At 40.4% G+C, this 144,179-nt stretch overlaps 6 protein-coding genes across 15 annotated transcripts in view; 3 read left to right on the forward strand and 3 right to left on the reverse strand.

Moving 5' to 3' along the window:
• Positions 1-895: 895 nt before the first annotated feature.
• On the reverse strand, positions 896-22,345 carry IQUB (IQ motif and ubiquitin domain containing). Of its 3 annotated transcripts, none has more exons than XM_015853040.2 (10): positions 21,839-22,345; positions 18,757-18,932; positions 18,353-18,508; positions 16,346-16,556; positions 12,498-12,673; positions 8,922-9,092; positions 7,355-7,531; positions 6,479-6,727; positions 3,246-3,431; positions 896-1,206 (listed from the first exon to the last, which is right to left on the reverse strand). In XM_015853040.2, exons 1-10 carry the CDS (start codon positions 21,843-21,845, stop codon positions 1,081-1,083), a joined length of 1,635 nt encoding a protein of 544 aa, XP_015708526.1. In that variant the 5' UTR covers positions 21,846-22,345; the 3' UTR covers positions 896-1,080. The 3 variants fall into 3 exon arrangements, with proteins under 3 accessions (XP_015708526.1, XP_015708523.1, XP_015708519.1); XM_015853037.2 differs by lacking the exon at positions 21,839-22,345 and adding an exon at positions 20,938-21,779 and having other exon boundaries at positions 3,246-3,428; XM_015853033.2 differs by lacking the exon at positions 21,839-22,345 and adding an exon at positions 20,938-21,776.
• A 999-nt stretch (positions 22,346-23,344) lies between these two features.
• On the reverse strand, positions 23,345-27,730 carry NDUFA5 (NADH:ubiquinone oxidoreductase subunit A5). Of its 3 annotated transcripts, none has more exons than XM_015853047.1 (5): positions 27,525-27,730; positions 27,260-27,304; positions 25,216-25,332; positions 24,129-24,194; positions 23,345-23,544 (listed from the first exon to the last, which is right to left on the reverse strand). In XM_015853047.1, exons 1-5 carry the CDS (start codon positions 27,543-27,545, stop codon positions 23,443-23,445), a joined length of 351 nt encoding a protein of 116 aa, XP_015708533.1. In that variant the 5' UTR covers positions 27,546-27,730; the 3' UTR covers positions 23,345-23,442. The 3 variants fall into 3 exon arrangements, with proteins under 3 accessions (XP_015708533.1, XP_015708535.1, XP_015708539.1); XM_015853049.2 differs by having other exon boundaries at positions 25,216-25,290; positions 27,525-27,660; XM_015853053.2 differs by lacking the exon at positions 25,216-25,332 and having other exon boundaries at positions 27,525-27,661.
• Positions 27,731-29,741: 2,011 nt separating this feature from the next.
• Positions 29,742-47,370, forward strand: ASB15 (ankyrin repeat and SOCS box containing 15). Of its 3 annotated transcripts, XM_015853062.2 has the most exons (11): positions 29,891-30,229; positions 31,701-31,839; positions 33,361-33,413; positions 33,510-33,641; positions 34,074-34,232; positions 36,526-36,771; positions 37,167-37,338; positions 37,682-38,252; positions 38,798-38,951; positions 40,335-40,470; positions 46,618-47,368. In XM_015853062.2, the coding sequence occupies exons 2-11, from the start codon at positions 31,727-31,729 to the stop codon at positions 46,655-46,657; spliced, it is 1,776 nt and encodes a 591-aa protein (XP_015708548.1). In that variant the 5' UTR covers positions 29,891-30,229; positions 31,701-31,726; the 3' UTR covers positions 46,658-47,368. The 3 variants fall into 3 exon arrangements, with proteins under 3 accessions (XP_015708573.1, XP_015708548.1, XP_015708557.1); XM_015853071.2 differs by lacking the exon at positions 46,618-47,368 and having other exon boundaries at positions 29,894-30,229; positions 40,335-41,324; XM_015853087.2 differs by lacking the exons at positions 33,361-33,413; positions 33,510-33,641; positions 34,074-34,232 and having other exon boundaries at positions 29,742-30,229; positions 46,618-47,370.
• Positions 47,371-48,356: 986 nt separating this feature from the next.
• Positions 48,357-59,019, forward strand: LMOD2 (leiomodin 2). 2 transcript variants are annotated; one of them, XM_015853098.2, is made up of 3 exons: positions 48,357-48,874; positions 52,343-53,704; positions 56,295-59,019. In XM_015853098.2, exons 1-3 carry the CDS (start codon positions 48,602-48,604, stop codon positions 56,403-56,405), a joined length of 1,746 nt encoding a protein of 581 aa, XP_015708584.1. In that variant the 5' UTR covers positions 48,357-48,601; the 3' UTR covers positions 56,406-59,019. The 2 variants fall into 2 exon arrangements, with proteins under 2 accessions (XP_015708584.1, XP_015708594.1); XM_015853108.2 differs by lacking the exon at positions 56,295-59,019 and adding an exon at positions 54,041-54,480 and having other exon boundaries at positions 48,361-48,874.
• An 11,039-nt stretch (positions 59,020-70,058) lies between these two features.
• WASL (WASP like actin nucleation promoting factor) lies at positions 70,059-118,958 on the reverse strand. Of its 3 annotated transcripts, XM_015853133.2 has the most exons (13): positions 118,478-118,958; positions 91,023-91,157; positions 89,696-89,782; positions 89,051-89,147; positions 85,403-85,426; positions 81,176-81,344; positions 79,408-79,450; positions 78,971-79,124; positions 78,200-78,217; positions 74,584-75,104; positions 74,104-74,212; positions 72,667-72,760; positions 70,059-70,627 (listed from the first exon to the last, which is right to left on the reverse strand). In XM_015853133.2, the coding sequence occupies exons 1-12, from the start codon at positions 118,592-118,594 to the stop codon at positions 72,699-72,701; spliced, it is 1,536 nt and encodes a 511-aa protein (XP_015708619.1). In that variant the 5' UTR covers positions 118,595-118,958; the 3' UTR covers positions 70,059-70,627; positions 72,667-72,698. The 3 variants fall into 3 exon arrangements, with proteins under 3 accessions (XP_015708619.1, XP_015708608.1, XP_015708628.1); XM_015853122.2 differs by having other exon boundaries at positions 70,059-72,760; XM_015853142.2 differs by lacking the exon at positions 78,200-78,217 and having other exon boundaries at positions 70,059-72,760.
• A 22,639-nt stretch (positions 118,959-141,597) lies between these two features.
• The window catches only part of LOC107308927 (hyaluronidase-1-like), a 15,316-nt gene continuing 12,734 nt past the window's right edge, over positions 141,598-144,179 (forward strand). The window contains exon 1 of the mRNA XM_015853163.2: positions 141,598-142,164. The gene's annotated coding sequence lies outside the window, so the exon portion shown is untranslated. The remainder of the gene's footprint in view (positions 142,165-144,179) is intronic.

Here is a 144,179-nt window from a genome sequence, read left to right on the forward strand (position 1 = left end):
ACAGTTCCACATCTTTTTATAAGGGCATGTAGTGATAGCATGATGGGAAATGGCTTTAAACTGGAAGAGGGTAGATTTAGCCAGGAAGGAAGAAGGGAATTCTTTACTCTGAGGTGGTGAGACACTGGAACAGATTGTCCAGTGAGGTTGTGGATGGCCCCTCCCTGGAAACATCTAAGGCCAGGCCAGAGGGGTCCTAGAGGGATGTGTCTGTACCTACAGCAGCGGTTTGAAACTAGATGATCTTAAAGAGGCCCCTCCCAACCCAAATCATTCTATGGTTCTATGAATGTACACCATAAAATATTTTCCTCTCTAACTATAATCAAATATAAACATAACTGTGTAAGTTTAGGGAAGCAATTAACTTTTACTTTAAATAACACAAGCCTCTCAAAAAATAAACAAGTTCTGAACAGTCTGCACTGTGTATTTCCAAATGTTAAGCCTGATTCACAATAACTTCAAGATCTTGGATCCAGTAACTGTATGCTGGCAGTTCCACTATGACCAACCAGATGAGCCACAAAAAGATTGGAAACTTTTTTTACACCAGTGTTTCCAAGACATAGTTGCTTTTTTTGGAAGAAAATATCAATTTTGTTTTCAGTAGGTTATGATATGATGGGTTTTTGATGGGTTTTCTGCCTAATGCTTAAGACAGAGAAATAAATCTCATGTATTTAGTAGTACTTTTATAAGTAAAAAACAAAGTTTTAGCTTAATTACTTAATCGAAATATTACCCCACAAACAAAATATTCCAAGTAGCACAGGCATATGTAGCAAAACAGTCGTGGCTCATGAATGTAAATAGCTCATTGACAATAACTTACCTTTTAAACAATGAGATTATAAAGCATTTAATGCAGTTACATGGACTGGTCAGGACTGAATTGTTTTATACTCAGAATTTTATTTTGACCTGTGTAATACAAATAAGGTGTAGGCGAAACAACGTATTTCTTTAAAAGCAGAGGAATTGTATTAATAAATAATTCAGTGAATTTCTTTGACTTCTGCTATCATAGTTGAAGAGTTATGTTTTCATATCGGTAGGAATATGGGTAGCTATTAAAAATTAACTTGCATTAGCCTGCTTGTCACTCCTGTGGAAAAGTGATGTCATCACTGGGATCTGAGCAAAGTATTTTTTTGCCCGGATATGCTTATGCTTTATTCCGTGAATAAATGGTGCCTCATAAGCCTGGAAGGAAAGAAAATCCAAATCCAATTAAATACAATTAAAATATTCAGCAATATACTCGTTGTTCTATTTTCGACAACATAAATAGCAACTCTTTACTGAAGTAAATTATGTAATGTATTTGTATCTAATATAGAATGAAATAAAGCATTTTATAGTTCTATACTGCTACCTTATGGTGAAAATCACAAACCACTCCTGGTGAAATATTAATCAGCTGTTAAAAACAGAAAAACTTCTGGCAGTTTTTTATTCATCCAAGGTAAGTTTCATTTATTTCTTCTCAAGGAAGAAAATTTCAAAGTAAGAAATGGTTAAATATCAGCACTTGTAAGGTAGTTAATACGTGAAATCTCCTTGGTAAGAATCAGAATGATTATTTACAAGTAACCACGACAGCAAGCATTTCATTGTGTTTGAGTCAGCATATTTTCCTGATTTCTCATGATCAGTCCTAGCTCAGAACATGATGTATATAGCCAGAATATTTAGTTGAAAAACATTTTTTTTTTGCTGACTCTGTAGTCATAGCTATGAATGACTGCTACATAAAGTGCTTAAGAGGCCATTTTCTTTGTTTCAGTGAATGACAAACAGTGATTCAATTTATGGCATTTTAACTTTGCCTCATTTTCTCTTATTTCACAAACATTTTTTGAAACAAAGCTTTGGCCATTACCGCTGAAGAAAAGCAACTCTCCGCTGGCCCACTTCCATTTCTGCATCAAGAGCTAACTGAAAATAACATGCAGCATTAACATAGACTTGTATATCTAATCTGCTGCTCTTCTGGCCTATCTCCCCCCTCTACTGAAACAGGAGATGTGGAGGCCTTTTCCTATTAACCTTCTACTGCCCACTGTCAGTCACACAGAAGGCAGCTGAGTAGCTCAAAAGTTTTCATTTCCACCTTAGAATGAAAGCATTCTGAAAAGAACCATTAGTTTTACTATTCCAGAATCTATAATTACAAAGTGCAGACCAGCTTAGAACACATTTAATAACACATGAAATTCAAGACTTGTACTTGTCATCATAGATGAAGCTTGTTTACTTTCATTGTACATGAGAAACGTAAAAATGCATCAACATCTCATGTAGTTTCAGTTTCATTATTTGGAATAAATCTAGTTACATAGAAAGTATAAGGCCAAATTAGAAAATATTTCTATTTCTATTGTGTTAAAGTAATGAAATCTTTTTTACTAGAATTTATCACTCATATTAAAATCTCAAATTGAAGCTTTGGACCTAATCAAGTTTGTAGCATCTCTGACAATGACAATCCAGCCTTAAGAAGTTAAACCAGGAAAGTACATAAACAGAACATTTGCCTGCCATCATACCAGGAAGACAGATTTATGGATGCAAAGGGGTATTATTAGATTCAGACTGCCTCAACAGCCTTGTGGCCTGGAGGTGAGGCAGAGGAGTTAATATAGGGATTTCCATTATTAAACTGATATTGATTTTAAAGGTAATGTTCATGTAAGCATGCGTCTGATTGAAAACCCAAGCTGAGCATGCACAGAAAAGATACGGATAGCTGAATTCCCTTCACACTTCAAATTCCCCAATGTATTTTGCTCCCAAAATGAAACATTCATTGGGCGAGTAATTCATTTACTTTGTCAATTTAGTTCTTGGATAATCTCAAAATTTCCAAAATGAATATCATCTGCAGTCCATGCTAGATCAAAGGAACTGTCACAGCATTTACAGTTAATCCCTAGTAGATTTTTCATCTAAGCAGAAAAGAGGGAGCATCACAGGTACAGTTACTAAGGCTTATAAAAGGCTACTAAGCTTCTTGCATTACAGGTGGGAGAACCAAAGCAAGGCAGTTAGGTATGTACTCTGCCAGCTGCCCTCTGGACTACTCCCTTATCTATTTAATAGCACAAACACAATCATTTAAATAGTCACAGTGGGCCAATTTAAACATGAATGAGCGTAAGGACTTTGGCCAAACATCGTTACTCACAGGATTCTACTAAAACAGTAGAGCTTGTGAAAAAAAATAAGCCATCAGATATTACCTCCTGAAGGTTATCCAGCTTAAGATGTGCATCTGCTTCATCTTTAGTGAGGAGAATAGTGTTCCATGGAGACCACTCTTGCTGCTTATCCCATCTGACCATAACCAAATCATAGAGGTCACTGCAAGCGCTAAGAGCTGACTGACAGCCCCATATGTTCTCTATCATGTACTGCAGATGCTGCTGCTGAAATGGAAAACAAGAGTAAGAAAGGTGAAGTGTATTTCATTCTGCAGCAAAAATGGTAACCATTTAAGAGTCCAAATTTTTGAGTAAAATACTTCTATGCATGTCATACAATCACTTGGCTAATGGATATTTAGACTTGCATCTTCCTTTAGCAGGGTGTGGCAATTATTAACTACTTCTTTCTTACATCATTGCTAAAATGCTACATTCTTACTTGGATTATTTCTGCCAAAGGCAATTTGCTATCTTCCTTTGACATTCTAATTGCTTAAACGCTCTTATAAAGCTTCTCAGAACTTGTTTTCTTTCTCATGTGGCATGCTTTAACCTGTTGAGACTTCTTTGGTTGATGATAATAATCCATCCCTGTTATCCCCCATTCAAGGGTTCAGAATTACTGTTATTGAATAAATAATTTATTATACTACTAAATAACCTAAAGTTTACATGAAATAAGAATAATCTGGCCTGAAAAATGTGGAAAATTATGACAATGAAAAGTCCTACCTGTGACAGACATTAAATCATGGTCCACTCTGCTTCCTTGCTCTCACTCTGTTACTGGCATACTAAGAGTTTACTACTGTTACTCATTTTACCAAATGTGGTAACTTAAGATCAGGTTGCTATACTACAACATTAACAAAAGGTAATGGAAGGGCTGTGTGTAAAGGTTATCTGGTACAAAAAGGTCTTTAGGTATACTTTAGGTATACTTTTCTGTTAATTTATATTGATCTTAATTTTTTTAATTTTTACAAGTCATCTGAAATTACTATGAACTTACGATTTGTTATTTTTAATCACACATAACAAAAACATTAATCGGGAGAGCAGTTGCCACTGAACTCGGTGAGTTTTTCAGGCACCCTATGTTGATTCTTCTCTGTCTCAGTCATGGAAACATTATTAGAAGATCCTTATCTACAGGAGGAGCCTGTATTCAGCAGAATTTAAACAGGTTTTCCTCCAGCAAGCCATTTGAAAAAGGCTCATTCCTCTAAGGAGAGATCATGACTTACTTAAATTAGTGTTTCCATGTTAGTTACTAGATCCCTGACAAAATATGGATGGAACTACACCAACACAATGCTTTAGTGAAATGAAGTCTCATGTATTCTCAACTACCTTGCTTCCAGGAACCCACCTAAATTGTTGCCAGGAAAAAATGTATGATAAAATTGGGGCTTAGAACATCCATTATAATAACTATATGTTTACTGGTTCCAAGAACATAAGACTGCTGCTACATCTGGTCTTAAATCTGGTTCTCCTTTATTAGCTTTCATTAATTGGTGTATATTTTCAGTATTTCCTCCTTTTCATGTTTTGAATAACATTTTGAATAACTCTATCTTTTTCAAAGAAATCAGACATTTATAAGTGGACATATTGTCATGTACTATTATTATTGTTACTGTTTTTGTGCTAAGCTGTGAATCTCAAATAATTGGCTAAAATCTATGTTGAAGTATATAAAATACCATCTAAAACAGGGCCACAACCTGACTCATCATTTTTCTGGATCATGTTTTTTTTTTTTTTTCTGCCTGAAAAATAGACAAAAGCCTGTTCTGTGTGAAAACTTTTCTGGTTATGGTGAAAAGTTTGATTTAAGAGATAACTTCTGCACTTTGTTAAGGTAGATATGCATTTTGCTGTGAAAATTCACAATTTATATCATGACACTGTCCCTCCACCCCCACCCCCCAAGTAACTTGTTCTGCTCTCACAAGTAACAGAAAAGTCTTTCAGCCACCACCATCTGATAAGTTGGGATCAAGTATCATAGAATAGTTAGCAACTAAGACTGAGAAATGAGTGAAGGCGAAGTATAGATAAAGGAGTTCATCTTATCCATTTGTTCAAAGGAGCACTCCCATCAGGATGTTGTTCTTCAAGAAAAATCAAAGCCACACTTTGTACTATTGATTTTAAGGAGAACAACATTTTAACTATGCTAAAAATTCCTCTGAAAGAAGAAAAGGCAGCCTCAGGATTTGACACAATTGCTGAACTAATTCATTTTGATACTAAAAAGCAGGTCTTTAGCTGCAGTGAACTGAATTTAGTAGAGCTTCCATAACACACCAACTGCTCTTTTGCCTTAGTAGCACTCCTGGTGTTCAGCCCAAGCATGGTTAGAATCAGCTTGCAAGATACCTGAATAAAAATCATTTGTCACAAAAATCTTACATCTATCCACAAACAACACAATCAGAGCCTATTTTGGTACTGAGCTGGGCAATGAATCAAGTCATAGCTGCTGCAAGACTTCTGGTTCTGACAGACACTTCTGGATGAACAGCTGTTTTCTGAGTAGAAGTAGAGGACAGACAGTTGTTGGGAGGTGAATAAAAAAGAAAATAGCTCAGAAAAAAAGTGAAACGATTTAAGTAAATGTTAGAGGAAAGAAAAAAAAAAAAAGGAAATTAGTAGCTGAATATATAAATCTTGGCTGTTTAGATATCTATAGCTTGAAACAGAAGAACTTCTAATTCATTTGGCTAAAAGTGACAGGGTCAAACAACAGTCATTATTCTTCTAGAGACTAAGCCAGTATATTTAAGCAGCAGGATGGCCAGGGTAGTGCCAGAGAATTTGGATCATATGATTCTGGAACAGGCTGCCCAGGGAGGCTGTGAGGCTGTGGATGCCCCGTCCTTGGAGGTGTTCAAGGCCAGGTTGGACGGGGCCCTGGGCAACCTGATCTAGTCAGTGTGTGTGTTTGGTGGCCCTGCTAGGCAGGGGGGTTGGAGCTTCATGATCCTTGAGGTCCCTTCCAACCCAGGTCAGCCTGTGATTCTGTGATTCTGTTAGCTGAACATCTATTTCTTTTAATTTATTGCTTGTAAGCTCTTTCGAAAATACAGGTATACGTAAAGAGCTTAAGTGCTTTATCTTAGTAGTACTGAACATCACAGACCACAGGAAGATTTTATAGCTTTTAGCCCATTTCTCTTCCCGTCAGCTACATCCACAACATAAAAATGATGGCCAAAGCTGCCAGTTTCCATTATTAGCAATTCTTGTTCAGACGTTACCTGAACTAAGAAAACAATTCTAGCATCATCCTGATAATCAGCTTCAGACTTCCTGAGATTTTCTAGAATAAGTCTGTACTTCAGAAATGATTCTCGTTGCCGAGCCTCATTATCAAGCTTGCAACACAAGTGACATCTGCCAATGGTGCGGGAATTAGCAGGAATAGGAAACTCAGAGGCTGGTAAGTAATTTTCACAACTGCGACAGAAGTGAATGTTTTTATAAAGCTTCATGGGATCTGGTGGAACCTAAAAGATAAAATTAAAGAAAGAAGTTATTTTCTCACATCTTACTGTTACTCGTGTGTTACCCAGATTCTGGTAGGAACAGATTTTACAAATGTTTATGAAAATAATATTTAAAAGCCAATAATTTATTTCAAAATACTCAATATGATTTTAAACAGAAGACTTAAAAGAGGTGTCTACCACTATTTTTCCTTTGTATATGTTTCTGCTTTTCAGGAAGTAAATATTCTTCCTTTCTGGACTCATGGGGTACTGCCCTTCCTACAGTGGAAGAAAAAAAACTGCTTTCAAATCTTTCTATGGGTTCCCCACCTGCTATTACCATTTACTGTTAACATTTTTAAGATGTGTAAGGTCATTTCAAACACTCATTTCTCAGTTCATAGCTGGAGCTCTTGGCTCTCTCTCCACTACCTGACAAATTGTTAAAAACATGTCTGTGCTTCCTAAATGACCATATAAGTTTATCTGTGTGATATTTGTATACATTTTTACTTCTTGAGGAACACCCACAGCAATTTACAGCAAAAGCTTATAGGAAGTAAAAGAGAATTTGCGGCTTTCAACTCCCCTTCTTTATCTTTAGTTTCAGAGCCATTAAGTCAGACTGAAGTCTAGGAGTACTACCTTAAGAAACTTTGCAACTTCAGGGTTGAACTTCGGAATTTTAATAAACTGCAGAAATAGCGCACAAATTCTTTTCCTCAGTCCTTCTAAGTTACATTCTTTTACTTCTCTTGACATAAGATCAACTTCCCTGTCAATCAATTGCACTATTTCTTCTGTTAATTTACATTCATGTTCCTGAAGGAAAACACAAAATTAGAAAGGAAAACATAACAATAAAGAAGCGAACAAAATAACTCTTAATATAGATATGAAAGCAAATTATGGCTTCTGTGTAATTCATCAGTCACAGCTCTGTATGTTCACAAGAAAATAACCTCCAAGCACACTAATGTCAAAAGTTAAGGAAGGAAACAAGAATACATACAGATTTTGCTTTAATGAGCCTGTATATATACTGAAACTGGGAAGAACTGTAAATCTGGAGGCACTAAAAAATTCTGAACATCTAAAATGAGGTTGAAAACTGTTCTTTTCCTCCAAAAGCCCCAAGAAGCATCTCTATGGGAAGCCTCCTTTGGCTCTGTGATAGGAAATGTACATACACTGGTAGAACGGAAAGGGGAAAAGGAAGAAAAAAAATAACCACACAAAATGCCTAAGAGACTTAGAACCATGCTTGAAATTAGTCCTTTCAGCATTTCAGATACTTAGAGATACTCCGAAGACAGACTTAGGTGATTTAGGTCAGTGTTTCTTCACCTGAAATGAGTGCTAATCTGTAGAAATTCTAGAATTTGTTTACTACACAACATTGAATTGTATTAAGATGAACAGAAGTTCATAAATTAGCAATGCTCCCAATGTCATATAGACTTTAAATCAAATTCTGCCATGACCAAAAACCAATTCGTTTCATTCCTTAAAAACCATGAAACTATTCTACCTCATTGTCAACGCTGTCATCTCAAAGTATTTGAAAACTTAACTTGGTATTCTTTTTGTATATGAATATGAAAAAAAAAAAAAAAAAAAAAAAGGAGAGAAAGAGAGAGATTAAAAGAAAGGCAGGCAAGTTTTATTCCACTGGGAACACTGGCAGCAAGTAGTGGGGATGCGGAGTGGAAGAGAAAAGAATATTAGTATTTGCCAGCCAGAGACAGTGGCAACAAACCTACAGTGATGGCAAGGTTCTAAACAGATTTGTCAAGCAATTGGGAAAAACAGAAGTACAGTAATAGCCACTAACATTTATGTCATGGCTTTCACCAGATTGTTACAAATATTAAGCAAAACTTTGTACTAAATTTGTATTATGTATTAGTACACACACACACAAAAAAAAAAATACTAAAGCTATGGGGTTAAAATCCTAATGCATCTTGAAGAAAAATGTGTACATCACCAAGTGCAACATGAATTTTAAGTACACATGGAATACAAATCATTCTCTCATGCCAGTTGATAGAATAGACTTTCTCTTGCTGCCAACTGATCTCCCTGGCACCTATTTGCTAGAAGAAGCATTGCTTATGTATCGACATAATTAAATCAGAGAATCATAAATGATTGTGTCTTTTGAAAGTTCAGCTTAAATCCAAACATAATTAGAAAAATAAAAACATACCTTCACTGTACCTCTGAGCACTAACAGCACATCTCTTCTCTCATCTATCGGGATGTCATTCATGCTAATACTGCGGTAGAGTTCAAGTAGTTCTCTGGCACGGAGTTTGTATGGAGTATCCATTTCAGTGATTTTTCCATCAAATGCTTTCCATCTCTTAGGTTGTGCACACTTCAGAAACAATTTGTACAACTGAGCTATTATAAACTGATCACCAGCTGAACAAGTGTACAGTTACATGAAGTTTCACCGGAGCAAACTGGGACATGACTTTAACGGTTGACAAACACCAAAATCTAATTCTATTGCTGATACTTCTACAGTTCCTTTTCCACTACAGCAAGCATTCAATTGCACACTTTGTTTAAAATCACAGGTCATTAAATTTTGGAGTAAATTAATAGTAAATAATATTCTCCTACAAGGATATGCTCTACTTCTCTAAAACAAATTTACTGATGGTGGTGTTAGAATACATTTGCTCTGTATTTCATCTTGCAGTCATAAATTCCTCTACAGTATCAGTAAGATCAATGGGACTGTTGACTGTGTAAAGATCACAAATTTAAGCCCTCAAAGTCTGCTGCAGTACAGAACATCTCCAGGGAACTGCTCTATTTATGCTGGCTACACAGACATCTGTAGAAGGCATAGACTTTGGTAAACTAAACGACAAGAAGACTTTACAGATTATTGGATACTTGAGCTAGCTCCCTGCTTGCAAACTTAACCACATAACATATGCCTACTACTTCAATTCTCTTTGCATATCTTTATCTTCTAAAGACAGTGAGAACTTGCATGGTATTGGTTGCACTACTTTGAAAAGTCCAAACACTGTTGTCTTTTGGAGGTCTGGCTCTGAGGGCTAATTAAATGGAGGTAGATATCTAAATACAGCATCCTAAACCCTCTCCCCATCACTGCCCAACTCCACTCCCTGTCCTTTATCATACAGTGGAACAGTTATTTTGAACTTAATTCTCTGTGTTCATTATTCACTCTCACTGTATTTGAAACTTGAGCATTCACAAACATCGGTGAACTTCACTTAGTGATTTCAGTGGACATTGGCTTCAGAAACACAACATGAAGCCTTCAGATACTTGAGTAGTTTTGCGGAGAACAACCCAGTACCTCTGTGATTATTACTATGATCAAATATATAGGCCTTCTATTGTGATGTCATAAAAACAGCAAGAAAGATAGAGCATATATGAACACAGTCTATGTAGGGCTTTCCTCTGTTTAAAATAAATTATCACATTATAAAAATAGGTAAGCAGAATAAAAACAAAGCAACTGAAAATGGAGTCCAATACTGAATAACATTTGACTATGTTATTGATGGGGATGGAACTATAATTAGACTGCTGTTTATCAACAGTAACAATCCAGAGCAGACATTGATTACAAAACACAAGAGCAGAACAGGAACTAGTGAAAATAAAACTCTTATGTCCTTCATTAAATCTTTGAACTTATGCAGAATTAGAAAGAAGTCATTTTCTGTCTTAAAAAAGGAGCACTCCACCATATCTCCATTCCTTTCCTACACTAACATTGCGCATTACCAGAAATGTTTAAAAAAGAAGAAGAAAGAAAGAAAACAAGCAAACAACAACCAGCAGTGTAGAAGTATCCTGCTGCAGCTTTATCACACAGCAGATAAGCAACAATCCCTGTTTTCCATGGGGTACTTGAATTCATTACCTTCATTTGGTCCTCCTAATGAAACCACTCTTTCTAAGACAGAAGGGCCATTTGCTTACACTATGAGCACAATGAGTCAATGAGCACAACTTTGCCTAGGAAAGGATTATTAAAGCTGGGTTCTTCTCATCAGTCTACACAGCCCATATATGACCCAGCAGCCTCACTATTGCACACTGAATACAACCTGCAACATGAGCCAACTATCTTATGATCACATTTACATTATTCAACTCAAGACTGTAAATTCTGTCATTTCTTCCTCACTACTTCATCAAAACTGAGCATTTCATAAAATAAATTTAAACAAAAAAGAATGTCAACAACTTTCTATTGAAAACAAACAAACAGAAGCCTCATCATTACAAACAGTATTTCCAGGGTTTCAGAAGAACTCCAACTTAATATAGTTGCTTTAAACTGTTCCAAGCCTCTTTTTCTGAGATGACAGAAGAACGTCAAATAGTAGAAGCAAATATTTAACAACAAAATGATTTATAGTTTTGGTGTCGTTTCCAAATATTTAGTTTCCTGGCATTTTTCACTCCTGAAAGCAGTAATAGAGAATTCAATCGCATCACAGCAATAAAGCTCGTAACAGTTCCACCAACATTTCAGATAAGTAATTTATATTCATGATGAAGAAAGATGATCTATTTTACCAAATCAGTTTTTGTGAACCTGTTCCCATGCATCAATAATAAAAACAATGAAGTTTCCTTTATACAAGAGTCACTTTGAGAACTAAGCAGTGCCAGTTAAAAACAGAAAACAAACAACTTCAGTATTTAAAACCTCTTGCAGTTGCAGTGCATTTTTTCATAGTTATTTCACAACTATGAAAGCAGACAACAAAAATCTTTCTTCTTAAGAGACAGATTGCTGAGACATTGCTTTAACTTGAAAGGACTTCTCATTGTATTTTACACTGAAGATCCATTGAATCTAATGTCACTAAACTGTCTTTATGGGAATGAACGGAATGAATTCTTTGTCTTTGTTTTTAATAAGTTTATCCTCAAGATAATACAAAATTAAACTCTCATGTAAAATTTGTTGTTCAACTAAGAGCAGTCAATTAATCACTGAAATCAATACAATTCAATTAAAGCTCTCCTGGGTTTCTATCCTGTACACGAACACTGAATAAATACTTCTTTTAAAATCAGAAATTATGACCTAGGAACAAAGGCCTACGCTGAATGCAGAAATGAACAATAAATCTAGATTCCACAGGATAACTTTTTTGAGGGAAGATAAAAGAAAAAAGGATTACATAATTAAATCTCTGGGGGTTAAGATTAATTTCATAAATACTAAATACATGCTTAACATTTGTGTTTAACTGCAATAGCAAACATTTCACTCTAGAAAGCAATGAACAAAGACAGCAGAGGGAAGGTCACCTAGTCATTACTTTCATTTAGAGAAACAGAATGTTTTTGAAAGAGAAGCTTATAGGCAGATTTCTAAAGATCACAGTTTCATGCTTGAATTACTATAGCATTCTAATTCACAGAATATAAAATACAGAATGATTTGCAGTGTTGCTATGTTTCATAACCTCAAATTAGCCTTTCTGAATTCTGTCCGAATGATCTTAACAGGGCCATCAGAATTCCATCCTTGATGCGGGATGGTTAAAGGATAAAAAATTCATCCACTCAGAGCTAATTCTTTATATCATATACACAAATAGTTGTGTATATGATAAATCTCACAATCTTAATGTTGCACTGTTTGACTTCTGATAATCACTCACAGAGCTACAAAAGTTACTTCTGGCAAGCAGTTTGCAGATGCCCTTTCTGTTCCTGTACTTTGGTACTTTCTTTATGTTCAGTCTAAAATTATTTCACTGACCTTATCCAGAAAGTGCAGTATTGCTTTATGTTGATTGTCCTTGTCTGCATTTAGCTTGTGTCTCCCAATGGAAGCAATCAGCTGTGTCTCTTCTTCTAGGAGTCCACAAAGTGCTGCCTTTCTTTCAGCTCCAGTAAGAGTTTTGTTAATCCGTTCCGTCTCCTCCTGCCTCCATACTGCAGATACAAATATTCCAGGTAGATTTTTAGAAAATGCTTTCCAGTGAGATTTCTACTTTCATGTTCAAGAAATAACATAATTATTTTCCTATAATAATAACAAGTTTTTGTATTAGCAAATCAATCATTATGCATAATACACATAAAAAACATCACAGGAAATAATGCCAAGGATAAAGATGTTCTGAGAGTGCAAGTATACATCAATTCCACACTGCCAGGAATTACTGCAAACTCAGAAATGATTTAAGGGAAAAATCAGTGAGAATTTAGCTTCTCTGGAAGTGTGTGTTACAGTGATTGCTTTATGATTTTACACCTAAAAATAACATTTGGAATCTCAAACTACTCTGAGCAATCTGAACACTAGGACCTTTTTAACCAAACATTGGTCAAAGCTGTGAGAAAAGACACCGTGAAGATCTCAACAGATTAAGAGCAGAATCTTACTGTGGTCCCACTAGTACTCAGTGCTACTGCTTCTCCCTGCAGAAATGAGTAAAGTCCAAACAAGCCTGACTGATAATCAAGTTTAGCACTTCAGGACTTAACAATGAATATTGAGTGGTATCATCTTTTGCTACCAAAGACAGACGGATGCACATTTGTAATTAGACAATCATCATTTTAGTCTCCCTTTCCTCTTTGGCAGCAGAACCCTTCCAGTGGAAGGAAGTGATACACAAACATGCTGATGATAGCAGCAAGTAAATCAGTAGATGCTATAAAAACATCTGGCCTTCTGACTCAGGGGCAAATCACCAAACCACAGGTGGTACCTGCTGCATTTTGAAATATAAGCCAAAAGACCTAATGACTAAAATGCAGAATCATCTCTCGTAGCTTATTTTGCAGTACCCATTTCTTGAATATAACTGACATCCAGCCTGGATGTCCTTACAGAAATCCCTCAGTAAAATCACCATTTACATAATATTGCTTTCCTTTGCATCCATCATAACAATTCCTGCCTATTTTGAAGAGCATTCTCCATTTCAAGGACATCCAAAGATTTTTGCAGGGAGTTCTGTGAGATCCAAAACTTCCACATTCTTAATAATATCTCAAAGTTATTGTTTCAGAATATTTATGCAAAAGAAAAACAGTGTAAAGAAAACAATCCAATATGTGATGAACACCTACTGGAAAAAAATAAAACAGCCTATAACATCCTGTATCAGGTAAGATTAAAGGCAGGAGGAAGGAAGGGAGGAAAGTTTATTTTCTGCCTGTGGCTTCCTTATCTACAATGCCTTATGTTTTATATTTTAAAATATTTGATTCATTTCCTTAAGGCTTTGCAAGCTTTGGTATTAATGTGACAGCTGTCTGACAAGTTCTGAGTATCCAAAGATATATTTTTAAATAAAGCCATTTCAGCAAATAAAAGCTCCACGCAGAATTAATTTACATGAGGCTTTATGTGCCTGAAGGGGGCAGCAACTTCAAAGGTAGAGTTAATTAATACAATAAGCAACTTTGTACTTGCAAACGAAGAAACGAAGGGCCTGTCAAACAGTTACCAATACTCATCTACTGATTCACCACGTACATTTTATCAAGTCAGACATTCCTCTTAGATGACCTATTTTACCTATTTTACTCATATTTTTTTTATTCCAGTGTTTATAAAGCAAATGAAGTAGTTCATACTTTTCAAATAAATAATGAATGTGTCTGTATACAGACACACAAAATATTTAGATACATCTCATTTGCCCCATACAGCCAACAGGCAAGTTTTTGTACCAAAAGGAATTGCTTCTCCTGGCTGACTCTGTAATAGTATCCCCATGTTGTGATCAGCAGCAATAACCTTCACAGATCTGTAGAGGACAATAACCTCATTCTATTACTGTCACAATGATTTAGCTTGTGTAGACTGTTGACACTGTAAGAATGTAAAAGTAGCTTCAGATGCAGGTAGGAAAAAAAAAGACTTCCTAGAACCACTAAGCTCTATTATAATAAAGAGCATGACTGCAAGTCTCCAGAGAAGCAACAAGTCAACAATGGTAAACAAAGACCAGACAGTATGATTGATAGTAGACAATTATCTCCAGCAAAATGTTAAAAAGACACTTCAAATATCAGCGTTTAATTTACTCTTTTATAGCTCTTGAAGAGGCAAATGCTTCTCAGATTTCCTCAAAATGCAAAGCTGGACTTTTTTTTATTGTTTGTGAATCCAACTATACTAAATTAGGCAAAAGAGATGTATGTAACCATACATTTTAAATCTGAGAATATCAGGAAATAAACCAGCGTGCTTATTCAGAACAACAAATCCCAAGATGATATAATTCCCCAAATTTAAAAGCTTAAGACCGGAAGCAACTTTTAACATTTGTCATAAAGAACAGTAATATTTATGTTGTTTGTACATTTAGACAGACCAATTTGTTCAATGCCACACAAAGTATGACAGGATTGAAAGATAAGTGGATAACTTGGGATTTCTTGAATCATGAGCTTAGGCTCCGTGAATAACACATGCTGCCAAATTCATGCTCAGTTTACCGTAGGAAAAATAGCTAGGATGGTTTAAGGTGGGTCCGGTAGCTTTGCAATGAATAAGGAATCCATTCCGTCAGTTCTGCTATAGGGACAGCAATGCAAAAACTGCCAAGGAACTAAACCATAAGCAAGCACTTAAGCTTAGGTAAAATGAGCTGTCCAAAGTGACAGTGCAAGTATTTTGCTTAAAAGGGGTCATTTTAAAAGAGCTACAGCAACGTTGGGGTTTTTTATAGGCCATCACATTGTTTTCCATTGTTTCATTTTTCCAAAAGGCCATATGTTAATTTGTTGTTACAGTTAGAAGATCATTCTTGTGCAAGATTTTAAACCAATTATTTGCAGCATTCACCTTATTTTGCCAGGGAAGTTTACAAGTGCTTGTCTGCAGACACCATCCCCTCTGCTAGGAGACACATTTCATGATGCCCTATAGGAGCTTAAAAAAATGTTCTTAAGATTTAATTTTCTTTCTTTTTTTTTTTTTTTCTTTCATTTAAGATTTTAAAAATATTTTATTATTTTATATTATCATTTATATTATTTTAAAATATTTGTCAAATTTTTATTGCAGTTACAGCAGTTCTATGAACAAAATACATTAGAGATGAGAAACAGCAGCAGAAGAGGGCATGGATGAAATGAAGAACCTCATTTACCTTTCATAAAATTCTGGGTAAAATTTAATCCATTATGAAAATTAAATGGCAGATGATGGATTTTAATTGCAATTCCTTCAAGACATTATTTTCACTGACTTAAATGCATCAGAACTAACTTAGTCTTCTGATCCTTAAAAGAAAACAATAGATGAATCTTGTTCTTCTTATTGACCTATATCAGGTCATCTTGTTCCTCTATCTCACATCATTACAGATGAATGGGAAAACAAACAAAAATACCTCCCAAATAACACAACTACTAGCATTGTTTTATAGGTTAATTTGTTGGGGTTTTTTTTGTTTTTTTTTTCCCCATAAAAAAAGCTTCTAAAATGAAATTAATTCCACTGCTTAGAAAAAGGAAAAGGAGATGGAAACAGAGATGATCCAAAAGGAAAAGAAACCTGCCAAAACCAGAAAACTCCTCAACTATGCTTTTTTTTTTTTTTTTTTTTGCTGACTTAAGAGTGCCCCCTTAAGAAAAACTTACATTCTAAAGCGTGGTACAGCAAGTCGAAATCTTCTTTGGTTTTAGGGTTCAGTTTTCTCTCCTGCTCCATTCTCAGTTTGTCTTCCTTCTCTTTTTTCTTCCTTAACTCTTCCTGTGCTTCCCATTCCAGCCTTAATCTCTTTTTTTCCTTCAGGTTTTCTACTAGTTTCGTAGCATACCAACGACGGAAATTTTTCTGTAACACTATTACCTACATATGACAAAAATATCACAGAACCATCAATTTAAAAACAAACAGCACAGCATTTTGTTCTTAACCATTATTTTTTAGCGTTTTAACTACATTTTCTAAGATCTGTCTTGTACTTAGACTAATTTAAATGCTTTACAAACAGTTATGTACTATTAGCCTAAACACTAGCCTGCTTACTCTTTTAGTAGGGATACTAGGGAGGTAGCCTAGATATATCACAGTAGGAAGGACAATACGCAGGCCTGAACTTCTTCTGCCAGCTGAGTTAGCACTTGCACCAAATGCACTTGAGTCAGGTTAATTTAATGCCATTTTGAGTTTATTAAGCATTATTCAGTGCAGAAGGCCGCCAAACACAAAACCATGCTCATAGAGCTAAACAGCCTCTAGAGATATCTTAACCTAACACTTCCCTTGGATATGTCTCCAGTTATTATTTCAGTATAGAACTACATTATGTTGTGCAAATCCACCAAACTGAATCAACACCAAGCTGATGTCTCCACTGTGCTCTATTCCTTGACACAGATGCACTCTAAAAAATAAATCATTTTAAAATATTATATATCAACAATACAAACATATTTCTGTGCTTTTATTGTACTGTGAAAAAAGTACATACAGAAAACTAACCAATACCCACGGTATTAAGACCTGAAGGCCAGTTTTAGTTATAAGAAGCTGCTGTGAAGAGAGAAAGTATTTTTTAATACATTTACAAAGTGTTTGCTTTTGAAGTGAAAACCAAAGAAAATCATTCTGCAGTAACATTTACAGCAGCATCGTAGGTTACCTACAGATACGTTACAGATGTCAGTGAGTAGCACTAATGATCACAGTAAAACTCACTCATAGTCCTGAGGAAACAGCTAACTACTTGGTTTCCATTCCTACAAGATGCTTATTGCTGTCAGCTAATGCTGACTAAATAAGAATTTCTTATAGAAAGTTATAACAAGATTTAAAAAGCATCTCGTCAGCCACATTAATACAATGATCCCACTTAAACACTTGGGAAAACCAACTTTTTATCTAGTTCGTAAGACTCAGGCTGCTTATTTTAAGCATTAAATTAGGAACTGGAGCATTTACAAAGCAGCATCCAAGCTAACATGATGCCAGGGAGTAAATAAGATAGGTGTGCAGTCACTGAATAGATGGTTTGCAAAGAGAAGTTCAGGACGCCTAAAGAGACATCCCCTGTACAATGACAATCCAGCATCTGTTGTCAGAATTGGCTACAATGAACATCTCACTGCACCAAAAGACTCTGAACCTAAAAAACCAGAAGGCCACAGCATCCATGTAGTTTGTTCTTAAATAATAAAGTAAATACACACAGAAAAGAACAACAACAACAAACAAACAGAAAAAAAACCATAAAATCCAGAAGTTGAATGTAAGTCACATAAATCCTGATCCAATATTCTAGCCATTATGTCATAGATGGCATTAAGCATGTAGTTCAGGTCCTCCTAAAAGAGATCAAGACAGTGCCAATGGCAGAAGTCTATTTTAATACCTAACAGTATAGGTAAAAGTTTAACTTAAGACAGAAGCCAGTAAATTCCCAATGATTAATATTTAAGAAACTGTACGGTCTCAAATGTTGCTGGAAACACCAATAGTGTAAATGTGCACACTCACACTTACCCTTATATCAGAAAGATATGGAAATGTGAACATTTTAAAATTCACTGTTAAAAATTACTCTCTGAACACCCACTAAATATTCAGATAATCTTCTTGCTACTTTTCTTTGCAGATACAGCTGCAAACCTATGAGAACTTACTGCGTCAAGCCGACGCTTGTGGTATTCCTCTGCTGTAAAGTATTTTCCAGGGGTTATTAGTTTGTCAGTCATGTTTGACACATACACGCCCCTTTTAGTCATCTGGGTTGATGTTGGATTTGTTGTTTGTTGATATCTATTTCTTTCTAAAACTGTCTAGAAAGAAAACACACGTCAAATTATCAGACAATACACAGATTGCTTTCTCATTACAAGAAGAACAAAAAATTAGCTATTAATAAACCCAAATCACACAACTCATTATATAAATCCATTAAATATATTCCATTGCATACATACTGTTGACTTATTTACTTCCTCATTCCTGTTTGAAATAATTGTGTAAACATTCTGTTGTTTGGCAAAATTAAATGTATCTTAAAAAGACACTATTGGACCATTACCTGTGTTTCTCTACAAAATACCGTAGTTCCTTTTTCAGGTCTTTTCTTGGGTACCGTTTGTGACCCTGCATTATGATATTCCACTCCCGTTACTTTGTTCTTAAATCCACCCAGAAACGGTTTACGAAAAGTAGATCTTTCAATTTTCACAGCTACGTTGCGGAATGAATCAGAACCTGTTAAAATGGAAGTTACAGGATAGAAATATTATTTCTTTTGATAACAGATTGAGATTACAGCAGGTTTGTTTATTAACTATATTCACATAGATATCCATGGGTATACAAATATATCTACAGATCACAGAATCACAGAATGACCCGGGTTGGAAGGGACCTCAAGGATCATGAAGTTCCAACCCCCTGCCTGGCAGGGCCACCAAACATACACCTTTACTAGATCAGGTTGCCCAGGGCCCCGTCCAACCTGGTCTTGAACACCTCCAAGGACGGGGCATCCACAACCTCCCTGGGCAGCCTGTTCCAGAGCCTAACCACTCTCCTAGTGAAGAACTTCCCCCTAACATCCAACCTAAATATACTCTTTCAACTTAAATCCATTTCCACTTGTCCTGCTATTATCAGCCCTTTTGAAGAGTTTACTCCCCTCCTGTTTATAGGCTCCCTTCAGGTACTGAAAGGCTGCAATGAGGTCACCCCGCAGCCTTCTTTTCTCCAGGCTGAACAAGCCCAGCTCCCTCAGCCTGTCTTCATAGGGGAAGAGAGATACACATTTAAAAATGCCATTTACCCATGTGTACCCTGACAGTGATGACACCTGGCATGTGGTAATCCCATTGAGCTGCTTCGCTAGGTAAAAGTCCAAGACGCAACATCTCAGACTAGATAGTTGCATGAAATTCAGCCCTACTCCACATAACAGTTTGAGTACCCTCAATTATGCTTCCTAAAAGGTAAGAAAGACAGTTCATGATGTGGTTCTCAAACAATAACAACAAAAAAAGCTTTTCAAATTCATCTCAAATGACTTTACTGAAGCAAGCGAGAACAACCATAGATTTTTGAGCTGAACAAGTTTTCTTCAACAAAAGAATGAAACAGTATTATATACACTTTAAGAGAGATCTAACCTGTCATCACATAAAAAAAATCATTCATATTCCAGTTGGAAAAGATACAGTAAATAAATATCTTTATTTGCAAACAGAGTATTTTAAACCAAAGTTACCCACATACACAGTGAACACGGAAAATCTTACCAAAGCCTGCTCCAAATTAGACCTCAGCATACAGCGGCTGAATCTGTGTGGTTTTTTTTCCACACAGCACTTGACTTTGTGGTGTTTATTCAAAGACTACGTTCCGAACCAGATTTACTTAGCTTGATGCTCCCAGAAATTAATCTGCTTTGATTTAGAGATACAACACGCCATCTGGCTTCGGTACAGTGCATTTCCCAGGAAGGGATGGCCAGCTACTTGAGAATAAGAGCATCTGAACACAACTCAAGCAAGAGAAGGCAGCCAGCAACTCCATATCCTGAACGGTCAGGAACTAGATGTGTTCCTTCAGCTCTGAAGGCCTAAAGGAAGCAAGAACTGAAAAGAGGAAGCAAGACAGGACACCCAGAAGAGAGAACAAAGTGTAGGAAATACTGTGCTGTTTCAGGGACTGCAGGAGAAATGCACAGAGGGTGGCTGGTAAGTGACAGGAGACCTAGGAGGTATAATAGTAAGGTGAGTGCTGTGATCTAGTCTAAAATGACAGGAGTTCATGCTGTTTTTGAAATATGCACTGCTCATTTTAAAATACCTGTGCTGTACAAAAGTCATATGCATTTCTTGATACAAGGATCACTCGCTATAATGTCATATTAATCCATACACTGCTATCATAATATGATAAAAGCAATACATCTTTTCATTTAAGAATTTTAAAAGTCACCTCAAAACCTGCAAACGTAAACAGAACAAGAGTGTGGGGAGCACAGGAAGATGTAATGAGACTGAAGAAGCCCTTTAGAGCAGCAAATCCAACATGTCAGCAACTTCTTTACCTGCCCCTGTTGAACTTGCCACATTCTCTGACAGCGCTGCATTTTGAGATGTTTCTTTTTCCCTTTCTGAACTTCTTAATTCAGGTAAAATAGAGGGATTTGTAACGGCAACAGGTGCTGCATTCCCAGGTGACGCCCTGAACGGGCCCTCTGGCTCCAGCTTACCTTGGTGGCCATCACGAAGCCCGAGTCCTCCTCCAGGCGGCTCCTGCACAGCTGCCCCTTCCCGCTCCCTGGATGCCGGCGCCTTGTAGCCCCCATCAGCCTGCATGGTGCTGACAGCGAGGCGAAGCCAGGCCCCACTGGACTGCTCTGTGCTACCTGCCTGCCTGGGCCCTGCAGGAGGCTGCTCTGCTGCCTGTGCTCCTGCTGGGTACCGCTCAGTGCCAGCGGGCACCCCCCGCCCCGGTGCAGGCCCCGCAGGGCTCTGGTAGGACCCCCCGTCCCAAGCCGCTCTCCATGGCGGCGCCGGCAGCGCGTTGCGGTAGCCATGGCAACGCAGGAGGAGCACTCGCGCATGCGCAATGGGCGCGATGAGGCCTGGCGCTATCTCGCCTCCCTCAGTAACCTACATCTTACTAATGTAATAAACTTAAATAGCGTAAATGGAGTTAATCCCTGCTTTCTAAAATAGTAGAGCAAAATTTAGCCAGCAATAATGTATAAAAGTATAATAAAGCATAGAAATACTTTTTAAAGCATGCTGAAAATGTGATAAAAATCAGAAATATCCTTCTCTCAGTGATTCGTAGACTTTGGCTTCGCTTCGAACCTTTCTAAGACTCGGGATAATTGATTCCTACATTAAAGCGTGAGCAAAAAGCTAATTCAGTGTATGGGATAGATTAAAAGAGTGTTCCTATTGTGAGAGATTTGAAAGGACAATTTATAGAGCAGCAAAATCACTGTGGATATTAGAAGAAAATGCAATAGCTCTGATTGCATTTTGCCAGTGTTTCCACCTCAAGAATAACAAGCCCAAATACTTTGTTTTGGAGCGCCCCCCCTTTCTTCTAATCACGACCTCAACGGTTACTACCTAAAAGTGTTTGTCTTCATTTCTCACCTGACATGACTGATGCTCATTCAGGTTTACAGTCCTTTAGTATTTCTCACATGGAAACTGTTTGCAAGGCACAGTGAAGTCCTTTTCTATAACGCCACCTAGTGGCTTGAGCTCAGAAGAAACCAGCTTTTACTTTCCACAAGGCTGAAATAGCTGTCAAAATCAACCAGAGAAGGAAGGATATTTTCAGCTTTTTGAACTCTCGACAGTTTAAGACTTTTGTGATTACACTAATAATGAATGGGAAAAATCCCTCTACAAATCTGCTACAGAAGTAATTACTCAAGTCCACACGGCAATACATAGCTTATACTAGTTATACCCAATAGCTTCTCTTCTGCTTGTCCTAAAGAATTATAAAATGATAGAATTACCCAGGCTGGAAAAGACCTTGAAGATCATCAGGTCCATCCGCAGCCTAACCATAGTACCCTAACTCTAACAAGTACCCTAGCCACAGTACCCATGTCTATGAGGACAGGCTGAGGGAGTTGGGTTTGTTCAGCCTGGAGAAGGTTGCGGGGTGACCTCATTGCAGTCTTTCAATACCTGAAAGGAACCTACACCCAGGAGGGGAGTAAACTCTTCGAAAGGGCTGACAATAGCAGGACACGGGGAAATGGTTTTAAGTCGAAAGAGGGAAGATTTAGGTTGGATGTTAGGGGGAAGTTCTTCACTAGGAGAGTGGTTAGGCCCTGGAACAGGCTGCCCAGGGAGGTTGTGGATGCCCCGTCCTTGGAGGTGTTCAAGACCAGGTTGGACGGGGCCCTAGGAAACCTGATCTAGTAAATGTGTATGTTTGGTGGCCCTGCCAGGCAGGGGGGTTGGAACTACATAATCCTTGAGGTCCCTTCCAACCCGGGTCATTCTGTGATTCTGTGTGAACTCTAAAAACCCTCTGCTAAATCATATTCCTGAGCACCACATCCAAATGGCTCTTAGTACCTTACCTGTACACGTTATACGTACGATATAATTAGTCACAGGTAATTACACAGAGGTAAACTGATGGTTCTAAAGTCTGTATACCTATTACAAAGCATGTATGTAATGTTACCTATTACAACATACATAAGTAATGTTATGCACTAAAACTGTAAACCTTTGCCAAGCTACAGATTTTTGTCACAGGCCTCATCTTTAAACTTGCATCAACTTCATTAATGGTGCTGAAAGACTGTGAGCAAAGACAAACTTGCACATTGCTCCTGGATCTCAGTGCCACATTTAGATTTCTAAAGGAGTTTTGAGACTGGATATGCATGACTAGGTTCTACTTTCAAGCATTTAGATGGAAAGAGCACACGTCAACAAAAGTCCTATCTGCTAATATACAAATACAGAATATAACATTATCAAGCACAAATAAATACCCTGTCAATCAGCAAGTGACAAAAAGAAATGAGTCAATGGTTGTAAAGAAGCTGACTGTTCTTAAAGCCATTACTGCAAGAAACTGGTAGCGATCTTTAGATGGCTGTGTATAGTGGACATCAAGACAAAACATGGTTTTATCAAGTTACTTTTTTAATTTAAAGGTACTGTCAGTAATAGATTATATTTGAACTTTTTTTGACTTTCAAGAGGTTACACAGGTTTCAGTATTATATTGGCCATCTCCACTGGTCAGTAGGAGGTTCTTCAACTAGAGGCTCCCATGGTTTCCACTGTAACATTTTTCTTGCCAGGGAAAGCTCATTTTCCGCCTGTTAATAAAGACCATAAGATAAACAAGTTCTTAAATCCAATACAACTGCCAGAATATTAAACTACCTTGAATTCAGTTCATCATCTCAGTGATGTGCCGCTACCTGCCACGGTCAGGGACAATCTCAAATTTTACCTTTAATTGTGGTATGGTTTTTTCTCCCCAAAAAATAACTGTATGACTTTAAGATGTGCCACGTCACCCCCACACACCTGCAGTCTGTTCACCTACTCATTCCCAATACCTACTTTATGATAAGCTCATCCCCAACATTTTCCAGTCTATCCCATATCATTCTGCCATCTTCTGTCTGTTGATTCAGACTCCGCAAGGTAAGTACGCATAGTATCTATATTACGCTTAACACAGTAAATGCAGATTATCATGTTCATTTTTAATACAGTCATACCATTCACTATATGATGACTCAGATTCTTGTAATACATATATACACATTTATACACTGTTTGTTTTGCAGCAGAGGAAAAATATGGGGAAAAAAAGCCCATTTTCTGAACAGCCAAAGAAACACTAAAAATCACTAACTCAGCTTATACCCGATCTTAACTTTCCCTCTTTTACCTGTAGAATGACTTCTTCTATTTGACCACCATTCAGTTTGTCCTGTAGCTTCTGCACATCGGTTTCCTGAGTATTCAAACAAATAAAGATTTAGCTTTACTGAGAAACAGAAAGGATGGACACATCATAAAAACACTAATTTGGGTAGCTCATATTCCAGCTTTCCACAAAAGTACTGTTTAGTTCACTTGCCTTTGTTGTTTACATTATGAAAAACAGAAAAAAAAATCCCTCACAGGTTTCTTATTGGAAACCAAACATCAACCTCCCCAGGAGAAAGAAATACTACAATCGAGTACTACTTAGTGATATCCAAACAGGCAATAATAACCAATCTTCAAAGATTTTGATCTTAAGATCTATAGAGAACGATATGCAACTTCCCAATAGTTATGTTACCAGTATCAGTACTGTATGGTTTAATGTACCAAAACCTGCTTTTAAATGTGGAAGACAAAGAATCAAAGAATCACAAAATCACAGAATTATCAAGGTTGGAGAAGACCTACAAAATCATCTGGTCCAACCATTACCAATACTTCCCGGATAAATCATACCTCTCAACACAACATCCAAACGTTTCTTGAGCACTCCCATGGTCGGTGACTCCACCACCTCCCTGGGCAGTGCTATCCAATGCCTGAATACCCTTTAGGGGAAGTAATATTTCCTAATGTCCAGCCTGAATCTCCCCTGGCGCAGCTTAAAACCATTCCCTCTAGTTCTATCACTGTCTACATGAGAGAAAAGGCTGACCCCCAGCTCACTACAACCTCCCTTCAGGAAGTTATAGAGAGCAATAAGGTCTCCCCTGAGCCTCCTCTTTTCCAGGCTGAACAATCCCAGCTCCCTCAGCCTCTCCTCATACAGTCTGTGCTCCAGACCAGCTTTGTAGCCCTCCTCTGAACGCATTCCAGGGCCTCAATGTCTTTCTTGCAGTGAGGGGCCCAAAACTGAACACAGTACTCGAGGTGCAGCCTAAGACTACAAAGACTGTATTAATATAACACGCTGGTAAGAGGACACAGGTTTTGTGCAGTCACGTGAAAAGTACCTACCAGTTTCATCAATCTTAAGAAGTACTTACTGTTTGCACCAAATTGTATCGCTGATTTACAATCTGCTCAGTGTATTTCCTATACGCTGCGTCTCTGGGAATGTTCTGCAAGACAGCAAGGATTTTGGAGTAGAGTATTCGCAGGCGCTGAAACAATGGCAACACGTGGTTAAAATGTGCAACCAGAATTACACAATTACTTGTCCCACTACAGCTGACGGCACCCTATGTTTTGTGTTATAGTTTGTTAGGATATTCAAATGTAAGATTAACAAAAGGACCCGGCCTGAAACAAAGAATTCTGTTTTAGATTTGTCAGAACAAGAAGCTTCCACTAGCACATCCCTTAAACAAAACCAAACTGCATATGTAAGGATATTAAGCGTATTTAATGCAAAGCTGAAACAACAATAACTGCAGGTCTAATGCTAACTGTACTTTTCACAAATCAGGCAAACTCACGTCTAGACCAGCTTCTGAAAAACTGGTTGAGAAAGATATAAAGAAGTACATCATCTTCCAGATTATAGCTCGGTTTTTTTGTTTGGTGGTGGTATTTAGGACTTCTTCCTATGCTAGTGCTAAGTTCTGAGTGATAACCAGATCTAAATGAAACTAACATCTGAAACTTCTAATGCTGAATTTAAATGTAGTGATTAAGGCCACATGAGGATCATGAAGAACCAAAGTCATTTGCTTATCACAATATTGTTTACCACAACTATTGTTTGTGACACTATTCCTAAATATTGGTGGCATTTCCAAAATGGACTTGTTGCATAGTTGGGAATTTCAAAGCAGAGATAAACAAAAGAATTACTCAAGTGCTTTCAAAGCCCATGCTTCCTGAATACACAATGTGGTAAACATACTTTCATTACTGGCCCTGGGGAGCAAAAAACAAGCACCAAACTGCTACACAAATCCCAAACTGCTACACAAATCCTTGCCTGTGGTTCCTGAGAACCACTGAGGTTTTGCAGTGCTCACCATCACAAAGTCTTGAGCCTGCTTTGCAGCAAATGGTGCCTGTTTAGGGTGAAATCAACCTTCTCCCTTGGCACAGATAGAGGTTATTTCAGCATTTTTTGGAAACACAGCACAATGGGGTAGGAAAATGACTGTATGCTTCTGAATTCTGTGGGTGCCATGAGCCAGCAGTGTGCCCTGGTGATCAAGGCCAATTGGATCCTGGAGTGCATTAAAGAGAGCGCAGCCAGGTCAAGGGAGGCGATCCTCCCCCTCTACTCTACCCTGGTGAGGCTTTACCTGGAGTACTGTGTCCAGTTCTGGGCTCCCCTGCACAAAAGACAGGGACCTCCTGGAAAGAGTCCAGCAGAAGGCCACAGAAATAAAAGGGGGCCTGGAGCACCTCTCTGATGAAGAAAGGCTGAGTGACCTGGGCCTGCTCAGCCTTGAGAAAAGAAGACTGAGTGGGGATCTGATCAATGTCTACAAATGTGTGAAGTTCAGGAGGCAAAGGGACGACACCACAGCAGTGCACGGCAATAGGACAAGGGGGAATGGCCGCAAACTGAAACATAGGAAGTTCCACACTAATGTGTGTAAGAACTTCTTCACAGTGAGGGTAACAGAGCACTGACACAGGCTGCCCATAGAGACAGTGGAGACTCCTTCTCTGGAGATGTTCAAGACCCACTTGGACACCTACCAGTGTAACCTGGTCAGTGCAGCCTGCTTTGGCAGGGGGGTTACACTAGATGATCTCTAAAGGTCCCTTCCAGCCCCTACAATTCTGTGAATGGGATGTTACATTTATGAAGGACTGAATTTAAGGAGTTCTTCACTTTTACTTTGGAGATAAGAGATAAATAACAGCACTTACGCAAGAAAGGTTTCTGAAATCAACATTTGCAGCAGAAAGTAAACGTGCAGAATAACTTCCAGTGATCTGAACTAAACTGTCAGGAATTCATTTTCCTCCTCTCTTACTTGGTAACATTTCTACCATCTCCCTTTTAGTTGGTCCCACTGCACCTACATGCACAAACACTATAAACAGAAACGCTCACTCACGACACACAGTAGATCAGAAATCAGACACACAACGTACCTCATGGGGGTTTTCAGCCACAGCCAGTCCCACGAGCCCAGTGGTCTGCACAAAGCACACACAGCCATTTACTGCACAAAGCCATCACTCCCACACCGCCACCCCCCGACCCAGCCGTGCCTGTCACACGAGCCTCCCTCCCACGATCCTGCAGCACTGTGAGGGCCGCACGACAGGACACCCGCTCGTCCCCTCGCTCCGATCCCTGTTCTCCCTCAGGAAAGCGGCCACGACCCAACTAAAAGCCTCATCATTGCCCGCTCACCTTCCTCAGCGCCCCCGCCATGGCCGCGTCCCGCTCACACACCGGGCACCGCCGGCACCGCCGCCGACTGGGCCGCCAGGCGCATGCGCGACAGCGCGCGGGCGTCTGAGGTCACCGGTTAGAGGACATGGCGAAGGGCGCTGCACTGCGCATGCGCCGTAGTCGCACTCAGCCGAGAGCGGAACCGCCCGGTCCGAAACCGACGCGTGCGTGTGGCTGTGCGCATGCGCTGTTGGAACGCGGGGCGGATGCGCGTGTGAGTGAAAAGGCGGGGAGGTGGGAGGGGGTTCAGTGTGTGGGGAAGGGAGAGCGGGCAGTGCGGTGTGCTGTTCTTAGCCGCTGTGAGCCAGCAGTCCAGCAGGGCCTTGGCACTCTGCATGCCTACTTCTATTGCACTATATCATAGTATCATCATAGTCTCATAGTCTCGTGTGGGTTGGAAGGGACCTTAGAGATCATCGAGTCCAACCCCCCGGGATTCGAGCCTCTGTGCTGCAGAGCGGCGCTTCTACCACTTGCGCCACAGGGGGATTCGAACCCAGGGCCTCTGGTGTTGCAACGCGGCATTGCTACCACTGCGCCACCGGGACACAATATCTCGAATGCTCACTGTGCTTGACTGTATCACACTAGCAGAAGTTGCATTTAATATTGTTTATCATCATTAAATCGCCTTCTTGATCTTGCATCCAAAGATGAGGTGCACGTCACGTATTGGTTGAGTTTACAGTTTTACAGTTCACAGAATCACAGAATCACAGAATGACCCGGGTTGGAAGGGACCTCAAGGATCATGTAGTTCCAACCCCCCTGCCTGGCAGGGCCACCAAACATACACCTTTACTAGATCAGGTTGCCTAGGGCCCCGTCCAACCTGATCTTGAACACCTCCAAGGACAGGGCATCCACAACCTCCCTGGGCAGCCTGTTCCAGGGCCTAACCACTCTCCTAGTGAAGAACTTCCCCCTAACATCCAACCTAAATCTTCCCTCTTTCAACTTAAAACCATTTCCCCGTGTCCTGCTATTGTCAGCCCTTTCAAAGAGTTTACTCCCCTCCTGGGTGTAGGTTCCCTTCAGGTATTGAAAGGCTGCAATGAGGTCACCCTGCAACCTTCTCTTCTCCAGGCTGAACAAACCCAACTCCCTCAGCCTGTCCTCACAGGGGAGGTGCTCCAGCCTCCTGATCATCTTTGTGGCCCTCCTCTGGACCCTTTCCAAAATCTCCATGTCTTTAAAGTTCTACAAACATGAATAAACTGTGGGGCACAGAAGAGCAGTGGGGTTCTGACATTTTGTTCTATCAGGAGTTCCCAGTGTAAATTTTCATTGTATCAGATAGTTATATTTAACAACACCTTGGGTGTTTATTGTTTCAGTACGCAAGTATTGTATCAGTGATATGAGTGAGAAAAAATAAGGAGCTGAAGGGAAAAAAAAAGCAACCATCCAACTTCTTCCACACTTTCTGGGTACAGCTGTTCTTCATGTTACTGCTGGGTTACTGTGTTTTTGTATCACTTCTACTTGCACTATAGAATGACAGAATCATAGAATGGTTTGATTTGGAAGGGACCTTTTAGATCATCTAGTTCCAACCTCTGCTATAGGCAGATACACCTCCCTGTAGACCAGGTTGCTCACAGCCCCATCCAGCCTGGCCTTGAATAGGAAGGGGCATCCACAACCTCCTTGGGCAACCTGTTCCAGTGTCTCCCCACCCTCACAGTAAGGAATTAGCTCTCTAAGGCTTTCCCTGCAGGGAGCTGCTCCAGCCCTCTAATCATCTTTGTGGCCCTCCTCTGGACCCTTTCCAAAATCTCCATGTCTTTAAAGTTCTACAAACATGAGTAAAACAGCCCAATGTCCTTGTGCTGGAGGTCCCAGAACTGGATGCAGTACTCAAGGTGGCTTCTCACAAGAGCAGAGATGCAGAATCTCCTCCTTCTTTCTGCTGGTCTCACTTTTCTTGATCTAGCCCAGGACATGGCTGGCCTTCTGGGCTGCAAGTGCGCACTCCTGACTCATGTTGAGTCTTCTATCAACTGACACCCCCAAATCCTTCTCAGAGCTGCTCTCAAGCCATTCTTTGCCCAAACTGTATGTGCTTGGGATTGCCTTGATCCAGGTGCAGTGCAGGACTTTGCATTTGTGTTCTGTACTGTATCTCCTGCTTCTTTGACCAATATAAAGTTACTGAATCTAGGCAAGTAAGCGCTATAACTGACTATCATCAGATCTATAAAGCTTTGCATCATATCTGCTTCAGACATAGTGATTGCTATTTGGCCATAGAATTTGTCAGAATCTATACATCTACAAATAGTTAAATGCTAAACCTTCCCGGGTTCCTTTTAATTTATGTTAATATGTTACAGGATGTTAATGGCATCCTTGAAGCCAAGTTGGCAATTACTTTATGTTCTTAATGAGAGCTGTTGAACCAATGAGGGCACAGATAATCTTACTATACCATCCAGACCTCATGTTACATTTGATGAGATTTTAGAGAAGTCATGTGTAATACTTTCCTGTGGGTTGAGTCTGCTCGTGTTACAGTTGTACAAGGTCAGACCTTAATTTATCAAGCAACTGCGTATTTAATTTTAGAAATATCACAGGACACATTAGCTTGCAGGTCTCTATTCCTGGCTGTTCAAAATGCAGGCCCCAGACTAACAGTGGCAAGATAATGGGTTGAAAAGGTGAGGCTATATGTTGTGCTCGCCAATTAGACTAACGGTGAAATCGTTTAAAACTGTGATATTTAATAGACTGAGTCCAAATTTGGACCGCTGTTATTTTATTGCTGCGAATAACCTCTTTGCATGCCGAAGGGCCTTCTGTTTCTAGAGAGAAAAGCTAGTTTTGTCAGGTTTATTTTAAGGATAAGAAATGAGAGTAACATAAACATATTATTAACTTTAAGCATTTAAAAGTGATAAACATTTATCTATATGTTTAAAAATGATAAGTTCTTGATATGCTTCTTCCAGGGAGAGACTCAGAACTCCCTATTATCAGGTTGTTCAGGTTTTTTTAGTTAAAATGACGACTTTAAGACAGCAAAACTGTTTTCATTATTTTTTTGTATGCAAAACAATAGTAAGTAATGCCTTTTTTCGGGTAGAAATAGAAAAAATATGTCAGGAGAGTATCAGGTTACTCCAAATGTTATTTAAGTAAAATAGTCAATATAAAGCAATTAAATTGTGGAGTAAGCTTTTGTAGTTGTTTCTTGTGATCTAGTGCCGTGTTCTGGTAGCTGTTAAATACCCATAGCTGACTGGAAGAAAATTTTGCTGCTGAGCTTTTTAGCCTTTTCACTGCTGCATTGCATAAGAGGGACACTGCTGCTGCTCAGCATGCCGGCTGTGCTGCTATACTCCTGTGTGATCCCAGTGGAACATCCACGCTTCTGTCAGAGCTCGTCGCTTTAGCACAGCGTATTACCAGCAGTGATATAGCAAATCAGGCTCTCAAGGCATGTATAGACCTCTAGCTATGCGTCCAGCACTTGTGCTGTGGTGAGCCATTTACATTCTACTTATTCTGCCGTGTCAGTCAGTTGCTACCTTACTAAATTTATCATTTGAAAATACACTATTAATTTTTGTGTGATAATTTGAAAATGGCACACACAACAATTGTAAAACACTGCTTACTTAACACCTTCCCGGTTAAGACTGTGTAAAAGCAGAGCTCTGGGTTGCCTGTGGCATTATCAGCTCTGTGGATTACAACAAAGCAGGGGATAGCCAGCAAAATGGGCTATGGGAGTTGTATGACCAGAAAGGAGCTACACATTTAGATGATGACTAATTTCATCCCCTAGTTGTCCAGAGATAAAGTGGAGGTAGAGAAGCAGTATATATATATTATTGTTTTTCATAAAAGAATTTGCTTGCTGTCCTGCATTGGAGTATCCTACAAGCTGTTCTGTGCTTGTAATCCCCCTTGTAATATGTGAAGTTGGATGGTACTGATCCACTTGCAAGATTAAACCGTTCATGAACATTTGTGAACAGTAGAAACAAACTCAACAAGATGTTATGAAATTAAAATAAATTGATTAAAACACTTGATTTTATTATTAAAAATAAAAAAAAACAAAACCAACAACCTTAAATAGTGCACAATCCTAACCAGTGTATTTTTGTGTGTACTTCAAAACAGCATATGAATATAATGTGCCATAAAAAATGACGGATGAAAGTGAAGATGTGGTCGAAGATCTGCTCGCTGAGTATGCCATACAGCTTAGCATTCAGGAATCGAATGCAGCCAAACCACGAATGTCCAGCTTTAGTGACAGGTACTGTAAATTCAGAGCTTATGCCATAATTTTAGTGTTTTGAGATGCTGACATTTAGTGCTTGATATTGTCTTTAAAGCAGTTCTTGGTTTGGTTGTTATGCATTTTGCCAAGTGAAACACTGCCTGAAAGAATAAACAAAACAGAAATTTGTTAGTGAACTTATCTGTATGCACTCCATATTCCCCTGTGCGCTCAGGTGTGAATGTGTACAAGAAAAATGCAAACCAGAAAACCAAAGGATCCTACAGAAGTGTTCAGCAAGAATTAGGATGTGACATTAAATTAGACTGATTGAATCCTTTGATTCAGTGGAGGCTTCACCTAACTGTGTGGGATGATGGAAATCATCGTCCTGGCATCAATCAGGGCTCTGTGCTGGAGGCAAAGCTGAGATCCAGCTCTGCTTTGCTATCTGGAGCAACCCATCTTTTGGAGTTGTAGAGAGGTTAAGGGAGACGGGACTCACTTGACTAAAGTAATACTTCCTGTGGCTTTTAGGCCATTCTTGTGAGAAGAGTACACGTGAAACAAAAGTGAACTTTGTCTTAGCAGAAAGGTTCTTTGGAAATAATCCCATAAATACATATTGTAGGTTAATCTATCTTGGTACTGAAAGGGAGATCATAGAATCATAGAATGGCCTGGGTTGAAAAGGACCACAATGATCATTTAGTTTCAACCCCCCTGCTATGTTCAGGGTTGCCAACCACCAGACCAGGCTGCCCAGAGCCACATCCAGCCTGGCCTTGAATGCCTCCAGGGATGGGGCATCCACAGCCTCCTTGGGCAACCTGTTCCAGTGCATCACCACCCAAGATGTAGAACTGTAAGTCTGGGAGCACTGTCAGCCTTAATTTCCTTTGGGCTCTCATGAGATTTTGACTCTTGGTCACTGGTGTTTGCTGGAATCTTTGTTTTTACTTGGCTGCTCCTCTTTTTTTTTCTTCTTTTTAATCTAATCTAGTTTTTAAGATGCTCAATGCACTAGCAGAAACCAGCACTTAACTTCTGTTTTATGGAAGTTCAAATAATACTGTTAAAAATACTGACATTTGTTTTCCAGGGAAAACAGCATTATTGGCATAAATCAAACTTTCATTCATTAACAAATATTAACATTCTGTTGCCATCATGTTTTCATTTGCTGCCTAAAGTTTCTGAGTCTGAGGGTATCATTCCTGTGCTGTGTGGCAAGTACACCTTTTTAGAACACATGAGAATTCTTTACCACATAAAGAGCTTTGTCAGAGCAGCTCACAGCTCCTCCTGGAAGCTGCCATACCAGGGGAGGGCAGGGGAAGGGACACAAGGGACCTGCACCTCCATTGAAAGCTTTGGCTACTCTGAAGGTCTGTGGTTCAGGTGTACCTTAAGAGGTCACAAGGCTAGTGGGGACTATAAATGATATATTCAAAGGAAAGTTGGCTCAGATGAGAACCTCGTGGAAAATACTGAATAAATAATGTAATGTATTTACCACTTGTTTATATTTTCTATTTTCTGTTTTCTTTTGGGTAGTTTTGTGCCACCTAGTGAAGAAAATAGGAAAATTGTAACAGCCATAAAGGAAGGTAAAACCCCTTCAACAAAACTGTCCCTATGCGAAACAGAGCTTTCCTCATAATATTTTTCCAACTGCATCTCATTTATCTATTGGGTTTCTTAAGGTCAAATATTTGGGCTCCAAGAGCTTGTGAAATGGAAATATGCTCTGGATGAAGCTGATGAAAGAGGGTGGTTTCCTCTGCACGAGGCTGCAGCTCAGCCAATTCAGCAAATACTGGAAATTATTTTAGATGGTGAGTAAATGAGGATGTCCCATGGGACAGAAGAAGTAGCAAAGAAACACAGAACAAAAAAACCAGACATGGATAGCAATGGGCTAGAACTGATTACTAAAATAGTATGAAGAAATTCTCCATGGAGCATCTTACAAATGTTATTTGCATCTCAGGCAAATTTTGTTCTTGGGATGTTACATTGATTTACACTGGCAAAGAGCTTGGAGTCTTGTTTAATGCTTTGTTCAGAATCCTATAGAATGAACAGAGCTAAAGTGAATATTCAGTATTCAGTCTGGAAGTACAAGTTAGATTAAGATAAATGTAATTACAAGCAATTTTCATAAAGATTAAGGACTTAAAGCATTTAAGAACTGCTGGTTTACATGTGTGCATTAAAAGCACTGTGCTTTAATTTAGTTTTATGTTTCCTCACTTTCTTACTTCCAGCATCTTATAAAACAATGTGGGAATACAAAACATCTGATGGAGAAACACCGCTAACTTTGGCAGCCAAAGCTGGTTTTGTGGGAAATGTCCGAGCGTTGCTGGAAAAAGGTGTATGGCCCAACACCACAAATGACAAAGGCGAGACTCCACTCCTGATTGGTAACTGCCTCCTTTCCCTGCGCTGCAGCCCATCCACTCCACTAAACTGGCACGTCTGCTTCATCACACTTGAAAGCTAACCCTGACAAGGGGAATTTAGCTCCATGTCTGTGAATTCTCGTCGCTGTGTGTAATTCTTAGTCACTCCAATACTACACGGGGCTGTATGTTCTGGCTGTTGGTAAATGAGGTGAAATTCCCAGCACTTTACTGAAATGTGCCCAGCTTTCACTTCAGCAATCATTTTTCTCTAAGTCATTCCTGAGATGTGTTTAAAGATAATCCTGAGAATGTGACGTATTTTTTGTTGTTGTTTGAGGCATCTTCTCTGTATCTTAAGATTCTGTAAGGCCATTAGCAAGCTGTCCATCTTAAGGTTTAAGTCAGGTGCAAGAATAAGCTTTATTTTAACTAGAAAGTACTTTCTGTGGGGGTCTGGAGGTTACAGAGGATTTTTATATTTTTTTGAATTATTTCTTCAAGAGCAGAAAGGCATTTTTGATTCCAAAACCTCCCATCTCATTTCTCTTCCTTCTCGCAATGAAAGCTAGCTCCTACTGCATTTCTAAATAGCATCTCAATCTAAAGAAAGTTTATTCTGTGGAAGATTTTTAGCTGTTGGTAGACTTAAATGAGCATTGGTACACATGGGTAGCTTAGCAATTATCAGTTTCTAGTTGCTGTTGAAAGTCAAATGTCTCCATTCTTCTGAAGAGAACAAATCTCTGAACTTAATCCAATTCTCATATATACAGCAAAGTACCATTATACTGCATAACGAACTGCAATCTTTATTACAGATATCAATATTAAAATATTAAATTCTATGAATTTTGGTTAACTTCCTTCAGAAGCAATTGAGATGTTAACATCTTAAGGCTCTGAGGGTTTTCTGAAGTTTTCCTTTGAGGTGTCCTGCTTTCCATTGTTTCAGCTCTTTTCAGTAGTTGTAGTCCATAAATTTAAGCTATTTTCAGTTTTGGTTTTAATGAGACTTGGAAGGAATAACTGGGGCAGATCAAAAAAGAATTCCCCTTGTAATGGCAGTTTATTTTCCTACATATTTCTCTGTACAAACTCCTGAAAATGAGGTTTGCCAGATGTGAACTGTTTATGTGATGGTTTTTGTGTTTTTGTGCCGCTCAGAGTTGAGAAGGTAGATGTAGATATTGTTGTGCATCACGCATTTTAGCCTTGGTGAAACAGAGAATTGGATGTTTAACACTTCATAGATGATGCTGAGAGCTTAATATCATTTTCTTTCTCCTTTTAATTCTAAAACTTTGGATTGAAGGGCACATTTTGAATCCAATTCAAAATAAATGCCCCCCCCCAAAAAAAATTAAAAAAAAAATCCAGTGTGATAATTTCTACTTCCCACTGTGTTCAGTAATGCTTCTCCTCAGAGCAAATGATTTAACTGGGAAGTATTCATGATGGTTGGACTGGATGATCTTCTAGGTCTTTTCCAACCTTGATAATTCTGTGATTCTGTGATTCTTTGAAATGTGAGTAATTAAAAAGACTCTTGCTTCATAAAAAACTTCTTACATGTTTAAAAGGACATCCACTGAAGTTAAATTTGCTATCCCTGTGATGCTGACCTTTTTCAGCTGCCTTATCTGTCAGAGAAGAGATCTGCTATTCCAAAGGACAGTTCAGATGCGAGATTGGACTCCTATCTGGATCACTGTTTTATGTGTGAATGATTTGCAGTTGTAGTTATCTATGCAAATTTCAAACTTGGAATGTCAAAAGAGTAGAATATGAGATGGCAGATGTCAGTTGTGTTTTGACTAACAGCAACCACTGAGTACATGCTAGGATTAGAATTACCAGATGAATAAATTACAACTGAGATTTTTTCATGGACATTGTAATGTTTGCATCAATTTTACGAGTAAATACTATTGTCTAATACTTTATTGTTTTTATTGTTGCTTTTCCTTGCAGTTGATCTGATGCTGCTTCTGTCCTCCATATTCCTAACTGATATTTTTTACAGATTAAGATGGTTTAGGCAAGGTACCTGATAAGGACTGTTTCTTATACACAAAGCAACTTATGAGAGGGATTACCTGTGACTACAAGCTTGAATTTTCTGTGCAGCTCACATCATCATTTATTTACCATTGAATTGGACCCCCAGATTCCTAGGACTGGAAGTCTTTTGAATTTCCTCATATCAGTACAGAAGAAAAAAATTATCTAAACTTAATAGATGTCTTTTAACTTCAAGACAACATACTTGAAAATATAATTACATTATTTTTTCTTCTTTAATATCTTCAAGCTGTAAGAAGTGGCTCTTTTGAAATGGCATCTACTCTGATTAAACACAACTGTAGGATCCACCAACCATGTGCAAAACGTTGGTCTGCAATGCATGAAGCTGCAAAACAGGGACGCAAAGATATTGTTTCTCTTCTTCTGAAGAATGGTGGAAATGTCAACCTTAAGGATGGAAATGGAGTAACACCATTAGGTGTTGCTGCTGAATATGGTCACTGTGATGTGCTGGAGCATCTAATTCATAAAGGTATGTAGTCAGGTAAGAAAGAATTGGGCCTCTGCTCTGGCGTGCATCGTGCCTGGTTGCTGAGGTGTTTTAGAGTGGTAATGGAACAGGAGAGAAATAGGAGCAACAAATGAGAAGATTTGGTTTCTTGGAAAGAAAGCAAGCATGTGTGAGCATTCCTGCACTTCCATAATCCATGTCAGAGGAGTGATAGAGTTGATACCAATCCATTTCCATCAAGGAGGGAAATGTTTTTGCCTTTGAAAGCTAAATTTGTCACAAGAAGTATTTCTTGTTTACATAAAATTTTAATTTACATGCATTTAAAAATATGAAGGAGAGTATTCTGGGCTTGTTTTTATGTTGATCTGCAAATCAATTTGGGTGTAATTCTAAACTCTCTATCGTTCTTCAAGGTGGTGATGTCCAGGCCTTAGAAGATGATGGTTCATCAATACTGTTTGAGGCAGCAGGAGGAGGAAATCCAGACTGCATAGCACTTCTTCTGGAGTATGGAGGAAGTGGCAATGTGCCCAATAAGGCAGGACTGCTTCCCATACATAAGGCAGCTTATGAGGGGCATTACCTGTGAGTAGAAGTTTGAACTTCAAGTTTTCTTTAAGATATAGAATGGCTCAAGGTCACACTGAAGAACAGTGTTAAACACGAATATGTAGAGACCACCTATATTTCAGAAATGGCTATGTTGCATCAACTTGAATCAACTTCTAAGTGTTATTTTAGCAGAAACAGAAGAATATGTAAAATATACTGCTTTAGAGCTAAGTAAAAAGCACTGAAACATCTTCAAGACAAGGTCCCATTTGATACTTCCCGAACAGATGCTTCTGTGTTAGGATTTTCCTGTGTGTGTGGTGGTCATTTTCGTAATGCAGAGGAGTGATGCCTTACTTTCTTCACTGTTTTTTAGGGTCCTGAAGTATCTCATTCCAGTCACATCCCAAACTGCAATCCAGAGAAGTGGGATAAGCCCTGTTCACTCAGCTGCAGATGGCCAAAATTCACAGTGTCTAGAGCTCCTTATTGAAAATGATTTTGATGTCAATACCCTCTTGGATGATCACATTTCAAATAGTTATGATGATGAAAGGAAAACTGCGCTCTATTTTGCTGTTTCTAACAACGACATCCTTTGCACTGAAATATTACTGAAAGCTGGTGCAAATCCAAACAAGGATCCTTTAAACTGTCTTCTTGTGGCAGTGAGAGGTGGTAACCACGAAATAGTAAGGCTGCTTCTATCCTATGGAGCAAACGTCAATTGTTACTTTATGATGGTTAATGATACGCATTTTCCCAGTGCCATCCAGTATGCCTTGAATGATGAGGTGATGCTAAGGCTGTTGCTGAATCATGGATATAATGTGGAGTTGTGTTTTGACTGTATGCATCAAGATATCTTTGGAAATTCTCTTGTGTGGTCAACTCCAGAGGAAGAGATTCTCCCAGGGTGGACTTCTTCTGTAATAAAGGATAATCCGGTAAATACACAATTTCCTTTTCTCTCTCTTCTTTCCATTAGCCAGCTTTAAAAATTCCATATTATTGTACAGAACTAAGCTTAATATACTCACAAAATCCTTTTAAAACAACCTAAAAAAATAAAACATTTTTGACACTGAGGGAAAGAAATGTAGAGTGCTTTAGTTTGGTGCCTGTACATTAGAGATTTAGTGAGGAAGACTTAAGAAGCTCCAAATCAGGATATTGTTATTTCTGTCCTTATCCAAACCAGTGGAAGTGATGCATTTCCAAAGAGAAATCACCGTTGAACGGAAGAGTGCTGGAAATTATAGCAACATTGTAATGGCTGTTTGGCCTTCAAGCCTGTCCAGAGTAATTAAGAGATCACAAAGACTAAGCATGGAAGCAAATATAAAGTAATTTACATGTGGAACCATTATGGCTGTTAAAGCTCATTCCTAATACTGTTTGAATCACCTTTTGTAATTGATTTAAAATGTGTTATTTTGGCATTCCACTGCGCTTATTTTGAAATTATTCTCTGATATCTTTTCTCTTTCAGTTCTGTGACTTTATTGCTGTTCCTTGGTTGAAGCACTTAGCAGGAAAAGTTGTTCGTATTTTTATAGATTACATGGATTACGTTCCACTATGCACAAAAATTAAATTTGTTCTAGAAACACAGAAGGAATGGACAGAGATACGTCAGATATTGGGTAAATATCTAACTTCCAACTAATTATGTTATGTTTTATTACAGAAGACTTTAATTGCTTTTATCAGGTTATATTAGTCCAAAATTCAATAGCAATACAAGTGTGTACTAACTTAAAAGCCAGGTTGTACCTGTCATCCATTTCTCAGATGAGTCAGATCTTTACCTGTTGCCACTGGTCATAGTTAATTGGACTGGAACATGGTAGGTGAAAATGAACCCAGTGTGCACCTTACCAGTCTTGTAAGGAATGTCACTGTTGTGTGGGAAGCCTCTTCAGCTAAGCAAGACCACTGAAGTACTTCTCATACTTCACATGAAGCCTTGTAACGCCGATCATTGCACAGCTATGAGACACATGTTTTATGAAGGAATATTGCTGATACTTCATCTTCTTTTCCTCTCTTGATCTCCCAAGTCTATTAGTCATTCAAGGATTATCATAAGAGCATGTTTCAGATGCTATTATGTTCAAGATGAGAGGTGTTGACAATGAGTGCACCATCGCAGCGTACCATCATTTCCTGATTTACAAGATACACATTTAGAGTTGCCATTTAGTAATTAATACTTCTATGTATGCTTTCTCTTTTGAAGATCCACAACCTAGTTTAGATATTCCACTGTGGGTGGCGCTGGAAATAGGTTTTATCCACCTTAGTGAAAACTTTAGGAAGTCGGGAAATATAGGAAAAGCTCTTTTTACAGGAACTAATTTTATTTGACTGTTGTTTTCAGTTTTTTAATAGAATTTTGTTCAACATCAATTATAAAGGAGCAGAACATTTAAATTTTAATCTGGTCTTTAATTTTATTGTGATATTTTATACTGGCGTGCAGAGGATGTCTTTAATTTAGTGTTGGTGTCAACATAAGAATAATTGTGTTGCATCAACTATAACAGGTATGTTGAAAACTGTTGGAGTGTTCAGGAAAGCTAAGTCAAACCAAAGTCTTCCAGTGAAGTAAAGTCTGGTAGGAAGTGTTGGTTTAGATCCAAGCATGGTAAGGTCTGGTCCCGGTGCCTTCTTCATAGAGCAGAAATGGAAGTGTCAGGTCATTTATACAGCTGGCTTCAACCTGCAGATTTTTTTGAATATACACATAGAGAAAGCAGAGATCATTTATCAGTTACCACTGATAACATTAAATAATGTCCAGTTTAGGTGACATGGTACAGTGTGCATATTTCTTAAAAGGAGGAATATAGTGTTAGTAGAGATCCAAAAGAAGTTTGATTAATATCAACAATGTGTAACATCACATATTCAGAAGTGGCAAAATTTGCCCCACGGTGGATTTTAATATTAATTTTATTAGTGCAGTCACTCATTGTTGATGGCATTGTTTTTTTCCACTATTTCTCTCTCACTGCTATTTTTAGATAATCCTCGCCCACTGAAACATCTGTGTCGCCTGAAGATACGTAAACTCATGGGGTTGTGGAGGCTCCAGAAACTGTCATCCATGAAGAAGTTTCCACTTCCTCCAGTTCTCAAGAACTACATCCTATACAAAGAGTATGATCTGTATGGAAAAGAGATACATTTAGAATAGTTTTTAATAAGAACTGTGCACGATTTGTAATTTCTTTACTGTTTTTTACTATCTGAAGATTTGATTGACAGTTCTATATTTTATATACGTTCACAACATTCTGCTATTTATTGTAATTAGTACTTTTATGGGAACAAATTTTTCTTCAGACCTAGTATGTTTTAACACAAGATTATACTACCCAAATCTAGGCTAAAATCACAGTAAGGACACTACAGTAATTACATAGAAAAGAATCACTCTAAATGGGAACGTAGGTGTATAAAAGACAAAAGAATTTTCCTGATAGTCTTCCCAGTGAGAATGATAAATGCACGCTCCTCTCAGCTGGTGGCATGAGTTTATCTAGAAAAGAGAAGAAGCGCCTAATTTAACTTGGTAAGGAGAATTAAACCTCTAAATGCAGTTATCTGACATGTAATTGTCAGGAAATACAGCACATTTTGTATTTGGAAAATCATTATTCTATTATAAAATTCTCCAAACACTTTGAAGAGTCTTTTTAGCTATTTTTACAGATGAGTGTTCCCAGGTACATCTACTTGTCAGTACAGTGTGTCAGCATAGAAGGTTTCAATCAAAGATCGGGGCACTTCAGGCTCTTTTAAAGAAAGAGTAGATTTTGACCAACAAACCAAGCAGGTATCAAGTAGCTTTTCCCCTTAGTTGAGAAATGGTACGACGTCATAATTTAATCATGATTCCTACAGACTTTTGTCAGATCATTTCTCAACCAGACTAAACGAGACCCTTAGTCACATACTGTGATATACTTGGCAGCATGTTTCTGTGCTTGCCCAGAATAAAACACATCTGATTAAGTGTCCTTTATATTATTTCATTAGAAGTGGATTGCACTTATCCTTTTGCTACACACACAGACGCAAGATCAGCTGAATCATCCTTCTGCCCAGATCCTTAGGCTGGCTTCCCATGTTCTCCAGAGCTGTGTGTGATTGGCGTATATAACTGAACACCTCAGTCAGCATTGTGAATTCCACTTCCAAAAGCAGATGTGTCAGTCATTTGTGAGTCTGTCCTTTCTCACAACATATTTACAGGATAAAATGGAAGAAGTGAAGACTACTGGTCAAGGACATGAAGAGTGCTTTAAAAGAAGGCTTAGTCATTGCTCCTGCTCTCACTAGGGCTAATACTCATCTGCCTTTCCAAGACACATCCTCTGTTGCTTTGCCAGACATTTTTACTAGGATAAAAAGAAAAAAATTGGTGATTTGTGCAAAATCTCTAGGTGTCTGGCAGACACACTAGGCCACTGCCAGCAGAATGTCCCAGGTGATCGAAGGCTCCACACATGGCCTGAGGTCGAGTGTGTGATGAAACCGACATGGTTGTCCACAGGCAAGGCTCCCCAGGCCAACTCCTCCTGGACATACCAATCTATGTGCATGTGTGCTGCATAACCTATAAGCTGGTTTCTCCGTGTGGGGATTTCTAAACAGAAATGTGGGCTTAATAAGCCTTTAATGGTGGTAGTTTCAGTGAATCCAGTGGCCACAACATGCAGATCTGAATAGTCACATATTTGATACTGTATACTGCAACCAGTGAAGGAAACAAGATCAAATGGGCTTTAGACAGGAGGCTTAAAACCCCTTCTGTGGCTAGAGCCAAATTCCATCAGTAATTTTAGTTCATAGACCATGGTTTATATTTAGGGCTCTATGCACTCCTCAGGCAATAGTTACATTGCCTCTGGCATCAAAGCATTCAGCTCTAGGGCAAAGTATTGCCTGAAATGTTTAAATATCATGGACAGCTCCCTAAAATATCATTAGCTAAGGTAAAAGGCTTTAGTGAGGTTACCTTTTTAACAATGCATCTGGACCATTTTTGTTATTTGTCATCCTGTTGAAACAATATCATGGCATAATCCCCTGTTAAAGTTTTTCTTTTCCTCAACACTGAACTGCTTACTTACCAAAGACTTCCTCCTCCCTTCAGACCTTAAAGGAGATATAACATTATAGCAACATGTCTGGAATGCCTCCAAGACCCTGTGGTCTGAATGGAAAAGTGAGGGGCAAAATGTGTTTAAATGGAATGTGAGAAGAGATATATGGATACGGAAAGGAAGCTATTTAGTTTGTGCCATGCTTTTGGCAAAGTTAGGAACTGAACACAGGCCTTTTAGAGCTAGAGCACTGAATACATTTGGGGGGTTGAATATGTGCTAATGAGAGCAGGAAATGTGCAAAGATAAGGCAGCAGCCCCAGCTAAGAGAAGAGATTGCTAAGAAAAAGCTACTCTTTTTTCTCCCTATATGGATACTGATTGAACCTTTGGAATGCTGGGTTTTCATTTTCTCTGCTTTTTGGGTGTGTCTCATTGGATGTTCCATCGCAATCCAGTTCCATAGCATATCTACCCGATCAGCGACATTGACTAGATGTAATTAAATGCCCTGGCTTTGATCCAGGCATGCTTTGGGGTAGGGACTCCAATCAGTTTGGGGGCAATGTCTGAAAGCAGTGATATCATTTGGTCTCTGTTTCTCATAAAATCTGACAGAAACAGCTGCACGATGCTGATCAGCTCTCTGAAGAGCCAGGCATTCAACTATGGTTACATCAGCCTTTGCAGTACCAGTGAGATGGATTTTGTAGCTATGTTTTCATAGCTTGGTATAGATCCAAACCACATCCATGAGTTCTAGGACCAGCTATTCCCTTTAGAGTCTATAATATTGCTTATGCCTTCCACAAAATTTCCATGCACTGGCTACTATCTAATCTTGGAAGCTGTCAGGGCAGATCCTTGCTCTGGATATCGTGTTTTTTTTTAACAGTTTTACTGTTTCTCTGCAGGTGTCAGTGTTCTGGCTTGGGCTCTTCATGCCTGAGCTGCCTTTTCTCAGTTTATTTCTGATAGCATGTGAGCCAAGCATGGAGAAACAGTCACAATGTAGTGCTCTTTTGTGTCTACCTTTGGTTAGATAAAAGGATTTCCCTAACGTTTATTTGAGGAAGAAAAAGGCTTCTAAAATAGCCAACCATTTAGCTATGGTTTGCATGGGGGAAAAGTGGCGTAAACTCATGAACGCTTGTCTAGGTAGTAGAACAGGTCTCATCTCTTTAGGCTTTCCCAGAAATCCCTTTAATATGAGCCTTGTCATTACTCTCTTTACCTCTGTCTTCATCTTTGTAGTCAGCTTTACCTCTCTACTATACTCGGCCACAACTCTAGTCTGCCTGCTGAGGCAGACCATTTAAAGCCTTCTTTCCCCCTTCTTTTGTTACACATATGAGCCTTAGCTCTGATAGATCTTTGCTCAAGAAGTTGATATTATGAAAAGTAATACCAACCCAAGTGAATTTCAGCCTTAATGGCTCTATTCTGTCTTGTTCTCTGCCTGACCTTTCTACTGGAAATTGTTTGTTTAGGATGCAGGAATTAAAACTGGAACAATGCCATCCAATATTTAATTGCATTTTCAAAGTTCACATTTTCAGTAGAAATCCTACAGTTGATCAAGTCTTAATGCAAAGCCATTGACTTCTCACTGACGCTCTACATATTGTGTGCATGGTAGACACAGTGCCCAGAACTCCTATCAACATTGATATGACCTATTTAAAAACAGACATAAATAAAGAGAATCAAATAGAAAATTTACTTCCCACTGTTGCTTGTATTTCATTCCTTATTATTTGCATCATTTGTTTATATTGCCAACACACTGTTAAAAATACTCCGACATAAAAATAAGGAAACGCTAATTATAGAAGTACATGCGCTGCTCCTTGAGTGTAAAGACATAGAGGTATTTGGGTTTGTTTTAATCTGAAAGGCAAATGGTAGGCTTGGCTAAGCTGCACAGGAGAACTGGGCCTTTGGCATTCAATAAAGGACTAAATCCATGCACTTTATACACTTACTTAAAACATAATAGTGCATGCTCTCATGTGGACATACAACTTAGGGTATATTTACAAATGCTGTTGACAGATGTTATATATTTTATCATGCTTTCAGGGGAAGACTAATCGGAGCACAGCTGCCTACATAGTGTCCCATGGAAACCAAAAACTGCTTTATCTGTGTTCAAGAGTATCTCTGCTCCTTTCTCTGCAATACAGCGACCTCTACTTCCTGCCCCAAACCATTGAGCAATATTGCCCTGTAATTCTACACAGCCTGAATGTCTGTACATCAGTAGTGAGTGAAATGATTTCTATATATAGCTCTTAAATCTGTTGGCAATGTTTGCAAAGAACACCAAGATTCTTTGGAAAGATAGGAGCAGCTTTATGAAAGCAAGAGCATTAGGATCATCACTGTGTACAAAGCAATTGATCTTTTCGGGGTGGCTGAAATTGGCACTGGGGAAATGAACACTCATTAGAGATATGGGGAAGAGCTTACATTGAGCAAATCCGTGGCAAGAATAGTTTGTGCTGATAGAGATAAGCAGGTTCATCACACCTTTTCCTTTTTTTTTAATAGGCTGAGGAGTTTGTTAGTCTGGAAATGTTTTTATTTTTACCCAGATTAATTTTTTTCCCTGATGCTTCCCAGCAGTCAGGTTCACCTCTTGAGTCCCCTTCCAAGATGCATCCTTGCACTCTTCCCTTCACCAGTACTACCAAAACCCCTTCATTTATTTTCTATGACATGTATTTCTATGACTGTTCTGTTTTCTGGATAAGCACAAGGCAACCCAACACTCCTGCCATCAAAACACATTAGATTATGGGTTACCCCGTGGCTTGGTGGTGTGTGATGTTCTCCAGACTTCTGGTTGCCATCCCAGCAGCTGATACTCCCACCTGCTGTTTTCAAAACGAATCTGAGCAGCAAGGCCGTCCATGTGCACACATTTTTGAGTGAAAGCTGATCATTGTTTGTGATGGGACTGAGTCGTTAAGCTACAATCAGGACCTGGAATCTGCCCTCCCATTGGCCTTAGGGTGTGCTGCCAGGGGTCAGCAGGAAAAATCTATCATTGAATTAGGTTGTGGAGCCTGATTCCTGAGCAAATGCTGCTTTTGGTTCAGTCATCTTTGAGCTCATCCTACATTTATTCTTTTCCCCAGCAGAGCTAAAGGGTAAGGTCTTTTTTTCTCTCTGCAGACTCCCTGTTTACAACAACACCAGTAGAGATGATGGACAGCAGAATAATCTGGCATAGAGAAAATCAGCTAAAAAACTATTCTTTCAAATACCTTCAAGTGCATGCTTTATGCCGTTTGCAATGCTGATAAATGTAGGTGATGACACATCCTTTTCAAGAACAGTATGGTGTGCACGCTTTTCAAAAGCAACACTGGTCTCTCAATAGAAAGAGCTACAGCTTGTCCCATCAGTCTGCCAGTCTGGCAGACGTGCTTGGATGCCAGGTAGCTGACCCTTTGTCTTTTCTGGCCATTTGACTCTGCGTTCCACCTGGGCCTGCAGATGCAGTATATGGAAATTGAGATAGATAACTCTATATACGTACATATAGGGGGAGGAAGGAGAAAGGAGTGTGAGGCAGGAGAGGGGTGTGGAAAGAGCGGAGGAAAGGAGAGGCCAGGGAAAGGAGGCATGGAAGGCCACAGCATTGAGGAGACTGAGAATGGAGCTTGAGGCCTTCAGGAGGGCTGTACACCAGAGAAGGCACTAGGTAAGGAATATGAGTGCAAAAGAGGTGGGGAAAGGCAAGAATGCACAATGGGAGGGAGCAGGAAAGCCCAGACGTGCTGTGGCTGCATTGTTTTTAACATGCTCTATGGCAATTGGACCCATTCCTGCCGCGTGGGCTGGCGTTTTGATACAAGCCAACGCATCTGTCTGACAGGCTGTCCTCATGAGCTGTGACTGAAATAGCCAGTGTCATGGGGACAGGCCACGTCCCACGCCTGAGGACAAGGTTGTACAACACTGTGCTTTCCTATCTTTTACCCTGTGCTCACCAGACTAAAAGTGAAGTTTAAGCTGTGGATTTTGCCTGGTTGAGGATGCATACTGCCTGTCTGATGCTGCTCTCTTCCTTTCAATAGCTGGGTCAACGAATTATGGAAACTTGTGAAAAACAGAACATTTCTGAAGCCGCTGCTTGAAATACAAAGATCACTTAAAAAGTAATTCCTCCTGTTTTTTTCCACAGAAACTACAACAGATACAGAGAGCACAGTAACACTATTTAACAGCAAACTGCAAAACTGATTTTCAACACAGTCACCACTGGCAGCCATACATTTACTCCAGCAATGAGCAGAAAGCCTGCATGCTGATCTTGTAAAAACCTGCACGAGCAGAGCTGACCCACTGTTTCACAGCTGTTGTAGTGGCATCATCACTAGAAAAATGTTGTCCACAGAGTCCATTTTCCATCGGTCTGAGAAGATGGATGCCAGGAGGTGCCAAATCTAGACTATAAGGTAGGTGTGGTAGGACAGTCCAGACAAGACTGGCAATGTGCTCCACAGTCTTTGGACTAAATTGGTATGAGGCCTGTCTTGTGTTGCAAGAGAAAGGTTTTCTTCTCTGGGCTGACTCTGGAAGTTTGAGCTGCAATGGAGCAGTCCGAGTTGATGGCTTCCTGGTGTTCCAGGAAATCCAGAAGGATTTCCCTTTTCATATCCCAAAAGACAGTGCACATCACTTTACCCACTGAGGGCTGTGTCTTGAATGTTCTTTTTCTTCATTGGGGAATTCACATATCACCACTCCATGGACTGCTGTTTTGATTCTGGCTTGTAGTGATGACACCACATACATGAACCGTCATGGTTCAGTAGATCCTGGCAAACTTGGTGTTCTTTCTGTTCCTCTGTGAACATTTGTGACCAATGTCACAAATGACCAATGTTTGGTCTCTATAAATGTTCAACAAGTGTCAAATTATTTTCAATTACATTTATATTAAATACTGTCTTTGCCAATAAAAATAATTTAAAAAACCCCAAACTTTTATCTTTTCATCATGTTAACATTTATCATTATCATTCCTTCCTTGTAATGTAACTGACTCTTTCTCCCTTTCTCTCCCAGAGCACCGGTTTGCAGATATTGCTGGGCTGGGTGTTTCGCAAAACCTCACTCGCTCTATGTTCATAAATAGATAAACAATAGTGGGAAGTTTAAAGCTTTCATTCTGTGGTTCCTTATATTGGAAGATATCTCTTTCTAAAAATAATCAGAATAATGCAGTAGAAGATGTGATAATGTGCATATACATATCTATTCATTGCTCCCATGTATTTATGTTTGTGTGTGAGAACATTTTCATGTATCTATAGTGGTATACATATACACACATAAATGCAGATATAAATGTGAAGGTGTTCTCCAGCTGGCATCTGTCACCTCTAGCGAGCCACAGCTGTTGACCAAAATGCCCACTAGAGGCCTTCATTTGTTAGAGTCTGCCCAATCTACTGAAGGCAGAGACACAAGATCCCAGCTGCCCCAAACCTCAGTGAGATATCACAGCACACAGCCCTCTCCATTAACAACATCTGGGAACAGCTGCAAAGCAATGACTTGATCCCCCCATCACTGGAGCAAGGTGAATTGACTGGCACTTCACTGAGCAATGGATGCGTGGTTTGTGAGGCATGGGCTGCCCACCTTCTCCAGCCACCACTCCACTGCTGCAGCCTCCTGCCGATGCCTTGCTTTGAAGGCAGTTCCACGGCAAGGCTGTGGGGCCCCACTGGGCCCCAGTGAGCTGGTTCCACTGGCAGCCCTGCAGCAGCCTGGGATTATGTGGATTTTCACGGCTCTTCCCTCCTGTTGTTAGAGGCGAGGCCGGTGCTAGGCCGGCAGTGTTCTCCCCACCCCCTGCAAGCCCGCTGCTCTAAATAAGGCAATGGTCACTGTGTCAGTAATCCCCTCTTCCAAGGACCTGCAAACACCAGTGGAGGGACATTCTTTCTGTTCAGATGTCTGGCTGACGTCTGATGCTTAAAACGGAGCATGCTTTCATCCCTCCGCGCATTGTCGCAAGCTCCCGGTGGTTACTCTTAAAAGGGTGCCTCAGCTACACAGGGAAACAGTTGCTGACCAAACAGGACAGGGTGTGCTCAATCCAGCCCTTGTGAATGCCTGATCCTTCCAGTTCCATACCAGCCTGACCCATCGGGACCATGTCTACCTTTGGCTACAGAAGAGAGCTTAGCAAATATGAGGACATTGATGAGGATGAGCTCCTCGCTTCTCTCACAGAAGAGGAGCTGAAGGAGCTGGAGCGGGAACTGGAGGACATTGAGCCCGACCGCAACCTCCCTGTAGGACAACGGCAAAAGAGTCTGACAGAGAAAACACCCACCGGGACTTTCAGCAGGGAAGCGCTGATGGCCTACTGGGAGCGGGAGACCAAAAAGCTCTTGGAGAAAGAGAGGCTGGGCGCGTGTGAGAAGGTAAGGCACCAGGCGCTCTGCTTCCCGTAACTGTTAGGGCTTGCTTGAATACAATGCATGTCAGAAGTTGAGTAAGCGGCAGAGAGGTTCCACTCTCACTGGAAGGAAGCGGCATTGCAGCCATCAGAATTGTCATGCCTTGGTGCTGCTTGAGCATCCTTGGCTCCAGGGTCTGCTGGCAGCGGTGGTCGGAGGGTGGCTGTAAGGTATTCAGAAGTTGGCCTGGAGCAGGGGATGGGTCAAACACCTGTGTTCCCCGAAGAACAACTCACTGCTTGTCAGGCAATTTGTTCCCCAAATAAAGACTGTCATAATAAATGCTGATTCATGAGCTACAAAGCAACAGTACAGCGAGGACTCGGTCTTAGCAGGTGATGAGCACTCTCAGCCTGAGTTACTGTTCATATTGGCAGCCTCTGAGCCCTTGCAAAAACAGGCTGCAAGCCCGGGCTCATTCAAAAAGCAGTTTTTGTCTTCATAAAGGCTCTGTAATTTCAACCAAAGCAAGGAGTTGGGGATGCTAGTAAGATCTTAATTTATAAGCACTGCTCCATTCCAAGTCCTGACTTACAAAGACTTGCTTTCCTATGTTTAAATAATTAAAAATAAATAAATTCATTAAAAAATAAAAGGAAAGCAAAACTACTTTTAACTTCAAAGAGCCTTGATTCAGGAGTTCAGCTCATTTGCAAGGAAATAATTACAGTCGGTGCATTAGATAAAATACTTCCTTAGAGAAAAATCACTTGGACTTAACTTAGCTCACAGTAATAATAGTCACGATTGCTTTAAATGTTTCTTTAAATTGTTCTTTCCTGCTAGTGAATGGTGCTGTAGTGACTTTGCAGGCAAGCACACAGAGCACTAGCTGTCATCAGACTGTTAGTGTCAGCTTGCAGACGAGGGCTTCACTCCCTGCTTGTCAAGTCCCAGGAAGGGAATGGAAGGATTAATGTTTTATTTCAGCCGAGCCTGGAATCCAAAACCCAGACGGCTCCAAAAACTTTCTGTATGGATCTGGTTCTGTGTCATACAAAGCTTTTCCATGTCTGTATAGCATTAACAGCGTGCACTGGCTAAAACTTATAGTGCTCAGAAAAGCCTTTATATTTTCAGAGATGTGGATGTCTAAATGTGTTCATAAACAAGGAAATGTTCACATGCTGATGTAGAAGGCACGAATGCTCACTCTACTAAAGGCAATAAGAAACACCTTCTTAGTCTCTTGGAAGCAACCTTCTTGGCCTCAACTGTCTGAAAGTTAGACACCTTACTTAAGATATCTATTTGTGCCCTTTCTATAGTTAGTGGTGAGACATCAGCCCCTTCAGAAGGCAAAATCCTGTAGATAGCCATGCAGGGGGAATGCCTTGCCTTCCAGAGGAATTTCTCTCTCTGTACTATCTATCTCAGGCCAAACTTTTCATCGAGCTGCTACCAAGCCGTAGGATGAAGCCCTGCAGGCTGCCAACAGCAGTCCTGTACCAAAATGCTGCCACAGTACCAGGGCATGACTCCAGAGATCTGCAAAGAAAACAACTCAATTTCAAAATTATTCTTCAGATTGCTATGAAATACAGCACCTCACAACGTGTGTTATGGAAAAATAAACACCATTACTCCTGAAGCGCCATTCCAAAAATTCAAGCACTTTTTTATCATTAATCTGGTGTCATCAAAAGATAGCAGCAGTTGTTTTAGAGGCGTAAGCTTGTGCTCATATGTAGCTGTGTTGAAGGCTGTAATTGTAAGTGTCTGGGTAGATATAAGCATACCATAAGAATGGCTTCCTGGATAACTTGTTTTCAGCTTTTAAAAGGCTGCATACATGTGCAGAAGCTGCAAATACAAATCTCAGTGCCTTAATAAACCCAGCCCTGTTTCCACATGCAGTGCAGTGCCTTCTTGCTCAGCATCTGCAGGGCAATGGGGCTGGGACCCTGCAAGCCCTCCCAGCACTGTGCTCTCAGGGACAGCGGGTTGGAACAGTTTGATGTCATGTTTCATTTGAGTCAAATGTATCTGAACATTAACAAGTACCGTATGTTTTGCATGTGCCCCAACGCAGAAATCTGCTTAAGGCTGTGTAACAATACTGTGCAATCTGTTATTACCCTTCTTTTAACCTTTCTGTGTTTTTAGAACCAGATAATTAAGCAAACTTAAAGCTGCCCATGTTTTATAAAATTAAGCTACCAGATCAGCAACAACCATGTTTTCTGAAAACAAGAAACCCAGTCACTGTGTATCCACAAAGTGGACCCATTTTCCCTTTAGTATTTTACAAAGACTAAAACCTGGATGTTGTTAAGGTAGTTTGTGCAACAACTATTCTACCTCTAAAATTTTATAAGCATTTAGCAATGGAATTAAAAAGGGTTACATTGTGGCTTGTCCAGTAGGCTATAAAGCTTATAAGCGATCTTTCTGGGCAGGAGGTTGAGGGGTGGTCGTAGCTTGAGGGCTCAGTCAGGGCCCATAGAACATGGCCGTGCTTCTGGAGCTCTCCATGAGGAAAGGGGGGCTTTTCTGGGGCACAGGCCTTGCTGGTCCTGCATGTGAGGTACTGTCCTATGCAGCCAAAACTGCTGAGTGCCTCTGAAAGAACTTTGAGACATGGATCCCAAACTGACATTTTGGTGCCCACAAAACACACTGAAATAACTGTGGAGTTTAGAAAATAAAGGATTGCTTGGGCAATGAGTTATAACGTGTTGAAGTGTTGGAGCTGACCTGACAGCTGAACAGAGTCTTACCTCTTGTCAATCCTGAAGTGATCTGTGGTTTATTGGGATGATTACTTGTTAGCTGCGGGGATGTGTATGACTCTTTTCTTCACAAATAGCTGTGAAGTGCATATTGAACCTTTAGTATATCCAGAGTATTTTCTGTGTAACTCTTGCAATTCTATATTAGTTTTTCACATCAATGCACATGTTGGCACATGCAGACACTACTTGTAAATCACATGTTCTTTAGCTTTTCGGGTGTGCTAGTAAATGAAAGGGAGACTGTGTATTGATACAGCTGCCTAATGTTTGTGAATCAGGGAATTTGTTGCTCACAGATCACATTCATTCTGAAATTACAGTCTTGCATTTCCGCTGGCAAGGATGGTTTCATAACAGCCCCTTGTAGGCATGCCAAATCATAAGCAGCATCCACATCACAATATCTTGTATCAAGTTTTCTCTTGGGAATGATTGTTGACATCAGGAAATCTAAACCAATTTACATTAAGCATATGTATTTTAAAGAAAATTAAAAAAATAATGATAATAACCTGTTAGGTGCTGAAATAGTTTTTCTGCTCACTTAACTGGCTTTGTTTGTGAGGCTTTATTTTTAGCTTTCAGCATTAACTTACACAGTTTCAAGGTAATCATTTTCGAAAGAAAAAAAAAAGAAAAAAAGGCAGCATTACATTACTGCAATCATTTTAACACCCGCACCTACATTCCTGTTCAGGATTCCGAGCAAGAAGAAGACAATTCAGAAGACATTCAAGAAGAGTGTTTCACAGAAAGCAATAGTGAAGTATCTGAGGAGGCATATACTGAAGAGGATGATGAAGAGGAAGAAGAGGAGGAGGAAGAGGAAGATGAAGATGACAGTGATGAAGATGACGAGGAAACACAAAATTCTGCAGCTAGTGAAAGACCAGTGAATTGTGAGGGTGGCAGGAGTTCTGGCCACGCTAGACACAAGAAGTGTAGCAGTGCAAAGAACAGTGAAAACTTGTTCAATGGCCATGATGGGAAAGACACTGAAAATCTGAGCTTTAAAAGCAGTGCCATCCACCCATGTGGAAATCCAACAGTTATCGAGGACGCTCTGGAAAAAGTTCGGAGCAATGACCCTGAGACCACAGAGGTTAATCTAAATAACATTGAAAATATTACTTCGCAGATGCTTATACAATTTTCTCAAGCCCTGAGGGACAATACTGTAGTTAAGTCATTCAGCTTGGCTAACACACATGCTGATGACAACGTCGCAATAGCCATTGCTGGTATGTTAAAAGTAAATCAGCATATCACTAGTCTGAATATTGAGTCAAATTTTATCACAGGCAAAGGAGTATTGGCCATCATGAGAGCTTTGCAGCATAACAAGGTTCTAACAGAGTTACGGTTCCACAACCAAAGGCATATCATGGGCAGCCAGGTGGAAATGGACATAGTTAAACTGTTAAAAGAGAACACTACTCTGGTCAAGCTGGGGTACCACTTTGACCTTGCTGGCCCAAGAATGAGCATGACAAGCATCTTGACAAGAAATATGGATAAACAAAGGCAAAAGCGCATGCAGGAGCAACGACAACAAGAGTATGGTTGTGATGGAGCTATCAACCCAAAGACCAAAACCTTGCAAAAAGGCACTCCTCGTTCCTCACCCTACACGTCACCTAAGAGCTCACCTTGGTCCTCTCCAAAGCTCCCTAGGAAATCAGCACCAGCAAAAAGTCAACCTCCAGCACCCGCAACCCCTCCTCCCCCTCCGCCTCCACCTCCACCTCCACCCCCTCCTCCTCCTCCTCCTGTCATCCCAGACAAGAAAGCACCAACCAGGAACATAGCTGAGGTTATCAAACAGCAAGAAAGTTCAAAAAGAGCCTTACAGAATGGACAGAAAAAGAAAAAAGGCAAAAAAAGCAAAAAGCATGAGAACAGTATACTGAAAGAAATTAAAGATTCTCTGAAATCCATCCCAGACAGAAGATCAGAAGAAGGTTCACGGCCCTCCACCCGACCCTCCACCCCACAAAGGTCCCTCCATGACAACCTCATGGAAGCAATTCGAGCAAGCAGCATAAAACAACTACGGCGGGTAAGTAAGAGATCTTATTTCAGTAACTGACTGTGGATCAGATATAGAACAAGCTCAATTAATTTTAGAACATGGATATTTGATAAAAACACTCATAGAAATGTGAACATAAAATGCTTAGGAGGCTGTTTTCCTCTGATTAGGCTTTTATCAGCTCACCAATTTCTATTTAATTGGGACTGTGACATAAAGTGGGTTACTTTCCTAGTTTCAGGCCTGCTACAGGACATGCATTAGCAAAAAGATCTTGGGAGAGAACCAGCAGCTCAGGAAGGAATTCTGAGATATAGAATGTACAACAAATATAACAGGATTCCCCCACTCCCCATTTTGTAGGTGGAGGTACCAGAAGCCCTTCGGTGAAAGCCTGGGTGACAGAAGAAGCAGAGCACTGCAGTGGCCAAAGGAAGGCTGTTGGGCTGTTCACCGATGGTAAAATAGACTGTGTAGCCAGCTGCTTCTAAAGTACTCTCTTAGGTTAAAACAGTTTATCTTTTCCTTTCAAAGAAATAAACCCACTAACTACTAAACAGTGCTTTAAAGATACATTTGCCTTATAATCTGTAAATATGGAAATAATTTTTTATTTAATGAGATTTCTATTGGGAAATTGCTGCTTATTTAGATATTCTTTTCAATATCGGATTGCAAATCACTGGACAAGTTCTTCACAATGAAATGTAATAGTTTACCAGCCTCTGGTTTCTTCCTACTTCTTTTTCCCTTTCTTTCTTTTTTTTTTTCATGAATTTACAATAAATGCAGTTTGAAGCTTTTAAGCATAAACTTAGTCCTGAGTTTTTGTGCCTGGAAACCTTCTGGATGTTTGTGTCAAATCCATGAACATTAGGAACTTCTCTCAAAAGAGCCCAGGATCTTCCTCAACCACATCAATGAAGCATGTTTAGAGGATCGTACCTGAGCCTGTATTAGTGCAATTTCATGCTGATGTAGAAAAGAATATGGTTCATAATGCTACATACAACTCAAATCAAGTGGTGGGCTGTGTCAGGCCACTGGTTTTGTGTACCAGGTCCTAAATGATTTAGCAGAAAAGGAAGGGTGAGTGATTAATAGAACTGCAGTTCATGGTGACTTAGGCTTCAAAACTTTCATGGATATTTTAAGATTAGAGTAGAAATCCATGTTGTACAAGTGCAAACTGCTGTATCCAGGCAGAACTAAGCCCAGAGCAGGGATTCAGTCAGACAGAGAAATGTAAAGAGGAAACTAGCAATCAGGTAGAAGAGGACTTCCATGAGATACCAGTTGAGCAACGAGCTTGGTGTGAATTGTCAATATGATAAGGTGGAAGCAGAGGCAGTCTGATTTGGAGATGCACAGCTGAAGGCATCTCACTGCAGGTGATGCTCTTCTTCATGTAGTACTGGACAGTCCCACGCTGTCCAATTAGACACAGTTCTGGGTGCTTCAGCTAGTGTGAAGGTGTGTTATCAAGAAGAAAACCAAGCAGTGGCCAAGATATTGAAGGTCAAGAAGGCATATATGTTTTTTAAAAGCAAGTGAATATTAAGAACCAACTAACTGAAACACTTCCCAACCTTATTCCTCTGCTCTCAGGGTCAAAACCTACTGTCACAGGATATATGGTACTCACAAGTAGCCTTTAGTGCCTTTATAATGGCATAGTCTCCCATAGCACAAAAAACAATCAACTGTGGTCAGTATCCCGTGGCCAAATAGAAGCTGGAACTTGGGATCTTTCAAGGATGGAAGCAGTGCTGGAATTCAGCCATGGTTAAGAGGGGACCTGCAACCTTGGACGGCTGTGTGAAGGATGAGAAGCAACAAAATGTTACATGGAATGACAGAAGCAACTCGGTAGTTGCAAAAGGCAACAAAAGGGCGAAATCAGGGAAAACACAGTGCAGGCAACTTGGAGGAAGGCAAGGAAATGGAATAAAAGACTTCAAGGAAAGAGAGAAGAGGGGGAAGTGAGGAATGTACTTGCACAGGAGGTAAAAACTGGTATCAAAAAGGAGGATAATTCAGAGAAAATGAACACTGAAAAGTGGCAGATGAGAGCAGAGAATAAAACCTAGAAAAAGTAAAGGAAGGTAGAATTCAAGTTTCAGGTCAGTAACAGCTTGAGTTACTTCTTTACAGTTCATATATTTGAGAAGGGGAAGAGAAATAGACTCAGTCCAAGCTGCAGCCTGCAGTTGCTGACACCTTGTTCATCAGTCCTGTCTCCATCACTGCTCTGCTGATGGAGATTAGTGTTTCAGCTAAAATGTAAAGTCACAGAAGCGCCGATCACTTGTGGTTATTTAAGCTCCTGAGGCACACTCCTTCCTGAAGTGTCAGTTCTGTGTCCTGGCCAAATTCTAATCTGGGTAATTACCTTCTGCCTACATAAACTTCACAGCACTTTCACTTGGAGGCATTTCAAAGCTTGTTTCCTAGCAGAGCTGTGAGGCAGGGCTCTTAAATACACCTTGTTAACACTTGATGCCCTGCTGAAGGGGAAGGCAGCCCCTTCCCTCCCTGGGTGGGCAGCAGTCCTGCACCCTCTTCTCCCAGGGGCATAAACAGCTTCCAAGAAGCCATTTGTTTTCTTTTCAAATAGGTGATGGAGCACCATATGACAAGCACACAGCACAGCTCTGAGAGATACGGTGTCGCCTCCCAGTTTAGCACTAGCCAGGAGTGGAGAGATGCCAAGTTGTGCTCCTGCTGAGTTTCAGCTCACTTGGTGCAAACACCCTGTAGTTGTGCATCCCCTGGGGCCTGGGACCTGAGGCCTGCTGCTGAGCTTACATCATTCTTTACACCCTTCCCTTCAGTCACAGGAAGAAAAACAACCTCCTTTGAAGGCTCGACTGCCTTTTGTTTGGCCTATTTGGTAAGTGTATCAGCTCCTACACGTTCCTATGCTTTCATCGAGGCTGAGTGCCTCAATGAAGAGGCCCTGGGATGCAGGAAGTTCCTCGAATGAATCTGAAGTATTGCCTGTCCACTCCCTGTCAAAGACGAGACAGAGAAATCATACACACAAAAATCTCTCCAAATGAACTGGTCAGCAATGGAAGAGCTACAAATGACAACCAAGTCCTTGCTGTCACCAAAGAGGTGAAGAGGAAGGCAAATACAGCAGATTAGAGTGTCTTTAGGAACAGCCCACATGCTCTTCAAAATTGATTTGTCTCATTGTGAAAGGCCGAAATGGCCACCCCCATGAAAAGCAGAAATAATTAGCTTTCTGATGAAGAAATAAAGCAAAACCTGCCTCCCCTGTTTACACTGAGCTGAATCTCTCCTGTGAGTGTCGCCCAAATACAGGCTGGTGAGGGAGGGCGGGCCCTACAGACCATTGAGGCTACACTCTGTGGTTGAGGCTGGCCCTGAGTCCTCCTGCTGCCCAGCTGCTCTGCACCATGTGACACAGAGAAGCCTCACCTGGCTGCTGACATAGCAATGCATCAGAAAAAAATCAGAGATTAATTTTTACCTGTAAATGCAGACTTTTTAGTTAGTGCTTTATCACCTGGGGAAGTGCCCGAGCCTATAGAAGGAAAAGAAACCTGAAAAAGTCCAAGAGATTCTGTTTCTATGTCTTCTGAAATTATATGCCCTCCTGCTGAGTCCCTTGTTAAAAGTTTTATAGAGCGACCTGTGTTCCCCTGCAGCTGGGGACTCAGTAGGGGTAGATGTGCTGGTCCAGCAACACACTCTGATCACCCCTTTGGCCCCATGGAGGTTGCTCCTTCCCACTGAGCAGGGCAGATGGGAAGTAGAGCTCCATCTGGGTAACGCCACCTACATTGCTGGAGCCTGAGTCTGTGCTACGTGCAGATGGGAAGCCAGAGGAGCTTATGAACACAATTCTAGCAAGATTTTATGAAGGACGGATGACCCGGGAGGTCCCTGGATGGTCTGGGAGGATGCAGGGCGAAGGGGAGCAGGAGGTTATTGCCGAGGACCCTCCTTCACCTGCACACCATCCACCTCAGCATAGAAGAGAAGCTGTGAGTATTCAAAACTCCCACCCCCCAACTCATATGGTTTCCTCAGAAGTTCATCAGATAGATGAAAGTAATGATTAATGTAGACCACCTCCCTAGTCAAAAGAGAAATGACTCCTAACTACCTTAAAGTACCTGCAGTTGGTGGATGTAATGGGAGAAGTAGATCCAAGAACTATTCCTGGGTGTAAGCCTAAGTGAAACATCATCTGGGAGAGTGTGTACAATTCTGGTAACTAACAGTCATGACAAATTGTTTTGAATTGGAAGCGAGACAGAAAATGGCTGGGATAATTGGGAAGCTGAAGAAGCTGTCCAATGAGAAGAAATAGGAACAGGTGGTGGGATCAGTCTAGCCAAACAAAGGCTCAAAAGGATTTCAGCTCATGTCTATAAATACTGCAAAGGGGAAAGAGCTATTCAGCCACAGGACGCTGTTAGCAGTAGAAAAACAATAGGTATAAACTGTGTGTGGCTACATTTGGATTAGAAATCAGAAGAAATTTCTCAACGGAACATGAGAGTTGTTAAAAGAACTTTCTCATTAAGAAAAGAATGGGCAAATTTGATGTTAAGATAATGCAGGAAGCTCATAAAAAGGGCGGTATGGTACGGTACTTTCAGTAGCAGAAGTTTGAAGCTGGTGACAACAGAAGGTCCTGCCATTGTTATTTTAACGCAAGTAAATGTGATAACTCCACAAGATCTGCAAATTGTGATAGTATGAAAAGTTGTAAAAAGCTCCTACAATTTGCAGTAAGACTTCTTATCTTCAAATCTGCAAGTCAGCTGCAACTTTATAAAAAGCTTATGACATGGAAGCCCAAGTCTTTCACTAGATGCTGGCCTAATACCATCTACACTTGATACCGACAGGAACCGAGTACAAGAGAGAACAAAATGTAGTTCACATATTGTTAAGTCCAGCTATTTTTTTCTGATGGGCCTCTGTTTTCAAAACCCCGCAGTTAAGACAAAATTTATTTTTAGGTGCATTCTTCTGATGTTACGAGTTGAACAACCAGCGCAATGTCTTCATTCTGAACTTCCAGTTCTTGACTAGGCCCTTGACTCTGGTGGCTTACACATGAGCAGGAAACCTGCAACCAAGAGACCGTGACAGGGAGGATGAAACCTTGCACTGAAATTCAGAGGTGAAGCAGTGAACAGAAGCTAATGCACAGCAAACCCCACAGGTAGAGGTCTTACTTTATCGTGATGGGGGTGGCAAACACCAACCAGCGGCTGTGTGTAACGACTCAGTGTGAAAAGGATGGATGGTCCAGAAGAAAAATAGAAATATAGAATTCTTTCTTTATTGAAACCATGGCAACAGCCTCTTTCTCAGGTGTATTTATTTCTGTCTGTAACATTTTACCTTTTCAGTTCAAAATGAATTTGATTTTTAATAAGCCTTTTTAATAGCGCAAGTGAATCATTTTCTACAGATGGAAATTCTGACATGTGGAAACTTGCTTATCATTACGTTATTGTCAGAGCAGAAATTATCTGGCAAATTGGTAAGAACAGAACATTCATCTCAGAGCCAAGTTTGGGGGCTGTGTTCTGGGCTCTGCTTCTACTATCTGTATATTCTTGGGTGAACTGCTTAATATCTTATGCCTTTACTTGTCCTTGGAGATAGCAGTATTGATATACCTCAAAGTCTTGTAAGGTTATGACCATGGTGACTCAAATTTGCTTGGAAATCTCCAGATATTGGGACCTGTAAGACAGGGCATTGCTTTAATTTTGTTTCCTTTAAGCAGATTTGTTTTGACTGAACAGCTGAGTGAATACGATTAGTGTCAGTGTAAAAAGAAAGAGAAGCACAGCTGATGTCCAAGTGCAGGAAGTTTTGTATATTAAACATTTAGAGCTATGGCTTTATTTTGTAATGAATGTTCTTCAGGCCTGTAAATGAGCTACATGTCCAGCAGTGAATTTCACAGGCACCTGAACAAAGTGTTTATGTGTACACAGAGTGGGATCGCTCCTCTTGCTAGGTCTCAGTTTACTTCTCTTTAAAGTTGTGAAACATGCATATGTTCCTGTGTTTCACAAACAAGTTGAAAGGCAACCGTGCTCATGTTTCAAACACTGCTGAACACTTCCTTCCAGCTTTCCATTTTCACCTTCACTTACTACAGCAGGCTGGTCTTGGTTGCACAAAGCAGGCAGATACCAGCAAATGCTGCCCATGTTGTAAGCAAGAGGGACATACAGCAACACTGGCCCAAAAGGTGTGTGATTTCACAGGTAGCACTCAGCCAGTGCAAAGTTTTCTGCCTTTCATCCAGATTTATCACACAAACTTGGGTGCCCGGCTGGGCCATGTTACTTGACTGTCAGTCAACTCACTTTTGTCCCCAGCAAGGAGCTATGTACAAAACTAACCTAGAAACAAAAAAACAGAGCACTGTTCTGCTGGTTTGGCTCCCTAACCACTCATTGCAGGTTCTGTGCTGCTGGTGCAGGGAGGAGACCCTCTAGTCAGAAATAGGGAGATGATGGTATTTGGGCAGCATGCATTTAGGTAGGCTTAGATTGTTCTGGATCGATACCCTCTGCTCTTTGTGATCCCTCTGACAACAGAACTGTGGATGTTGATAGCCTGGCACAGCTGAGCAGCCTGCATCACCCTGCTGTGCTGCCGGCTCCTGGTCTCAGGTTCCCCCTGCGATGAATCCCATGGATCACATGGAGAACTGAGCTCACAGCTGGGTGTCAGACAATCCCTGGCTCCAATTCCACTCCACTGGCTTGCTGCTATCAGACACGGTGTGTCTCAAGGGCATCGAGCAAGTCGTGCCAGCTCCCTTCTTCTGCAGAACACAGAAGTTATTTCTAGAAAGTGCTTCCAGGGATACCATTGCTCCAAGGCAAGATCAAGCATAATTAAATCAGTCATTAAAAATACATTGTAGATGGAGCTCCTAGTCTGCCTCAACAATCCTCCATTATATTTATCACTGGACAGTTATCTTAGTGCTTAGTCTTCCCAACTGGAACGTTGAGTCTGTTACTTTTTGTGCCATCTACCCTGGACCCATAAAACCATTTAAAATGGATGATTCTGGTTTGTCAAAGAGCAGCCACAAAGAGACCTAGGGGTTCTGGCTGTTGGCAAGTTGAACATGAGCCAGCAGTGTCCCCCGGGGTGAAATATGTCTTAGGACGAGAGTATCAGCCTGACTCTGCAGGTCTTCTGTGCTGTTTTGGTGATGGGACTCCCACAGGAGGGACTTCCCAAAACACACTCCTGGACTTCACTCCTTTGTAATTTAATGGATATCTGATTTCCAAATCAGCTTATTTCCAAGCTGAAAAAAAATGCTTAACCCTGTCTCCATGTAGATTAGAATCAGAGTCATAGAATATCCCTCAAGAGTCATAGAATCATAGAATTGCTTGGGGTGGGAGGGGAACTTAAAGACCATCTAGTTCGAACCCCTCTGCCACAGACAGGGTTGCCGCACACAAGGTTCATCATGTCCAACTCCTGGCTCCACACAATACCACTCAGAAATCAAACCCTTGTCTGAGTGCACTATCCATATGATTCTTGAACTCTGGCAGCTTTGTACCATGCCCGCTGCTCTCCTGTGAAGAACCTTCTCCTAACATCCAAACTAATCCTCCTGTGACATAGCTCCATGCCATTCCTTCAGGTCCTAAATACCTTCAAGATAATCTCAGTTTGAGTGTAACATTATTTGAATTTTGGTGTTAATGCATCTCTTGAGCTGATTCAGGGCCTTTCTCTCATTTCCTTTGTGATGAAGAATGGAGGGCTCCTTTCTTCCTGAGGAGAGTGGTTAAACTGTTAAGATTACAAATAGTCATGGGATGGAAAATCTCTACGGGGTCATTCAGTCCTCTGGCTGGGGTTGGGAGAGCCTCAGTGATCTCCCTGAAGAGGAGAAAGAAGATGAGAAGCGTGTCCACTCAGTTCTAGCCTTCCTGTTTCAGGAAAGGATGCTGAGATCCACCCCACTCTGACAGGTTATGAGTGTTCATGGCAGCCTTGTCTTCCCAGCCTGCAGCCCCGGGATCACACGAGCAGGGCTTCAGGGCCATTGCTTGCATTTAGAAGCAAATAACAAACTTGGACATGTCATTTCAAATACACCATTATACCTTAAAAGCAACACATCTGTTTTAGTTGAAACAGGCTGGGAATTACTTGAAAGTAGAACAGGAGTTGCATAATTTATTACAGACAGCTTTTACATGAAAATATGGATTTAGTCTGGAAATGCTGCTGAAGCTGTAGCTTTACCCTGTCTTCCCATCTCTTAAAACAGGTATTTTATAATGCTTTAAAATGTGAACACCTGCGCTGACAAGTGGCAGAGTTTCCTGCACAGACACTTTAGAAGAGGACTCCCACTGCAGCAGGAGAGGACTGCTGCATAAAACACATCAGGAACTAAGGATGCTATAGCCTTTATGCTATTCGTGCAAGCACTTCAGTGTTTTGCATAGACGAGGCTTGCTTTTTCCATGCTTGCCTTGGGACGTTTTTCTGTTTAATAACTCAGAGAACGATCAGCATGATCAAAGTGTTATCAGCTTGGGCTCAGATTGCTCTCATCAGTGCCAGTCCTTCCCTAACGCATACTTGTTCTGGGATCTGTGTTGTCATGTAAAAAGACACCCTGCAATCTTTGCTTTCCCCTTTAATCCTCATCTAGCATTGCTTAGGTCAGGGGAGATGTAAATCCTTGAGGTAAAGAAAAGCAAGCACAACACCACCAAGACAGAGCAAATCAAAGCTCCATCAAGCTGCCTTTTCCTTCCCACCAGCTCTGAACCGGAACAAAGAATAAAACATCTTTTCATCTTCTTTTTCACGACAGATGAAGAAAATGTTTCCCAGCAGACATTAAACTGCAGGAAGGCTTTTAAATCGCTGGGAATGCTTCAGGTAGAGGTTTTGTCCTGGTAGCTGGAAGTCTGATAGGCAGAATCGAGAGGCTGATCTGGCAGATAAAGAAAAATAAAACCGACCCTTCCAATGAGAGTGTAAATGAATGCTGTTGTTGAAAGCATTGCCAAAACTGTAACGTGAACTGGTAGATCTCTTGCTATATTCTTGTACATGCTGTTATCTTTCTGTGCAATGGGTCACCGCCTCAGATATCTGACAAATCTCTCCTCAAGCCTGTGACTCCAGGCTTTGTTTCTGCTCTATGGATTCTGTCAAAAGCTCACGTGCCCTGGGGCTGTTTCAGGGCTTTGATCATAGATGCTGCACAAATTGCTTCAGGTTCTCCCGTCTCTGGTATAACCACGTATTTGTACACCAGGTGCGTTCTCCTCTGAGATAGCGTATGTTTAAGAGGAGCCAGTGATGAAATGCAGAGAGAACCTCATAGCACATGTCCCCAGCAGGTAGCTATGATACACATGCTCAGTGGAGATCATAAAACTCTTCCTCTCAGCAACCTGCTATCTCCATTCCTCACCACACCTGTGGCTGAACCATCACACACCAATTAAACCACAGACTGTTGCTACTAAGTGAGCCATACACCATGTTTCCTGTTGCAGCCCCCCATCCTTCCTACTTCCAGAGCACACCAAGAATTTGACTGAGTCCATTCCGGGATCTCACACAGTTTAACGCATCTACATAAGGCATGGTTGAAGTACCTCAACCACAAACTTACGCTAAAGCTGTGGTGAATCTCATTTGTAACTTCAGCAGCGATGTTCTGTTGCCTGCACCCTTCACACAACCTGTGTGCACTCTGGCTAGTGTCAGGAAAGTGCTTACAGGACTTAGGACTTAGGTGATATCAAAACTGAATTGAAATCTTTGGAGCTGGACTGTGTCTGAGCTTTTCTTTAGCTGGGCCCTCGGAAGTTGCCCTGGACAGGAACATCTTGCCAGTTTTGATCAAATGAGCAACATGAAACATGAGGGTTTTGTTTCTTTTTTTCCTACTTTAATGCTGCAGAAGTGATGCTACTAAACTGAGGTCCAGCTGTTTGCATAGTAATAAAACCAGGAGGTCAGATTTAAAGAGCTGTGTTTGCTCTTGTGTTTCTTGGAAGACCTCTCTGCCTCTAAACTGACAGTGCAGCTGTTCACTCAAAATTATGCAGAAAGATTAAGAAATCCTTCACTTGGATCCCAAAATATATGGCAAACACAACACTTGGAACAAAGCGTGGAGCACATCGCATCCTTCAGCTGAAAGAGGGAGCTGACACATTGCTACCACATGGCTGCAGTACTTGATTTGCTGAGTACAAGCAGTAAAACTACAAAAGAGGAAAATAAAGCAATCTGACTTCAGCCGCATCCAGCAGTAGTTTCTCCTAACATGCCACGATAGTCTGCATGATGTAGTACTGTCACCCAGCAGCAACAATACTATCACACACTTCAAAGCTACTGGCTGCCTTTGCTCAAATGAAGTGCACTGTGATGAAAACAGGATGGCCCCTTTCAAACCACAGCGATAGAGGCAGATGAGGCAGTAGGGTGAAACCCGCAGGAGCCAGCAAACACAGAGCCATAAACACAACACCTTCTCTGCTTCAAGCCCTCAGAGCCCCCTGAGCTTTATAGAAGCGTGGCAATTGCACTGCTGCACCCTTTGGACTTGCAGATGTGCAGTTCAGTGTACTGACCCATTCCTGTGACTTTATAACTCACAGCTGCAAAATAAGCGCTTTTTTAAGCCACAAGAAACGTGTGGCTGCTCACGGCCAACCAGCAGTGAAGCCTGCTGCATTACACAGGCAGAGCTCTGTGGCCACCTGATAGGGGAGAGCTCCTGCAGCTCAAACAGGCACAGCCTGCAGCCCTCCTGGACTGGGGGGACTCAGCCGGTCAGGACTCGGTGTTCCGATCAGTTAAGCTTCTGACACTGTCTGTCACAGTGAGATTCTCCTGAAGGGACCCGCTGGGATGGGATGTGCTGCTGAACCTGGGGAGGGCATTTCACTTGTGTTCCACAGGATTAGCAGCTGCTCTTTAAATTCCAAATGCTATTCCAACTCACATCTTTCGTACGTCGTTTATTAAAGCTAAATCCATAGAGAACTGCATGCTGCAGCCATTTCCAACGCTGTAATTGCACATAAGATTATATTCAAAAGCATTGTTTAATGCAACAGTAGGGTAAGACCTAACATTTACACTCACAAAGTGGCACCCACTTCTGAAAATCAGGTTTAATAGAGAAACAGTTCTTGAGAGTTTCTGTTTTGTGAACAGAGGGAATTAGATCTTAACAAGGCATTTAAAATACTTTAAACGTCCCTTCTTTGGACTGCAGTACCTTGGTCTAATGCTGCCTTGCTTGAGCAGGGCAGTTGGATTACATGACCTTCAAAGTCTCTCCCAACCTCAACCACACTGCGATATGTTCTACATTACCTCTGATGGGCTGTTACCACCCTGATGCAGAAGTGTCATTGAGTCTGGATTCAGATTTGGCTTCAGGTAAGATACCTACAGCTAAGTGTCCAAAATGTACATGCCTGCCTGCTCAGTGGGGTCTATACTCATTGCAGGCAGTGGAGATGAGTTACTGCGTCAGAACAGTGGGACAAATGGAGATGCCTACTTCAGGATGAATCCCACGCTGATTTCTTGGTAAAAGATCTGTACGCCAAACCTCTTTATATCTCAAGAAAAATGGACTGCAGATCAGCCTTGCTGTAGAATAGGCTGTGGTGCTTTTGGATCTGAGCAGCAGGGCCTGCGGAGTGGGGACACGGCTCACACAGTGCTCCGTTAGGGGCTCCTGGATGCATTGCTGAGCTCTCTCACATCAACGGTCACTCCTTGGAGTCTCCTCCGTAAAGCACCAAGGGAGTCTGCTTGGGGTAAAACAAAATGCTTTGGGAAGGATGTAAGGGAGGTTTGAAGGAACATATTCTCATTGGAAAATCAGGAACTATGAAGATGTACAGTGATCTCATACTGCATCTCATTTGTTCTCCTCAACTTTAGCTCTAACAGAAAGGCTGTTCCAACAGCGAAACATGAAAAGCAGCTTGAACAACCACAGCATTTGGTTACGTAAGATACCTTATGCTTACAGGTAACAGCACAGTGAGGTTAGTCTTTGGAAGCTGGCACAGTACAGAGGTCTCACTAAATTCTATGCTTTGGTGTAGCTGAAGATGTCTCGTTAGCCAGGATCTGTGGTAATGAGGTACAAGGAATGTTGCTCTAAGTCAATTTCAGATCCAGATACATCGGTCTTGCTCTGCTGGACCCTGTTGCTCTTGCAGACTTGTAGTCTTTTGGACACTCTTCGGATAGATTTATTTCAGTTTTTGTCACTAAATCACAGTAGGGTTGTGCCCATTTCCCAGACATCTTGTCAAGGACTTAATTTTTTTGTCAATTTTCTTTCATTTCTGTCCTGATAAGAATTCTGCTTTATCCCATAGTTTGTATTAGAATTGAAGTAATTCATGAAGAACAAAGTTAATATATTCATTATAAATTATTATGAACCATTCTCTCCATAAGCAGTAACCCACCATGTGACAGGTCATCTGGCCGAGGAATACATCACCAGCATAACGTGCTATATTCAAATACTTTTCTAAGAACAGAGGGCATGCATGGAGACCTTCTGCCAAGAAAATCAGTAGTTCTCTCCCCTCTCTAAACCACAGAGTGCCTTCAGACATGGATGCCAGATTTTGAAAGGTCATCTGGAAATATCTAAAGATAGGTTCTTTGTTTAAAGCCCAGGGACCATATTCTGTACTTTTCATCCAGGAATTATACTGATTCACATGTGAATGGAGCAACATGTAACATAACAGGACTTGGATGTGATGCTGAGCACTAATTGATGGTATCTTCATTCTAAACGCAGACTCAACATCAGAATCCATGCTCATATCTTCTCTTTCACGTCATCTTGGCACCAATTTTGGTGGGTCGATCTGAAAGTAATGCCTCCTCTTTATTCCTGTGGAAAGTACAACAGAGGCAAAGAGCGCAGTAACGCTATTTGGTAGAGCAAATTCTCAGCCATAAAACACTCTTTTTCAACGTAGTCACCACCATTAGCCAGTTCTCATGGATGAGATGATGAAATGCTCTTTGTGGTGTCACAGCTGTGCATGGCCGTCCAGAAGGTGGCTTGTCTTTTGCATCACTTGTTGCAACTGCTGAAACACGCCGCCCACTGCCTCACTGTGCTCTCTTCTACCATTTGGTCTCCACATTCATTAAGCATCAATGAATGTCAGTGGGTGCCATTTTTTCCGCATGGAGGAATTCAACAACGCGTTTTTGCTTCATATGCAGTTCCGCCACATCAGACATCATTCTGTCAGACTGCCCCTCTGCTGCCATCTGTCACACGGCAACATAACGTCACAAGAATATCAGTGGTAAGGTTCAATCTCTACTGCCGTACCAACAGTAACTTCCTCTGATGCTCTGGGCCAACGTAATAAAATAGGAAGCAATACTTTTGGAGAAGCCCTCACATTTGTTTTCACATTAGATACTCCACTAACAACATGGTTTAAGATGCCAAATTCAGGCACAACCAGTGTTTAACATAATCAATATCAGAGTAGCTCAGCTGCTCTCCAGAAGTACCTCTTAAATATCTTGGGGACAGTAATGAAGTTTCAGTAACGCATACTGCAAGGACCAGGGTGTTACAAACAAACAACTCCTGCAGGTGAAAACTTCATTCTTGAGGCACACCTTGAAAGAGAATGCATACAGCCTGTATATTTCTGCTTTGGGCACGTGCCTTTTGTCCTAACACAAACAACAGATTCTTAGAATCACCAAGGTTGGAAAAGACCTCCAAGATCACCCAGTCCAACCATCCACCTACCATCACCAGTATTTCCCACTGAGCCACGTTTCTCAGTACAACCTCTACATGTTTCTTGAACACCTCTGAGGACGGTGACTCCACCACCACCCTGGGCAGCCCATTACAGTGCCTGACCACTCTTTTGGAGAAGAAATTAACGTCCAACCTGAATGTCCTGAAATTATCCTCCAGAGACTAAAATGTCCTGAAATTATCCTCCATAGACTAAAAAAAAAGCATTCTGTGGTTAATGTAAACTGGGTCTAGATTGCTTTCTCCATTTTATTTTGAAGACAAAAAGACATTCTCTGCTGACAGTTCGACAGGCATAACCCTGACAAAGGACTATACACGCCGAGGGTCATTTCTTGCCTCGATCAAACAGTCACTGTTCTCAGTCAAAGGGCCATTCTAACCAGAAGCTTTCATTATTCAGTGACACGGGGGGACAAGGAGTTAAGTAAAAGATAGAAGCGTTCGAGCAGTCCGTGTACCTGGTACCCCAACCATCTGGGAAAGGCCCAACTCCCAATAAAGGGTTTCAAATCCAGCTCAGCTGTTCCAGTAGTTGCCTGGTTTTTGGCATCAACATTCAGAAGAGCCAACTGCTGACTCCGATTGCCTGCCAACTGCATTTAAGCAAACGCTTTGTGTCTGATATTTGATACAAGCATTATATTTCTTATTGTCAAGCTTTAAACGTCAGGTACTATCATGTCCCTCGGCTTGCACATATAAAAACATAATAACCATACTATCTTTTAAAACTTATGAAGCTTTTTCTCAGAAAACCTTACACCTCCCCATCTAATCCTCAATAACAAGTTTAAATACATATTGCTCGAATAATGAACTCAGAAGAAACAATTAAAATCCACGGAGGGAAAAACAGACAAAATATCAACTTAAGAATCATAGAATTGCTCAGGTTGGAAAAGACTTTAAGATCATCGAGTCCAACCATGACACAACCATACTACCCTAACGAACAACCCTCCGCTAAATCATGTCCCTGAGCACCACATCCAAATGGTTTTAAACACATCAAGGGATAGTGACTCAACCACCTCCCTGGGGAGCCTTAAGAGTTGTGCTCAAAGATATCAAAAACTCAGAGCACAAGCATGTATGTTTGTCAGCATTAATAGAGAAGACGGAATAAATGCAAAATATCAAGCTTCTCCATTGAGAGTATGTATAAAGCTAATGACTTGCCCTGCAGGTATTAGCCAAAACTACACCAGAGTATGAACCTGAATACTAGATAAATCACTGTTCTCATAAAGCACTCTACACTTTGCTCTGCAAATGCTGTAAAATTCGTCACGAAATACAATTAGTCAAGAAGTTACTTTAACACTGACACACTGATGCTATTTTAACACTCACTCAGTGTGCTCATGCTTTCAAATCCATGATTTCCAACTCATACTTTATTTTTTCAAGCAAGAACTAGATGTGCTGTAAGAGCTTGTTGATATAAAGTCTGCTCTGTAACTGCACAGATGCTTTCACGCTTTCTAACAGTGGAGAAAGGTTCACATCACTCTGCCCTTTTTGCTCACAAGAAAGACGTAGGCAACAAACAAAACACAGAGCAGGAAGCGTTCCCACTGCAGTGCGAGAGGGCAGCGCTGCTCCTTTTGAGAGCTTTGGTATCGTCTAAGCTTCCCTAACCCATTTACACTTCTCTATAAATAAAGCTGCTTATCGCTGTACTTGTGCTTCAGGAGCTTTAATTAGACCAGGAATTCCTCTAATGATTAGATAGAGGCAGTTGCAATGCATCAGTAACAGCCTTAAAAACAAAAGAGCATCTCCTTTTTCCTCTTCACATACATCTCACTTGGGAAAGCAAACCATTGTCAAATAAAATCACTAACCAAAAAATAACAGCTTCTTTTCAAAAGCATTTTTTAAGTTTGTTTACTGAGCGAAGAGTAAATCATAAAGTGATGAAGTAACATATAAGTAAGTTTCAAATTGCCTTCCATTACAGCCTGAACATCAGAACAGCAATAAGCTTTAGAATACAGCACAAACCAGATTGAAAACATGAAATGCCAGGTGCTCTTCAGGTGCTTTAGAAGAAGAAACAGGCTGAAGCATCCCGAGCCCAATCTCTGCAGCATAGCAGATGAGGATTTACATCTGTAAAAGCCTTGTAAGTCACAGCACCCACTGAGAAGAGTTAACCAGTTAGTACTCATGCTGGTTTAACAAAGCCATATTTGTTTGACCTTGAAATGTTGCTGTATTGTTCTACTTGCCCCCAGCAGTAGCTGTTTCCAGACAAGCTGTGAGCAGCTGAGAGATCTGCCAGGAGGAGAGAGAGGGTGTCACATTCCTACTCATTGTGTTTACTCACTGGCACAATCCAACTTTCCAGACGCGCAAACTACTGCGACTTGACAGTCCCTATTTACTGCTTTGTGAACTTGGCTGGGCAACCCAAACTACTTCTAAAGCATATAAGCAAGATGTACATCTATTTTAAAAGCCGTGCCATAATTAGCACTTACAAACCACACAGTTTTACACTAGTTGGGTCAAATTAATTTTATTATGCTCCATGATGAATTGCCACCAGTGCAACATCCTATTCACTGTACATTTCAAAAATTCACATACTAAAAATTTCAGTTTGATAAATGGAGAACTGAATGATTGAGAAGGTTCTTACGGATCCCATACATACAAGTGGCTAGCTGAAATTGTCTATGCACAGAGTGTTGAAATACAAAGCCTCATGCTAGTTTGTTAATTGCTAAGGCTATTTGGACAGTCATTTAACCAGAATATATAAGAGAGGCCTTCATTACAATGTTTAGCAACAATGCACCAGCATCATGAAATGTTATCTTCTGCTCACAGTGCGAGTGGCAGAGGGCTGAAGCATGCAGTTATGACTAACTTAACTGCCACTGCAGTCTTTATGCCTGAAATTTATCATGTACGTACACTATTTTAAAGTAAATATTAACCTGGATACCACAGAATGTGGGTGTACTTCTCGCATGAAGAAAAGGAAAATGAAAAACCAAAAGCTTTCTTTGGCCAGTATCTACAAATTAAAGTTTTTCTCAGTAGCGTAACTTCAGAGCTCCCAAAACCTGGAAGAGAAAATTGATTAATGAACTATGACGCTTAATTACTAACTATATTACATAAATTCCAGCTTTGGGAACAAAACAGCTAAACATATCTAGTAAGTAGAGTGTTAGGAAAACCTCTAGGCCTCATCCGCTTAATTTAAAATGCCCTATATGCAGTTAGAACAATGAAGGAGCAGTGCCAGAAGTTACATGAAAGCCATACAAGTACTTTCCTCCTACACAGGTTAACTCCACTGCCATTAGCTACCTGTGGCTGCACCTGCACCTAATCCAACATTCAAGCCACTGGAGCAGCAAAGCTAGTAGAAAGCGTTTCCAGCAGCAGAGGGCAATGAGAAAGCTACCGCAAGAAAATCAGACCACTTGGATTTTCTTTTTCCTCATGTTATGTGCTTAAATTACTCTCAGGAGGAAGTTAGCATCCTCTGAATAATTTAACTACAACCTTACTTCTCCCACTACTTTTAAGCAACTTTCCTTTCTTCTCATATGACTAAATTAATTCACTAGAGACTAGGCTATCACTGGGTTAGAAATCCAAGCCATATTGTGCAGGTCCAGCCTGCCAGCTTCAGGTCATCACTGGGTTTCAGTCAATACAATTCTGATAACTTAAATTGAGTTTGATACCTTGACTACAGCCAAGGACCCAAGACACTATGCAATAACTATGTTCCAAATATGACTGACTTAACTAAACATTCTGTGTCAGATGTATATTCAAAAACAAAAAACAAAACTACCTGAAAATTACAGTAAGTACAGTAATTAACGCTGCAGATATTAAATACCCACTTAGCAAAGATTAGTATTTTATGATAGGCAGATATGCCGATGTTTACTGCACTACGAAGTACAACGTATAAATGTTCAAGCTGTGAAATAAGAATCCCATTTTTTTGTCCACTTATTCAAATGCTACTCCTTTAAATAGAGGTCTTGATCTTCATCACAACCCTTGGTCATAAAGCCAACGAATGAACACAGAATATTGCCATGAAGTTCAGTATGCCGTCAAACCATATGTTGTTGAGTTACTGGCTTTCCAACTTGGACGTAGGATTGGTGTTTCAGTATTTGCCATGTACCATAACACAAAGACTGCAAAGTAATCCCGCTTATGTTTACTTTATTAGTACACCAATGCCCTACAAATTTTTAAAGATAATTAAACATTATTGAAGCAAGCATTAAACGCAGCCCTTCAGCTTGAAAACCACATAAAAATGATTTTAAAAATAAATCAAACTGTAGCAATTGCGAGCCTTCAGAACAGCCCCCAGTAATTTACATTTCTTCATTCTGAAAAGTCAAGAACTAGGAAAAAAAAGGACTGAACTGGTCTGCATCAAAGATGCCTTCATCGCAACATAAAGCCATCCTGTTTAATTCAGATAGAGAGTTCCCTAATTAAAGTACTCAACAACTCCTGCTATTCAACAGCAGTCAGTATTGCTACAGTTAGGGCAAGGCAACCTTCACAACTAGCTGTGCACTTCTGTAGTGATTTTGTGTTACGAAAAGTATACTGCTAAGATTTGAACTGCAATGTTGTGATGTATCTGAAACCATGCAATAGTATTAAAACAGCCTCAACATTCAAGTAGCATTGCATTTGAAATGAAGGGGCTAAATAAACTAAGAGCTGCATCACTTAAAGAACATAGTGCTATACTAGGTTTTAATAAGAAAATTTAGATACAGAAAAAGTAGGGTATGAAAATAGTGTTTTCCTTCTTGCATTATAACTAAATTACATTAAGGTTTTTGTCAGTCTCACATGTTACATTTAAACTCCCTTACTGATGGAATGGAAAGTATTCACATGTACATGATCATTCAGGTGTAAACTTGCACACATTAGCAGGGAGTAGCTTTGTAGAGGATTATGACAAACCTTTACAGATTAAATGAGGTATTGCACAGATTAATAAAAAAGCAAAAGGCAACAAAAATATACAGCAAATTGGTAGAACATTTACATAATAATTTTACAGAATCCATAGACAGAAAGTAGTGTTTAGTATATCATTCACCTTAAAAAATATATATATAATATAATATATGATCAATCATCCCATTCGTCATCATCTTCAAAGTCTTCTTCATCATCTTCATCCTCATCTTCATCTAAAAAACAGGAAAAAGAAGATGCCTGTATGCATCAAATTCTCATTACAGATTTGCTATTGATTGTTCCCAGAGCCTTCTGAAAAAGGTAGACACGAAAGAAGCAAGAAGTTCGAGGAGATCAGGACAAGACATTTGATAATACAATACTTTAAGATTGCTGGATTGCTGGGCATGGCATTCATTTAGATTGATAATGAATGTAAGTTAAATCTTTATCCTTTCTGCAGGAAAATAAATATTGTTTTTGGATACAAGAGGAACTGGTCAAATTCTCACTGTGTGCTCTATTACTCCTGTTTAGAGAACGTGAGAACAGCCAGCTTGTTCCAGAGTGAATTAATTTCTAGGACCTAAGAAGTGTTATCTCTGTAACAGGACTATCAGCTGTTTATTGTACAAGCAGATACAAATATTTTTGTGAGCTTAGGACTGTCATGGTTACTGGAATATTCTAAACTGTGTAATGCACATCAATGTCAGATTTGTTACCTTTATCCAGCCCTCCATTCATAGTTTTTTCATGCTACAAATTTTAATGACATAAACAAATTGTTTGGCAAAAGCATTTTCCCTTCCAGGAAATGCTGTATGTAGCACCCTTCTGGGATTTAATTTGTTGAAGAACCAATGTAGATTATGACACTGGGCACCAAACCACTAAACTACATTTAATGGTCAAATGGTACACAGACTGCAAGGACAGATCTGGTAGTAATGCCAGCTCTGAAAGAAAAACACGTAGCAAAGTCTAAAAGGAAGAGATGAACCTCAACAGCTGCACTGAAGCTACTGAATTGCATTTATTATAAACTGGTATCACAAGGAGAAATTCAAATCATCTTCCAGCTTTACTTTTTCCAAGCACTAAAGATTGAAAAAGTGATTCAGTGCTCAAATGGGACAGGTCAGGTGATGTGGGTTATCTGCTTGTTACCCAGCAGGTGGCACCCAAAGCACACAGGAAGCCGCAGTTTTAAGCATGTGACTTTCTGCAACAGCCCTGGTTTCTAGAAACACATCATTAAAACCCTTTTCAAAGCATTTTGGGAAAGTGTTTCAGATAACTCCAAAATAAATCAGCTGTAAGAATTTTTTTTTATATTGGATCCTAACCTCGATTAGTCATTTTAAATCCAATATTACTGCAAGGTACTATACATCAGTAATTCAAAGTAGCACAAAGCACCCACTCAAACCACCACCAGTGGTCTGCCTAGAGCATTCAGTATTTAAGTACGTGCTGAAAATCCATGCCTTCTCCCCACATTTTACGTTCAGTAGAGATGTTAACACTTGAAAAACTGATGCCCAGAGGTCAGAAGAATTCCATCAAGGCTTACCTGAAGAATGAATGGCTTTGCTCCTTTTCTGCATAACTTCCATTAATGCACCCACAATTCCTGAGGTGGGTGCAGGTGTAGGTGGTGCACTCTCCTGGCCATCAGATACCTTGGGAGAAGAGATTTGTTAGATTGGTATTATTAGTGAAACAGAATCTGTGTGCTTCTCAAAAAACGTTATAAAATCAATGAGTTCACTGTCAGCCACAAGGAAGACCAAAACTACAGTTTCTTTTATAAGTTAAAAATGTACCTCAAAATATGAAGTTTAATTATATTCTTTTAGCACACTATAAGTTTAGTTAGTCCATACTGAAGTATTCAATATCAGTACTCGTTCATAGTAAATTCACTTTCTAATCACTTAATACAGTAGTATTGTTTAAAGCAACATTCAAAAATCTGCCAGAAGTCATTATTCATTCTGCAATACTGCAGCCATCTGCAAGTCCCAAGGGGACTTAAGTGAGAAACACTTACAGACTTGAGCTGTATCCCCTGTCGTATCTGATCTAACAATGCATCTCTTCCTGAGCAAGACACTGGTCGACTGTTCTGTTCTACTTTCTTTAACTGGGCTCCTTCTCTGATTTGATCTAGGAGTGCTGCTTTGTTTCCTGCAGGAACTGGAAGCTGGTGATCGACCTCTGAAGGAAGGCCTGGTGGTGGAGGAGGACCAGGAGGCGGCGGAGGAGGAGGTGGTGGTGGGGGAGCAGATGAACCGCTGGCCGGTGGTGGCGGTGGCGGAGGAGGACCGGATGGCGCAGAGGATGAATGCACCGGTGGTGGAGGAGGATACATCCTGTTGGGGGGAGGTGGGGGCACGGCGGCACCTGGTCTAGATGGAGGTGGGGGTGGAGGTGCTGCTGTTGGGGCTCTTGAGGGAGGTGGAGGTGGTGCCCCTCGGCCCCTAGCAGGGGGAGGAGGAGGGCCCGAGCTGTGGGGAGGTGGTGGTGGAGGCGGAGGGGGTCCTCCTCTGCACGGTGGTGGTGGTGGTGGAGCTGAAACAAAAGATAATTTAACAATTACACACTACTTAATACTCTCAAGTCTTTCAGAGACTGGCAGAAGAAGGATAAAAGGGTTTGACTTGGTTTTTGCAAGGATCTCTGTGCCTGTACAAGTTTTACCAACCCTGGATTAAGCTGAAGATCACTGAAGATAAGCTGTGCTTATATGAATCCAAATTAAGTGGAATATAGCCCGTCTCTGTCACTTACTTTGCAAACTCTCGTAAAAGCACTGCAACACTGCAGGGAACAAGTGCAGAACAGAAAAAGACTGAGGTCACTATACTCTCCAGCCCATCCATTCTAGTTTGGTACTATGGCGGTAATATCCTTTATGGTACAAGTGTATTTGAAAGTCAAGGTTTCAATTTCCCACTAAAGGATGTAGGGGGAAAAAAATCTAAACAATAACAATACTCTAAGATATTTTTTAGGGTAGAATGCAAGGAAAATGGATTTTAGAAAACACACTTAAAACAAATGCAGGACTTCCACTTAACAAACAACTCATTGTTTGATTAGGGAATAAGACACAAAGTTTTTGCTACTGGAAGATGAAGCTTTAGAAAGTATGAATGCATTACAATTAGGAATAGGGGGGACACAAAGATGAACATACTGCATTACTGTGTTTAACAGCATGCCTTCATATCCTTTAACACCACGTGGCAGCCTCTACAAAGACAAGCAATGAAACAGTACTGTTGATACAGCATTTCAAGTTCAAGGTGACAGGTCAGGGCAAAACTTCAATCTAATGAAGCAGTTTCCTCTCGCAGGCAACAGGATAGAGAACTATTGCAAAGCTCTCCATTGACTACTGCCTTACTATAACAAAATTACCATTATGGCTACTGAGAGTTATCTTTTTTTCTGCCACCATTTGCCAGGCTGGCAAATAAGACTATTTTTAAGAGCAAAGCAACTAAATGAACTAATACTCATCCAGGAATACTGTCCTAATAATGTGACTTTCTCTTGCTTTGTAGCAATGGAGTAACGCATCATGATAGTTCTAAAAACTTATTTCACATTTTAAACTATAAAACTATCATCTGAGAAAGATCTTTCTTATAGTTCTCTAACTGTATGTGAATTCTGGGCATATGGAAAAACTGACCTTGAAAAAACTGGCAGCCATTGGCAAATATGCTTTTGCTCAATCTTTGTTTGCCAGTAGCAGCTGCTCTGAGTCGTTCCTTTAGATAGGCTCAAAAAATGTGATTGAATAATATATATGAAATCCTCCCACTCCCCCAGAAAGTTCAAAAACTCAGTAAACAAACTCTTAATCTCTTTATTCAAAATTAGTTTCAACAACACCTTCGTGGAAAGGACTTTAGAAAGTAACAACTTCAGGGCTACTTCAACATACACCATCACTTCTGTATCATTTGGCCTTGAAATGTACTTGCTTTGCTAATGGCATTTTAAATAACAGAACTTTATTTCTCCTTCTATCAAGCCATTACCACATTACCATTGCGGTAATATAAGTTGTGGTTGCTGCCCATTACCACTTAGTCATAGGGCAGCACCTGAATTATTAAGGAAGTTCTCACTTGATTTTATATGCTTGATAGCAAAAAGGGTATTATCCTTAAGATGATGCTTCTTTACTTCTTCTGTCCTGTTACATGCACTGAGAACAGAACAGGCTGCCTGCACTGCAGTACAGACGGCAAAGGCCAAAACAAGGGGATTTTGAAGAAGTACAAGGCGCTGGTGCCTCAGTGCTCATCCTTCCTTCCCTGCTCATCTCACAGATTTATCCACTCAAAAATCACACGTTATGTCCCAAATTCCACAAACTTCTCTATGTTTCCCATTCTCTAAAAAAAGAAATAGCAAGGAGAGAATCTCCTCTCGAACTTCATGTATTCTACAAGAGAAATACTGCCAACATTCTGATTTAAAAACAAAACAAACAAAAAAGACCCGGCCCTCCCCTTGTTTGTTATCCTGCCTGTATCTTCCTTTCTGGCCATCGGAGGGCAGTATTTTCAAATGCAACTTACACTGCAAGCACAACAGGGAGGTTTTCTGCATCTCAGACATGATGCACAACACAGCCAAGCTTCAGTCTGCAGATTTTGAACATAGAGCTCAAGTTTTCCTGTGGCAAAAGATCTCACTTACATCACATCTAGTGCAATATGCCACCTCCCAGCCGAGGAAACACAGTTCAGGAAGTTTTTGCTTTGTTTTCTGAAGGCTTGCCTGGGCTCAACTAAAGTCAAAAAAGGGAGGAGTAGCAAGGAGGGAGCACCATGACCTCATCCTCACTCCCTTCCCCCCAAACAGATGAGAGAAGCAAAATAAAAAGAAGCCTTAGTTTTTATAAGTGCTACATGGCTACTAACATGGAAGTCGGAAAAATCTGCTGCTGCCTCAAAACAAAACAAACCCAAACCAAACAACCAACATCAGAACTAGAGAAAGGGCAGGAAAAGTGAGAAGCTAAGTTCTATCTCAGCACAACGAAGTGTCGGCAACTCTCTGCACAGCATCCTAGTGGTGTGAGTAGTTAAGCACAGAAATTCTTGCAGTAAAGCAGGAAAATGTGTCCGAGTTGAGGAAAAAACACTTCAAACATCAGTCAAGTCTACGTATTATGTAACTGTGGATAAAACCACTGGAATAGTTTTATCTACCTTGACCAAAAAGCACAGAGGTAGATTATTATCATGCATGTTAAAAATGAGATGGCTTTTCTTTCAATCGTATACATGCAAGTGGACATAACTTGAATACACACAACAAAAATGGCATTTTAAAAGTATTTCAAGCTTGTTACAAGACTTCAAGCCAAGTCTTCTCAATTGAATCATAAGATCAGCAGTTTGGGATCAACAACTTTGTACACATTTTAATAGAGTCAATTTAATAGAGTTAGACTGTACACAGAACTTGAAGACTTACTGCTGAAAAAGACTGTAATTGAAATTTTGCCTGCAATTTATGTACAATATTTGATCATAATTTATAGCACTGCAGTCAAACAGATGTGGACTAAGGTTTCTTGTCCAGGAAAGAAATCACACAGCAGCATGAATACTTCACAGCATGCCAGCTCAAGTACATACCACTCCAACGTGGGGGCCCTAGAAATAAATGTAACAAAGTCATAGTACCCTGAACTTTTAGCTATTCTGCCACTCAAACTATTTATCCAGACCGCTATCATTTCAATGGCATTAATTATTCTGTTTTCTGTTTTTCCTGGGAAGTGTTGCAGGCAAATATTTAAAACTTTTATACTGATGGCCTGATGTTCAGATTGACTTGTTATGCTGTAGTAGATAATGCACCAGCTGAGATCACATTCAAAGACCAGGAAAGAAAAAGCTTATTTCAGAATTTCCTTTCCTCAGGAAGTTAAATCAGATTTCCTGACCAAAAACTTACACTTATTAAAGTTCAGCTTTCTAGTTTTGAAATGCTGGCAGGGTAGACATGACTGGCACCACACACACCTGTCATGTACTTCTACTGTAACTGATGACAGGAATATTGCTTCCAGAGTTTATATTTACTTATAAGATCAAAATTATAAATAAATGTACTACTTTTGCAGTCTGAAAACCTTGTATGAAATATGTATACAAGCACTGCTACGAGCAATTATTTAACTGACATAGGTACCATTCTTACCCTTAAGGAGAAAGTACTCTCATGGGTCACCCATGGACATTTTAACATGGAATACGGCACACAGAAACATGAAACCCAATACCTCTGAGGCAATACGAAGTTCAAAGAAAAAAAAAATAGTCAAGTTTCTCATCAACAGTTTCTATTTCAATCCCTGTGCCAAAAAACATCGTACAAAGTTTTGTGTGGAAATAAAATCCTACCTTGTCTGCGCAGTTCATTTTTAACTGCCTCCACACCTCCTGTTTTTTCAATGAAATCATATATGGCCTTGGAAGTTTCTTTGTCTTTCAGCTGAGCCTCTGAAATTCCACATAGATCAAACAAGTTTTTCAGTTCTGGGTCCAAGTTGTTCACCTGCAAGTCAGATACATTTAGGAGCTTGACAAGAGAAGTTACTCAACTATCATTTGTAGTGAGGAAAAAAACCTGTAATGTTATTGTGTTCCTTGCATCTCTTGTAGTTTCCATGGAAATAAGTAGGAGGCATTATTTTGGAGTGACTTATTATGGAATTGCACAATTAGTAATTATTTTGATGTGGTCAACTCATTTGATGCCAATCTTCACAACCTGTATTACAAAGCCTCGACAGCCTTCCGTCATTCAGTAGCTTGAACAACATACTAAGATTACTTACATCAAAACCTGTGTTTGGATCCCAACCAACATGTCCAATGTGTCTGAAAAAAGAAAGCAGAAAAGTCCACTTAATTGGAATAAAAAGGACCTTGTAATTGAAGATAAACAGGACACACAGGTAACTGCATTACTACTAGATTCTACCTTCAGCCTCTTGAGACACTATTTTTTACTCTATAGCACCCTATTTGAGAAGAGAATAAAGCTTCTTTTATTATCCACTTTTATCAAGTGGAAAACTAGATTCTTCCACTAGTTTATGGTCTGTTGCAAAATATTAGCGGTCTGGAGCATCTCCCTTATGAGGAAATGCTGAGAGACTTGGAACTGCTCAGTCTGGAGAAGAGAAAAAGGGATGTTTATAAATACCTAAAGAGTAGGTATCAAGCTACACTAACATTATGCATAATTTCACTGTTTTACTTGTATCTCAAAACACTACATGTCCACATCTCACTAGCAGAAGCAATTCAATTTAACTTCATTAAATATTTTACCTTATTCTCAGCTTTTCTATGACTGCTTTAGTATTTCATGAATGTGCATGAAGTGCTCCACCATTGTCAGGACCCAACAAACATAAACAAAAGCATCAAATTCTGTCTTCACTCTTGCACACCCTTCCACAAATCCTGATCAGAGCTAAGTTAAACTAATACAAATCATTAACTGCAATCCCGCCTGCATATGCTGAAGTCTGCATCAGTACAGCTACAACAGTGACCAGCTACCAATCACTGTTCAAGTTTCCTTTTGTCTCACTCTTCTGCATTCTTCATTTTCCAGTAGTGACATTAACAGATGCAGCACTTCAGCGCTCATGTCAGGAAATAATATGGTCCAGGTCTCAACTGTTTAAACACAGTCTGAACTGGGAGGCACTTTAGCCTCTCTCCTTTTGCTTCTGCCCACTAAGTAATACAGCAAAAACATTACTGTAACTGTTAATACTGGCATTACTTATATGGAATTTTATCCTGGGCAAGCATGTCAGTGGAAGCAATGAGGGATAATGGTTTGAAAGAATAAGATGTTCATTTGGCATATAAACCGTACACTGGTTTTCCTACAGTTCATGCAAGCTATCAATCCTGAACTAACTCAAGATCTTCAAAGTGCTGTTGCTTTAGCACGGCAAATAAATGCACAAAATAAGTGCACTTATTTTAAAAGGCAGAGGCTTAAATTATAATTTAGGAAGAACAATGGTTAACTTAGCAAGCTGACCAAAACCAACTTTGAAATAGCAGATAACTATTTTAGAAGAACAAAGGTATCTATTAAATACTGGAGAAAACAACCCGTTCCTAAAAAAGCATATACACACAGCATTCTTCCATCACAAGATGTGGGTATGAGCCCACATACCCGAGCTTACCAAGTCAGATATAACACAGCTATGCCATTCCTGCAGTATGGAAAGTCAGGACCTATGTGTGTATTTTGTTTGACACAGAACAGCAAAGACTGCACAGCTGGAGGAATAATGAGTTTAAGAGTCAACCACTGAGGCTGAATGAAAGAGGAATCTACTCTGAGCTGAGCACTTAAGCAAGCCATCTTCATACAGCTTCGTCAAGTTACTTTAGGACGGTAAGTTATGTTTTATTGCAGATAAACTCCCATGTGTCTAAGTTAACTTGCTTTTAAATCCCACAAAATGCCAGTTAGCATTTACTTGAGTTCAGGTTACACACAACAGTCACACATGGAAGTCCTGAGTATTCGCATGCAGATCTGACAAAGCCCCCAAAATAAGTCCTTACTGGAAGTTAGATGGTGTTCCAATATCTGCCTTTGTCAATCTTCTCTTTTTAGTTTTTCCTTTCTTCTTTTCTTTGGTATATGAAATATTGTTGACTTGTGGAGTGTAAAATCTGTTAGTTGTAATTTCCGGGTTTTTGATATCAACAGTCGCCATTGGTAGATTTGGACCTGTGAAGACAAAGAACAGGACCTTAACTACTGTATCAATAAAACCATATTTAACTTCTAATTAAGATCACATTTTTGTGCATATGTGCGGCTAAGTGCTCGCACTTCAGCCACAGCTGTATGTGTTACATGCATCTGACTGGGTCCTGGATGTCAGAGTCCATTGATGGGTTTGTAAAATAATCAAAGTCCCGGATGAGAAACAAAGCTCAAGACAGCAAAAGCAACACCAGAAACAAAGTAAACAGACACTCAGATGGCCAGTTTTAACATTCCAGTATTGTGTTACTTTTGGAATAACAGCATATAAACATCCCTGGGGCATTTTCCACAGTTTCTTTTAGTTTTGACAGAAGGTAACTTTTCTTACATAAGTGATGATGGTGTTTAAACACTGTAAGGCAATGTATTCCTCTCTTTCATATATGTCCATATGTGCATATATGTGCATTTTCAAATAAATCTATTAAAATAATAAGTAACTCATTCTTCCACAGATGAAACCAAGGAAGTCTATTTAAGATCAGTTTAACCAGGACCAGTTTGAAAAGCACAGTCTGAGTTAGTAATGCTTAGCTAGTCAATGAGAATTCGATTCACACATACAGCTTTACTGGGCACTTGATAAAAAACACCTCATAGATTTAAGAGAATCAGAACCTTGATATTATTTTTTTGTAAGTATATCTTATATAAATAATACAGAGTTATCCCAGTCATTCTGAAAAGAACAACGAGCTGCTTTCACAGCCTGAAAAGAGAAGCAGACAATATGACAGATACATTATTTGACACTTGCAGTGTAACACTTCAAAGGGAAGCACCCAGTACTGGCCAGACTACAGCATGCTAACAGAAACAAGATACTGGGATAGACAAAACTCATTTAAAAGCATATGACAACTCCTACGTACCTCTGGCAGTGTTTAGAGGACAAGGTTTTGAAACTGCATGTGAAATGCAGAACAAGATTTCTCAAGCCTTTTCTGCTCTGTGGAAATGCTTTGAGAGAGGTTCTGATGTACCAGCTGTCCTCGGACAGAATGCAAAACTTCTAACTGACCGCTCACAACTATGCACAACTTGGTTGTGAAAGTTACGCTTAAAGCTTACACTAACTTGACCAACAGTTAAATGTTATCAACCCAAAGCTTCACGTGAGGCTAAGTAAACCTGCAGGATAAACTGAAAAACTAAGAGTTTAAATTTTATTTTGATTCAAAAAGAAAAAAAATACTGAGGAGTTCATATTCACTTTATTTATCCATATCAAATCTCCTCACCAAGACAACGTAATTTAGAGCTTTTCAAAGGCTATACTGACATTGAAGAAGAAACATAGAGCTTCGCACTGAACACTGCTCACAAATGTTTTATATCCTTCTCCACTTAGTCCTTGTTTAGCCCTAGAAATCATACCCTTATCTATGTAAAGCTCAAAACTAAATGGAACTAGTTCTAACAAGTGCGAAGCAGCATCCATGAGATTTTACTAAGCCGAGCTCAAATTAAGGACTGATACCTAACTCTGTTATTAATATTCATACCAGAGATCATAGTAAATTCCTCCAGATGAAAGTTATTCTTACCATCAGCCTTAGACTTTAGATTCCCACGAGGGATAAAGGAACTCTGGAAAGAACTGTTTTCTTCTAGAACGGCCATATTTATATCCAACAAAATTTTTCCCATCAAAACACATGCACTTTCCCCGTCAGGTGTAGATAGCTCAATAAGTGAAGATGAGAGAGGCATATAGAGCTCATCATTAGGAAGTACTTGACAGTACAGTGGCCTCAGGCATCCAATGATATCAGCATCCGTGACATCTTCAGAGGGGGCTCCAGAAAATGTAGTACAGAACATTTTAAAATAGAATTTCTAAGAAATTCTTTTGATTTCAGAACCTTTCCGGACATCTGACTCAGACTGTAGACAGCCCTACAATAAATGCAAACTACTTAACAGCGGAAACAAAATTGCTCCACATGGTTCTTAAAGATCCTCTCAAAACCCCATCTCTGACAAATGCTTATTTCAGCCAGAACTTCACTGTGAGGTCAGTTCAACCGCAGTAAGTCCTCTTTATGTGCATGAAGAGACCTAGCTATAACAAATGTGTAGAACATAAATCCCAGGAAATTACAGGCTAATACATTTTACATAACTCTTAATGCCAATTTGATTTTAATCCTGCAATTCTAAAAGGGAAAAAAAAAAAAAAAAAAAGTAAAAAAAAAGTCTTAAATCTAGAAAAATATCTGACCTTATAACAGTTGTTTTCATTCCCCCCCTCCAGATATATATATCTGTTGTAATCTGGTCCAATTGCTAAGTGAGTTGTCTGAAGGCCAGAACCAACTAAGGCTATGAGCTTTGCCCTTAGCATGTCACACCTGAGACTACAGAGGCCATGAACACCAAGTGAAGTGCCAGCTGAGAAGCCTGGCATTAGAGCACTTCACAGCATCAGAAAAGGAAGGTAGGCAGATCATGAAAGAGCAGAGAATGTCCCAGCAGAACACTCTGCTAAAACACAGAGAAGCTCAGAGCTTTGAATAGTGACTACCAACCTGAAACACCAAGCAAACTTGTGAATATTCTATCTTTCAAATAATATAATATAATATTATATATATATATATATATATATATATATATATATATATAATATATCTACTTTCAGAGTAGAGACTCCAAGGCTAAAGATTTGTTGTGGTAGGTGGCACTATATCATCATCACCACTGTTTGTCTTCCCTTATGCTAATATCAGGAAAGAACTTTTTAGGTGAGGAAAAACATGTTGCTCAAGACAGTGAACAATTAAAACATTCCCATAGCTCAGAGCAGCTATTAGATAATCACCGGTCGGTATTAGTACGACTGTTTCAAAACTAAGCAAGTCAGTCTTTGTGGAAAGAAGAGACACAGAAAAAAAGTGCCTGGACTAAACTGATTACTGACTGAACTTCCTCAAAATGTAATATGCAAGAAAAAGGCACGTTCACTGTTTAAGAAGTATTCTGCATGGGGCATATGCAGTACATCTGTAGTTCCAATAATACAAGAATATCTATTTTGGTGACGGACTGAGAGGTTTGGATGTCTTGGTTAGAACAAACCCAAGTCTAGCTCATAGAATCAAAGAAAATCCCCAGTTGGAAAAGATACACAAGGATCAATGAGTTCACCTCCTGGATCCACACAGGACCAAAAATCAGATCTCCTCAGGCATTAGAGGGCTCTGGGTCTCTACACGATTACTTGGTGATATCCCTGCTCAAACAGTAACCTATCAGGCACCAGTTGAGATGCCACGGGAGAAATCTCTTCTTAGTTTCAGGCTGAAAGCATAATTAGATCAAAGACTCCAATAATCTCTGATGAGCATCTCTCACTTGATCTTAAGAAAAGACGGTAAAATTTTGGGATCAAACTGATACATTCTTTCTACTTCATCTGTGAATTTCATAAGGATGACCGAAGACATCTGTTTCTTCATACCAGTGAAATGCAAGGCAAATACATTCAAATACTGTCCCATGGAAAAAAGATCAGCATTGACAAACACACGACATACTGCCAGAAAGTTACGTTATAAAGTCAGTCAAAATCAGAAGTTAAAGCTTTACAGATATTTTATGAAAACTGTCATGACCATTCCTACCTTTACATAAACAGCTGACCTTTTAATTTCAGCTAAGTTCTGTATAGTTACCCTTTATAGATATATTCTGAAGACCAAGCTGCAAATGAAAGGTACAAAGCCTTCTTCACAGCTTCAGCTAAAGGGCCTCTGTCCTATTCACAGGAAAACATAATCCTCTCCAAAAACATTCTTTACAAATGCCAGCTAAAAAGCCACAAATCTTCCAACTACAACTAAACAAATACCAAAGAAGAGAAACAAAACAAATATAGTAACCTCCAGAATATGAGTTTACTGCTTCTGCTACCACATAGCTATCCTGAACAAGTCCAAAACAAAGCTACGTACAAACCAGAAATGACAGTAGCAGGAGAAATTAAAAGGCAGTGGTTCATGCAAAAAGCTTACCATTGGGTGGGTCTCGTCTTTTTTCTGTCAAAAAAGAAAAAGAGTTATTATTCACAGATATCACAGCACAAATACATTCTAGACTTTGCATTCCACTGACACTTTCGGTGATCTTGAACTCAGGCTTAACCTATAAACATCTTTAGATCCTACCTGTTGGACAGTTGAAAAAACACGTTAAGCATTAGAGAACCATAAAAACCCATTTTAAATCATGACTGTTGATGTGAAGTAGAAAATAGCTGCTATGTTTGTTTCATACACTGTGACTCCAAACTGGCGAAGTATTCAAAAAGAAGCTGCTTCAGTACAACCCAGCAAAGTAAGATATACATACGTACATATACGTATATACTTAAGTGTTATGCTTTATGATTTCCACTTTCTTTGTTTTATGTGGAAATACAATAAACATTTTGATACAGGAACGTTATTCCAGAAAAGCACATGTATTTCATAATTATTTTTGTTAGTGTGAAGACACTTGGACACAGAGGAGCAAAACACTTCTGTTACCAAAAAGTAACAACACGGAACAGAACTCAAATATCCTTACACTGCTATTTTAATTGCAAAGCCACACCGTTTCATAGACCATGAAGAATTTGGCTTGACAATTTAAGATGCATTTCTAGGCATTTCATACCTCAGCACTCTCAGCCTGTAACAGTAAATTCTCCTTTGAAGGAGCCTTTCCTCACTTAGCATTCATTTCTACCCACTTCAAACAGGATTTACCAATCCTGCAATCTTTCTCCAAAGCACAGTCTAGAACAAAAACTAGTACATAGTTGAACAGAAACCAGTACACAGTTTCAGTCAGGCTATTTGTGTACCTGCACAGACATTCAGAAGACTTTGGACAGTTTATCACCTTGTCTCCAAAAAACATAGGTCTATATGGAAGACACTACATTCCTTTCAGGTCTGGAATCCAGTAGGGCCTCCTCTGGGAGCTTAAAATGAATTTATAACAGATCCCTCTTCACAGGTTTCAGAAATGCTGCTAACCCCTGGTGTTTTCCAGACACATTCTCTTCCTTGAATATGCAGGCAAAGAAACCATTTGTGCTGGAACTTGAAAAAGCCTGCTCAACTTCTGGAGCATAACTACAGTCCTATCCAAGAAGTACCAACAACAGAAAAGGAAAGCACGGGGTTGATAATAAGTCATCTAGCAAAAAATGGGAAACTGGCAAAAGTAGGCATTCATAGGAAATGTTGAGTGGCTTTGTGCCAAATCACGGGAATTATTACAGCTTTCATGAGGAGAAAAAGTTCAAGAGATAAAACAGTGGAGAACAAAACAAGATATTTTAAACACTTCCTGCAATTTTTGCTGGGTATAGATAAGAATAATCTGCGGCCAAAATATACTAGATTTGTTTTTCTGTGGTTTCCACTTCAGGCTAGAAAATAAGAACTCCTCTTCCAAAGTGCTGATGACCTGACCAGAGGTCTGACTGAAGACATAGATATATCTACTGATCAACTTCACCAGCTGCCCATGTCTATGAAAATGCTCTCATCTGCATGTAAAAAATAAGCAAACAAACCAAAAACCTGTTTGCATCCAGCTCAAAGTGCACTAGGAGGGGCATCATGAGCTAAAAGCTTGTTGGAGGAACAGTTGCTTTCAGAAGGCTGGAAAAGAGCTCCCAGCCATGAGCTACAAGCTTGTAAAAATTAGACAAAAACTGAAACCTGCTTTATGAGCTACAAGTTGCCCCTAAGAATTAGGCAAAAAATTGAAACCTGCTTTTGAAAGGCATTTAGCAATCAGGCTAAGTTCTCTCAGTATGTGGAGAGGATACTTGTGTGTTTACGTACCTTGGCATTTATAAGGCAAGATAAATATAAATATGATAAATATAAAATTAATAGTATTAACATTAAGGTATACCAGAAGTATGAATGTACTGCGCTCACAGAGAGGGGAAACACTGCTCACCCTATCATTTGGGGTCTGTTGAAGTAGTAAAGGGAGAGACTCATTTAAGTAAGCTTACTAGAGAAATTAACTAATTACTGTAATTTCTTCCTAATCTAAGGCTGAGAACTTAATTGATCAGTCTGATATTAAAAAGATGATGATAAGCCTAAATATATACATACACTCCAATGACAAATCAGTTTTGATTTGGGCAAATGCAAAGCCTGTTATTACAGAAGCACAACTGGATATCATCCTATCAATGACAAACACAGAACTCCATCTCATGGCTTAGCTAAAAGAAAATCAATTGTTATACATATATTTTTAAATTAAAGTTGCCTTCAAGTTATACATTTTTTGGGGATAAAGTTATTTTCCTTTTAAGAAATATTAAAGAGTGCATGGAGTAATCTCATCCTACGGTATGAACTTGAGCAACAAACCAACACTATTTGCACAAAGACGAAACACGAACAACTCCATGCAGAACCTCCTGTGAACAGGAGGTTTGACTGAACCACTGTTTTGAAACAAACTTCGCTGTGGCCAAGAATGCAAATAAGTATTTGCCTTCTCCCAAGTCACAGGTGCACTGCAGCACTGTGTTTTAGAAGTGTAATAGCATGAAATTTCAAGAACATGAGATGAAAACTAATACGATTTACTTTTACTCCAGTAATGTCACCCACTAACGCCACTTCTTGAGAAATCCCATGAACATATTCTAAGCAGAGATGGTCTTAAACAAGCCAACCAAGGTTTGGAACAAATGCTCTGTGCCTGAGCCACTTCACATGAATGATATACTTGCAAGGATGGTATTCCAAGGAATTCCTCCCTTTACTATGATGTCTTTCTCTTTACTACACTCCCTTTCTATGCTGTACTGCTAGTACAATTCAATCCCAAAACAGACAACAAAAACTATCTTGTAGCTGAAACAAGTTTCAACCCTGATCACACCCATGTGCATCCAACCTGTGTTTTTATCATCCTACTCTTTATGGTCATATGAACGTCAGACAAGCGAGTTGTTTATGAGTTCAATGGAAAAGGACTAAGAGAAGATCTGCAGGAAGCCTGAACTCCCTCTGAAACACTGATTATTTTCCTAAGGCATTCTGAAGCTGGAAAAATTCACACTGTACTTCTGACAGTCTGGTGCTGCTAAGGACAGTAGTATACGTACATTATGTCTTATGCACTTGGCCTCTGTCAAGATCATTAGTATTGAATAAAAGATATTTCTCTGCTGAGCACTGGATCAATGCCAATAATTCATTTACACAAACTACTTAATATACCAGATGGTAAAAATCTTTGTTACAATCCAATTGGGCTGAATTTAAACAAATTCACTGTAAACAGCCCAGAGCTAAACTAGGGTTTAGTCAAATGTGAAAATTGCTTACAGGAAGATTTCTTGTTTTCCCACTGATAGGTTACCCTTTCTGCTTCTTTCTGTTCTGTAAGTTCAAACACCACGTCCTTTGAGTCTCAGCTTACTAGGAAACTTACAGCAAGGAGCATCAAGCTATTTCAGAGGAGATATTTTTGCACAACAGAGATGAAGTACACTTTTGTAATGCAATTACTTCTAAATATAAATACAGCAGCAAAACCTTCCAGTCATTTTCAGACACAAATAACTTCTTGCCTCCCCTCAGAACAACAGAAACAGTCCCAAATTCAAGATTAATCTGAATATTTACCAGATTTCCTCTGCCGTCGTCCAAGTAAATCTGTTACTGTTTTGCGGAACAGTTTAGCCTCTTCTTCGTTAGCAAAGTTAAGACCAACTTGACATGCCTGAAAAAAAAATACATATCCCCCCACCCGTGACTAAGAAAGTGTTACAAAGGCTTTCCTCTTACATGCTTTCTTACACTTCTGAAGATATAATCAGAAAAAGAAATCACCATTGTAAATCTGGAAAAATACATCTTACTGTGAAACATATTCTAACTTAATAAAGTCAGTTTCCTAGTCAGATTTCTACAGCTCATACTCTAACAAATGTGAGGAAAATCCTGTAGCTTGGAATCAAATGTGAGGGAAGGAAAATTTATTTTAAGAAATAAATGATGATTGTGAAATATCACCCAAGTCAAAACAATTTCACTATTCTATTAATGAGAGTTGAAATAAAAAAAAGAGAAATGTAAAATGCCCTTCTCTAATGGATTGATTTTTCTAGCTGAAATCCAAAGCTCTTTTGATAAGTAAATATAAAAGGAAAAGTGATATTACACTAAAAGAATTCACAGAATGAAATGGAAATCTTGATTATATTACAAGAAGCAACCATTCAAATAAAAGGCATTGTAAGGTAGGTATTCAAAGATGCTGAGACTCACATCTCCAGCGAAGGTATGAAAATATCCTCTAGGACTATTATATACAAAGTTATTGTACAGCTCCTGCTCCCACAATAATTTCCCATCCTGGAAAAAAATAGACAAAGCATTGTAAGTATAGAACACTTGGAGACAAACTGTAGTTTAGCTTCTTTCATAATAGAACCTATCAAGAGTTTGAAGCTGAATATTGTTAAGCATTTGCCATTTACCCAAGAATGAGCTCAGCCCAAGTATATTGGAACATGTGGAGAAATTAGACTGTTTCATCACTCTACCTTCTGTTCTAATTCCTGCATATTTTAAAAAACGTATTTCAAGTTTCATAATCCTGCTATGGTTATACTGGTAGCATTAGCACTGACCAATGATAGCAGTGAAAGATAGTGTTAATAGTAAAAATAAAGGAGAGCTCCATCAGTGTTATCTTCTCAAGATTGACCTAAAAATGGTTAATTTCAAGGGAGTTAATTTCAACCATCAATTTCAAGGGAGCAAAAATCTTCCAGATATTTAAATGGCATTATGGTTCAGCACCCAAGTGACAGGTTTCTCACCAAGTCTAATAACAAAGTGATCAAATCACAAATGCAACCACCAATTGGCTTTCCTGAATATATCTGTGACTTCACAAAGTGGATGCTGACAGGTACTGAGCTGCTCTTAGCTAAAGGAGGAATCAGAAGCTTCCATGGTTAAAGTCAGTAGGATATGCTTTACAGTGCTATTATTTTATTAAGGAAATGCATCTTGGAACACTTAAGCTCCCAGCTCCCATTGTCCTGAGTGAAATAACAGAATAGGACAGAGGTCTCCAGTATGAAACTACATATTGTGGGAAAGAAATTATATGAAATAAGTATATTTACTCTGAAGTTTTCATACGTACAAACACATTCACCATAAAAAATGATTCTTGTTTTCATCCCTATGAAACACAGCATCTATGTTGTTACTACAAGCCAAGTACTTCAAGTTCCAATTACTACAAGTACTAATACCTGCTGAACTTATCACAGCTATCAGTATCAGCGACACTACACTCATTTTCACTAGTCTCACAAATCCAATTAGTAGAGAACTACTTCTGCAAGTTGTAAGAAAACCGTATCTGATCTTTATTTGATCAGTAAGAACTAATATCTATGAAATAATTCAAATTTAGAATATAAGAAAGCTGTGCAGCCTATTAATAAGCAGTCAGTGCACTGCTCAGCGCACAGCTATTTATTTGAGGATTTCTGTACGAGCGTGCAACTGCAATCACTGAAAATAATTCAATTCAAAATGGAGAATGAATACAACAAAGCGAAAAGGAAAAACTTACCTTAATGTCATATATTCTGATAAAATATGACCTCTGCGGATTGTCCTTTACAAGGCAAGCTACACCACAGCATTTCTTTGACCACATGGCATTGCGATCTGCTGCATATATTTGAACAACAGCTGAAGACATCGTCTAGAAAAGAAAACAAGTGGTTACTTCTAAGGTAAAACACACAGATTTTACATTTCATCTTTTAGGAAAGTAATTCTTACATTTGTTTCTCATTCTAGGCAGCAAGTACGATGATTTTCCTGGTAGTAAGGCAGGCAAGTTCAAATGACCCCAAGTTACTTCTGTGCTATCGCCCCCCGCACTCCAAGATTTAGATGGCTTAGGAATCTAATGGAACATTTTGTTCTTGATCATAAAATCAGCAAAAAGAATTTGCCTGTAAGAAGCAGACCAGTAAATATGGCTGTCACACAGCAGCCCTACTGTGCTACTGAATTTTTCTGTTCAGTACTTCAAACTGAATAGAAATGCAATATTCAAGCTGGAACTATAAATTGCAGTGCCTGGAAACTCTCCTAGGTATTGGAATGCAACTGTTTATATTGCTTAATTGTTAAACTGGTCTCTGGCGTGATTCTGCCCTATGCCAACAAGCATCTGAACATTCTTAGACATGACTTGAAAATGCGTAAGGACAAGAATCCTTCCCAGCTGCCAATGTGAAATAACCCTGTTTTTAAATTGAGAGATTTTATTAAGAGATTAAGATTATTCTACAACAGATTCCTTCCGTGCTTGGGAATGTTCCTGAACTTATTTTCTAGCATTTATATAACTTGTGTTTTACTGTAAGAGAGTTAGGAGGGAATGAAAATTGGAGCCTCTGAAGAGGAGTACTTATTTTGTAGCCAGTTCATAAGGATGAGAAGTTACTGTTTCTGTAATGTCACAGGTCAGAGGCTATCTAGCCCAGAATCTACATTCTAACAGTAGCAAAGGCATAGGAAATAATACAACAGTACAACAGTACACCAGGGGAATGTATCATCACAGCAAGGCAGGCTAAAGCTCAAAGCTCTCCTTAACCAGCATGTTCTTCCTTAATGAATTTCTCACCACTCTTTGAATCCACGTGAATTTCTGGGCATTGCAGTGGTGTACAGGACTATATTTCACGGTTCACTTCTGTACTTTGTGAAGAACCAGCTCCTCTGATTTAAAAGGATTTCCACCTGCTAGTTATAGTTGACCATCCCTCCTAGTTCTAATACCAGGAGAGAGTGCAAGTGATTCCTTACTTGACTCTTCATGCTGCAAATGCTTTTCTAACTATTCCGTCATAGCATTTACTCTACTCTTTTTGTAGAATTAATATTAAGTTGGTCTTGTAACAACAAAAAATTAATAGCAGAAATATCAATCTCTGCTTTGATTACTCTTGACTGTCACATGCATACTACTACATACATCCTTCTTAGATTAGGGATGAGTCTTATAATGTATGCACCTAGTTTCTTAGCCTGCTCAACAAAACGTCACAGTAATATTGCTTCCTACTTTCCCTGTAAATCAAAGTGGTTTATTACTTTCCATCTAAGGGACAGTAAGCTGATGTTTTCATGTATCTATTTCAGTTCCCAGAACTCTCCTGGAAGATGGTATCTGGTCTGAATCATATAATTGCCAAGACTATAACAGACCTCCAAGATCATTCAGTCTAACCATCCACATATCACCAATATTTCTCACTAAACCATGTCCCTTTGTATACTATCTATATGTTTCTTGAACACCTCCAGGGATGGTGACTCCCCCATCTCCCTGAGCAGCCCATTCCAGCACCTGACTACTCTTTCAGAGAAGAATTTTTTCCTAATATCCACCTTGAGCAACAGGCTCCATATTAGGCTTTCCTTAACTGCTCTAACGAGTGTTACTTCACCTTCATCAACACTACTTGCCAAAACAGCTGGCTTATCCAGAATGCACATCTTGTGCTGCATCAGTATCTGTTGACACCTAAGTATCAGCATCATCTATGTCACACTTCTCAGCTGGTTTACAACAACTGACAGAATCCATTAATCTTCGTGGGATTTTCTCATCAAAAAGCTTTCAGTTTCGTTCAGATAGAGTCAAAATAATTAGCCAAACTGACAGCTACTCGCTTGGGAAGCTTCATAACCTTTGGCAAAGAACGGTGATGTAATTTTCACAAGTCAAAACATAATTCTGTTCCTCTACACAACCATTTCTTCAGAAGTACAAAATAAGATCGACTTCTCACCATTCTGATATCCACCTGGAAAATTAATCACTTTCTAGCCCCCTCCTTGGATGTAAAGCAAGGCTTCTATCCCCAGAACCTACAGAGTTATATAAATTAATCACAACTTGCCAGACGAGGAAAAGGGAACCTTGAATTAGCCACGATACTGCACCAAACCATGTTGCAGGTGTAACAGAAGTTACTTTCACCTTATACTGCAACAGACAAAGGATTCGTTTTGGGCACAGCACCTTGACTCAAAGCTCAGAAGAACAGTGTGTAACAGAAAGGGGTTCATGCCATCGCTTTCTATTCCATCCAGCAGCAAAAGCACCAACTGGATTATCTTGGTGAATCTGTACCTGTAGTGACTCCATAAGATCTGCATATAAAACCTTGAAGCATCAAGCCCCTGTTAACAGACTGGGTATTACAAAAAAAACCCAGCATCTTGTCATTCTGTACAATCACAATCTGTTTAATTTACTCATGCAACCTCTAGGATTAGAGCTTAATTTGCAAGCTAGAGAACTACTTCACTCAACCTAACGAAGGTGTTGTGTTGAGGCCTACCAAGTCTAGAATTAAATTACATTTAAACTTTACCAAAATTAGTGTTGTGCAAATTCTTAATGTTGACAGACCTCAGTGAGGTTTTCACATGTTAAAACAGTCATTAATTCCATTATATATATATACATATATATATATATATATATATATATATATATATATAAAAGTGAATAATACAGAAAAAAGAAAAGCAAGCTGTATTTTAGACAGTATAAAGACAACAAAATCCAATTCATTTTACTTCAGTCTTTACTCTTTCATCCACTGGCACTCGTTACAAATCCAAGCCTCACAAATCGGTACCTTTTCAATTCTAACTGCAGAACTGCAGCACCTGAAAATATTTATGCAAATACTGCAATTTAAGCATTCAACGGCATTTTCTGCATTCACATTCAATGCTTGTTGAAGCCAATTAATACAGCTCGGTTTTGCAGATCATTTTACATTTTGCAGATAATGTTGCATTTTAAAGTATGGGTTCTTTAAAGCTGTACATAAGTATTTCTTCACAGTAAGACATGCCACTGACTTCACAGATAGAACGAAATGGGAGTGCCACTAAATCCTTCAAGTAATTACCGTGTTGTGTTTTTTCTGAGTTTCAGCAAGCATCTGTTACTTAATACCCAAAGTTATTACTGTATTTCTAGTAGAAAGACTCTGAAGCTGATACAACTGCTGTGCTCAGCACTTTTGGTGAGGTCTCTGTCCTTTTTATATACCTACGTATTTTATAAAGGTGCACAAGAAACAAGAAGTTAGCTGACCAACTGAATGCACATGAGAAGAGTGTCAACCTTCCTCAGTTCCCTTTATTTATGCCACAGCCAACACTCTGCAGGAGGACATGCCATTGATTCCAGAGAACTGTCACACCCCAACGACTAATTAGCTCTGAAGCAGTAACCCTGGTGGTGTCAGCTGTGCACTGTCCGTCTTTCTGGCAGCGCTGGTCTCATCCCTGGACACGCTGTGGGATATGAGGTACCTGCACAAGGCTTGTAAAAGCCCCTTCTGCCTGCAAAAGAAGGCCACAACTAGTCACTGCACACCTGCAGAATGTGATCATACCAGCCACTGAGGGCTTCCAGCTGGGCACCAGCTATCTGTGCACTTTGATCAGCTCCTGGTATGAACACTTGCTGCAGCAGCCTGTCAAATTAATGACTCAGAGTAACTCAGTGTGTCTCAAAAACTGTAAAGCAAGCCAACAGCCAGCAGCACATCAGATAACAAGGCAGAACCATCACACTAGGCAGCTCTTCAGAATCCCCTGTTGAGGTACCAATCTCCAAGTCTTCACGTACAGCTAACAACTGCTAGTGCTGCTCAGATCAAAGAACCACAGGGAAACTTTGGTTGCCTGTGACCTCTGCATGTCTTCCAGTCCAGCCTCCAGCTCACAGCAACGGTAATTACAAAGCCTCAAGTTGCTCAAGGTCTTGTCCAGTTAAGCTTGAAGTTAATTACCTCTGGGGGAGCTTGTTTCAGCACTGAATCACTCCCATTTTAGTGCCTGTAAAAATGCAACTAACTATAATGTATCCTTCTAAAGATTCAGCACTGCTGTGTTACACATTAACAATAATACTGAAAACATTTCTTAGAAAAATCTTGAGTTGGAAAATCAAAGTGAAGAGACATATGTATTAAGAATTAATTAAATCCCATGTGACAGATTTGCTTTTCTTAGCTCCCCTTCTCAGCTCCTGGAAGCATCCTGCAAATAAAACTGAAAGACAACCTTACCCTATAATGCAAGAACACAACTGGCTGCGGTTTGTTTCCCAGCACAGTAACTTCTTGGAAAAGACTGCTGGTGTGACACCCTCAGCTTCCGCAGGAGGCTACACAAAAGACTTCCAGCTCGAGTCATAGCACACACAAATAGCTCCTTTAGGATTTCCATGAGAAGTGCTATAGCGAACTTTGCAATTCAGACATAGCTAGTTGTATGCAATCCAAAACCCACAAGAGAAATGTTTGGGTTCCACCCCCCTTCCCAAAATAGGCATCTGAAGAAGTCATCCTGATCAACAACACTACTGGTGACTGGTGAGCAGGTACCTGAAGAGATCTGAAGACCTACTTTGGTGGCAACCCCTACTATATCTAAGCCAACACACTGAAGCTTGACCAGGTAATGCCAGATGCGCCCATGCCACTAATTTCTTTGATGCCAGATCATTGAGGTAGCATTCAGTTTGCTTCTAAAATTAAAGAATAAAGATCTGCCCTAAACACAGTGGGAAGTGACAAGCTTCCCCAGATGGCAGTGTTCCAGAACAGAGATGTGCTAAGTCAAGTACCACTTCAAAGTGGAAAATGCTTAGTGAGGTGTAACTTCAGTCTTGACCGCGGCAAGGACAGGAAGCTTCACTACTGAGGAAATTGCTATTAGCCAAGTATTAATCAAGTCATGAAAAAGGAGAAGAAACTCACTAAGAATCATGAAAGAGAAAGACATAGAAGCCAGAATGCAGGGTAGCTAATTACAAGAAATCAAACAGAGTACAAGAAATCTACAGAAAAAATGGCAATTAACAGAACTCAATGTTTGACATATCTTTCCCCAGGGAAAAAAGAAACGATCAGAAACATTGCTTGAAATCTTAGTTTACCTCCAAAAAGTAATGGTTAAGCGATTACACATTTAAATGTCAACACCTTAATAAGCCCATGTTATTCAAAGTGAACAAAACTGGAGTTAGACAGTGGCAATACCTTCACGTCAATCTGTAATTAGCTCATCTTTAGTGACAGAAATAGCTGGAGCTTCCAGAAGCATTATGCTCCACATGGTTCACACGTTATTTCGTCACTCTTAACACAAAGAATAAATAACACCTGCTGCACAGAACGGCTGCTGGAACCTCCTCCCTTCTCAACGGAAGGCCCTTGGTGCCACACAGGACACAGCTCTGCTCGTACTCCCTGGCAGTTCCATTTCTTGTTTTAAGAGCAAATGTTGCTGTTTTCTTGGCACCGTGAATGTCCCCTGCCATGTGAGATCAGTGTGTTCCCTTCATGCTAGGAAGAGCTGATATCCCACTTCCAGGGTGAACGCACTCATCGCTGAGTAATCCTACAGACAGCATGCTCTGCAAACTCCCCCAACTACTCTCCTAAATGAACTGAATGAGCCTCTCTCTGAAGATGATCTCTACTTAGGCCACTTAAATGACATGCAAGTATGTAATTTCTACATTGTCATTAGCAGAGGTATTTGCTACTCTAGATGAAAACACCTACTGGCTCCTCCACAGAAACACTAAGAACTTTACTTCAGCTAAGTCCAGAAAGAAGCCTGCTGTGTTCATCAGCCCAGGACAGCACTCGATCCACTTCTCAAGCACACGGGACTACTACGATGGTTTAGGTCCACTTCAGGCAGCACAAGAGTTGAGGCCTCTAAAATTTGGGGCTGTCTTTAATATTCACAATTATCAGCTGCAAATTACTTCTGCAGTTCTTATAAAGGGGATGATGGGACAAGTGAAACAGATGCAGTCTGAATACCTTTATACTCTATTCCTTAACAGCCACTGGTCAGGCTACTTCAGATTCCTAGGCCTCATAGAATAACTGTGTGTGATATCACCTTGATAGTCCACATATGGACTTCTCTGTAGACAAAAATACTTTTCAAGAGCTCTACAATATTTAGACTAAGGCATTAAATTTTAGTAGATTTATGCAACTCCGAGACTCATTTAGAATTTACATCTAAGCACTAGGATGCCTCCTGAAGCTTCAGAAATGCATCTTACACTTGAGAACATTCACTCACTGGGGATTTGGATACTGTGTTCTGCGCAATCTGGGTAAAAGGCAATCATTTAAACTTTCAAACTATCAGAGCTAGTAAAAACACACTTAAGGAAATACTTATAAACTTACTTCTGAAGGCAATTGTTTATTGCAAAAAGTCAACTTCAGATACTACAAACATGATTTTATACCCTTTTCCCATAGAAATAAATAGTGAACTTCTGGAATTTGATGGCAGATCCTTCACTTATAATACTTGGTCAGCCAATTACAGATAACTCAGTTATCTGAACATCTTTCAGTTTCTCATACTTCCCAGAACCCGTGAGTTCAGCCAGAGCCAGCTGGTGGCTTCCTATACCTTCACTGTCCAGCTGTGGGTCGCAGGAGACTTGAGCTGTGGGTAAGCAATGTAGCATACAAAACCCAAGTAAACAGCAAAAAAAAAAAAACAAAAAAAAAACAAAGTATGCTTTTACCAGACACAGTAAGGATACCTTTTATAGCCTACAACATATACTTAAGCAATACATGCAAGATTTCAGCCTTCCAGAGGGATGACATAACCACAACCACACCGCACAGGCTGGTCCATCTCAGATGAGCAGCTGATGTTCCAGATGACGTACAACCTGGAGTTTCCACTGCTGAGCCACCAATACACTGATACTTCCTGTTTGCCTGCACTGCCTTATTACTGGCTTACTCAGCTGCGGCCTGCATCTCAACTCCACTGAAACCTTGGCCTGTCAGCCAGCAGCAGGCACACGACAAAACAGTTATTTGAGTTCCGTAGTCAGAACTGTGCATTCAGTTATTTTCAGAACAAATGAAAGCATGCTGTACACAGACCTTTCATCAATTGGTCCCTGTATTACCGCTCACTGCAGAAGGCAGGCATTTACCTTTCAGTTTTGGTTCACCAGAGAACCAAACAGCAAGGCCATATATTGGTCAAAGTTCAGGGGAATTTTTAAGGCTCTTTTGAGACACTTGAAATCAATAAAGACTTCCAAGACTACAGAGATAATGCATATAAATATATAATATATAAATTTATATAGTAAATATAAATATATAAATAATAAAACATTGCACAGATACATACATTAGCTGGTTCCCAAAAGAACATTTCATACTCCTGCACAGAAATTCCAAGTTGGCATTATAAGCTGATGGCAAGAATCAGGAGTTTCATGCAGCCTGAGGGAGATAACTGTGGCTCAAATCCATTTTGCCTTGTACTACAGCCCATCCAGCTATAAAGTGAACCAGCTGCTGAGCCAACAGTTTCGTCTCTGCTACCAGCTATTGCTCTCCTGCACTCAGGTCCTCTTTCTTCAGCATTGACCAACAATCTCACCTTCTAAATACTAACATTTTTCCAGAGGATACATACTTAGTTTCATATTAATGCAGGCTCTCAGAAGGAGATCCTCATATATACTTTGAAAATATGTCAATGCCTTCGAGGGACAGTTAGAGTTCCAACCTTTATTCACAAAAAGGAAAATAGGCAGCTTTAAAAACATGTTAGATCTATAGAAGTTCTTTACAGACACTCAATGGTAAATGCATCATCCCTTCCACAAATAAGAGTCTTCAAAGCAACAGCTACATCGATTGAAGAACATCTGCAGAACGAGCCTCAGGATCTCCTGAATTATCCTAGCTCAGGAATGCTCATGAGCCCTTGAAAATTTTCTTTAGCATCTACTAACTGTAATGTTCATGTTCAGATTAAAAAAGAAAAAGCCTGCTTTGCAGAGTATGATTCAGGTGAACTCTCCTTATGACCTTTACAAGTGAAGGTAGAACAAGTATCTGAGATGCTTAGAGAACACAAACAAAACAGTTTAAATTGTAAAAGAAAGTCTCTTACATAAGAAAACCACTTAGTGCCACACAAAACAAAGAACTCCCTTCAAAATATAAATAAATTTGAGAAAAGACTATTAAAAGTAAAACCTCTTTGAATAATAGCCAGCAACTGGTCTTGAAACTGGGTATGCACAACTGGAGTCCTGCCCCTTAAAACACACACAATCTACTTATATAAGGGTATGTTGAGATGCAACTCCCCTTCCATTTTCCCCATGCCACAAAAGCATGTTTTAGTTGCTCCTTTAGCAGTCCACATTTCAACAGAACAGTTACATTAATACAAGTCAGATAAGGAAACTCAACTGTATAATTGTGAATAAGACTTTTCTTTTACTTTCTTACATCAATAATCATAGAATCATAGAATGGTTTGGGTTGGAAGCAGTGTTTGAGATCACCTAGTCCCAACAACTGCTATAGGCAGGGACACCTCCCTCTAGACCAGGTTGCTCACAGCCCCATCCAGCCTGGCCTTGCGTGCTTCCAGGGAGGGGGCATTCACAGCCTCACAGGACAACTTTTCAGTGTCTCACCACTCTCACAGTAAAGAATTTCTTCCTAATACCCTCTTCCAGTTTAAAGCCATTTCCCCTCCTCCTGCAGCTACATGCCCTTATAAAAAGTCCCTCCCCAGCTTTTCTGTAGGCCCCTTCAGATACTGGCAGGCCACTTATAAGGTCCCCCTGAAGCCTTCTCTTATCCAGGCTGAAGAGCCCCAGCTCTCTCAGACTGTCCTTGCAGGGGAGGTGCTCCAGCCCTCTGATAATCTTCGTGGCCCTCCTCTGGACCTGCTCCAACAGCTCCATGTCCTTTTTGTGTTGGGGGCTCCAGAAGCAGACACAACACTCAAGGTCTTGCAAGAGCACAGAGGGACAGAATCAGCTCCCTTGACCTGCTGGTCACGCTTCTCTTGATACAGCCCAGGGTACAGCTGGCCTTCTGGGCTGCAAGCACAAGCTGCCAACTCACATTGAATCTTTCAAAAACTGCCACTCCCAAATCCCTCTCCTCAGAGCTGCTCTCAAGCCGTTCTCCACCCAGCCTGTATCCGTGCATGAGACTGCCTTAACTACATACAGGACTTTGCATTTGGCCTTGCTGAACTTCATGAGGTTGGAATGGGCCCAATAATGTAATTACTATAAAGAAATTATTCCCACTTCGATGCCTTCAAAAGTAGGTATGCTACTAGGTAGGAAAAAAGCATGAAGATTGAATGGTCGCAGGATACTCAGCCAAATTTGAAGCTGAATTGGGGGATACAATGCTAAGGTCTTTCACAGTAGAGGATATGCCTAATTATGAAAGCATCCAACAAGGGCTTGGGATGCTGCTATTTTAATTTCACTTTTGCCAATAGCCAGTAGTGCGACCTATGTCTTCACTTCTCCCCTGTGTTTCATTTTTCTCGGTTGTATTACGGAAGAGGTGGTGACCTCCACCTCCATAGGGTGCACATGAAAAAATGCTGCCAGATCAAAATCCATTACTTGGGGTGAGGAGTAGAGAGGAAGGCTACATTATCTAATTTGCTAATAGCAAGGGTTAAAACAGTTTAACACAGAATCACAGAATTATCAAGGTTGGAAAAGACCTAGAAGATCATCTAGTCCAACCCTTACCAATACTTCCCGGCTAAATCATATTCATCAACACAACATCCAGACATTTCTTGAACACTCCCATGGTCAGTGACTCCACCACCTCCCTGGGCAGTGCATTCCAATGCCTGACTACACCAGTAATGTGAAACTTCTCTCCACAGTGTGTGAATATCAACAACTATTTGAACATCAGTTACTGTCTGATAGTCCATTCACTGTTTTAGGAAGTCTGAGATACACTATAACCATGAAGACAAGGAAATGGAGATATCCCTTCACCATACAGGACACCCTTGATTAAAATGACATTTATTACAGCTAACAGTTACAACTTCATTACTTACAAGAGTTTCTACTTTGCAGATTCAAAGCACTGCATTTGCCAATGCACTGTGGAGCATAAAATGAGCTTGAATTGACTTGAATGAAAACAAATTCTAGTAGTTTTGAATTGGTATCACAAAATAGCCTACACAGACCTCATCCTGAATGCAAATAATTCATTTCCATCTCTTTCTAGTCAGCCACCTGATAGCAGCAGTTTCTAAAACTGAGCAGGCTAATTCCAATACAGCCCTTCAATACAAGTAATCATTTTCCCCATACACCTCGGTTCTTCCTCTTAAGAAAAAGGCTGCATGAAACATACAGGGATATTTTAGTTTGGATTTGGGCATTACTATTAATACCTCTTAGAAACTGCATTAAGAGCTTACCCTCACCATCTGCTATAGCATGGGCTCGGCAGCTAAAGATTTTCTTTGTGACACTCACACTCAGTATTACAAACCCTACATTTCTACCATGTCAGAAAGGCCCCCCTGCACAACTTGTACGTCTGCTAAGTGTTCCCTCTGGACCACCCAAATGAACAGTATAAAGGTAACAGTTGGGTGTAGTTTATTGATTGAAAAAAACTTAAGGAAAGATAAGCAGCTGAGCTTGCAATATTCAGTTTTCAGGGCAGGGAAGAAATGGATGAAAGTGACCTCTGCCAAGTCAGGACTTAAAAAAAGAAGAAAAAAAAGAACAAAAGACAGTTGCAAATAGAAACCTGCTGACAATGGAGTTGACAATTTCCTTTCTAAACTTATTACCTACTATCCAAAAATAAATGTGCAGATGACTGTTGAATGGGAAAGCTCCTTCCCATAAGCTTCAACTCTTCCTCTGTAATTCCTCTGGGTGCCAGATGTAGTTCGCATGAGGCTGTCTGCTCTGCTAGGCAAAACCACAACAGCAAAACTGTAAAGAATCTACCCATTCACAGCTAATGAAATATGCTCATTCATACAACAAAAACTTTGTAGGAAGGGCAGCAGGATGGATTTCTCCTCTGCACTCAACTCTTCTCCTCAAAGGAAATCCACCAATTCCCAGTTTAAAATCATAGGAGTGGGCCGTCAGCACAACCTTACACATAGCAGCTGTATTTAGCAACTACAGGCAGAACTGAGGAATAGTGACACTGTGATTTTTATTCTTCAATATTTGTGTTTAATTGGGCCAGAAGAGCAACTCCACAAAACCTGAGGATAATTCTCCCCTCTGCACTGTTGCTTCCCCATTCTTAAGTATAACTTTTAAACGTTGTCTAGCAGCAGTAATATATTAAGTCGCATATTAGAACTATGTACCTGTCTGAATTAGCAGATAATATAATTTTACCCTACCCAAAATATTAGGTAAGTAGTGCTGCATGTTGCATGAGAAGCAAAGCTTACAAGAATGACTATCAGTCTTAGACTAGATCAGTATAAAAGTTTATGGATTCTAAAGTCACCAATGCAATCTACATTAAAACAGCAGTTTAAAACATTTTTCAAATCTTAGGGTAGAAAATCTGTTTTGAAGAACATTTAGGAAAAAAAATATTAGTAAGACAGAAACTGACCATTAGCCTTCTTAGTGATCATTGTCTGAATTAATCACAGAATCACAGAATTGTAGGGGTTGGAAGGGTCCTCTAGAGATCATTGGGTCCAACCCCCCTGCCAAAGCAGGTTCCCTACACCATGTTGCACAGTTAGGCGTCCAAGCAGGTCTTGAATATCTCCAGAGAAAACTCCACCATCTCCCTGTGCAGCCTGTTCCAGTGCTCCATCACCCTCACCGTAAAGTTCTTCTGCACATTCGTGCGGAACTTCCTATGCTGTCGTTTCATCCCATTACCCCTAGTCCTATCCCCACGCACTACTGAAAAGAGACCAGCCTCACCACTATCGCTCCCACACCTCAGGCATTTATAAACCTGGATCAAATCTCCTCTCAGCCTTCTTTTCTCAAAGCTAAACAGACCCAGTTCCCTAAGTCTCTCCTCATAGGGGAGATGCTCCAGGCCCTTCACCATCTTTGTGGCCCTCCGCTGGACTCTTTCCAAGAGATCCCTGTCTGAAATAGAGCCAGTTGAAACAAAAGAATGTCTTAATGGAAAAGACCTTAACACGGCTTTGCTTTTGATCCTAATGAAAATGAAATATTGAGACAACAGGCCTGTATAGCACTGGTAGGCCCATCAGCCAATATCACCAATCAAGCATTGGATTGGAAGTGTTACATACTTCAGTTTGCATTTTTTCCACAAATCCTTCCACCTGTTCGGGGATCACTGACAATAAGGTGAACCTGCTCAACATCACTATCTCAAACAGCTCAACGTCACTGCCTCAAACAACTCAACGTCACTGCCTCAAACAACTGGCAGCAGCTTTTCTGTCAGGTCAAACATTTGCCACTTTTCTGAAAGCTCCCATTTATGTAATCACTTACAGCGCTTTTATGATAGTATAAAGACAGCGTAGTACAATGATATGCCTGCTAACAGAATAAAAATGCTCATTAATACTGGCTGTAACCAATTAACAGAAAAAAAAAGGTTACTAATGACAGTGACATATTTCGAGAAGTATAACACACTTTGAAATGCAACAATCCTTCATTATGGCACTGATACAGCTTAAGATCCAGTGACTGAAAGCAGTTCCTCATGCCAGAGCTGACACTGGATTGCTAGGTTCTGCATGAATATCTCTTCCCTTCATGTTCAGCTAACCACATCAGTGGCTCTCTGTACTTAACAGCCTCAATCTGTTAGCACAGAAACAGAATGCTCTTGATATTTATGAAAAATACCATCAGCCCCAGGAGTACACAGTTTTGAGAAAATCAGATAGTCAACTTCTTTTAAGATAGAGCAGCCTACCCAAAACAGCCTAACCCTTGGTATACACATAGAAATAGGATCTCTTCCAGTTTGCTAGAAGAAATAACTATGAGAGTGGTTCCTACACAATATCAGTGCATTAAGAAGTTGCTAGAGGTTCAGTATTACAAACATTAGATTAAGTCTGCCAGAAACACTGTGGTAAAAACATTGATCTTCCTATAAAAAGCTGGTAATGGGGCTATGCCAGTAAAAGGGCTAGAATTTGATAGAATTTGAGGTGGAAAAACCCTCCTTTCTTCCAGACCAAATTCCACGCCTGGGCAGATGGACTACTGACAGAAGATGAAGCAGATTCACACAACTTCACTAACAAATGTGTCCTGTAGAACAGCTTTGTTAACTGAAGATGCATCCTTCAGAAGGCTTCTGCCGCCCACCGTGAGACATGCAATGTTAACACAGAACTGCAGAGCTCTACAGGGCTGACTTGGAACTCAGACTGCTACCTCTGCTGATCCCCACACACACATGCACTGCATGTCTGCAACAGACATTCCAGTCCTCTGAAGAATTCCATAGTCGGTGACATGTCAGCTCCTTCACTTTTGGATCAGAATACTCTAACAGTGCACATACCGTGCTGCACTTCAATAAAGTATTCAATACATCTGATATGAGAAACAGCCTTGATGACACACAGCAGGCAATCTCATTTATGGCTGGTCTGTTTGTTAGGTTCAAGCTAACTACAGAACACCTTTTGCTATTTCAGACCTGCATCTGTGATTGCCTGCATGTGGTGACCTTGCAGAAGTTATTCCTAATGAGATGCAACAATAGCACTGTACCAATACCTGCACATTTCATTTCTATAGCAATTACTGCAGCCAGAATTGAAATGCAATTCACCATTGTAACATTAAGACGAAAAGCATTCAGCTTATAAACGATGGGTTATCACCTCCCTTCCACTCTGAAGCAAAGACAGCCTGCTGCTGCAGAACTGCTTGTACAGCACCAAGTATCACCAGGGGGCTGGCTCCTGCCAGGATGGACATAACGGCAGGCACTGACTGGGTTGGGGAAGGAAAGTGAGGGGGAAGAAGAGCAATCACGGGAATCATAGGACACTAGAGAAAACACTACAAACTTCAAGTGTTTAGGTCCTTCAGCTTTAACATCTTCTAACATCAGACCTAGTGGATACAGAAGCCATACATGCATTTACAACCCTGTCAGAACAAAAAGATGATGGTGGAACACAAAAACAGAAAGTGTGCAGCGATTAAGCTGTCGTTAATGATGCCATTTCCTTCCCTAGCACGGTCTCTGGATCTCAAGTAGGGAATAAGTTGAGTTCCAGAAAGCTGCAGGAACTCTTTAAAGTGCAACCACAATGGAGATTTCAAGAGACCTCAGCACAGATCTCCAGAGTCTTTGAAGACACACGGAACTTTCTTCTTGAAATACTTATAACTACACGTATCAGAAAATCATGGAATGGATTAGGTTGGAGGGGACCTTAAAGATCACTTAGTTCCAACCTCCCTGCCATAAGCAGAGCTGCCAACTACTACATCAGGCTGCCCGGGATCCCATCCAACCTGGCCTGAAATGCCTCCGGAAATGGGGCACACACAACCTCCCTGGGCAGCCTGTTCCAGCACCTCACCGTGCTTTGAGCAAAAAAAATTCCTTCCTAACATCTAAGTTTTCCCTCCTTCAGTTTAAAGCCCTTCACTCTCCCCCCTTCCCCTAATGCTATCAAACTGTGTAAAAAGTCAGTCTGCATTTTGCTTATAAGCTTCCTTGAAGTAATGGAAGGCCACGAGGTCCCCCAGAGCCTTCTCTAAGTTGATCAAGCTCAACTCCCTCAACACACCCTCACAGGAGCAGTGCTTCAGACCTCTGACCATTTTTGTAACCCTGTTCTGGACCTGCTATAACTGCTCTGTATGCCTCCTGTACTGGTGGCCCCAGGCTTGGACACAGTACTTGAGATGAGGCTCATAACAATAATCTTTCTTGCCCTGCTGGCCACTCCTCCTTTGATGTAGCCCAGCATACTCTTGACCTTCCAGGCTTCAGAACACACTGATGGTTCACATCCAGCTTTTCATCTACCAGGACCTCCAAGTCCTTCTCTTCAGGGCTGCTCATAAGTTCTTCTCCCATCCTGTACTTATACCTGGCATTGCCCTGATCCTTCTGTTGTGTCAACAGCAAATTTTCTGAGGGTACACTCGATTCCACTGTCTACATCACAGATAACAAGGCTGAAGAGCACCAGCCTCAAGAGTAATCCCTGAGGGGCACAACTCATGACCAGCCTCCACCTGGACATAGAGCTGTTGACAACAACCATCCAAGTCCAACCTCTAAATCCATATCTCTCCAATTTAGAGATAAGGATGTGGCACAAGACCACTTCAAAGGCCTTGCACAGATCAAAGCAGACAACATCATTTGTCCCTCCTTTGTTCACTAATGTCGTCACCCCACCATAGGCCACCAGACTGGTCAGGCACAACCTGCCCCGGTGAAGCTGTGCTGGCTGTCTCTGATCACCTCCTCATCTCGCATGTGCCTAAGTATCTTTTCCAGTAAGATCCACCCCACGATCTTCCCAGGCATGGAGGTGAGGCTCAGCATCCTGTAGTTCCCTGACTGAAGATGAAGATCAAGGTAAAGAACTCATTAAGCAACTCCATGTCTGGCGAGACCAGTTCTCCCATTTCATTTATCAGAGATGCTCTTCTTTGCTTATCTCTTCTGTTCACTGTATCTTAAGAATCCCTTCTTGTTTTTCACATCCCTCCCCAAATTCAATTCCATCTGTACCTTAGCTTTCCTGACTCCAACCCTGCACATCTACACAGCATCTATATATTCTTCCCAGGAAACCCATTCCGGCTTCTGCTGCCTGTTCCTACCCTTTTATCCCCTACCTGATCATCCATGCTGATTCACTGCTTCATCTGCCTGATTTCTTATCCTAGGGCATGAAGAGCAATTTACTCTCAGAAATGCATCTTTAAAGTGCTGCCTGCCCTGTTTTGATCCACTGTCCCTATGGACAGTTTCCCTGGGGATCTCATCCAATAATTCCTTAAACAGCCTGAAGTTTGTTTCCTTGAAGTCTGGGGTCCTGACTCTGCTCTTTGCCAGGCCTGTGTTCTTCGAGATCACAAACTCAAGCAGGACATGGTCGCTGTAGCCCAAGCTGCCTCTTTTATGATCTCTTCGGCTTTGGTGAGCACCAGATCCAGTAATGTTTCAACTCTGATAGGTCTGTCTCAAACCAGGATACTCAATACTCAAACCAGGAATGTGTCACCAATTTACTCAAAGAATCTCCTGAATCTCCTGAACTGCTTGTAGCTCACCATCTTGTTTTCCTAGCAAATATCTGGGTGGTTGAAAACCCCCATCAGGATGAGGGCCTGCGAGCGTGATGACTGCATCATGGTTTCCAGTTTCTCCTGCTATTGGTTTAGAGGCACTTCAGCTGTTTTTTCAGATGCATTACTTTCATGGAGAAATCCTCTCAGAATCTGAGGTTTCTTTCCACCACCTCCTAAAGTGACAGTGTTCCCTGACTCTTCTGTTTCTCAGCAGCACATCCCCTTCTTCTGTGAGATCTAATTTAAAGCCCTGAGAAGAAATTTTTGGGAATTTGTTTTCTTGATAGGCCTGTGCTTTGTAATCAAGTAGTACAGTAAGTGAAATGCAGCAGCCCTTAAGGTCATCCCTGCTGTACCTAATGTAGTCTGTAGAACAGCTACAAGTTAGACAGATCTTGTTACAAGAAGCAAAATATTTATTTTTTTTCCTCCCTGAAATCAGAGAACAGGATCGGGAGCCTTATGGGCTTGTGTTCACAGTATGTGAGATGCACTTGATAGTCTAGCTACTGCAGTCGCTTGCTACATGCAAAGGCAAGCTTTCACCTGCTGGAAACTTCCAGTCACCTACATTTTCTCAGGTTTCCAAAAGCAGTTTCAGAGAGCAGAGAGAAGATTGAATTTTGTTGTTCCCAGTACTCTGACTTGATGTCAAAGCAGGACACTTATGAGAGCAGCAGAGCTGGCCATTACAATACACATGCTAACAGATGTACTAGAACAGACATGACATTAAATTCTCCTGATTACCACTGCTTTTGCCTCCTGGTAGCTTTTGGAGGTTGCACCAGCCAGGATCAGAGATACTTTCTGGACCTGATGGCAAATGGTAGAGCAGAATTCACCTCTGTACAGCTGAGCTCCCGCTACTCCCAACACAGCACTAATTGGGCAAAGATTGCCGTATGCATACCAACTACTAGAAACCATGTTTATACCATCATTCCTTTCCTAAAACCGTGCTCATTAATTTGCGTGAGTACTAGCTAGTATAACCTAAATCTATGCCAGGAAGCATGCCAACAAATTAAACACAACAGACAATCACAGGACAGTGCCTGAGTTTATGTTACTGCCCTACTTAGGTTTTGTTAGCATCAATAAAAGCAGCACGGCTGACTGACAGACCAGAGGTGAGGGAAAGGACAGGATTCATTTTCCTTGCACAAAGCTCCTATGTATCCTGCATGGGTATCTTACATCCGAGCTTGCCATTCTGGCACCTGGGGACAGAAATGTATGGACCACATACCATCCACATGGCCAGTGTGAGGGATGGTTACATTGGGTGAAGTCTGAGGCTGCAGCCAGAACATTTGTTCAATAATCAAACCTCATTCTGAATGCTATAAATAGAGAACAGAGGAACAGACCAGATGCATTGTCTACAGGCAGCAGAGGGCACAGATATTCCAATAATCTGCTAAGGAAATGTCTCAATTAAGAATTAAAACACTGAGAAATCTCCTAAATGACATAAAAAGATGAAGTGAAAGCCAAGATATAAGAGCTCCATAACACAGGAAAACATTCGGCACTAAACTCAGCTTATCAAACAACCAAAAAGCATCTAGGCATGTTGCACCTTGCACAGCCTTGAATTAAGGCAAGAAGGGCAGGATCTTTGCAGTTAGAAGCTCTAAGTGTAAGCTGAAGTATGTAAATACTGGCACCTGAACACAACAAATCTCTCAACCTTATTATTATTATTTTTTAAAGAACAGACAGATGGTTTGTTGAATCACTCCCGAGTTCTTAGAAATTAAAAGCTACAAGTATTTTCAGTTGTGATGACACTTTAAAACCTTATACAATTCTAAATTTAAAGTCCTGGTTACCCAAACTGAAAACAACTTACAGTGCAACACAGTCAACTTCTTTATGAAAGATACAAATGACAATGATGTTGTACAGCCAAAAAATACTGGCTGATAAAAAGCTGCATAAAATTAAGCACCAAACTTGTACATTTTCAGTAATCTGGCAGTTAACTATTTTAAAAAAATATAGCTACTAATTGTCCTATGGGGTGACTTATACAACAAGTTTCATACCTGAGAAGCTAATAACTAAGGACAAAGAAAAGACAACCCTACATTTAGTTTGTTAAAAACTACAGCTTCCTCCTTTGCAGACACGTGCAGAAGCCCTTGGCTGCAGCATTGCACACAACACATACCACCACAGGATGTTCATCGTTCTCTCCTCTCTTGTCTGAGAACCACAAAAATCAAGAACAGTTTTACATAGATGAGTATATTTGGATGTCTTTGTGTATATTTGGTGTCATAAGCAAAGTGATGTTTCTGTTTGCTTTGGCTGACTGAGGGGGAGCAAGAGAGAAAAATGTCTACTTACAAAGAATGACCACATCTCAGTTGTGCTCAGAGAGAGCTGTCACATGTTAGAGGAACAGGAAATAACTGAGAGTTCACTCAAAGCAGCACTAAGCAATTCTGTGGTTTCAAATCTGAGTCTGTAGTTGCTGAAGCTGTATCTTCCAGCATTCAGTCTCTTAAAACAGCAGCGTCCAAACTGGAGAGCTTGGTCCTCCCTGGAGAAACAGCATTGGAGGGTGGGGTAGTGCAAGCCTGAGGAATATCACAGTTAGGCTTTACTTTTCCTTCTCTCACCCAAAAGTTCTCTTTGCTACAGTAATGCTAACAGTGACTTTGGGCCAGTAACAAGAAATAGGAGGAAAAATGGCTAACGGGCATATCTCAGGCTGAAGTGCATTGTACATAAGCAGCAGAGAACAGCTGGTTAGCATCGACTGTCTCCTCTCCCCATGCAACGCTCTGCTGAGCTAGGAGAATACAAACTGTGTCCAGCCCAGCACTGGGTATGGCTTGGGCTACATGCCAGATGAGACACCCAGTTCATCAGCAGGAACAAAGCAGTTGTGCAATAAAGAACAAAGTGATAAGGGAGCAGAGGGAAGAACAATGAGGAAGAGACACTCTCCTTTTTGTCAGGATGCCTTTGTGCACATTCTGGCTGCAGGGGCTGCAGGGAAAAGGGGTATTCTCACAAAGCAGCTGAGGTACCAATGGAAAAGAGGAAACAGGGAGATCTTCCTGCTGGTACAGAAAGGCAGAAATCTTGTTAAATAAAAGAATGCTGTAATGAGGGAATGGAAGGAGCCCCTGATGCAAACATACAAAATTCAGGGGACAAAGGTCACAGCACAGGATGTTGAAGCAAATCGGCAGAACAGAGTTTACAAGAGCAACAGTCACCAAATTGATGTCTCAAGTATCATTAACAACTTCACAGTAATCTGCTATATAAAAATCTTAAGAGAGTTTGATTTCCTATATAGAAAAAATACTTTCTTTAAGAAGGCCACTGGTAGTACAACTTACAACAGAAGCAGTCTTAAGTTATAAAACATTTTACACTTTTCTTTATCCCTTAGAAAGATACTAAAACAAAAATTAGTACTCTGTTCTTTTCTTATCCATGTATCACATATGGGTAAATAAATCTCTTGGCAGTCACTTCAAGCATTTACTATTTAGGGACAAGCTCGCATATTCAAATATTCTTGCTAGACAGAATGATAAGTATTAGGTTTGGTTACTTAATATTCAGAGTATGTCATTTCAGAATCCACACTTTAAGTTAATCTCTCTTGTAAATACTCTCAATTGTCTTGGGTAACTTTGGGAAAGCCATCATCAATGACATTAAAAGCAAATGTATTTTGAAAGTATTTGCAAACGTAGAGGCAACAGTTCTCCTTCCACTCTTGTTCAGATAATGAAATACAGTTTTCTTAGCTGTCTGAAGAGCAGAAAACTGTATTTTCTTTCAGTAGGCTGGTGTTACTCATACTGCAGGCACAGTACCCTCAGCATATAAAACATGCTTAATGAGCACAAAAAGGTTCCTGTATGACTATACTGCTCTTATGCTGCACAGTGGCTAATTAAAAATGGGGAGAAATAGGCAAAATAACACATTCACTTTGAAGGGAAATGAGATGAACGCAGGGGAATTCTGAATTACACATAAAGTTCTAAAGGGGGAAATAGTGTGTGAAATCTTGCAGAAATGGAAACGCTTATGACCTTGATTAGCAAGCCTCAGTGTGATCTTTCAGCTTTAAACTAGACACACTGGAGAACTGGAAAACCCATTAACACTTTCTCAGAAAAGTTAAAAAGAAAAAAGCTGCCAGGAGTAAGGATTTTAAAGGTACCTGATTAAACATTAGAGAGAAAAGTGCTTCACCAACATGTGGATGCATGTATGAAAGCAAGTGCCTACGGTGAGCTGAAATCTGCAGATCTGTCAGCATGTCATGGAGTTCTGCAGCTGCTGTTTCTTTGCCAGCAACGATCTTTTCTGAACATTAAATCTACAGGAACTGAGTAATTTGTAAGATGTGTTGTTAAGCATATATAAAGTGCCATGTGCTGCATAGACATGAAGAGGTATCAGAAATTACCTACCGTTAACTCAAAGGTAGATGAAAGTACCAACTCAACTTGAAGAATTAAGAAAGGGAGCAGTCCTGTAAAAGTTGCCTGCATTGCATCTTTCCCCACTTGGCCCTTCTGCTCCTGTCACACAAAGATCACAGCCCACTTGAGAGTTTTAGAATGTAGCTGAAAAGTTCAGGAAGGTAACTGTGTAGCTACTTTGCCCATTTTACTGATTACCCAGAAAGAAACAACTGGACTGGAAGCCACAGGATTCAGCATGGTAGCATACCCACAATAATACTGAGAAACAAAATCATCTCTGTAGCATCTGACGGTGTTCCTGTTTAAAACCACCCATGAAGACATATTTCAAATTCCCCTAAATCCACTTTGTATGATTTACTGTTACAAGGAAAAACTGGCCAACTAAGAAAATTCCTCAGTACCCAAGCAAAACAATGCCAACCGTTCTTGAGGAAATCCTACCCTAACCAACTAATAAGCATTATTAGCACTCTGTCTAGTGCTCATGGCACATTTCTGTTACTTCCTTTATATTATCTAGGTATTAGGTCATGAAATCACGAGTGCTCTGCACTACACCAAGTCTTATTTCTGTACTGCAAAGATTCCTCAAGAGACAAGTCTATGAAACATGCTCTCTAGAAGAGAGGACACTGTAAATGTTACCACACTCCTTTAAGTGAATTGCAAACATTCTCAAATAAAACATCAAAAAGCTCACCAAAACTATTAGCACTGTAGGCAGATCTGCCTACAAGTCGACACAAAAATCAAGCCCTTTGTCCTTCTGGTTACTGAACTACTACAAGGTTTCTCAGAGACAATCGCTCATCAGATGCAAACCACTTCAACCAGCTCAGTGCTGAGCTACCAGCGGCTGCTGCCATGTGCAGCTGCTCTTAACCAGCAATAACGGTGGCAAACAAATTCTTAATTCCTCCAGTTTGTGGAGACACCAACAGCCGAGCAATAAAGGTCATGAATAACCTCCAGGAATACAAGGAATACTTTTTCAATTCTGACAAGAGATTTGTTTAGAAGGACCTTATACACTCCACCTATGACAAATCCAGCTCATGTTAGACTCCTGAAAGAAAAAATCCCAGAGGAAACACTCTGACAAGAAGATTCAACACAATATTTATGACCAGATAATACACAGAAATCACAAATTCATCATTAAAGCAGCAACAAACTACAGTCTTCCAATTTACATATTTGCATGAAATAATAAACTTGGTCTTATCTTCTAAGAGCTACCTCATCCTTAGGTGTCCTCCTAAACAAGCAGTGGCTGGACATCCTGGTGGAAATCCTGTAGTCAAAACATCTTATGAATGTTCATCCAAATTCCTCCACCTGATTCTTAGCTGCAAAGGGCAGCTAAGTTACAACACAACTGCTTGCGACTACAAATTGCTCTCATCCTGCCGTGCCTGGGTCCTACAGGATTCCAGAGCACATTATCAGGAGTATGACAGGCATCTGTGACCAGCTGAGTAATCACGGAGACTTCTGGTACTCTACTACCTGCAGAAGGTAAAAGGTGAAAGAGAAAAGGTTTACAAAGTAGTTCAGAAGAGGACGCAAGAGTTCTGAAGCCTTAGTGGATTGCAATACTTAATCCAGTCAAATCTTACTAGATTTCCTCCTCTATGCCTACAAACACAAGACTTCCTAACAAAGTAGGACTCACTTTGCACATCAAGACACCTAATATTTGGTGTCTAGCATGATTTAACAGACATTTATAGTGCCTACAGCCAAACAGACCAATTCAGATCACAACTGTAAATTATTTTCTTGTGTTTAGGTAAGAGCCAGTGATCGCCACTAACAATTCTGGAACACAAACACTGGAATTTCTCTTATCCTGAACTAAACTGTACTTTTTATGAACCAATTCTTTCTCTCAAATACATTCAGATACAAGACACAACATCTTGTAGAGCATTCACGTGTGGACTCAAAACATTTCTCAGCCATGAGTAAATTATTTATTACATAATTCACTGTCCTTGTTTAATAGCAGGCTGTAAGGAAAATAAGATTGAGAAACACTGGATGATAAACATCTCTGCTGTAGATAGAAGGAAGCAGTTGGAGGACACTGAATTGCTCTGAGAAGTCCCACCTGACCCAGTCCTGTGAAAATCACTTTTGTAGGCACAGATTTGGTTCAGGGGGAACAGTCAAAATACACTGTGATTCTCTCTAGAAGGTTGGCCCTGCCATGCTGCTTAGGGATATGACTAGAGTGGATACTAAAGAGGCACCTGAAGAAGTCACAGTTTTTGATAGAATAGGACAGACACACAGAAATTCAGGCTCAACTCAACACTCTTGTGTTTCACAGGACCCTACCCTTTACCCTTTGTATTCTCCTTCCGCATCTCACTTAAGACCAGATAAAATGTGAAGTAATCAGCACATCTAAACAGATGACTAACTTCCTCCCACCTCTTCAAGAGATAACTCCTTTACAAACAACAGCCTCAGCTCTTCTGGTACCCTCACGGATGTGCAGCCCGCAGCATAAACTCAAAGTGACAGAGCCCCAGTACTTCCCTGCCACACGAGGCTTCACGTTACTCTGACCTGCAGTCTGCTGTCAAGTCTTAGTTCATGCTATCATAAGCGCAAGTAATCTTACAAGTCCCTTCTTGGAGAAATCTAATTCTTATCAATCAAGAACTGAAACTCCCATTCACATTTTAATTCTGTTTTATCTGAGGCATTCCTGAAACTCGTCCTTTGGCTCTGACATACTATCTCATTCTGGTCACATGCATTTTAAAAGCAGCCAAAATAGTTCTCTTGGTTTACTGCTGTGTCACTTCACTTTTTGCATTCTTTACCAGTTCCTGTTTACCACGTTAACTACAGGAAGATGTTAGAAATTAGCTGTCTTTAGGCTTGCTCTTATTCAAGTGATCAGTCCCACTCCTCAGTAGTATAAGATAACCATGCCCCATCCATTACTTCCAGCATTGTCAACTACACAATTGTCATGTGTTTTTTTCTTTCCTGAGGTCTCTAACAAGCAAAAAACTGTTTCTGCATTAACACTAACTCTTCATCAGTGATGTTACTTAGCACTATTAACCATGCAAATTAATGAAGAGTCTTCTTTATTATAAAGAATTAATTGGACACCTACTATTTTACCCTTAAACCCATTCCTAAAGTCCTGGCTGGCTAAATGCTTGTCACCTATTGTAAGCAGTTCTACATTTGGCTTATTTAAACTAAATTAGCTACAGCTATGACTGCAAGTCAATGGCTTGTTTTAGCCCCCTGACAAATTAGGTTTTCAAAGATGCTGTATCTGCTTACCAATTCAGACAAGCATTTTATATCTCAGCAAAATAAAGAAATAAACAGATAAATAAATAAAACCAAGATCAGTAACCTTTACATAGATTTGCCTACTAAACAACGAGACCCCCTAAGTACCAGCAGTCTTCCATATCAGTCCCACCCACAGAGACACAATTATGGCTCTTCACCCACTTCCATCACATCTATCAGTCATAATGACTTAAGATGTCATTGAAATTATGTCAGTACTGAAATTCATAGGTTGTGGACACTCAGTCGGTATGATTAATTCCACTGTTCTTCCACAGAATAAAATCTGAGTAGTGCAATCTCAATGTAGCTGGCCTTGTAACCTGTCAAACACAGCCAAAGGCAAGTCTGCTGAAGTAGATCAGGTCCAGAGGGCCACATGCTTTCTTATCTAAGACCCTCAGGCCTGTTTACAGCACTATGCCCTCCACAAGAGCACCGCAAGTTATTACTATAAAAAGAGTATCTAGTATCATAGCCTCATGTCTCAACTGCTCCTCTGGCACTCATTGCCCCAGTCACATAAACATAAGGTTATATAAAACGTAACCTGAAGTGATATTGGCAGGGCAGAAACATCACGCACAGCATCAAACCCATGCCCTGAACCAGCAGAAGCACCACCTGCAGCAGTCTGGGAACACAGATGGACCAGCCTGTGCGAAAGCGAACTTGTAGCATCCTAAGAAACTTGCAATATTGTTCCTCCCCTACCATTTATTAAGTTTTGCTCATGAATAATTCAGGCATGGATATTAAGAGATCAAATAACACGTGTATTACAGCAAGATGGCACTCATCAGCACAGCATGCTAACACTGAGTTACAGTCAAGTCAGAAGGTCGATAGTGCCAGGAGTGCCATTAGACTCTGATCCGACATTCTGGATTCAAACCCGATAGCAGAGACCATCCCCCGTGCCCATTTCACTGTTCTGATAGAGGCTGCCATCCCTGTGACAGAGAGACTAGATTTGCTCATGAATCAGTTTCCCTACTGCCACCTTTTTGGCTCAGCCCAACAAGTCTGGTTTATCTCTTTGAAAGGGCTGACAATAGCAGGACACGGGGAAATGGTTTTAAGTTAAAGAGGGAAGATTTAGGTTGGATGTTAGGGGGAAGTTCTTCACTAGGAGAGTGGTTAGGCCCTGGAACAGGCTGCCCAGGGAGGTTGTGGATGCCCCGTCCTTGGAGGTGTTCAAGGTCAGGTTGGACGGGGCCCTGGGCAACCTGATCTAGTAAAGGTGTATGTTTGGTGGCCCTGCCAGGCAGGGGGGTTGGAACTACATGATCCTTGAGGTCCCTTCCAACCCGGGTCATTCTGTGATTCTGTGATCTCTGGAGCTTCTGGACTCGAGCCCTCAAGGATACAGCAGAGACCAACTACAACATGAGCCTATGCTTAACCTGGAGACTACATGGGACAAGGGACAAAAGGGAAGTGGCTGGGACAATCAGGAAAGCTTTAACTGGAATGTCATCCAAAATTCAGTGGAAGCCTTAAGGATGCATAAATTCAAGTAAAACATGAAGAGAGTCACATCTACAAAGCTATCAACACGCCACAGATCACATCACCCAGGTACTATGCTGATATAAGTCTGCCTTAAGTGCTATTTATGCAGAAAGTTGAGAACTTGAGTAGGTGAGTGTTAAAGCTGAGCATAACGCATTCCATTGACAAGAAATTCTGAGTTGTAGAAAAACAAACTCACACAAATTCATGTGCTTTTGTAATTTAGAGTTTTACTATTTTATTATTATTACTATTCTGCAAAGGAATTTAACACATGAAATGTGTGCCTGAAAAACAGCTTGATTACAGATTTCTTACAGATTTATTGCTTTCCAAAACAAAGCCCCTCTTGATGTGTTTCACGATCACATCTTCTGACCCATTCCAGTGTAATTACTACGACAACATCCTATTTAACTCACCCAACGTCAGCATCGCCTACTTCCTGCTCAGCTACTGCATCTCCTACAGGAGTCAGTTCGATCAACAACACCATTTCAAAGTCCAGAGTTATGCAGAAGCATTGCGGCCGTGCTGATATCCTGCTCTGAGACACGAGCTCATGCTCATGACGTACCTGTCACTGCATGACAGCAGGACATCAGGGTGCCTGTATTAGTAACCCAGCACTGCACACAAAGCATCAGAAGACATTCAGGTCACAGTTCTGAATGGCTTCAAGTGGCCATTTGAAAAACAGAAAGTAAAAGAGGAGCATTTATTCAAAAAATACAGAAAGTTTAAGATGAGCTGTACTTCTCCTAAAACTTGCAGCTAACTTTTAAAGGCTTCAAGCAGTTTCTGTCGCTGTTTTATAAACGCAGATGAGTACAACTCTACATTAAAATGCAAGAGGGTATTCCAAAAATGCAGAACTCAGTGACATACTTGGGAACGCATTCACCAGAAGGTTTTTCTGCTTAGATTGCTGTGTTGCCTTATGACTATTGATTTATTTTGAGCCTAGAGCTGGAGGCGCAGCACCTGAGCACACGGACTAAGTACGGGGCAGGGCAGGCCCGGTGCGGACACGGGCCTTCCACCGCTTTGTCGTGCCGCAGGTGCACCCGGGGCCGTGTAGAGCCCCCATGCCGCCCCAACAAGCTTCCCCTCGGTGTGAGGGGTGAGCGGAGCTCGGCTCCTCGCAACACCCGCAGCCCCGGCCCAGGCGGCTCGGAGCCCCCATCGCGCGCCCTGCGGAGAGGTGAGGCCGGCCCGAGGGTTCGAGCGAACGGTCCCGCCGCCATTCATTGCGTCCCCTACGCTCCGGGCAGAGGCCGGGCCCTGCCGCCAAGCCCCCAACCGGGCAGAGAGCCAGGCCGGGCCGGACAAAGTTCCGTGCGAGAGCCGCGTACGGGGCAGGGACGGAACGGGGCAGGGAGGGAGGAGAGCAGCGCCCGGCCGCAACCCTCCGCCGTCCTCACGCGGCCCCGGCCCTCCGCGCGCGGGGTGGGAAGGGCCGGGGCCGGGCAGCGCCGCCGCCCCTCGGCTCGACACGGCACTCACCACGCATTTCTTGCCGAGGAAGCTGAAGAGGCTCTCGTTCTCCTGCGGGGTGAGCAGCAGCGAGCCGACGTTGGTGACCCGCCGCGGCTGCGGGGCCTGCTGCGGGGCGCCGCTCATGGCCGGGCCGGCACGGCGCTGCCCTGCGACCGTTGGAGCCCGCGGCCCCCTACTCCTCCTCCTCCTCCTCCTCCTCCGCGGCGGCCTCACTCACAGCAGCCGCATCGCGGAGCCTCCCTCTCGAGGCCGGGGAAGGAGGGAGGCGGAGGGGTAGGGGGGCCCGGAAAGCGGCCCGCGGAGGGGGGCACCGAGCAGGAGGCAGCTCCGCGCCGCAGCCGATGGCTCCCGCCCCTCCGAGCGGCACTAAACTTCCAACTTCGGCCCGGCTCCGGCGGCCGCACAATCCAACATGGCAGCGGGGGCGGGCGAGACCACAGAGCGCGGCAGCCAGAGGGGAGGCCGTGAGAGAGAGAGAGAGCGAGAGAGCGCCGCCGCCGCGACCATGCGCCGTGCGGGACAACGCCGCCTTCCGATCCGGCCCCTCCTCGCCCCGCCAGCTGCCGGGGAGCGCCGCCCGCACTGCCCTGCCCGCAATACCAGCCTGCAATACCTGCCCGCAATACCTGCCCGCAATACCTGCACGGCCGGCCGGGCGGCTGCTGCGGGGCGGGGAGTGCGACGGGAGGAGGAGGGAGAAGGAGCGAGGAATGAGATAGGGGCACCGTGGGATGCAGTGCTCATGAGGCCGCGGGGGCAGCCGGCCGGGCCCTTCGCTGATTGAAAAGCTCTCGGGTCTGAAAGCACTAACGGGGCCTCCGTGCATTCACTTGAGAAAGGAGGTCTCTGCTAGGAGCTGTCAGCAAACGGCAGTAATGTTAGGTGAAGTTCCACAGTACAGTGGCGACTCGGGGCAGCCCGGCTTCATGCAGTGCAGCACCTCGAGAGCTGAGCTCCTGACCAGTTTAGAGTGAAGCATGGTTTAATTTGTAACTCAAAAACCTTTGTGACCTTTTGTCATTGGAAGGAGAATGTCTCCTTGTGCCTCACCATGCAAATAATCAATTGCATTACCGCATGCTGTGTTACGTTGGGGGTTAATGATGCGTTCTTGCTGTACAGAAGCAATTCCCTCTCTTTGCACAGTCAAACGGGGGGCGGAGTGGGTGTCAGCCATCGCCCTCCGTGCAGCTGGAGGTTAAACACTGCGAGCAGCGCTGGGAACTGTGAGCTCCCAGGGGGAAGATGCTGGGAAGAAATGCCGTGTGCAGGCAGTGCCTGTTGGCAGCAGAGCTATTGCCCTGCTTCACCCCACACATCAGTATCGAATGCTGAAGGCATTCGAAGCTCAAAGACACTGAGCTCAGCTGCTGTGTGCCCAGCCTGGCTTTGACTGTATGGAAGTAGTGCTCACACTTCTTGAGGACAAAGGTGAACGCCAATGGGATTCTGGTGTGTGTTAGAAAGTGTGGCCAGCAGGCTGAAGGAGGTGATCCTCCCTCTCTGCCCTGATGAGGCCAATGGAGTGTGGTGTCCAGTTCTGGACTCCTCAGTTCAAGAATGACAGGGAACTTCTAGAGAGAGAAGATGATGAGGAGCTTGGAGCGTCTCCCATGTGATGGAAGGCTGAAAGATCAGGGACTTTTCAGCCCAGAGAAGAGAAGACTGAGAGGGGATGTCATCACTGCTTATAAATATCTGAAGTGTGGGAGTCAAATGGATGGGGTTTTTTTTCAGCCTTGTGTAGAAACTGGACAAGTGGCAATGGGCACAAAGAGGAACACGGGAAGTACCATACAAATGTGAGGGAACTTCCTTTAGCAGAGGATTGGACTTGATCCCCAGAGGTCCCTTCCTACAGCTACAGTTCTGTGATAAAGTCAGCTTTACCTCCTCTGATAAATCAATTGTCCATCTGGAAGACAAAGCAACACCCTCATGGTGATATACTTCGTATTGAAAGAACTGAAGTAGCACAGGAGGAGGGGAACTACAGAAGCACCAGGGGAAAACCTGCTAACACAAATCTTTGTATGAAGCTCCGCTGACTTCTCTTCATATCTTCCAAAAGGTCAGGCACAAACAGATGGCAGCCCCTTTTCCCATGCTTAAAAGAGCTGGTAAATATGTCCCAAAACAGGAGGAAGAATGAGTAGTAGAAAATCCTGATATATATATATACAGGACTTCTCAGCGTGAAGGTTTCACAGAAGTGCCATGGGCCTTTACAGTAAAGGAAAAGCAAACAGTAGGAATTGATACTTTCAAAGTATTTTTATCAGACATTGGTTCTTCAGTATTCACTTCTTTACTATATAAGTATGTGCATATTTTACTAGAAGGGGAAATATTTTAGCTAAGGAATATTGGCAGCATTCCGTTGGTTGAAAACGTATGTAAAGAGATAAAACACATGGAAGCACTTTACAAGGCATTTTCTTTTTTTCCTTGCGTAACAATTATTTTTATAGCCAGATCCTGCTTCAAAGAAATGTAAGTACCTGTCTTGGTGGTTACAGCATAAATAGCTAAGAATATAATACACTTTTCAACAGTAAATGCAGGTACTATCCTCATGTCTCTGCCCCAATGCATTTGTTGCTCTTTTCCTCATCCCTGGTAACTTTTTGTTTCTCACTGTGTAGATCCTTCCATTCAAACAGAGTCCTGATTTTAGTTGTGACGCTTTTTGCTTCATGCTGCTCTTTTGACACCAGCTGGCTTGTAGCTATTCTTAAGGGCCTTCAACTTTCAGGCTCTATTGTTTGGGTTTTGTTTGCTTTTTTTAATGGGGTAGACAGGAAAGGGAAGGAAAAAGAACTATTTTCAGATCCCGTGTTTCATTAATTATGCAAAAGCTGTTTCTGTTTTTGTATCACAGCAAAGCGGTGAGTCCTGAAGTGAAATGGAAATATCAGTATCTGGTGATGAGTAAGAAGGACCCAAAGAAAAATAGGTTTATGCCTTTAGTGCTTACATTTGCAGTCGTATCATCAAAAAGCTGTTATTCCTGAATAAAATGCCCAATTTTAAGTAAAATTCTGTTGAGCAAAGGCAGAATTATCTGACTATATTTTGAAGAAATTGCAATGCTCTTTCTGGCCTCTTAGGAGAAATTGCTGTCACTGTTTATCCTAAGCTTCCCTCTGAATTTCCTACTGTAGTACGAAGCTTCAAACTGTGTTGCCCACTCCTGATGCCTCTAAACTTGTGGGAAGCAGCTATTAACTTTCATAACAAGTACGTTGGAAATGATATACTCTTATGAATATAAACAAGTGTCATGATTTTACAGGTCTGTAATATCGATACCTATTTAACGAACAGATCTTATGATCCTTGGCAGACCTACATTTTACAGCAATTTTGTCTCTCTGAAGTTTGCCTTCTACAGTTCTCAGTAATTTTTTTTTGGAAGCTGAAAATTGAATTCCATAACTAGTCTAAAGTTACACACTTTGAGTTTCAGAGCTTAACCATCAACCCAATTTCAGATTGTTCTGCAATTGAAAATGAAATAAAAAGGTAAGGAAGAGTTTCTGTCTCTTGCCCTGGAGCTACGAATTGTAGACTTTTTCAGGGTTTTGTTGAATTTCTGAACTGTCTGAATGCAATAAGTTGGTTTTCCAAGCAGCACCATGTTTCTCAAATCTTGATTTTTCTTCTTTTCCTCAGGTCATACAGTCTGATTCTGTTATTTTCCATAAGGTGAAGTGACAGTTGATTACACTGAAGAACAAGCAAGATTAATGGGAAATGAAATTTAAAATGAAAAATAAATCCTAACTAACTTCTGTCTTCAATCTCATTCAATGGCAAATGAAACAGTATGGTAGAGGCACAGACATCACTACAGCAACCACATAAACATCGCTGGGGAGGTCACAGCTGTGAATGTATGATTAGTGTCACTGCACTCAGAGAGTATGTCAACAGGGCGGCAGAAGGACAGACCAAAAAAATAGGAAAGGCTCCTTTCTCTCAGCACCCTTTCTGGCTGGACCTGTAGAAAAGACCAGTCCATTCACTGCGAAACCACTTGTGGTAACCAAAAAAAGGGAACTCTCATTGTGGTTGAAAATGGTTTTTGAACTGTGAAGGTACAAGTTCTCTTTTTCAGTACGCCGCATTATTTTTTTTTTTTTTACACAGAGCTCATTTAAGAGAATTGGGCTTAAATTAATACTGAATCAGTCATGAATAACGTATTAGCTATTTTACTCAGAAGATGTTCCTTCACTTCTACTGTCTATGTACTGAACCATGAAGCATTCAGAAATCCCAGCCTGCTCTGAAGGGAACAGGGTAATCAAGTTACAGCTCGTTTCAGGTCTGGTCACTGTATTTCATTTTTCACGGAGATTTTATATCATTTGTTTCAGGTGGGTAACAGCCTGGAATGAAGAGGATCTGAAGCCTATCATGTCTGTTCTCTATCTTAAATGTATATCCTATAATTTTCAGTCACAGAAGGACTCAAGTTGACAACTGAGTTTGAAAGTTGACAATTAAGTTTGATTTTAATTAGTGAAGCCTCTGCTAACTCCTTGCTAATACAGAAGTGTTGTGTCAGTAGAAGAATCCTCCATTTGAGGGCTGGCCAGCAGAAGAACATCCTTGCCGCGAGAGTGAGCAAGCTGAAGCCTGAGAACCCACGTGGCAGGACAATATGTTCTTTCATTTCTTGCACGAATGCTGACGTGGGTGCCAGCTAGAACTTTTTCTTCAGTTGTAGTGCCTGTTACTTGAGTCTTTGTTTCTTGTATCTTCTCTAGACCTCTTTTTCAGCCATAAATTGTTTACATGAGGATGAAAGAAAGTAATTTGTGCTCTTCTGTTTTGTTCAGCAAAATAAATCATTAGTTTTGCTTTGGATGTAGAATTTTATTTTGTATATATTGGTGTCAGATACCAATGTTTGTGGGGTTTTTTTATTAAAAAGAAAAATAATAATAATAATAACTTTGAAATCATTTACAGGTCTCGGTCTCTAGCTCTTCCTGAGCTAATTTACAGCTCCTCAGTGGCCTGAAAGATAGGAAAATATTACTGTCCTTTTCAAGGCTGTGGAGAAGGAAGACCAAAGTGGAACATGAGGCACCCTCTCTTTCCTTTTAATACCTATTTATTGTGCAAGTATAATGATCGTTGTCTGCAGTAACAGTGGAACAGTTCCATGGCTGCTCTGAAAATTAGAAGAACACATTTTTCCTTCCCCAGCCTAGCTATCGTCATAGCTCATCTTCCAAACAATACGCCACAGGGTTTGTTGAAACACTCTTTAGTCTTCTTGCTTGGCTTATACCTTAGATGAGATATGTCCTGAGATTTACACTCAACAATAAACATGAATGGAGTACTTCAGTTTATTCTGATTTATCTGCAGGTATTAAAAAGAACTTCCTCTCTTTCCTAAGTTTCCTGATAGCTTTTAAATTCAGTGTAATGAATTATCTTTCCAGCCGTTAACCAGCCACTGTACAGCTCAGGAACCTCAATTATTACAAAAAAAAAGAGGAAAATGCTTTCTTTCCTTACTGTTGTACAGTCATGCTGTACATTTCCTTAATAACAGAAATTTTGCTCTGGCTTTGAAATGTCAGCTTGTTTGCAGCGTGACTGACCTACCACCCTGGCCAGCATGGCTGTAATCAGGAAGCCTCATCCTTACTGAGCTGAGGGTAGAGCAAGGCAAGTACATTTGAAACTCATCCTTTTTGCTGGCACTGGTAGAGCTAAATATGTTCATATTTGTCCTCTGATAGCTAGCTCGAGATCAGTGTTCTACACCCGGTTTGTCATTGAACAACTGTCAAATATGCAATGCAACTCAGCAGCAGTTGCAGTTTGTATCCTGGTGGATGATTTATTTGCTTTTTGTAGCTTTTCATTTTTAATTTTTTCTTTATTCCTTTAATTCTGTATCCTGTACTGAACAACCCTAAGGAATAAGCGTGAACTGTACTTTGGTTCATTATGGTGGTGTGTTGGGCCTTACAAAACCAGATCCTCCCTGCAGCTCTGGGGTACGCTGTGTTGTTCTGCTGCCCTCCAGTAAGGTCAAAGAGCCAGATTCCATCAAGGATCAGCCTTCATCTGGCAGAAAGATCCAGACCTAGGGCTTCACTACTGCTTCAAGCTGTCTCTTATGTGTTAGAGCTTCTTTAATCATCTTGCCTGTGTGGTTTTGCTAGTTAATGCAAATGTTGAAAGGGAAAAAAAGAAAAGAGAAAAAAAAAAAAAAAAAAAGCAGCAGTCTTTACATATCATTTTTGAAGGCTCGTTGCTCCACCTCATAAAGCAAAACTGAGAACATGCTTATCTTGATCAGCCTGATTTTTTTGTTCACGATTATTTATGTCAGCTCCAGGCCAACTACAGCCTCTTGTGTGGTGACCCAAATTGTTTTTAGAGGAAAAAGAGAACACACTTAACAAATAGAGAAGCTTAACAATATAAATCAAAATGAAATGGAAAGTATAGCAAACTGTCATGAGAAGATGAAAGAAAGCCATCAAATTGTTTTTCAAAACTATGTGCAGTTCACTGCTGCTTATGTATTCAATACATCAGCAAGACAACGTGCAGTCTGCCATGTTTTTCACCACAGAAGTAAGAAGTCTAAAAATCTTTATGTTTGAATGCTTCCTGGTAAGTAAAATCAACCAAAATTCTGCAAGAACTAAGAAATATCTGGAGTTACATAGGTAGATAAGCTACTCTGATTGGTATTTTTCTGCCTACCCTATTGTTACATTCAATTAAGGACTCTTTCCATGGTACACAGACATGGTATCAGTGCATCACGTGAATATCTGCCACTTTATTCATGTTTGCCAACAAAGTCGCGCTCCTTGCAATGAATCAGAAGTTGCTCATTTGCTTGATGAGAACTCCTCATTTTTTTCTTTCAGTGAGTACTAACTAAAATATTGCTGTGTCTGTAGCACAGTTGTGCATGAGGCCCTGCCCTGGTCTGCTGCCTCACAAATACCTATGAGAACCCAGAGGCTGTGTCAAGGAAGGAGGTATAAGATGTTGAGGGGAACATCTGCCTCTTGCCTCTTAAAGCTAACCAGTGTGGATAAATGCCGACTGTTGGCTACAAACTGAAGTAGAGACATTTATTTAGGTTTCTTTAATCTTTTTTTTTTTTTTTTTCCCCTTTGCTTGTTTGCAACAAATGCATTTTGGAAGATATGTTTGTACTGTTTGTTTGGTTGTTTTTTGCAGGCACCACAGTGCTTCAAGCCAACCATCAATTTTGTTAAAAAATATCTGTTTCAAACCTGTCATTTTTCAACGATGAGGTATTTTTGTGGATTTTAAGAGGGCTGGAACTGCATGTGTAAGAAACTGTAACTTCGGACTTCTATTCGGTGTTTGCTCAAGCTGCACAACGTACAGTGCTGACCTGCTCTGTCCAGTCAGGTTTCTTGGCCTTGAATTTTCTTGTGTCAATTTAAAAAGGAAACCAAGTATCTTCGTTTAAAACACTTTCACAATAATTGCAATAAGACCAAGAACTATTTGAGAGCTAGAAGCCACAGCACGGTTAATGAGGCTTTCTGGGAAAATATTTGCTACTGCTGTAGCAGCTCTTTCACAGAGGTCATGGCATAGAGCCAGGGGAGGTTGGTAGACAACTAGGCAACCAGAAAAGAACAAGTGTGTCAGCATGTACAGCTGATTACTGTGAGAATAATTTTCCATAAGCATAGCCTGCCTGGTGTTTGCTTCAGAGGGGTTTAATTTTGCCCTCAACTCACTAGCAACTAAGTTCTTTTTAACTGTGGTAGAAATTCATTTGTTCAAATTAGAAGGAATAAGTCAGTATCCTTTTTAATAATACAACATTGGAGTCGGCTTTTCTTATGATTTCTGTTACCTACAGTGACCGTTTCTAAAATGTCTCAAAACCAGAAAATATGAGAAATCTTACCTTAGTGTGAGAGGAGAAGGCAGCCTTTAGTCACTACATTTTCCTGCTTGTGAATGCCAGCTGGATTCCAGTGTATCATCTCAAGAAATAAAAACACTTTTTTTTCCAGATTCATGGTTACAACCACAGCATAACTCAGTTGGGTCAGTTTTGTGGTGCTCTATCACCCAAAATGTCAAACCAAGTATTCCTGAATCACAGTGTCTGGAGCAGGTGTAAGTGTGTTTGGCTGTTGCACTGTGTCTGTGCTTCTTTCTCTGGCTACATTTGCATGCAAGGTCAAGGCTGAAAGCCTGCACTGTGCAGATCTCTGTTGTATGGAGGTGTCTTTCACGCTAATCCCTTGTTAGCTGGTTGCCTAAGGTATGGTATAAAGTAGACTGACTGGAATAAATGCATGAACTGTAAATCTTCAAAAGAAAAGACAAAATCGCTTCATACTTACACTGAATAATATTCTTGACAAAATAATGGCATGTTCGGTTTGTAATATTGTTCTTGAATATACAGAATGTTTGCCAAAGTCTCTATAATCACGTGTTTGATTTCAGAAGTGCTGCAATCCATAACCTGCAGCCTGTTTAATTTTGCAACACGAGCTGTCTTTATCTATTATTTATTATCTTCACATATGAGGAGAATCAGAACATCAGACAGAAAGAACACTTTGGCTTTGAGGATGAGTCATAGGAGTGAGATGAGATTCGGTAGGAAGAAGTGCTGTGGTTAAATGTTTCAGCTGAGGAAAGTGAGCATGATGCAGAGCTGCCAGCATAGAGACTTGGGTGGGCAAATGCAAGCCATGTGGACTTCAAGGGGAGAGACTGCTGCTAAAGCCACGGGGGTATTAGTACAGTTGTAAAGGCCCTAATGTACCTGACTGGAAATAACACATATGATTCTGTCTGCCTGTTTTCAAGAAGATGAATTCTGTAGCTGAGAATGTGCTCTGTCAAATTGTCTTGTCATAGTCTTTGTAGCTGTTGTAGTTTCCATGGGTATAAATAGGAGGCATTACTCTTGGAGAGGTCTACATTTGTATCCATTCTATTGCTACAAGTAATTATTAAATGATCCACGCTGACTGCATCCTTGTTTATTAGATGAGAGACTTTATGAGAAATATCTTGGGGAAGAAATACCTTCTTGAAAGAAAAGGGCAGTATTGATTCAAAAGAAAATGTTAAGAAATCAATAATGAATATATATAGACAGAGATGTGCAGATTCCTAATTGTGAGGACAGTCTGTACCATTTCTACAGCAGAGTTAAGTGGGGGCAAAAGGATGAAACCACCTTTTACCTGGAGCTTGAGACATTAGTCAGAGCGATTCTATAGAGTCGCTTTTAACACCACAGGATGAGACTCAGTAATTCAGAAAATGTCTTTACTTTTTCTGTTCTCATGAGTTTTGCAGGCGTCTAAGAAGTAATAATAAAAGCAGTCACTGGATGAATTCACAATCTCCCATCTTAAGTTGTATAAAAGTAATAAATGATTCAACGTCTGCTGGAGAGCAGTGGACAGTAGCCACCAAACAAGTCTGCCTAATATTAATTTAAGTCTTTGTTTAGTCTGCAGAGGTAAAATTGCTCTGAATAGAAAATAGATGACAAAATACATCTAAAAGGACTTGACAATAAGTTTTTTTCATTCTGTTCAGCACTTTCCAATAATAGGCAATCTCTATTGCATTTCATAAAAGGTAAGAAGACCACTGCAGCCAGAGTGGAAAGCTGGTTAGCTTAAAAACATTTATAACCTCTCTTCATTGTTCTGCTCACAGGTTCAGCATCTGCAGGTCACTGGTTAAATGAAGTCTTTCTCAGAGGAATTTTCCATTCTGAGTCATAAGCGTTGGATTGACAACCTTTATAGAAATTTAAATGTAATCCTATTAAACAATACACTTCTGTAAACGCTGAAGGGCAGATTTCTTCCACTGGCTGTGGAGGCAGTAAGCTGCAGTATCTCAGAGGACAGCTTGTAGAGAATCCGTGTAGCTGCGCAAATGCAATAAGGCTGGGGATTGCCAGGCTAGGACTTCCAGCATCTCATCAGGAAGACAGGATATCTAATGGTACAGAACCCACCAGCCAGCAGCAATTATCTGCATGCTGCTTGCCCACAGGAATAGAGCAACTGTTACATCAGTAAAAAGCTGCGGTGTTCGTTTTTTTTTTTTTTCAGTATCCCATTTGAGCAAGATACTTTTCTTGCAAGCTTCATTTGAAATAAGTGTATCAGTCAAACGCAAATAACTATCAGAATACCGCCTGGTGCTTATTTTAAACATACAAAAGTTAGAAAAACAATTTCCTCTAAATTAACTTTGTGGATTCATTAACATTTGCTGTATCTCCTGTAGCTATAAATTTGGATTTATGCTGAGTTTACTTTCACGTAACTGCAGAATTTGGCCATATATACCCTTATAACATCTGGTTAACTTATAAGTGAAAAATGCAAACGTACTAGAAATGATTTAAAAATGCAGACACCCGTCTTGTCACAGAAAAATAAAGTACAAATATAGGAAATGGCTTTTTCCAAAATTAGAAATAATAGTTTGGCAAATATGAGGGCCAGCCATCCAACTCAGCATACACATAGAGGGGGAAATTAGGGAGATCATAGTTGGTGCTGTAATGATTCAAACAAAGTATGCTGAAAAAATGGAGATGTGGAGGCACTGGACAGGGTGCTGGAACAGCAGAGAGCTGAGCACCAGCCCTCAGGGGGCTCTCAAGTCCTGTGTACACTCCTGTGTACGTGCCCCGGGCACTGCATGGGCTGGGCTCACCTCGGTGGTGGGCAACTCTCAGTGCAGCTCTCAAGGCATACAGCTATGAGATCATGAAACAGTGCTCCTGGTGTAATCCTTCTGCCCACGGCTGCCCATGCACAAGGCACTGTTCAAGCCAATTTTTGTTTTTGCCCTTCTGCTATCACTACCTCTAGATTGCTTCAGATGTGGCCCTATTGTTAGCTGTGTGGGGGAGGGCATCTCAAGGTGGTTGTGAGCTGTACTTGTGGGCACAAAACCTGTACGGTTTGGAGTGGCACCTATCAGGAGAGAGGAGAGTAAGAAAAAAAAAAAATGAACTGAGGCTCTACCACCATTAGAAAATACTGCCATTGGAATTTTGTATTCTAAGTGCACACTTCCTAATATTGACAATCAGCAATAATTTTATTCACAGTTTCCATTTCTACATGTAATTACTTCTCTGTTGGTTTAGAGCACTGGCTGCTCGCTGTGAGTTGCTGGCTGCTCCGACTTTCCCTTCTATCTCACAGGCACAGTCACTAAGAAAAGCTCAAAGTTTGTGTTTTGCTGAACTTCCTCTGCACTGAGTGAAACTGCCTAGCTAAAATTATGTCAAAAGTTATGACAAGCAAACAAACAGAAAGCAATAAATGTTCTACACAAGTGAACTGCATTTCAACGAGTGCTTCTGAGAAAGCAGTAAGAGATTTAAAATATTTGGAAACAGAATCTGCCCTTAGCCAATGCAGACCTTAAAGTTAATTAGCCATGATAACCTCTACTGAGCACCAGCTAAGACTCCAATTGGACGTCTAATGGAGCTGTGCTCTCTGGGTGTGCTATTATTGCCTGAGGACAGATGGGCCTTCCAAGAGGTATGGCTTTTTCTTAGACAGTTTTGAATAGCTTTACTTTCTCACATGGATTTTTGATGTTGCTGCTAGTTATACAAGATGAGTTGAATTTAAAACCATGTGGAAAAATGTGCTCTTAAAGTGCAGCTGGCATGCAATCTCCTCCCATGGTAAACATTTACAATACATCAAATAGATCTGTAGTGGGTACAAGGTGAATTCAGTAGACCTATGATAATTCAAAATCATCGAGTACCTGACTGGTTCTCCAGTATGTAATCTTATCTGCAGTGTTATCTTCATATGATAATTTTACTAATGAGTGGTATGGGAACAGTTTTGCATGCCCAAACAGCTGTGTTATGGTTCAGCACCCAACAGTACCTCTCATTTCAGTCTCAGTCTGAATTTTCTTCAAATTTTAAAGTTGAAATGATTTTCCATGCTCTCTTGGAGTTGTCTGCAACCACGGGCTGCAGCTGGCACAAGGAGAGGTTCAGGAAGAGGTTCCAATTGCACCGTGCTCACTGTTGGGCCTGGGGAGCCATAGGAGCAGTTTCTGCTCTCTGTGTTGTTCTCAACTCAGAAACACAGCAGGAGATGGAAAGCTGGATGGGGTGGCTAGCACCTGGATGAGGCAGACTGAAGAACAGGCCAAAAGGTCAGCTGGACTCCTGCTTTGCCTAAGGCATCATTTCTGTAGTTATTTTGGTCTCTTCAAATGTTTCCTACAAATGCAGAGCCAGGGAGCCTAGGCAAGTCCTGTATTCGCCAAGAGCTTTGTGCTGGAGAAGGGATTGTTCTTTCCTTGCACGCTGAACATCTAACTTTTAGACAGTGCAACTTACTTAAATTATACTGTGATTCTCATTAATGTTCTCAGTTTATTGCATAAAATGTGGTGTCTTTCCACACTGAGTGAATAACTGGGTTGCTGTCAATTTGCACATGAATTGCTTAATCTCATTCAACTCACAGGTAGCAAATTACTGCCTTGCTAAGCAACATTTTGAGGAACAATTTTCTAACATCTGGCCCTCACATCTTTTTTATATTTCAATCTTTATTTATTTCAATATCTTTATATTTGAACAGTTCTTGATTAAATGCTGTTATTTTACAACATGCACCCATTCATGCCTTGTAATAACCCCTCTGGAGAGAAGATAATGGGAGGGAGACCTTCACGAAAGCATAACCCATCTAAAATCCCTGAAGATATTTCTTGAGTCAACATTTCTGAAATGAAGACCTCTTCTCCATGAGGCTGAAGTGCAGAATAAAGCCCAGATGAATAACACCCTAGCAGTGTTACCTGTATGAATAACATCCATAGCGGTTAACTTTCAAGAATGGGGAGATCCAAGAGTTGTGTCCAGAAACATGCAGGTGCCAGCTAAGACTGTGTTAACAGTCTTAGGCCCCTGAATCCTACAGCAGAATCCGAAGGAAGAGATGAACACTGAGAAATTCACCCTTCTGCTCAGTGAAGAGGAAACAGTCTCTGAGCTTTCCTCACAAGGGAAAACACCCACTTCTTTGTACAACTGTCTGCTTTTGGAAGGAGAAAGCTCTCGTGCTAGGTTTTGCTTTACAGCCTAGCTTCTATTCTGGGACTTTGATTTTGGAAAACAGTTGTAATTAACAAATATCTGAGGGTTAATTACTATTTCAGTGATCAAATAGAGCAGTTATTGTTACTTTGCACACGGTTAACATCACTTTGTACATACACTTACCAAAGGCAAGAAATGAAAATGTCTCTGAATGAGAACCAAATAGTGCTATAATATACAGTTTCTCTCACAGGTTCACCACAAAGGATCATGCCCACCTCATGATGCAGCATACAGAGCCCTATATTCAGCTATTTCAGTCACTCTTTATTCAGTTTGAATCTTTAGAACTGATTCTTGAAATCCATATTTAAGATATTTTTTATTAAGTCATTTGGAGTGCTAAATTAAATATCATCCACAGGTCTCAAAGAATCCTGATAATTAGACACAGGGGGTGGGACTTATTTGGCTGTGTGCAGATCACTCCAGGAGCTATCTGTGTCTGTTCTAATCACATCGTGTTCTCTTTATAATCAAGGAGAAATAAGTGCTTTGAGTGTATGAGTCAGCTGATGTATTTCAGATATCTGGTATTTTATGAACTGCAACCTAAAAGCAACTATTTCTCCTCAGTCACTGCAAAAAGAGCCTTAGTGACCAGTTTAGACATCTCTACTGGTGGTACTGTAGAGAGGTAACTCTGTTGAGATACGTGACTGTAATAATGGGCATGTCTTTAAGAAAGTGAGCCCAAGCAATACACAGTTACTCTTAGCCCTATAGCTACCTGCATACTAAATCCATACAGAAAGCCTACAGTAGTCTATCATTAACAACCTTCTTAGTCTTCTCTTTTTTTTTACCTCCTCAGTAAGTTTTTAACAAGTCTGATCAGTCCTTTAAAAGTGGAAGAAAACAAGGTATTGAAAAGGAAAGTATAGGGAAAGGATGGGAAAGTGAAGGGAAGGGAAAAGGGAAGAGAAAATGGAAGGGAAAGGAAGGAAAGCAAAAGAAAGAGAGGAAAGGGAAGGGGAAGGGAAAGGAAGAAGGGAAGGAAGGGAAGGGAAGAGAAGGGATGGGAAGGGATAGGAGGGAAGAAGGGAAGGAGGAAGGGAAGGCGATGGAAGGAAGGGAAGGGAAGGGAAGGGAAGGGAAGGGAAGGGAAGGGAAGGGAAGGGAAGGGAAGGGAAGAAGTAAAATGAGAACCCAAAATGGCTGGAGCAGCTTCCACACTGGGCTTGTCCTGCCTGGAGCCAGGGCAGGAGACTCTAGTGTGACTCAGAATTTCCACCTGTGAGCTCTGCTTGCTGCTTTCCATGTGGACACAACACAAGGGCCATATACTTCTCTCTGAGTTTTGGTCCTGGCTACCATTCCAGTCCTCAGAAGACCACAGAAGGCACTCCACTCCACTGTTAAGCCAACTGAAATGCTCTGTGTATATGGACTTGAATAAATTTGAGTTACCTTGGGGACCAAGTCATTGCCACAGCAAACATAGCCATTATTTTCTTGATAGCTGCACTTCAGGTTTTTTTTTTTGTTTTGTTTTTTGTTTTTTTGTTTGTTTGTTTGTTTGTAAAGGATTTTATAAATTTTATTTCTGGAGGGTTTGGGGCCAACCTAAACATGGATTTTCAAAAGCCATTCATAGATATTACCTGATGTCTCAGAAATCTGTGCAGCATGGTAAGTTATCAAAATGCTGTGTGCTTGTTGTGTAAATGAGAAGAGCTCTGCTCTACAGTCGAGTATCCAAAATGGTTATTTTCTGGTCTGAAGCGGCTTCTCTGCAGAGTTATGGGAATAAAAAAGAAAAATAAGTTAGAGGAAAGTGAAAAAGCTCTGTACATTTATCAGAGAAAAACATTTTCATTTCTACCCACAAGATGGTGCCACTTGCTCAATTTAAAACTCAATTTTCCCTTGAAAACGACATTAAAAAATTACATTTAAGAAATTAATCCCCATGAAAAGTGTAATGGAGTGCAATAGTTCTACCAATGCCTTTAAAACAGGATTTCATTGGGATTTCAATGACATATGGTCCTTATGCTGGCCCTCTGTGCAAGTTATGTCCTGTTCAGCTATGTGTTTGCCAATCTGAGTGACAGAAATAACATTCTAGAGCATATTGTCCCTGCTAGTTCTTCAGAGTCATGCAGCTCACTCTGAGGGGGGGTTTTTTTCTTTCTGTGCATCATAAAAATAAACGTTTGTCAAATTTTAAAGCATTATATCTAAGGAAATATACCAAAGATGGGCAACCTGTGCAGATTCAACTGAGAGTGCAATGTGAAAAGAATGAGGTTGCCAGTATGTGACTGACAACGCATCTGAGAGTGTTCATTCCTGGGGATGATTAATTGGGTGGAAAGCTACCAGCTTTACTTTAGGTTGCTGTCTCATTTGTCAATTTGGCAATTAGGAAAGAAAAAAAAACCCACAAAAACAGAACACTTCTTAAAATTAAATACATAAAAAGAGTAAAAAAGTAGAACACTCACAATCAGTTAGAATATCTTTTGGGATATCTTTTTTTAACTGTTGCTTAATATTATTGTCACCTGATGGAAATTGAAAACCTATAAGATTAAGAAAACAATGTACGGTTTTATGCAAAAAATGATGCATAAAAATATCTTAAAGTTCAAATCTCTGCAGCTCTGTGTCTCCTCACTCAGATCCCCTTTGGGTATCCCCCCAGTCCTTCTGGTCACCCTCCCATACACGCTGCAGTAGCTGCCACCCAGCTCTGCTTGTTTAGGAACTGCTTTCTCTATGGGGCATCTAGAGAAGTACAGGGGAATGAAACAATGTAGAGAGGATCCCTGTGTTTATCTGAGGTTTAAATACCTCTAAAATTGTGTCTAATGGTGAGAAAACATTGGGCAGACCAGACTATGTGCATCACTCCAGTGACAATGCACAATGGAAGTGTTTTTCAGTAAGCATAGAGGACAGTTGTTGTGTTTTATGGTGTCAGTCCTCAATGGTATTTAAACCAAGAGGAATGAAAATCAGCCTTTTATTCAGATGACTTGCTGAAAGGCAAAACACATCTACAGGAGCTTCTGCATCTCTCATATGGTTTCAAGAGTTTTATTTGAGAATACAGTCCAAAGCTGCTTCCATTCACATGCTTAGGACAGCAGTGCAAATGACTAATGTGGTTTCAGTCTTTTTATTGCCCAATTAATTCTTCTTAACTGTAGAAACCTCAGTATAAGCAGCTGACAACAGAACACGTACACACCTTCAAGCCATGGAGCCAGTCATTGTCTCAGGATAATTCCCCCTCTCTACATCCTGGTGTCTTCTGGCCCCAGTGACACTGTCATCTATATGGTAACCTCTAATTCCAGATAAAACAGATGAAACATGTTACCGTCCTGGGTGTCATGGCTTACTTCACATTGCATAAGTATGAGATTTTGTGTGACTCATGGACTTATGACAGCACCCTACCTGTTTTTTCAGGTTAACTGCAGGCCCAACTATGTCACCCAGCCCAGGTCACACTGTGTGTTTCTCAGATGCCTGAGTAATCCAGTTTCTTTTGAGAGTTGCCCATGTGCCTGTGCTGCCTGTGGTTGAAAATTAGCTTAGACATCAGACATAAAGTCTTGTGGAAAATGATTCCTTGATTGGCACAAAAATCTGGATGTGAAGTTGTGTTGCAAGGCCCTTGGTTTTTACTGGCTGTATAAGAAGGAAAGTTACATTTCATTCTTATTAAGTGCCAAAAGAAAGGAAGAAGAGTGGAGATAAGGGAGACAAAATCTTAAAAATGAAGGGCAATATTTTCAAAGAAGATAATATTATTTGGGTTATTTTATTAGCAACCTCAGTGCATCACATTTCTTAATCATTTCCCCTTCATACAACTGTATACATTTTAGAGGATAAAATGCTCTCATTTCGTAGTCTTTAAAGTCATAATAACTCTTCCGTGAACAGATTTCAGTGGCTTTTGTGTTTCAGAGTTAAAACTGAATCATATTTCCTTATAAAGAAAAACAAAGCACTCCTGTAGGAAGGGGAAGGAGGAAGGAATAGCAAAAGCAGGAAAATATAGCTTCTGTATCTGGGTAGCTTTTGGAGCACATGATCCTGGTTACGCTCTTCAGGCCAGGAAAAACATTTGCCTTTTTGCTCTTATTTTCCTCTCTACAATTCATGGAAAACATTTTTTTAGAACTAGATGTGACTGTGCAGGACCAGTTTTCAGCTTGCTGAGTTAAACCAAGTTTGGCAGGGTGAAGGCAATCTGCCTCGCTGGGATGGGTTCTTTCACAGCCAGAAGACAGAAATGATTGAGAAAAAGTAGTGTGGAGGGGAAAGAACGTGGAGGGGAAGTTTGTACTTAGAAAGATTGTTATTAGGAATGGCCTGTGTCAGAAGTGTGAGATGGTTGCACCACCACCACTGATGGCAGCTCCCAGGGCAGCTGAGCATCACATACCCTGCAGCTCAACACCTTAAGGGACTGTGAGCTCCAAATGATGCTGGTTTGCTCTATTTCAGTGTTTGCTCTGCGTTTTAGAGTCTGCTGTGTGCATCATGAAGCTGTGCAGTGATGATGACTTCTGGGTTTGAATTGGCTCTGTTCTGCTGGTTATGTCAACCACTTCTGGGCAAAACTTTGTGAATCTGAGTGTTAATGAGGAAGAGGGATGAAAAATGTTGGAAACAAAACAAAACAGAACAAAACAAAAGGAAATCTCTTGGTTTTATCAGTAGCTTACAGATACCCTCCTCTCTTACCCAAGGTCAGTTTTACCGCACTAACTTTAGATCATAAGTGTAACATATGACAGAGGTTTTGTGAACAGTAGGTTTCTGACTGTGACCTTTACATATGGCAAGATAGCTTTGAGATAAGCTAAGATTTATTTCTCACAAAAAGTGTTTTCTCAAGTGTTGCCTAGTTTTCATTTAGCATCCAGAAAATGATTTTTTATTGTGGAAGTGAAAAATCTTCCTTTTCATCAGGTAGAAACAACTTGATCTCATGAATTTTCTACAGTCCTTGCTGTTGGGTGGTGATAGAATACTTACAGAAATCATGGAGATACAGTTTATCCTCAGGACCCTGCATCTTCTTTCTGGCTGTAGATTGGAAACAGAAGAGAGCTGCTTTGCAGAAGTATGTGGGAAGTCATGGCAGTTCTTAAGCTTTCTCTTCAGTAAACATACACTGACATTATTTTCTCTTTATTCATTTATCTCCTGCTGTTGTTTGAAAGTACCATCGCCATCCAGGCCTGTGAGTCAGCACCCTCCCTGCATGAAGCTGAACAATAAATTCCATTTCTTCCTCCTTACACTTTAGATATAACTTCATTGCCCTGTTCAGCTAGGAGTGAGATCTGTTAGTTATTTTCTCCCCATGTGATGAGCTTACCAGCCTCCTCTGGTATGCCAACAAAAACTCATCTAAGTTCAGAGAAATGGTGAAGGCACCACATATTTTTTCTGAAGGAGTGCTGCAATAATTACAGTATCACAGGAAAAGTAGAAAAAGGTATTTGAGCAAAGCATCTCAGACCTGGAGACTCTTCAGAGAATTGTACTCAGTGAGCCAGCCTGATTTGTCTCTCTCTGGCAGATATACTGAGAGCTGGGGAGCTGCAGGCCTGCCTTTGTAAGAGTGGCTACGGAAGAACTCCTCACTCCAAAACTGTGCTCTGTGTATGATAAGCTTACAAATGTTTGCAGGTTTTGAGCTTTAAACATATATTTATTTCCCATCTCCATATTGTAAATGTGATCATCAGCAGAGCAAGATCTCTGCTACCTCATTGGTATGGTATTTACTTGGTATGCATAGTGCAATACAACAGCAGATGGTCTGGTATCCTCCAGGTGAGATGTTAGTGTGATGTTAGCAGCCAGTACAGGAAGAGCCAAAGCTTTCATATTTTCCCTGAAAATCTATAACAGGCTGGTGCTCCCCAGAAACAAATCAAGGATGAGTATTGACAAAAACAGAAGGGAGCACCTCTGATAGGCTGAGAGAGTTGATGCTCTTTAGCCTGGATAAGAAAAGGCTCCGAGGAGACTTTTTAGTGGCCTTCCAGTGCCTGAAGTTGCCTACAGGAAAGCTGGGGAGGGACTTTTATAAAGGGAGATAGCAGCAGGAGGACAGGAAACGGCTTTAAACTGGAAGAGGGTAGACTAGATATTAGGAAGAAATTGTGGGAGTGGTGAGAAACTGGAACAGGTTGCCCATTGAGGTTGTGGATTCCACCTCCCTGGAGGCATTCAAGTCCCGGCTGGATGGGGCTGTGAGCAACCTGGTCTAGAAGGAGGTGTCCCTGCCTATAGCAGGTGTTGGGAGTAGGTGATCTTAAAGGTCCCTTCCAATCCAAATAATTATATGATTCTATGATTCCATAACAGGCATCCTAATGCAAACTTGTCCTGAGTGAGACAGTTTATTCTGTCTCATGGTTATCTCGTGCTTTATCTTTAGTTTATCTAGCAATGAAATCAAATGCCCAGTACTTATGATGAAATGTGTACAGTAATGCAAAAGAGAGACCTAATCCTTTAACCTCTAATGCTTGAAGGTATGAATTTATAAAATAATACATTGGATTGAAAGGCAGATCAATATCTAATAATTGTAATTGCAAAAGTAACAAAGCTGGTTCAATGCCCAAATGCCAAAAGATACTTAGATGCCTGATGCACTGAAATCAGTAATAAACAGGAATTATGCACTTAAGTAAGTTTGCAGATTTGAGCCCTTAGTCCTGTGAGGTCAATCAATGTAACAGCTTCTGGCAAAGCCAGTAGGTGCCTGTTGCATCTTTGGGGAATGATGTGATGTGGAAATACAACCACACTCTTATGCAATATTAGCTTTAAATAGAATAGCCTTAGTGAAATTCAGCTCAGGATGAAATCTACACATACAGATCTAAGGAACTTGGCAAAATTTATCTGAAAAATCAGTATCTAAACTCAATCTAAATCTGATCATTCCAAATTCCATTCTCAACCTTTTCCCTCTAGATGTAGGCATAAGTTCATGTTGAATTGTTGGAAACTCTTCAAATAAGCTTTGATATTAAATGCATGTTAGTCATAGAATCACTCCATTATTCCAATTGTTTAATATAGGCTGTGAGTGTTTTAGAAGTATTTACTGTTTATAATGCATTTGTGACATGGAATAGAACCTAGTTTACAATGTACAGCAGGACTTCATATTTTTTCTTGCAGTCTTTAAACACTAAAATCAGTAACTACATAATTAGGAAGCATACATTTCTAATTATTCTGCCAGTTATTTGAAAAAATAAAAAGCAACAATCCAAGTCTTGTATTTAATAGTAGACGATGTTTTATTCAAGTGATAATGTACATTCATACTGTGATTTCCCAAGGCGTTTCTTGATTCATATGAAGCTGGATTATATTTATAGGATGCGTAGGATATATATAATATATTTAAAATAAGAATGTCTTTATTTTTAGACTTATAATAATAGCCTGGGAGCAGCTAAGCTCTAAACAAATACCTCTTCATAAAGCACAGAATTCTTCTTCACATTCCATCTATTAAAGGTCTTGGTTTCATTTGTAATTCAAATAAAAGCAAAAAAGCAGTTTCTCTGAATTACTCCCCCAGCAGTCTGTCCCTACAGTTTCCTGCCTCCTGATCAGACCATCCTTCCTTCTGTCCCAGGGAACACATTCTGTCTCTTTCACAGCACAGCAGGGGCTGAAGTCCATCTGCCACCAGCAACAAGCAAAGCTTGTGGCGGATCCCACTGTGACTCCCAGGACCTGTATTTGGGAAGAAACTTCAAGAGTAAAGCACTGCCCAAAGAAGTGTCTCATGCTAATCCAGGCTTTCAGACTTAGTAAAGGCTTTGTATAGTGAAGACGAAGGCTGCCAGGAGCTAGGCTGCAAACCCTAGCATCATTCTCTGCCAGAATTAGATCTATATATGTGTATACACTCACATCTCCCTTTGTCAGATTACAGGAATCAATAACTACTGACTCACAGAGACTTTTACAGCTCTCTCACGATCTCCATTCCTCAAATATCAAAGGTAACTTTAGTATCAAGTAAAAATAACAGCAGCAAAGGAAGTTTGTTAGGGTTAGTTTGTTAGTGCCCACATAAGTGAAGGTAGAAGGAAAAGTAAAATACTGTAACCTCTGTGGGATGTGTTAGTGATTTTTATTAAGTATCAATATTGCTATCAAGTAGTACTGTAAATCAGAAACTACTTATTACTAAATTTACTTCCATTATTCTAGGATATCTGTGATTGTTTCATTGCTCTGCACACACACTTCTAGCTCTTTGCCAGCCTTTTCCCCACAGTGGTTAGAGGGACTTATTCCAGCAGTTCAGAGCACTACCCATATGAATAATGATGCCTCAAGGAAGTTTTTGTGTTCTCTCTGTTGCAGAATCACAGAATCACAGAATTGTAGGGGTTGGAAGGGACCTCTAGAGATCATCGAGTCCAACCCCCTTGCCAAAGCAGGCTCCCTACACCACGTCACACAGGTAGGCATCCAGGCGGGTCTTGAATATCTCCAGAGAAGGAGACTCCACCACCTCCCTGGGCAGCCTGTTCCAGTGCTCCGTCACCCTCATTGTAAAGAAGTTCTTGCGCACATTTGTGCGGAACTTCCTATGCTGTAGTTGATCTTCCTATGCTGTCTCCTGTTTATCCTTCAGGATTCACTTTTGTGTGCACTTCTGAGGAAACCCCTGCAGTGGGGGGTACTTTGGTAGGCTGCCAACCATTTATATTGTTGTTTTTTCCCCACTGTAATTATCAAAGAAATGAGTTTTTAGTTATTAATCTGTTTGGTTTTTTTTCCACACTGCCACTCTATTTTAAGCGTGTTCACGTCTATTTTTCATCTATACCAAAGATTTAATGTATTTATCATTTGATAGGACAACAGGAAATGGATTCAAACTAAAATAGAGGAGATTTAGATTGGATATAGAGGAGTTGTTTTTTACAGTGAGGGTTGTGAGGCACTGGAACAGGTTTCCCACAGAGGTGGTGGAAGCTCCATCCCTGGAGACACTGAAGTAAAGACTGGACCAGACTCTGGGCAGACCAGATCTAACTGTGGTCTCCCTGTTCATTGCAGGGGAGTTGGAATAAATGACCTTTAAGGGTCCCTTCCAACTCAAATGATTCTATGATTCCATGATTTTATATACATAGATCAAGTACATGTGCACAGCACGTATATATTATACTCTGGCGTAACATATGTAATAATATTTAATTGGAAAGTTATTCTTCACATGATATGTTTGAACTGATTGAACAAAGTGAATCATTTGCATCATCTGTCTGCCTGTCTGTCTTTCTGTCAGTGTAATTATCTGTTCTTCCTCAAAGAAAATATCAGCCAGACACACAAGAGGGGCTCAGATCTCAGTGGTCATCACATACCTACCCATTGATGGAAACAGCCTGCTGAGTAAATACAAGGGAGCAACAGTGGTCATGCAGCAAGACTCTGAAAATGACTTGATCTACTTTAAACTGGTGTCACAGTCAGTGATGAGACATGGGTATGTGGGAAGCTTGCCTTTATTATTTCCAGGGCTTAGGGAGATACTGGTTTCCTATTTAATACAACTAGTTGTGCAAAATCAGGACCAAGTATAGCAACAACAACAACATCTGTAGTTGTTCCAATAGTTCTTTGTACTTGTTTCCTGTATTTATTTTGCATTTAATACTCAAATGGCATCACAGTCATGCTTGACAAGATTAGGAAATGTGGAATTTCCTTCTCTTACACTTCACAGTTCCTGTGTGGGGATGTGAAGCTCTGAGCTCCCTCTCCATGCTGTTAAAATACCCTAATAACTTTGAGAATCACACTGTATGTAGGGACTCCTTCTGTGCAGCTGTATACATCTGGTAGCTTTTTAACTGGTTCATCGATGAGCCATTGTGTGGCTGATCCACTGCAAAGCATCTCTGAGGAACACACTTAGGTGCTGTGGGGTGCTGCTGTATTCTGCCCTGTGCTGACTGGCTCTCACACCAGTGCTCTTTGTTTGTAAATGTCCTGTTCACAGAATGGTGAAGACTGAACACTCTGTGGAGGTTGATACCCAAACAGTCTCTATAAAAATGTCTCTTCCTGAACTGTTTTGTTGGCTCCGTTTTGCAGGCAGCCTTGTTTTTCCCTATCCCATGGTCACTGCTGTCAGTACTTGTCACTAGTGAGCGTGCGGCTCTCAAAAAATTCATTCTTTGCAAACATTAATCGGGTCATTCCCTTATCGGGCCATAAAAGTTGGTCACACAAAATCACTATGACAAGAGCCAGGCTGCTTACAAGTATTATGGCCAACTTTTTTCATGCACTTATTTACTTACTTTACAATGACATGGTAAGTGTTCAAGTAAAAATCTACACATATCTTCAGATCCTCTCAGTTTCTCATTAGTTAAAAACCCACTCATTAGGAAGAGCAAATTCCCCAGGCAAACACATCAGCTGTTGTAATTTGTTCCGCCAAAGTTTACTGCTGTTCGCTGGTTTCACAGAGGTAAGTGCCATGTTATTTACTCAATTAATACTCTGTAAAGACAAAGTTTTCTCTTCTGCTTATAGTCTACCAGTTCTGTGGGCTTTCTGGGTTATCTTCTGTAGCATGTCACTTCTGAGCTACGTTTTGTTTTTGTTTTCACTTGTTAAATAGCTACTTGATGATTTGCACTCTGTAGCGTATGACAGCTATTTTAGATGAGAAAACTGATGTTGAAAAGCTGTCTGTGAATAAAATTCACACCTGAAAAGCAGGAGAAATGCTTTGACTTTAAAGGTATTTTAGCACATGAGTAACTATTTTAATATGTAAAGTGGTGCACTAGGTTACGCATACAACACAACAAATCAAGAAGGCAGCTAATTGTATGTTGGCCATGTATTTTATTCCATGTGAAAAAAATAAAAATATGCCTTTTTCATTAGAAACAAGATATCCAGTGTAATTGTTTCAAGATAACTCACAGATTTCCACTAAGGCATTCCATCACAACACTATATTTTAAACTAATAGCAAAAGAAGTAGTCCCCAAAAGGATGCTATTAGTTGCATGACAGTGACTTCTGTCCATTAGTAGTTTGTGTTAAGAAATACTTGGTATTAGCAGAGAGATATTTTTACTCAGACAAGCTGAGTACTGTCATGCAAACAAAGTCTGAATTTAATGCCACCTCAAATACTTTACATATATTTTCAAATTACCCTGAATTTCTGTTTGGCATAGTGTTATATTTCATTTTGTGTTGTCCAAAGAATAGGAGTTACTTATTGCAAGCAGAGATTTATAGTGGAATATACAAATATTTTAAGCATTTGCCAACATATTAGGGATTTCTATATGATTGAAGAACACGTTTTTCCACTCACAAGATTATAAACGCTTAAAACTCCATTAATTCAACTGGAGCATTTCCAGATTTATACCCCTCAATTATTTTCAATTGAATTTTCTTGAATTACACCATCTGAGAGCAGAATTTATCTCTGATAGAGCAAAAGTTAATTTAGCTTACAGCATTTTCTCGGGATTAAGCCAAAGCCTTATTGTAGGAATTCCCCATGTTATCAATTTGACTTAATTTTCTGTTTTATCGGTGACTCTTAAAACAATAAACCCTTCCAAAAGTGAATGCTTGAATTAGGCAGATGGTGAGAAAGAAGTGAAACTATTTTAAATGCTTCACAACAATGTAAACTCATCTATTATTTAACGTATATTCATAAATTCTTTTAAGCTACTAACATTCCGTTCCAGAAGGTAGAGTGTATTCTGTTAGTGCCAATTAACGCTCATGATCTCCAGTTAAAGTACTCAGCAATAAATTAAAAGGAAAATCTATAAACCACTCAAAACTTTCATTCAAAATACAGTTGCCAGGCACTTTTGTTTTCACCCATCAAGGTCCACAACCAGCAGAACAGTCTACTGAGCAATGCTGAGGACATTAGTCTTAATTATTCAGGGAATTAAAACTTTAACAGCTCCTACAATCAATACAGCTTATCAGTAAGGCAAAAAAAGTACAATTTCTTTTTTCCCCTTTATCCTTTGCAAGATATTTCAGTGGAGAAGAAGAAAAATATCCTTAGGTGGCTTATGAAAATGTAGGCTTTTGATGTAACATTTACAACTTGCCAATTTTAAATACTGAGAATTCTATGCTTCTAAGATATGGTTGTGTCCAGTTTGTAACACAAGAGGAGCTGACAGAAATTAAAAAAGACAATACATTAAGTTTTTTTTTTAGAACAATGACTTGATCAGTGCTTCATACATTAAATAATAGCTAACTTCATGTATTAGATATGTAAAATAATACAATACTCTAGATTTCATTTAGTGTCATTCACCTAAAATATACTCTTTTCTTTACTCAGTCTTTAAGCAAGTGAAAAATTGCTTTAGTGCATATATATTTAATATCCCTCTACAGCATGGATGGATCGGAACGACATTAATTTCTCTCTACCTGATATTCAAGCTATCATCCATAATTAGTGTTGACTTAAGATGA

This window comes from Coturnix japonica, chromosome 1, assembly GCF_001577835.2.
Source record: "Coturnix japonica isolate 7356 chromosome 1, Coturnix japonica 2.1, whole genome shotgun sequence".
Classification (NCBI taxonomy): domain Eukaryota; kingdom Metazoa; phylum Chordata; class Aves; order Galliformes; family Phasianidae; genus Coturnix; species Coturnix japonica.

Bases quoted from the DNA above. Each gene is read 5' to 3' on its own strand.
- IQUB (XM_015853033.2), bottom strand. From the start codon at position 21,043: ATGCAGGCTGATGGGGGCTACAAGGCGCCGGCATCCAGGGAGCGGGAA. The intron at 18,933-20,937 runs GTAAGCTGGAGC...CCATTTTAACAG, and splicing joins GCTTCGTGATGGCCACCAAG to GTTCTGATTCATTCCGCAAC. The intron at 18,509-18,756 runs GTAATGGTCCAA...TTTTCTTTCTAG, and splicing joins TATTTTGTAGAGAAACACAG to ACAGTTTTAGAAAGAAATAG.
- LMOD2 (XM_015853098.2), top strand. From the start codon at position 48,602: ATGTCTACCTTTGGCTACAGAAGAGAGCTTAGCAAATATGAGGACATT. The intron at 48,875-52,342 runs GTAAGGCACCAG...ATTCCTGTTCAG, and splicing joins GGCTGGGCGCGTGTGAGAAG to GATTCCGAGCAAGAAGAAGA. The intron at 53,705-56,294 runs GTAAGTAAGAGA...CTTTTCAAATAG, and splicing joins GCATAAAACAACTACGGCGG to GTGATGGAGCACCATATGAC.
- WASL (XM_015853133.2), bottom strand. From the start codon at position 118,594: ATGAGCGGCGCCCCGCAGCAGGCCCCGCAGCCGCGGCGGGTCACCAAC. The intron at 81,345-85,402 runs GTAAGCTTTTTG...TTGTCTTCACAG, and splicing joins AAGACGAGACCCACCCAATG to GTCCAAATCTACCAATGGCG. The intron at 72,761-74,103 runs GTAAGCCTTGAT...CCTGTTTTTTAG, and splicing joins CAAAGCCATTCATTCTTCAG to ATGAAGATGAGGATGAAGAT.
- NDUFA5 (XM_015853047.1), bottom strand. From the start codon at position 27,545: ATGGCGGGGGCGCTGAGGAAG. The intron at 25,333-27,259 runs GTACGTTGTGTG...CCATTGTTTCAG, and splicing joins TGGCTGAAAACCCCCATGAG to CGCCTGCGAATACTCTACTC. The intron at 24,195-25,215 runs GTAAGTACTTCT...TTGAATACTCAG, and splicing joins GATACAATTTGGTGCAAACA to GAAACCGATGTGCAGAAGCT.
- ASB15 (XM_015853062.2), top strand. From the start codon at position 31,727: ATGACGGATGAAAGTGAAGATGTGGTCGAAGATCTGCTCGCTGAGTAT. The intron at 31,840-33,360 runs GTACTGTAAATT...TCTTTTGGGTAG, and splicing joins ATGTCCAGCTTTAGTGACAG to TTTTGTGCCACCTAGTGAAG. The intron at 40,471-46,617 runs GTATGATCTGTA...TTTTTTCCACAG, and splicing joins AACTACATCCTATACAAAGA to AAACTACAACAGATACAGAG.